The sequence below is a fragment of the Diorhabda carinulata genome, chromosome 5, assembly GCF_026250575.1.
Source record: "Diorhabda carinulata isolate Delta chromosome 5, icDioCari1.1, whole genome shotgun sequence".
Taxonomy (NCBI): domain Eukaryota; kingdom Metazoa; phylum Arthropoda; class Insecta; order Coleoptera; family Chrysomelidae; genus Diorhabda; species Diorhabda carinulata.
The window spans coordinates 30,093,630-30,235,638 of NC_079464.1; the positions used below are offsets into that span (position 1 = coordinate 30,093,630).

At 31.7% G+C, this 142,009-nt stretch overlaps 18 protein-coding genes across 26 annotated transcripts in view; 11 read left to right on the forward strand and 7 right to left on the reverse strand.

Annotated features, from left to right (window-relative positions):
• The first annotated feature begins 7,207 nt into the window (after nt 1-7,207).
• Nucleotides 7,208-33,445, forward strand: LOC130894311 (mucin-2-like). The gene is made up of 22 exons (XM_057801037.1): nt 7,208-7,369; nt 17,368-17,471; nt 17,760-17,861; nt 21,264-21,506; nt 23,192-23,299; nt 23,538-23,645; nt 23,875-23,985; nt 24,330-24,440; nt 24,785-24,895; nt 25,240-25,350; nt 25,695-25,805; nt 26,064-26,186; nt 26,471-26,575; nt 26,647-26,736; nt 27,162-27,215; nt 27,273-27,458; nt 27,510-27,857; nt 27,911-28,126; nt 28,185-28,427; nt 30,427-30,648; nt 30,707-30,914; nt 30,975-33,445. The coding sequence occupies exons 2-22, from the start codon at nt 17,369-17,371 to the stop codon at nt 31,153-31,155; spliced, it is 3,195 nt and encodes a 1,064-aa protein (XP_057657020.1). The 5' UTR covers nt 7,208-7,369; nt 17,368; the 3' UTR covers nt 31,156-33,445.
• Nucleotides 33,446-35,650: 2,205 nt separating this feature from the next.
• LOC130894320 (XK-related protein 6-like) lies at nt 35,651-50,614 on the forward strand. Its single transcript, XM_057801052.1, has 4 exons — nt 35,651-36,114; nt 39,107-39,432; nt 40,059-40,220; nt 44,158-50,614. The coding sequence occupies exons 1-4, from the start codon at nt 35,828-35,830 to the stop codon at nt 44,658-44,660; spliced, it is 1,278 nt and encodes a 425-aa protein (XP_057657035.1). The 5' UTR covers nt 35,651-35,827; the 3' UTR covers nt 44,661-50,614.
• LOC130894327 (nuclear transcription factor Y subunit gamma) lies at nt 50,604-53,634 on the reverse strand. Its single transcript, XM_057801071.1, has 8 exons — nt 53,226-53,634; nt 52,503-53,082; nt 52,326-52,452; nt 52,073-52,258; nt 51,896-52,024; nt 51,682-51,840; nt 51,470-51,616; nt 50,604-50,853 (listed from the first exon to the last, which is right to left on the reverse strand). Exons 2-8 carry the CDS (start codon nt 52,529-52,531, stop codon nt 50,665-50,667), a joined length of 966 nt encoding a protein of 321 aa, XP_057657054.1. The 5' UTR covers nt 52,532-53,082; nt 53,226-53,634; the 3' UTR covers nt 50,604-50,664.
• A 62-nt stretch (nt 53,635-53,696) lies between these two features.
• On the forward strand, nt 53,697-55,799 carry LOC130894337 (uncharacterized). The gene is made up of 2 exons (XM_057801084.1): nt 53,697-54,085; nt 54,272-55,799. Exons 1-2 carry the CDS (start codon nt 54,028-54,030, stop codon nt 54,637-54,639), a joined length of 426 nt encoding a protein of 141 aa, XP_057657067.1. The 5' UTR covers nt 53,697-54,027; the 3' UTR covers nt 54,640-55,799.
• A 1,417-nt stretch (nt 55,800-57,216) lies between these two features.
• LOC130894342 (CCAAT/enhancer-binding protein gamma) lies at nt 57,217-58,092 on the forward strand. Its single transcript, XM_057801089.1, has 2 exons — nt 57,217-57,396; nt 57,463-58,092. The coding sequence occupies exons 1-2, from the start codon at nt 57,307-57,309 to the stop codon at nt 57,718-57,720; spliced, it is 348 nt and encodes a 115-aa protein (XP_057657072.1). The 5' UTR covers nt 57,217-57,306; the 3' UTR covers nt 57,721-58,092.
• Nucleotides 58,093-59,060: 968 nt separating this feature from the next.
• Nucleotides 59,061-61,433, reverse strand: LOC130894317 (U6 small nuclear RNA (adenine-(43)-N(6))-methyltransferase). Its single transcript, XM_057801047.1, has 2 exons — nt 60,504-61,433; nt 59,061-59,763 (listed from the first exon to the last, which is right to left on the reverse strand). Exons 1-2 carry the CDS (start codon nt 61,331-61,333, stop codon nt 59,163-59,165), a joined length of 1,431 nt encoding a protein of 476 aa, XP_057657030.1. The 5' UTR covers nt 61,334-61,433; the 3' UTR covers nt 59,061-59,162.
• Nucleotides 61,434-61,486: 53 nt separating this feature from the next.
• Nucleotides 61,487-62,255, reverse strand: LOC130894333 (cytochrome c oxidase subunit 4 isoform 1, mitochondrial-like). The gene is made up of 2 exons (XM_057801076.1): nt 61,903-62,255; nt 61,487-61,847 (listed from the first exon to the last, which is right to left on the reverse strand). The coding sequence occupies exons 1-2, from the start codon at nt 62,198-62,200 to the stop codon at nt 61,561-61,563; spliced, it is 585 nt and encodes a 194-aa protein (XP_057657059.1). The 5' UTR covers nt 62,201-62,255; the 3' UTR covers nt 61,487-61,560.
• Nucleotides 62,256-63,293: 1,038 nt separating this feature from the next.
• LOC130894338 (trafficking protein particle complex subunit 2-like protein) lies at nt 63,294-64,707 on the reverse strand. The gene is made up of 5 exons (XM_057801085.1): nt 64,540-64,707; nt 63,752-63,924; nt 63,609-63,696; nt 63,474-63,553; nt 63,294-63,420 (listed from the first exon to the last, which is right to left on the reverse strand). The coding sequence occupies exons 1-5, from the start codon at nt 64,570-64,572 to the stop codon at nt 63,375-63,377; spliced, it is 420 nt and encodes a 139-aa protein (XP_057657068.1). The 5' UTR covers nt 64,573-64,707; the 3' UTR covers nt 63,294-63,374.
• LOC130894336 (protein Vhl) lies at nt 64,366-65,330 on the forward strand. The gene has a single exon (XM_057801083.1). The coding sequence runs from the start codon at nt 64,646-64,648 to the stop codon at nt 65,165-65,167; it is 522 nt and encodes a 173-aa protein (XP_057657066.1). The 5' UTR covers nt 64,366-64,645; the 3' UTR covers nt 65,168-65,330.
• Nucleotides 65,331-67,023: 1,693 nt separating this feature from the next.
• LOC130894323 (UDP-glucose 4-epimerase) lies at nt 67,024-73,287 on the reverse strand. 2 transcript variants are annotated; one of them, XM_057801059.1, is made up of 6 exons: nt 73,028-73,287; nt 72,461-72,725; nt 71,337-71,450; nt 71,102-71,281; nt 70,306-70,423; nt 67,024-69,166 (listed from the first exon to the last, which is right to left on the reverse strand). In XM_057801059.1, exons 1-6 carry the CDS (start codon nt 73,105-73,107, stop codon nt 68,760-68,762), a joined length of 1,164 nt encoding a protein of 387 aa, XP_057657042.1. In that variant the 5' UTR covers nt 73,108-73,287; the 3' UTR covers nt 67,024-68,759. The 2 variants fall into 2 exon arrangements, with proteins under 2 accessions (XP_057657042.1, XP_057657043.1); XM_057801060.1 differs by having other exon boundaries at nt 73,013-73,221.
• A 156-nt stretch (nt 73,288-73,443) lies between these two features.
• LOC130894332 (uncharacterized) lies at nt 73,444-74,157 on the forward strand. The gene has a single exon (XM_057801075.1). The coding sequence runs from the start codon at nt 73,469-73,471 to the stop codon at nt 74,054-74,056; it is 588 nt and encodes a 195-aa protein (XP_057657058.1). The 5' UTR covers nt 73,444-73,468; the 3' UTR covers nt 74,057-74,157.
• A 1,662-nt stretch (nt 74,158-75,819) lies between these two features.
• Nucleotides 75,820-79,041, reverse strand: LOC130894329 (ATP synthase subunit gamma, mitochondrial). The gene is made up of 4 exons (XM_057801073.1): nt 78,761-79,041; nt 78,266-78,580; nt 77,889-78,208; nt 75,820-76,598 (listed from the first exon to the last, which is right to left on the reverse strand). The coding sequence occupies exons 2-4, from the start codon at nt 78,570-78,572 to the stop codon at nt 76,335-76,337; spliced, it is 891 nt and encodes a 296-aa protein (XP_057657056.1). The 5' UTR covers nt 78,573-78,580; nt 78,761-79,041; the 3' UTR covers nt 75,820-76,334.
• A 69-nt stretch (nt 79,042-79,110) lies between these two features.
• Nucleotides 79,111-97,064, forward strand: LOC130894322 (cilia- and flagella-associated protein 410). Of its 4 annotated transcripts, XM_057801054.1 has the most exons (9): nt 79,111-79,389; nt 79,455-79,520; nt 85,469-85,636; nt 85,705-85,951; nt 87,003-87,110; nt 87,586-87,711; nt 89,356-89,463; nt 93,915-94,070; nt 94,136-97,064. In XM_057801054.1, exons 1-9 carry the CDS (start codon nt 79,307-79,309, stop codon nt 94,244-94,246), a joined length of 1,173 nt encoding a protein of 390 aa, XP_057657037.1. In that variant the 5' UTR covers nt 79,111-79,306; the 3' UTR covers nt 94,247-97,064. The 4 variants fall into 4 exon arrangements, with proteins under 4 accessions (XP_057657037.1, XP_057657040.1, XP_057657038.1 ...); XM_057801057.1 differs by lacking the exon at nt 87,003-87,110; XM_057801055.1 differs by lacking the exon at nt 89,356-89,463 and having other exon boundaries at nt 79,112-79,389.
• Nucleotides 86,825-139,233, reverse strand: LOC130894313 (uncharacterized). Of its 3 annotated transcripts, XR_009059319.1 has the most exons (9): nt 138,798-138,973; nt 122,833-123,015; nt 116,612-116,674; nt 113,743-114,110; nt 113,317-113,469; nt 112,714-112,866; nt 108,524-108,794; nt 104,938-108,466; nt 86,825-87,102 (listed from the first exon to the last, which is right to left on the reverse strand). XR_009059319.1 is itself a non-coding variant. In XM_057801040.1 (8 exons), exons 2-8 carry the CDS (start codon nt 122,998-123,000, stop codon nt 107,339-107,341), a joined length of 2,304 nt encoding a protein of 767 aa, XP_057657023.1. In that variant the 5' UTR covers nt 123,001-123,015; nt 138,798-139,233; the 3' UTR covers nt 105,368-107,338. The 3 variants fall into 3 exon arrangements, 2 of the variants coding, with proteins under 2 accessions (XP_057657023.1, XP_057657024.1); XM_057801040.1 differs by lacking the exon at nt 86,825-87,102 and having other exon boundaries at nt 105,368-108,466; nt 138,798-139,233; XM_057801041.1 differs by lacking the exons at nt 86,825-87,102; nt 122,833-123,015 and having other exon boundaries at nt 105,368-108,466; nt 138,798-138,963.
• Nucleotides 99,246-101,652, forward strand: LOC130894328 (isoaspartyl peptidase/L-asparaginase-like). The gene is made up of 6 exons (XM_057801072.1): nt 99,246-99,549; nt 99,618-99,735; nt 100,229-100,382; nt 100,518-100,695; nt 100,752-100,883; nt 101,483-101,652. The coding sequence occupies exons 1-6, from the start codon at nt 99,360-99,362 to the stop codon at nt 101,623-101,625; spliced, it is 915 nt and encodes a 304-aa protein (XP_057657055.1). The 5' UTR covers nt 99,246-99,359; the 3' UTR covers nt 101,626-101,652.
• Nucleotides 102,088-104,946, forward strand: LOC130894326 (isoaspartyl peptidase/L-asparaginase-like). Of its 2 annotated transcripts, none has more exons than XM_057801070.1 (7): nt 102,088-102,237; nt 102,774-102,971; nt 103,646-103,763; nt 103,885-104,068; nt 104,250-104,424; nt 104,588-104,719; nt 104,777-104,946. In XM_057801070.1, the coding sequence occupies exons 1-7, from the start codon at nt 102,198-102,200 to the stop codon at nt 104,917-104,919; spliced, it is 990 nt and encodes a 329-aa protein (XP_057657053.1). In that variant the 5' UTR covers nt 102,088-102,197; the 3' UTR covers nt 104,920-104,946. The 2 variants fall into 2 exon arrangements, with proteins under 2 accessions (XP_057657053.1, XP_057657052.1); XM_057801069.1 differs by lacking the exon at nt 102,088-102,237 and adding an exon at nt 102,427-102,518.
• Nucleotides 123,196-131,665, forward strand: LOC130894316 (facilitated trehalose transporter Tret1-like). The gene is made up of 2 exons (XM_057801046.1): nt 123,196-123,383; nt 128,812-131,665. The coding sequence occupies exons 1-2, from the start codon at nt 123,209-123,211 to the stop codon at nt 130,149-130,151; spliced, it is 1,515 nt and encodes a 504-aa protein (XP_057657029.1). The 5' UTR covers nt 123,196-123,208; the 3' UTR covers nt 130,152-131,665.
• Nucleotides 139,234-140,152: 919 nt separating the features above from the next.
• LOC130894343 (uncharacterized) overlaps nt 140,153-142,009 on the forward strand; it is an 8,209-nt gene continuing 6,352 nt past the window's right edge. Inside the window, exon 1 of one of the 2 annotated variants that reach the window (XM_057801092.1) lies at nt 140,153-140,474. In XM_057801092.1, coding sequence (XP_057657075.1) covers nt 140,336-140,474 — 139 coding nt within the window. In that variant the 5' untranslated portion in view covers nt 140,153-140,335. The remainder of the gene's footprint in view (nt 140,475-142,009) is intronic. The other variant, XM_057801091.1, reaches the window with a different exon arrangement.

Sequence of the window (142,009 nt, forward strand, 5' to 3'; positions counted from 1 at the left end):
TTTATAATAAAAATCGCGAATTTGTTGCGAGGCATTCGCAAAATGGAGCACTGTAAACAAACTAAACGACTCTAAAAGCACGTTTATCAATCCTAAATCTATTTCCCAATCATACAGTCCAATAAATTACAAAAAAAAAAGTGGAGGACACACTCTTCGTTCGATTTATAATAAAAATCGCGAATTTGTTGCGAGGCATTCGCAAAATGGAGCACTGTAAACAAACTAAACGACTCCAAAAGCACGTTTATCAATTCTAAATCTATTTCCCAATCATACAGTCCAATAAATTACAAAAAAAAAGTGGAGGACACACTCTTCGTTCGATTTATAATAAAAATCGCGAATTTGTTGCGAGGCATTCGCAAAATGGAGCACTGTAAACAAACTAAACGACTCCAAAAGCACGTTTATCAATTCTAAATCTATTTCCCAATCATACAGTCCAATAAATTACAAAAAAAAAGTGGAGGACACACTCTTCGTTCGATTTATAATAAAAATCGCGAATTTGTTGCGAGGCATTCGCAAAATGGAGCACTGTAAACAAACTAAACGACTCCAAAAGCACGTTTATCAATCCTAAATCTATTTCCCAATCATACAGTCCAATAAATTACAAAAAAAAGTGGAGGACACACTCTTCGTTCGATTTATTATAAAAATCGCGAATTTGTTGCGAGGCATTCGCAAAATGGAGCACTGTAAACAAACTAAACGACTCCAAAAGCACGTTTATCAATCCTAAATCTATTTCCCAATCATACAGTCCAATAAATTACAAAAAAAAGTGGAGGACACACTCTTCGTTCGATTTATAATAAAAATCGCGAATTTGTTGCGAGGCATTCGCAAAATGGAGCACTGTAAACAAACTAAACGACTCTAAAAGCACGTTTATCAATTCTAAATCTATTTCCCAATCATACAGTCCAATAAATTACAAAAAAAAAGTGGAGGACACACTCTTCGTTCGATTTATAATAAAAATCGCGAATTTGTTGCGAGGCATTCGCAAAATGGAGCACTGTAAACAAACTAAACGACTCCAAAAGCACGTTTATCAATCCTAAATCTATTTCCCAATCATACAGTCCAATAAATTACAAAAAAAAGTGGAGGACACACTCTTCGTTCGATTTATAATAAAAATCGCGAATTTGTTGCGAGGCATTCGCAAAATGGAGCACTGTAAACAAACTAAACGACTCTAAAAGCACGTTTATCAATCCTAAATCTATTTCCCAATCATACAGTCCAATAAATTACAAAAAAAAAGTGGAGGACACACTCTTCGTTCGATTTATAATAAAAATCGCGAATTTGTTGCGAGGCATTCGCAAAATGGAGCACTGTAAACAAACTAAACGACTCCAAAAGCACGTTTATCAATCCTAAATCTATTTCCCAATCATACAGTCCAATAAATTACAAAAAAAAGTGGAGGACACACTCTTCGTTCGATTTATAATAAAAATCGCGAATTTGTTGCGAGGCATTCGCAAAATGGAGCACTGTAAACAAACTAAACGACTCCAAAAGCACGTTTATCAATCCTAAATCTATTTCCCAATCATACAGTCCAATAAATTACAAAAAAAAGTGGAGGACACACTCTTCGTTCGATTTATAATAAAAATCGCGAATTTGTTGCGAGGCATTCGCAAAATGGAGCACTGTAAACAAACTAAACGACTCTAAAAGCACGTTTATCAATCCTAAATCTATTTCCCAATCATACAGTCCAATAAATTACAAAAAAAAGTGGAGGACACACTCTTCGTTCGATTTATAATGAAAATCGCGAATTTGTTGCGAGGCATTCGCAAAATGGAGCACTGTAAACAAACTAAACGACTCCAAAAGCACGTTTATCAATCCTAAATCTATTTCCCAATCATACAGTCCAATAAATTACAAAAAAAAGTGGAGGACACACTCTTCGTTCGATTTATAATGAAAATCGCGAATTTGTTGCGAGGCATTCGCAAAATGGAGCACTGTAAACAAACTAAACGACTCCAAAAGCACGTTTATCAATCCTAAATCTATTTCCCAATCATACAGTCCAATAAATTACAAAAAAAAGTGGAGGACACACTCTTCGTTCGATTTATAATGAAAATCGCGAATTTGTTGCGAGGCATTCGCAAAATGGAGCACTGTAAACAAACTAAACGACTCCAAAAGCACGTTTATCAATCCTAAATCTATTTCCCAATCATACAGTCCAATAAATTACAAAAAAAAGTGGAGGACACACTCTTCGTTCGATTTATAATAAAAATCGCGAATTTGTTGCGAGGCATTCGCAAAATGGAGCACTGTAAACAAACTAAACGACTCCAAAAGCACGTTTATCAATCCTAAATCTATTTCCCAATCATACAGTCCAATAAATTACAAAAAAAAGTGGAGGACACACTCTTCGTTCGATTTATAATAAAAATCGCGAATTTGTTGCGAGGCATTCGCAAAATGGAGCACTGTAAACAAACTAAACGACTCTAAAAGCACGTTTATCAATCCTAAATCTATTTCCCAATCATACAGTCCAATAAATTACAAAAAAAAGTGGAGGACACACTCTTCGTTCGATTTATAATGAAAATCGCGAATTTGTTGCGAGGCATTCGCAAAATGGAGCACTGTAAACAAACTAAACGACTCCAAAAGCACGTTTATCAATCCTAAATCTATTTCCCAATCATACAGTCCAATAAATTACAAAAAAAAGTGGAGGACACACTCTTCGTTCGATTTATAATGAAAATCGCGAATTTGTTGCGAGGCATTCGCAAAATGGAGCACTGTAAACAAACTAAACGACTCCAAAAGCACGTTTATCAATCCTAAATCTATTTCCCAATCATACAGTCCAATAAATTACAAAAAAAAGTGGAGGACACACTCTTCGTTCGATTTATAATGAAAATCGCGAATTTGTTGCGAGGCATTCGCAAAATGGAGCACTGTAAACAAACTAAACGACTCCAAAAGCACGTTTATCAATCCTAAATCTATTTCCCAATCATACAGTCCAATAAATTACAAAAAAAAGTGGAGGACACACTCTTCGTTCGATTTATAATGAAAATCGCGAATTTGTTGCGAGGCATTCGCAAAATGGAGCACTGTAAACAAACTAAACGACTCCAAAAGCACGTTTATCAATCCTAAATCTATTTCCCAATCATACAGTCCAATAAATTACAAAAAAAAGTGGAGGACACACTCTTCGTTCGATTTATAATGAAAATCGCGAATTTGTTGCGAGGCATTCGCAAAATGGAGCACTGTAAACAAACTAAACGACTCCAAAAGCACGTTTATCAATCCTAAATCTATTTCCCAATCATACAGTCCAATAAATTACAAAAAAAAGTGGAGGACACACTCTTCGTTCGATTTATAATGAAAATCGCGAATTTGTTGCGAGGCATTCGCAAAATGGAGCACTGTAAACAAACTAAACGACTCCAAAAGCACGTTTATCAATCCTAAATCTATTTCCCAATCATACAGTCCAATAAATTACAAAAAAAAGTGGAGGACACACTCTTCGTTCGATTTATAATGAAAATCGCGAATTTGTTGCGAGGCATTCGCAAAATGGAGCACTGTAAACAAACTAAACGACTCCAAAAGCACGTTTATCAATCCTAAATCTATTTCCCAATCATACAGTCCAATAAATTACAAAAAAAAGTGGAGGACACACTCTTCGTTCGATTTATAATGAAAATCGCGAATTTGTTGCGAGGCATTCGCAAAATGGAGCACTGTAAACAAACTAAACGACTCCAAAAGCACGTTTATCAATCCTAAATCTATTTCCCAATCATACAGTCCAATAAATTACAAAAAAAAGTGGAGGACACACTCTTCGTTCGATTTATAATGAAAATCGCGAATTTGTTGCGAGGCATTCGCAAAATGGAGCACTGTAAACAAACTAAACGACTCCAAAAGCACGTTTATCAATCCTAAATCTATTTCCCAATCATACAGTCCAATAAATTACAAAAAAAAGTGGAGGACACACTCTTCGTTCGATTTATAATGAAAATCGCGAATTTGTTGCGAGGCATTCGCAAAATGGAGCACTGTAAACAAACTAAACGACTCCAAAAGCACGTTTATCAATCCTAAATCTATTTCCCAATCATACAGTCCAATAAATTACAAAAAAAAGTGGAGGACACACTCTTCGTTCGATTTATAATGAAAATCGCGAATTTGTTGCGAGGCATTCGCAAAATGGAGCACTGTAAACAAACTAAACGACTCCAAAAGCACGTTTATCAATCCTAAATCTATTTCCCAATCATACAGTCCAATAAATTACAAAAAAAAGTGGAGGACACACTCTTCGTTCGATTTATAATGAAAATCGCGAATTTGTTGCGAGGCATTCGCAAAATGGAGCACTGTAAACAAACTAAACGACTCCAAAAGCACGTTTATCAATCCTAAATCTATTTCCCAATCATACAGTCCAATAAATTACAAAAAAAAGTGGAGGACACACTCTTCGTTCGATTTATAATAAAAATCGCGAATTTGTTGCGAGGCATTCGCAAAATGGAGCACTGTAAACAAACTAAACGACTCTAAAAGCACGTTTATCAATCCTAAATCTATTTCCCAATCATACAGTCCAATAAATTACAAAAAAAAGTGGAGGACACACTCTTCGTTCGATTTATAATGAAAATCGCGAATTTGTTGCGAGGCATTCGCAAAATGGAGCACTGTAAACAAACTAAACGACTCCAAAAGCACGTTTATCAATCCTAAATCTATTTCCCAATCATACAGTCCAATAAATTACAAAAAAAAGTGGAGGACACACTCTTCGTTCGATTTATAATGAAAATCGCGAATTTGTTGCGAGGCATTCGCAAAATGGAGCACTGTAAACAAACTAAACGACTCTAAAAGCACGTTTATCAATCCTAAATCTATTTCCCAATCATACAGTCCAATAAATTACAAAAAAAAGTGGAGGACACACTCTTCGTTCGATTTATAATGAAAATCGCGAATTTGTTGCGAGGCATTCGCAAAATGGAGCACTGTAAACAAACTAAACGACTCCAAAAGCACGTTTATCAATCCTAAATCTATTTCCCAATCATACAGTCCAATAAATTACAAAAAAAAGTGGAGGACACACTCTTCGTTCGATTTATAATGAAAATCGCGAATTTGTTGCGAGGCATTCGCAAAATGGAGCACTGTAAACAAACTAAACGACTCCAAAAGCACGTTTATCAATCCTAAATCTATTTCCCAATCATACAGTCCAATAAATTACAAAAAAAAGTGGAGGACACACTCTTCGTTCGATTTATAATGAAAATCGCGAATTTGTTGCGAGGCATTCGCAAAATGGAGCACTGTAAACAAACTAAACGACTCCAAAAGCACGTTTATCAATCCTAAATCTATTTCCCAATCATACAGTCCAATAAATTACAAAAAAAAGTGGAGGACACACTCTTCGTTCGATTTATAATGAAAATCGCGAATTTGTTGCGAGGCATTCGCAAAATGGAGCACTGTAAACAAACTAAACGACTCCAAAAGCACGTTTATCAATCCTAAATCTATTTCCCAATCATACAGTCCAATAAATTACAAAAAAAAGTGGAGGACACACTCTTCGTTCGATTTATAATGAAAATCGCGAATTTGTTGCGAGGCATTCGCAAAATGGAGCACTGTAAACAAACTAAACGACTCCAAAAGCACGTTTATCAATCCTAAATCTATTTCCCAATCATACAGTCCAATAAATTACAAAAAAAAGTGGAGGACACACTCTTCGTTCGATTTATAATGAAAATCGCGAATTTGTTGCGAGGCATTCGCAAAATGGAGCACTGTAAACAAACTAAACGACTCCAAAAGCACGTTTATCAATCCTAAATCTATTTCCCAATCATACAGTCCAATAAATTACAAAAAAAAGTGGAGGACACACTCTTCGTTCGATTTATAATAAAAATCGCGAATTTGTTGCGAGGCATTCGCAAAATGGAGCACTGTAAACAAACTAAACGACTCTAAAAGCACGTTTATCAATCCTAAATCTATTTCCCAATCATACAGTCCAATAAATTACAAAAAAAAGTGGAGGACACACTCTTCGTTCGATTTATAATGAAAATCGCGAATTTGTTGCGAGGCATTCGCAAAATGGAGCACTGTAAACAAACTAAACGACTCCAAAAGCACGTTTATCAATCCTAAATCTATTTCCCAATCATACAGTCCAATAAATTACAAAAAAAAGTGGAGGACACACTCTTCGTTCGATTTATAATGAAAATCGCGAATTTGTTGCGAGGCATTCGCAAAATGGAGCACTGTAAACAAACTAAACGACTCCAAAAGCACGTTTATCAATCCTAAATCTATTTCCCAATCATACAGTCCAATAAATTACAAAAAAAAGTGGAGGACACACTCTTCGTTCGATTTATAATGAAAATCGCGAATTTGTTGCGAGGCATTCGCAAAATGGAGCACTGTAAACAAACTAAACGACTCCAAAAGCACGTTTATCAATCCTAAATCTATTTCCCAATCATACAGTCCAATAAATTACAAAAAAAAGTGGAGGACACACTCTTCGTTCGATTTATAATAAAAATCGCGAATTTGTTGCGAGGCATTCGCAAAATGAAGCACTGTAAACAAACTAAACGACTCTAAAAGCACGTTTATCAATCCTAAATCTATTTCCCAATCATACAGTCCAATAAATTACAAAAAAAGTGGAGGACACACTCTTCGTTCGATTTATAATAAAAATCGCGAATTTGTTGCGAGGCATTCGCAAAATGGAGCACTGCAAACAAACTAATGAAATTCAAACCGCGCTTAAAGAGATAGTTTTATTGAAAAGTATTTCGACCACCATTTTATTAGCAATTATTTACCTAATATCCAATTTTCATCAATACATTTCGTAACTATTTACAAAAAATTGTAACACGACTCTTTGACTTTTCATAAGAAAATTTCCTAGTGTTTAAATATTTCAAATCTCGGTATAAACAAAGCATCAACATTAAAACATAAATTCAACGAATTTTTCTATATCTTATAACAATTTTTCAGTCTATAAAAAAAATTGACTAACCTCTATCCCCTTTCGAACGAATGGCCCAGTAAAATTTCACCAATAATCTCACCACCGCGAACTACACATTATTCATTTGGGGGACAGTACATCACCTCCATTCTTCTCTTCCGTATATAAAGAAGATATCTCCAGAGGATGCAGTTAGTTTATTAGTGTTAGATTTGTGGCTGTATGGGATATTTTTTTCAATTGCGATCCATCGGTATTGCACAGGTAAGAGTGACTAGTGGACCGTGTTACGTTATTCTAATAATGTTTACAGTGAAATGTATAATCGAGTGATTTATTGTGTTGATGTGAGTGATTTTAATTTGTGATATTTATCCAAGGGAACCATTCACGTTTCTTAATTAATTCTACCGCAATATTTCTTTGGTTTTTTATCTGGATCGTTTTCGGGATTTTGTAATATTCATAATCGATTCTTTTCGAACTTTTGCGGTTAATTTTTCCTAATTTTTGATGAATATATGTTGGCAGTATCGAAATTTCGATTATTTAGATAACAAATTTCTTTTTGGGCACATCTGATTAGAAAATTCTGTTTTTATTTGTAATAGATGTGTTTAAAATTCGAAAATTTTTGATATGTTCGATTATTTAATAATTCCAAGGCCCCTTGAAGTTTATAGAATGAATGTTTTTGGTCGATATTTATTTTATAACGAATTATAACGAAAATTTTCCAACTCCAATTTAAATCTATCTTGATTGACAAAAAATTTGACAATTTATAGTCAAATCCTATGATTACCAAAGAAAATCAGCCACCAACACTTTTCCAGCTGATGAGATAGATAAGAGTTAATCGATTGTTTACCCCACAGCGGCCATTTTGACCCTTATCAACTAGTTTTCTTTAAATTCCCAATAGGGCAATCTAAAAAATTGTCGAAATATACACCGTGGGTAAAAAAATACCTTTGCTCGCAAGTTTTTGATATCGAGTTTAAATCTGTGTTGATTGACAAAAAATTTGACAATTTATAGTCAAATCCTATGATTACCAAAGAAAATCAGCCACCAACACGTTTCCAGCTGATAAGATAGATAAGAGTTAATCGATTCTTTACCCCACAGCGGCCATTTTGACCCTTATCGACTGTTTCCTTTAATTTCCCAATAGAGCGATCTAAAAAATTGTCGAAATATACACCGTGGGGTAAAAAAATGCCTTTGCTCGCAACTTTTTAATAAGGAGTTTAAATCTGTGTAGATTGACAAAAAATTTGACAATTTATAATCAAATCCTATGATTACCAAAGAAAATCAGCCACCAACACTTTTCCAGCTGATGAGATAGATAAGAGTTAATCGATTGTTTACCCCACAGCGGCCATTTTGACCCTTATCAACTAGTTTTCTTTAAATTCTCAATAGGGCAATCTAAAAAATTGTCGAAATATACACCGTGGGTAAAAAAATACCTTTGCTCGCAAGTTTTTGATATCGAGTTTAAATCTGTGTTGATTGACAAAAAATTTGACAATTTATAGTCAAATCCTATGATTACCAAAGAAAATCAGCCACCAACACTTTTCCAACTGATGAGATAGATAAAGTTAATCGATTGTTTACCCCACAGCGGCCATTTTGACCCTTATCAACTAGTTTTCTTTAAATTCCCAATAGGGCAATCTAAAAAATTGTCGAAATATACACCGTGGGTAAAAAAATACCTTTGCTCGCAAGTTTTTGATAACGAGTTTAAATCTGTCTCGATTGACAAAAAATTTGAGAATTTATAGTCAAATCCTATGATTACCAAAGAAAATCATCCACCAACACTTTTCCAGCTGATGAGATAGATAAGAGTTAATCGATTGTTTACCCCACAGCGGCCATTTTGACCCTTATCAACTTTTTTCTTTAATTTCCCAATAGAGCAATCTAAAAAATTGTCAAAATATACACCGTGGGGCAAAAAATGCCTTTGCTCGCAAGTTTTTGTAGTTTTTCAACTAATTTAATCGATTTTAGACCTTCTTATTTTTTTTATATTTTCGCTTAGTGTAGGCAGATGAAGTAAACTCGTGGAAAATGAACAGGATTCTGTCCAAACCTCTTTTCATCAAATGAAAAAGCTTGATCCCATATAAAGCTTCAAATTTATACTTTTTAACTGCCACTGGATTATAATTTTGCGACCATAAAAAGTATTCGCTCATATTTGAAAAACATAAAAAACAAGCCCAAAAACTGCACAAAACAGATACAAGTGTCTTAAACAACACTCGCTATCGGTAGAACTAAGAAAAGCTTAGAGTACATACGAGTGAATCGATTGTTTACCCTACGGCCGTCATTTTGACGTTGATCAGCTGTTTCCTTAGAATGCCTGATTGGTATTGAAACTAATATGTCAAATTTTAACTGTAACTGTAGCTAACAATACGGTCGACGGAGCCAAAGTTGACATTAACCTCTAAAAAAAACTCTTCTGTCAAATCTGCTTCGTATATGACTCAAATTGAATGTTCGATATATCTAATAGGGAAAAGTGTTCGACAACCATAAAATCAAGTTTAATCATAAACAAACGATGCATAAAAAAACAAAATTTGAATTATTCAGTTCATAATCCGCATTATAGTATTGAGGGATTAATTAAATTAAAATTATAACACGACTAATTGAAATATTTAATGACTTTGAAGCGATTATTCGACTACATCCTTTAAGAAATAACCGTAAATGAATTAATTACCTTTTCAAAATATTATAATCAGCGTTAGGTAAATGAGAAGATTACACATTCGCTTACTCATTGTAGCCAACGAAAAGGAAAGTTAATTTTATCTCAATGGATTTTCACACTATTATTTATAATTTGTGTTACCTTCTGCGAAAGACAGATTTTATATATCAAATCAGGGTTGTTGATTTATCGAGATGAACGTCTGAAGTAGGAAGTGAAATCAACTCAAATATTTTCTCTTCATTCAGATTATATATTCTTCTATTATAATACACATGATCCCGTTGCTTCTTTGTTGTTGTTTTTTTATAGCCAAAGAAATTAGCGTCTATTTAATATCCATATCTCAATTTTAGTGCTAATTTTAACACAGTTTTAATAGTTTCCCCTGTATGTTTGTAACTGATTCTTTGGACTTGTTTTTGCAAACAACAGAATCTATTAGAACTTCGGTTTGGCTTTATCAGACAAAGACCTCAAAGATATTGATTTTGAGGAAGAATCAGACCCATTTCAACACGTTCCGAATAGTAATTTAGGATTTCAGTTATTAATTTTATTAATATTCCACATGAAAAACAAACAATTGTACTGTATAACTGTTGTGGTTTGAGGTGTTAATTTGATTGCATAACATTATCCACAGAACGTACCCTAAGAGGAAATACAAACTTATTTGTTTGAATTTACAATACACAATATTCTATGTTATCAATTTTCACCCAGTTCTGATTTCACAGTTTCCTGACTTCACAATAAAAATCATCTTCTATTTACATGCATACAAATACAATTTGTAGTAAAAATAAATATTTTTGAGGCAACTACCTCAGTAAGATTGCAGCTCAGTCAGTAAAGACAACTTGACATGATGCAATACAACGTACAATGAATGCAAGTTGCAATATGGTTAGGAATTTGTCTAATTTACTGAAGTTTTGTTAAAGGCAGTAAGAGACTTGTCAAACGACGTCCAATTTTTATTTATGAAATTTTTTCAATTGCATGCAATTTCTTGTTGTCTTGCACAATGTCAAGCTGCTCTGAAGGGAACTTACTTTGTGGATATACCTCGTATATTTAATACCTCAATGTTCGACAATTAAGAAAAAATTTAAAACAACATACATGTCGTCCAACCAAAGAATATGTCTACTATAATTTGAAATAATATCAAAGTGATTTTATATCACTACCTACTTTTAGTTTACTATGTATATTCGAATTTAATAGAATTATAGTTAATGTAAACGAAAAATCAATAAAAATAACTAAGGACTAGACACAATGCACAGAGAAAGTCATGATTACTAGTGAAAGAATGTTGTCTCGAGATTTAAGTAACAGGACGAAATGCTGCATAATTTGTTTTGAATGTGAAGAGCGTACAAAATATTAGACAGTACTTTTAGTTCATATTTGAATTTAAACAATTTAATTTTAGGAAAATGAAATGTTTGTAGTGTTTTTCACAATATATTAGATAATATACATACATATTTATATGGAATTTCCCTCTCCTTGTAATTTTAGATTTAATTCATTCAATTCCGCTGTGAAAACCACCATAAAATAAAATTTTTGCAACTATTTGTCTTTAATCCAGGGTCATTGATGTTTTTTCCATTTAAGATTGTACTTATTTCATTCAACTACAAAGCAAAACGTTTCAACACCTCACCTAACCTCAACTATTTCCATAGATAAAGGATAGTGTTTAGGCACAAAACGCTTCTTGGTTAATTATACAGTGAGACTTCAGAATTTCGTGATTAAGAATATCTGTTGTCCCTGTCATACTTCTGGTTTTATCAGTTTCTATTGGAACCTTTTTTTTTAATAGATCCCATTGTCTTCAAGAAATTTTTGCACGGCTTTCGCTATATCGCCCTCTGTGGCCATAAAGTACTATCTTATTAACAACTGTTAAAATATTTCAGAGAGTACATAAAATACATTATAATAGGGAACATTAATCAAAGATTAAAATAGATGATAAATAAAGAATAAAGAAAAAAAATAACTGCACTGCAAATAAATTCGCATACAGAGGATTGAAATTTTTGTGGTCAAATTAAGTAATTTTGATCATCACAAAAAGGCATTAAAGAAATTAATTTGGAATTTAAACAATTGATATTTTTGTTTAAGGAATGAACGTTGTGGTTTGAGGTGTTAATTTGGTTGCATAACTCCTATCTTAATTACGATAAATTATCTACAGAACATACTCTAAGAAGAAATGTAAACTCTGCTATATTATTATTTACAACAAATGCAATACAAAAGTGTCTACTGGGACACGTTTATTTACATACATACAAATACAAATTTATGAGGGCGAATGACATTTTGACAATTGACAGTAATGACACATTTTTATTACACTAGTGCCACGATTGGTAAGTGGTAGAATTAAATTTTTGTTGCCGAATTTTTATTGAGTATTTTTTTTTTGACATTTACTATTTTTATTTAAAGGAATGTAAAAAGTGTCAAAGAATTTCTATTTATTAACTGATATTTTGATTGAACTATTGCATTGTCGTCAGTCTTTGGCGAGAGTGCAAAGTTTAATTAGGATATGATCGCTCAAATCTGGGCCAAACATTCATTTACAAACCTACAGGTCAAACTAATGAAATTATAAACTCAAACTCAGTTCACAGCATAATTATGAAATTATTTCAAATTGACTACCATTTCGTTTTAGTATAATCATCGGAATATGTTGTAATTAATAACATTCACTATGGCAATGCATCTTTTTTTTGAGGTGTTTTGTAATGCAGATGATGCTTTCGAAAAAAATATTCACATTGCGAAACACGAGGATGAAGTACTATTATAGATTATTTAATCTAGATTAACATCTTGAAATCTACTATTTAAAAATATATCACGATTACGATAGTCGATGGTGAGTGGAATGTCACTTTTTTTTAAATGTCTAATGTAATAAGATCAAATCGATTGTTACCCAGTACAAGGTCTGAAAACTTTTCTGCTCAACGCGTCGTTGGTGATATCATACTCCCTCCATAATTATTTTTACTATATTACGGACAATCTAATTTCGTTAAAAAATATTAATGTGCAATTGGACCCCAAAATATAAACACTATACAATAGTTAACAAGAATGTTAGGTCGTTAACTGCCACGGCTTTCAATGCAACATCTACCAATAAAATTGCTAACAAGCGGCAAAAACAATACCCTGTATATAAATTACAATGTACCAATGTCTTTCCTTATTGCCCCCAATTTATTGATACCAATTCTTTGTTAGTGATATTTTCCGTTTTTAAATAAATTGGAGTGAAATGCTACATGTATTATCAATAATTATTTGCTTTATTTCAACAAGATTGTCTTGTATCAAAATTTAATAAATCGTAAACAAGTGTCGTGCCAGCGTTGCCAGCTCTACGTCTCTTTACTAATACATTTCCTGCAAATCTACGAGTTTCAGTTTCAGAATCTACGATATTTTCTTCCAAACTGTAGTAATATACAAATACTCAAAATCACGCCACAATTAGTGCAAAACTTCTAACACACAGCAGTGCAGATGTCAAACATGTTACGACATAGATAATATTTAAGATAGAGAAAGTTATAAAGCCAAATTACATCGGTATAATACTCTCTATTTCATTTTACTTTGCTCAGATTTGATTGCCAAAACGACAAGAGAGATAGAGAGTGGTAAAGCGATGCTTTTACTCTGTTTTTCAATAAAACAATTTCACTTGCATTACTCCCTCTCAATCTATAATATTAACTCTATGGTTTTTAGCAATCAATTAATCTCTGACCTCCAGACTAACCAATGAATATCAAGAAAAGTGGTTTAAATCAAACAGCCAGACTATTTAGGATGTATTCAATATTTTAAGAAATTAATTTATAAATATGTAATAAAAAATAAATTGAGTATTAAAATTAGAATGCCGTTTTCAGTATTCGATTTGGCAACACTGTAGCATCCATAAAAGCTACGTGATTCAGTTTAATGTCTGCACGTGAATATTTGAGTATTGTGACTTTGTTATACAATCTCCAAATTAGTTTTTCCAGAAAGTTTTACCAATGAAGTCAAAAAATAATCACATAATTCACTTTTATAAGCTTTAAATACGGGATAATTATATTGTTCATATTGAAAAATTTTTTAGTCTTCATTGGATGCAATTACCAATATTGAAACAGGACGGCTACGCTTATCATCTATTGCTATTACATTATTAAAGAAATTTATTATCTCTAAAATCAGTGATAAAAAAAACCAAAAATCTGAATACTACATTTCTTTTTCTGTAGCGGATATGATGTAAAAAATACGATATTGAACGTATTTATATGTCATTCGATTTTATGATTCGAAGGTTACAGATGAGCCACGTTGCCATATTTGGTAATTATTTTTCTGAACAAAACATTGATTAAATTCAATCGGCATGTGATATAAGCTACAAAACAATGAAATGACCATCAACAATATGTAATAAAACAGTTGAATTTTACAAATGTTTTACACACAAAACTATTTTCTTAAAACAGCAATGGATGTTTTTTAATTACGTCACAGATTTAAAACTAATAACATCCACAAGAGTGTAAGAAACATTGCTATTGTTTTATTTCGTATAAGGAAATGTTATGTATATTATAAGCAATAATGTGGATATTTAAAACATCATTAGTTTATTTATATGCAATTTCCATTGATAATATTGCCAGTCTTCTTTTCTATGAAATTATGGACTTTTATAAAACATACACCACCTCTTTTGTCTCAACTTTCACTATATGTTTTGACAATCATATTTCTTTACTTTTTGTGTTGACTTTCGAGTAAAAACATTTTTTTTTTCGAATTATGTGTATGAGTGATAACATTGTAACTTTTACATATCACCCCGTTTACCGTTTAATATATTTTGATAAATTTCATACCACGAAATGAGTTCGGTAAGCGATCGGTTAAAATCGGCAGCAGATTCCTTAAACAAAATATACGAATATAATAATTGTTCTGATTTTCGTGAATGTCGAAATATTACTTTCGTTATAAATACGAATAAGATGTGAGATTCTACATTCTTTTTTTGATGTTGCGTATGTTTATTGCGATCATTTCTACTTTTATTAACTAGTGAACATGTTCATTGATGGCTTGTAGAGATATGTATGCAAATTACATCTCTATGTTGCATTAAACAAGATGTTGCTATGTGAACTTGGCCGAGTTAGTGAGAAATGCTATTGTAATTATACCAATCTGATTTTTGATACGGACTACCAGAAGTTGTTAAAAATCACGTGATCACGCAGAGAAGATAGAAATGTTAAATAATAATTAGCTCAGGGGCGTACTAGGCATTTGATTAAATTATATGATTTAAAGACGATAACAAAATGATTTGATTATTTTTTCGTGTTTACATAAAGCACATACTTTGAATAGAATGTAGCTAGAACGATTTGTGGTCATTATCAAACGTGATCTACGCCGGCATACAAAAATTCAAAGAGAAATTTTACTTCGTGAAGAAAAGAACCTGATGTCATCATCAAAACTTTTCTCTTATACAACGAGTATGAATTTAGCGTTGAAAGTTGTTAAATACAAATCTAAATAACTATGTGAATATATCTAAATGACAGTCTATTATATAAGTGAGAATTCCTTAACTGATCAAAATAATTGTCTAAAAGTTACCGAATACCTACGAGTTGTAACTCCTTTCTTATTAATTTATCTTAGAAACTTATCAACTTAAATTAATAGCAACTTTTTATTGTCGTCTATGATCAAATATTTAAAAAAAAATTAAATTTTAAGCGAACGTAATATGTCAATATTCTATCACTTAAAAAAAGAAGAATAAAATCATTTAAAGATTTCTTTTTGAACACCCTCGTTATGTAGCAACCAGTTATACACTTCAAATCTCGATTAGATTGATCTAAATAATTATTAATAAATTAAAATCAACCAGATAAAAATACAAAATATTACTTCAAAGATTTTGTACCTCAAAGATTTTTCATCGTGTTTTCCAATATAGATGAATCACATCAGTTAACTCGATTTAACTGAAAACTAATTTCCAATAATACCAATTATTTAAGAAAGAAAGAAGAATTTGACATTTCAATTATTAATAAGTATCTATAAATATACCTAAAAATACATACGAATAAACATCGTCAGTGGTTATGAAATGATAATGAAAACATGAAATTTCTTAGAGTTATGTGAAAAAATAAAATAGAATGAGGGAAGATATTTATCTGAAGGTAGCCGAGACATTCATTGCTTTGTAAAGAATGAGAAACTGTTTGTACGTTATAACAATTAATATTGACGTATATTTCATTATTTTAATTATTTATCTTAACACTTAGTTTATTTAATAACAGTTTTTGTTCTTTTTGCACAAAACTCGTTAGTTCAAATAATTTAAAACACATCTCGCGCGTGTATTCACTTGAGCACGAATGTGAACGAAGCGACCCGAGCTCGAACGATTGGATGGATAACAAATTATGTGGCTCGTGTTTTGGTTTCGTCAACAATTAAAAAAAATTGCAGTGTCCTAACTTCCAAATGTTTTTCAAACACGTAACCAAATTACGTACAGTTTAATTCCATTCACTTAATTTGTACAACATGAAGAGGTTTAAAGAGATTCGATTATATTTAATGGCGCTGTAATAACATTTATCTTCAATTCTTTAAACACAAGGATTGTCCTCAATTTAGTTTCGAAATTACAATTTCATATTACTCAATTACAAGCGATTTATTGAATATATCATAATTGAATATTTCTACATAATACTTCAATTAAGTACAAAAAAAAGAATGATAAAAACAGTTGGAACCCTGCATTAAAAAATTATAAATACTCATATCCAACGTTTAATATAGAGATGGGATTAGTCTATGAGAGTATGAGTAAAGTTCCATACAACGCTTTGTTACCAGAGTTGCCATTCATTTATTGAAAATATGACGAATATAATATATAACGAACAAATTGAGTTGTTATACATATAAAAAACGAATTAATCAGAAATTGCATTGTAATTCAACGAATAACCTTGATAATAAAAATGAGGAACATATGGCTTCCGGTAGAACTGATCCGCCATTATAACAAGACATCTGACGTTAAGTAACAATAGAAGAAATTTAATAGAGGGATCTATAAGAACAGCTGTTCAGATAACTTACAATATTTTTACAGATAAAAAAAAATAAAAGCGTAATGAGATTTAAAAAGCATAGAAAAATAAGCGTGGCAATGGATATCTACCAAAAAATGAAAAAGATAGGATCATTTAAACATTTTTTTCCTTTTGAACACAAAAAATCGTAGAAAAATGTATTCGTATTTTTTTGTATAATATAGAAAATAGAAATTGCATGAGTTACTACTTCTCCTGAGATCTTACCAAAAACATATATTAAATAAACAATTATAATGTTGCTTTTTCAGAATGAAAATTTTCTACACATTCGCAGTGGCATACGCAGTATGTTTATTAGCCGTAGAAATTTCAGGGGAACAAAACACAAAAACCAAACGCGGTAAAAAAACCAGTAAGTATTTTCTATTATACCATAATTGTTAATTAACAATTATTTAATTAATTATGTTCAGAATTTCATCTATTTTTATCCACTCAAATATTAAATTTTGCTTTGAAAAATCTTTCATATCCAATGGAATATTTCAATTCCGGCAACACTGTAACCTATTAGTCACAGAACGAGCTGCTTCCTTCTCAAACCAATAAGAGCCTTGTTGTCCACCTGCTTATATATCAACTGTTACTATGAAATAAAAACACTTTATTGGTTTTTTTCATTTATTTTTTCCTTTTTCAGATCTACGACCGTCCCGTCAGCTTAATAACAACAATGCAGACCAGATGGTTCAAAATATCCTAAAATGGCTACAAGACGTTTACGGACAACAAAGTAGATCTAGTAGGTCATTCGTATTTAATGGAGGGTTAGAACCTCCATACTCCTTCGCTTCAGCCAGAATTGACAGACACGCATGTAAATAATATTAATATTACTAATTATTTTAACGTTACTAAACTTATAATCTAGACATTTTAATAATCGCTTAATTGCTTTAATAAAATATATAGTGAAGTTAAATTAATTGCTTAATTAACAATAAAATACCATTATGATACTTTTTTCAATATCGGTAAAGTTATGATATTAGAAGTTTTATTCTACCGCCCAACTTAGAATAATTCGATTTAGTTTTTTTTACGGGTAGTCTTAATGGCAACATAGCAACAACGGACAAAAAGGGTCTAAAAAACTGTAATCTATGCAGTGATACCAACTTCCGAGTTTTTCTCTGAATTTTTGGGAAAAGTAGGTATACCAAGAACTTTTAGTAAATACAATTTTCATGGGTATTATTTGATACCACTAAATACATATTTTAATATATTTTATAATGAAATGGGTAAATACTAGGATTATAGTTGGGAAGTTTTGGTTTGAATTTGGCGGGTTATGAAACCGCTTTAGGTGCAACCACGATGCACATACACCGGAATGCTGCATTTTCGGTTAAAATTCGACACGCCTCGCGCATGCGTCTCGCTGAAATCAGAATGTTTACTTGGCCATTAAGATTAGGTTAGAGTTATACGTATTTACTGGGTTTTTTGTGTTTGCGATATTTTTTTGTGTTTCGCGGCTAATATAGAGTTAACTTAAATGTTATTATTTTCTATGAATATCACAAACGGTTCCAGAAATTCTAGCTTAATACCGTGTATGTGTATCATGGATGGAACGCACTTGGCAACACTGGAAGTAAACCAATTCTATTGAATATAAGTAAAGAAAGGGGCAATGATTAAAAGTTTGGTACCCATAGGCGTGCTACATAAACATTTTGTAGGAAGTAATATAAAAAAATGAACAGAATTCAGAAAGTAAATTTTATCTGAATCTATTGTTTGAAAAAATTAAAAACTGTTTAAAATAATATGATTTTCCAATAGAGTAGTGTCATCTCGAGAATAGTTGAATCGATTTCGTTAATTCGATTCGATTAAAAATATATTCGTTGATGGGATCAAGGTCATCTACAAAATTTCAACAAAACAGTCATAAGACGGTTTGTGGCGTGGGTTGGGAAAATAATAAGAAAAATATGTATAACTAACCAGCTTTATTTACTATTCATAGCTTGATAAATTGATTACCTTCGCTTAAACTTTTCGATGAAAGTAACAATATTAATGAAATTATGAACATCTCACTAAAAGTACTTATATAATAAATAATAAAATAAGATTTTTTTTTTAAATTATGCAACAAATTGGTACTAACTGTTGGTATAATATAACCGTTTACGAAATTATTCTTCCTATATAGGGGTGTCATAACATGTTAATGAACTGACAACCATGTATTGACGTTGATCCATACGTAGCGTTCGATAGTATTTGTATGTTTATAATATAGAAAGTGGAGTTGAAATTTCATGTTCATAATAAATAAGTACCAATTAATAAAACTAGTGTGGGAAGAAGAATGATTTTTAAAATAATGTAGTATTCCGAACGGTTCGAACAAAATGAACTTCATTATAAAAAAATATATTATTGATTTACAATATAAGTTTTGAGGTTACGAACTCATGTACATTTTTATAATTTCGATACTCATAGATTTAATAATAAAGATAGAGGGGTCGCCAAAAATCGAGTAATAGTATACTTTTTCTCTCTCTTCCAAAATGTCGTTTTAGAATGACGTCACAACCAGCCACCATATTTTCTTGAGTAACAAATATTGCGTTATTTATATTAAAATTATTATTAGTAGTGGTGTTTAATATTCATTTTTTTGTCAAAGCGCTCTAAATCAAATTTCTATACACAAAAGAAATAAAATCATTGTTTGTCTACCACATTACTAGAAATGACCTATACATATTAATAATGTCTTTTCTTCGTTCCATGCGAGGTATGACATATCATCTACCAACCTACTAGTCAGGCAACACACAATGCCGCCAGCCATTATATTAACATGTGCTTCAATTTTTCATTATAATACTTTTTATTTACAACAACTAATTCCAACCAAACATATTTTGAAATTGATTATCAGAATTGTCTTATCATAAATGAAAAAAGCTAGAATTGATTGCCATAAAAATACTACATTAACTTGAATTGTTTCTATTAGTTTTTTATTGTACATAAAATAATGCAATTTAAAAAAAACAACAGGATATCTCCGATGTATGTAATGTATTATTACGTTCAATGACGTGACTAATCGTTTACAATGTCATTTATATTCTAGTTCATATTAATTTACGATTACAACAAAAATATTGACTATTGTAAATAATGAGATTCATTAAACGTTGTTTCGTAAAAAAATATTTTAAATTCATATTTTTAACATAATTTACACAATTATTTTTTAAACTCAACTTCTGTAACCACGTTTTATTTCATGACTTGACCACGATACACATACACGGGTATGTTGAATTGTTGGATGAAATTTGACATGCGTTGCGCATGACGTCACAATGTAGCCAGAATGTTTTCATGGCCGTTAAAATTTGGTTGGAGTTGTACGTATTTACTCGATTTTTGTGATCTTTTTTGTGTTTAGCGGCTATTATGGAGTTTACCTAACTTATTATTTTCTTTTGAAATGTATTTTTTATTATGAATTCATAATACCGTCGCTGTATTTATCATAGTCTTAACGATCATGCAAATATTTGTGTACTTCATCGATCACGTGACAGTTGTCACTCGACAAATGTATAAATTAATTTAAAACAAATCATTTTGTATTATTCACTGATAAACAGATTTAAATGAAAATTTTATTGAAATAGAATTAAAAAATACTTGTTAATTAGTATTTTATTTTAAAAGCCCTTAAATATTTTTTCTCTCTCCATTTTTTCATCGCCGCAGAGCATCGTGACCTCTATACTTCTATTTGTGTTACTACTACAGATACAAGGAACCTACATTTCAAAAATAAATTGAGTGGCTATGGATAGTATTGTCTTGCGGTAGATGGCGTATCGAATTTTATCTTTCCTTCCTTAGCAGATGAATCATTCGCCTTGGCAACCTCGAGATCGTTTACAATGTCAAAATATTTTTCAGAATAAAATTTTTCCTTTTATTATTTGATTCACTTTTAGCTATAGGGCTTAATAGTAAACTGATTGCAATTTTTAGAATATGATCAGTTTAAATTGTAATCTTTATTTAAATATTATTTTTTTCAATTACCTATATAGTTTTATAGATATGGAGGATCGAATAAATTATGAATTTATTAGTTCAAATAAAATTTCTTTATTTATAGTTCGTCAAGATGCTCTTAGGGAATACTTACCACCAACAATGTCTCAGAAACCAAGACCTTTCGAGCCCAGACCTGTAGATAATGGAGGTGGGGTCGATAATAACGGAAATTTCGTAGATTCTGGTTATCCTCCTGCTGGTAGTGTGACACCGCAACCACCTTTTACTATCTACACTAACCCGGCTACTGGAGGAATTACGGGGATCGGATCTCCTGGAATACCCGATGAATATTCTACCGGAAGTAAGTACTACCGGTTTGATATGGTGGGGGAATAATTTTTACTTTATTTAGAAACATAAATAGTAAAGCTGGAAACTTTAGATTCGTTTTTTTTTTGCAATAATCAAACATAAATCATTTTCAATTTATGTCATAATTCGTACAGCGTTATCAGACTTTGAAAGTGATATAGAAATCGTGGAAATTAATAAAAATGAGGTTATGTTGATGTTAACTGTTTAAAATTTATTTTATCGTTAATCATACTTTTAGTTAGTGATTAAAATAAATGTATATGTACATATTTGATTGTGTACTTGTTTTACAAATTTGAAGATGATTGTTGAAAGGATTTAGTTGTTTTAGTACATTTACAAACAATAATTGTAAATATATAAACGTAGCTTGCTGTGAAATTAATGATTTACGTCCAGAAATTGAAAATTTCACTAGAGTTTAATTCGTAAATTATCGAGAAATATGTAATTATGCAAATTTGTGCCACGAGACAAATTTTGAGATCCTTGTTAATTTTTAACCATATTAATCAATAACGAAAAAGTTTATAACATTATTATTTAATTTTATGTTGTTAATAAAAAAGTTAAAACGATAAATTCAGACACCTGTCACCTTATTCTTTTTTTTTAAACAAAAATTCAAGTATTACCTAAAACATGTTTACAATTACAAATTTCGCGCCGATTTATAATTTGATGGAACTTTTTCCTCTCTTTTTATTTGGTGTTCCTGTTCATTTGCTCGAAGTCATAGAAAGAGTAAAGGTAGTTTTTTCGTCCAAGAAAATGTTATTCACTGCCTCAATAAAATTATTTAGTGAAACAATGTTAGTGTGAAATTAGAGTATATAGTTAATGTGCATCTTGAGACTAATAAGGTTTAAATTTAGATTTTTGTGACTCAAATCAATATTATCGATAATGTGCAGTGTACATCGTTTCCCTCGCTTATATTTGTAACGTTGCCAAATCACCATCAATCGTGAGGTAAATGTAATAAGTAAGGTATGTATGGTTGAAAACATTTTACATAATAAATAATTAATGTTCCCACCAATATTTATTATAAAATTAATATTGTATTAATTTTTTGTTATTTTTACCTATAAGTTGGGTGATTATTCTCTCTCATTTTGTTTAAATTGGCTATAATTGTTGAATCCTATTTTTTTACTCTACTGAAAACATTTGTTTATGAAAATATTGTTTTTTACGAAGATATAGAATGAAGAATATTTACTATTGGAAGTGTCAATGATAATAGGAAGTAGAAAATTAACATATAGATAACTCACAAGAGTGTTGACCACACATGCCGCCATTGATATGGCAGGTCAGGGATCACTTTCCAAATAAAGTTTTAACTGCGTTGACGATCGTAAATATGTTTAGTGATATATGATTTTTTCGTATTTTCTTTGAAAAATTTTGCAAAAAAATATCTTGTGCCACAAATATAATTAAACACTTTTTAAATAACTTTAAAGAACACACACTACTTCACAAACTTTGTTTGGAATTTGTATAACAATATGACGGCCGTGACGTCACACTTCGGTTGTCTATTATGCAATCAACTTCTTTACCTTTTACACTGGTAGTGGATAGCAGCTTATTATATTAAAATTTTATAGAGCATTGAAATATATACAAGAACATTTTCAAATATTAAAATTCAAATTTCAGGTACTGAAACAGTATCTTCTGCAACTACAAATTTTCCTCTTAAAACAGATGTTACAGAAGTTTCTAGTGGTTCAACAAAACTTTCGGATGTAACGGAAAATAATCAAGGTTATGAACTGTTTTCTTAGTATTTCATCATTAATATCACGTCTTTTCATGAATTTTCTCAACAGTTACGTCTCCAATTATTAATCATAAAAATTATTGTAATGTTTTTTTTAACGTAAATGTGACATCACATCATATAAAAACAAACCCTTCTTCTTCTTTTTTATCTACATTGTGTCTTCTCATATTTAGAATGTTTCTTATAGCAATCAATTCATCTGGTTTATTAAAATTTTAGATACTGAACCTTCTCTAGAAATAGACATTACTTCGGGAACTACTTACCTTCCTCCTGTTCCTGAAAGTATTCCAACAAAGCTTCCAGATGTAACAGGAAGTGATACAGGTTATAATTTTCTTCTTTCACATGAGCTAGCTTTCATTAAATATATTTTTGGTTTATTTATTAACTAAGAGAAATTAATTATTCATAACATGTTCATCGTTCCTTTGAAATAATTTATTTCATTGCATAATTGTTTCAATTTCACTAAATATACTATTTCAGGATTCCTTTCAATGCATGATTTTTTTTTAAATTGCTTTATTTTTTTATACATATCGTTGAATTATAGGTACGGAATTTCCTCCTGGTACAGAAATCCCATCTGGGACTGGAATTCCTTCTATTACAGAAGTTCCAGGTCTCCAAACTGACATTCCTCAAGTAACAGACAACGATCAAGGTTATAAGTTTGTTTTTTCAGTGTAGAAACGATTTTTACTAATAATTCATTTCAATTTCCATCTTTACCATGAAATAATTCGACGTATTTCATTTCACAATGAACTAAATATAATTACATCGATTTTTTCTAAATATAACTTCAATTAACTGCCATTTTGTTGTTGTTTACTAACTGAGAAAAAGTATTTTCTTCAAATCCCTCATTATTTCTTTCATATGATTCATTCTGTTGCATAATTGTTCCAATTTTACAAATTATATTCATCCAAAACATAAACTCCATTAAATGCATTATTTTTTCAACTTCGGCTTCGTTATTTTATACCCTGCGTTGAATTTTAGGTACGGAATTTCCTCCTGGTACAGAAATCCCATCTGGGACTCGAATTCCTTCTATTACAGAAGTTCCAAGTCTCCAAACTGACCTTCCACAAGTAACAGACAACGATCAAGGTTACAAGTTTGTTTTTTCAGTGTAGAAACGATTTTTACTAATATATCATTTCAATTTCCATCTCTACCATGAAATAATTCGACGTATTTCATTTCACAATGAACTAAATATAATTACATCGGTTTTTTCTAAATATAACTTCAATTAACTGCCATTTTGTTGTTGTTTACTAACTGAGAAAAAGTATTTTCTTCAAATCCCACATTATTTCTTTCATATGATTCATTCTGTTGCATAATTGTTCCAATTTTACAAATTATATTCATCCAAAACATAAACTCCATTAAATGCATGATTTTTTCAACTTCGGCTTCGTTATTTTATACCCTGCGTTGAATTTTAGGTACGAAATTTCCTCCTGGTACAGAAATCCCATCTGGGACTCGAATTCCTTCTATTACAGAAGTTCCAAGTCTCCAAACTGACCTTCCACAAGTAACAGACAACGATCAAGGTTACAAGTTTGTTTTTTCAGTGTAGAAACGATTTTTACTAATATATCATTTCAATTTCCATCTCTACCATGAAATAATTCGACGTATTTCATTTCACAATGAACTAAATATAATTACATCGATTTTTTCTAAATATAACTTCAATTAACTGCCATTTTGTTGTTGTTTACTAACTGAGAAAAAGTATTTTCTTCAAATCCCTCATTATTTCTTTCATATGATTTATTTTGTTGCATAATTGTTCCAATTTTACAAATTATATTCATCCAAAACATAAACTCCATTAAATGCATGATTTTTTCAACTTCGGCTTCGTTATTTTATACCTATCGTTGAATTTTAGGTACGGAATTTCCTCCTGGTACAGAAATCCCATCTGGGACTGAAATTCCTTCTATTACAGAAGTTCCAAGTCTCCAAACTGACCTTCCACAAGTAACAGACAACGATCAAGGTTATAAGTTTGTTTTTTCAGTGTAGAAACGATTTTTACTAATAATTCATTTCAATTTTCATCTCTATCACGAAATAATTCGATATATTTCATTTTAAAGTGAACAAAATATAATTACATCGATTTTTTCTAAATATAACTTCAATTAACTGCCATTTTGTTGTTGTTTACTAACTGAGAAAAAGTATTTTCTTCAAATCCCACATTATTTCTTTCATATGATTCATTCTGTTGCATAATTGTTCCAATTTTACAAATTATATTCATCCAAAACATAAACTCCATTAAATGCATGATTTTTTCAACTTCGGCTTCGTTATTTTATACCTATCGTTGAATTTTAGGTACGGAATTTCCTCTTGGTACAGAAATCCCATCTGGGACTCGAATTCCTTCTATTACAGAAGTTCCAAGTCTCCAAACTGACCTTCCACAAGTAACAGACAACGATCAAGGTTATAAGTTTTGTTTTTTCAGTGTAGAAACGATTTTTACTAATAATTCTCATTTCTATCATGAAATAACTCAACATTTTTTATTTCAAAGTGAACTGCCTTTTTTGGTTTAGTTACTAACTGAGAAAAACTATGTTTTCTAAAAATTTGTCATCATTTTTGTCATAAAATGAACTAAATGTTTTTACATAAATTTTTTCGTTAATATAATAGATTTTTAAATGTTTACGTATCAGAAAATTTGTATTCAAATTTTAGGTATTGAATTATTTCCGGAAACAAAACTACCTTCTGGTACTACATATCTTCCTCCCAAAGAAGATGTTACAGAACTTCCCGGCATTTCATCAGAACTTCCCGACGTCACAGAAAATAATCAAGGTTATAAACTATTTGCTCAGCACTTCGTCATCTTGATTCATTTTCCAACGTCATTTCTAATAATTTCTTCTACATTTTATCCTATCTCCATGTTTAATCTTAATTTTTCCAGGTTTTTCGCTATTTCTCCATTCCATCTACATCTCGACCTGCCTCATCTCTTCTTTCTATTTGTTCCGGTATCCCATATCACTTCAACTGCTCCGTCCTCCTTCATTCTCACTATGTGCCCGAACCAACTCACCTTCATCTCACATTTTCGTTATTTTTTGGTCCAATTTTAGGTACCGAAACATCTTCTGGTACAGACATTCCACTTGGGTCTACTTCTCTTCCAGTTACAGAGGGACCAAGTGTTCCAACAGAAGCCACAGACCGAGGTGATCAAGGTTATTAGTCCGCTTAACTTTTCCCTAAATTTCTTTCCAACTTTATGGCTCATATCCAATTCCAATTCTAGGTACAGAATCTTCTCCGGAACCAGAATTTCCATCTGGAGCTACTTCCTTTACGGTTGTGTCGGAAGGACCAACAGAAACACCAAATGAAGGTTATAATCTAAAGTTTTTCGCATGCCATGAAATCCTTAACGATTGTTTCCTGATAAAAATAAAATACATCCTTTCCTCCACACAACTAATTCCATTATTTTGCTGTACTCCAACAGACTATCTTCTTGGTGAAACTATCATCAAGTTAAGTTAGCTACTACGGTTGATATGAATGTTTGGGGTTACAAACCTAGACTAGGTTTGCAATAAACATGCTTAATTACGTTTGAATGGTCATTTTTTTCCCAAACTTTAGTTTGTAGAACATTTGGAATCAATTTCGGGTAAAGAATCTTCTACGGATCCAGAAATTCCATCTGGAACTGCCGAAGAAAGTTTTTAACTCGATTTCGAATCCGAATACACGAATCTAAACCGAAATAATCTAATTTTTTGTTGTCATGTAGTTTACATTTGATTCCAGGCACAACACCAGGTCCAGAAAGTCCAACTCAAGGTCCACAAGTGACAGAACAAGGTATTTAATTCGATATAATTTAAAATTATATCCGAATAATCAAAATTTTGTTTACAGTAACTGGTTATCCGACGAGACCTCCATACCAACCGGGTATTTCAACCCAACCCCCAGAATTAATTGTACCTGGTGGCGGCGACCAAACGTCAGGAATTTCAGAGCAAACTCCAGGTACTTCGGAACAAGGGATTCCCGAAGTAACTCCTGGATACACAACAGGGACCCCCGTACAAGAAACGCAAGGTAAATTGATTGCAGTTCGGCGTGTCGTACCGTCTAATTAACGATTTTTAGGTTATCCTTCGGGTAAACCACAGTCTGAACCAACCGGATACCCTTCGATTGGAACGTCGCCTCCTTCGGGTTTTACTGCTTCGACAGAAATTTCCAGTTTCCCCACAATTAAACCGACGACGGGAGAACCAGCAGAAACTGAATCTCCATCTAAACCAATCGAAGAAACTGAAGGTCCGCTACCAAGTTCCGAGTCGCCGACTGCTCAGCCATCGAGCGCTATTCCGGAGGTTACCGGTACTGTTACTGAAGGAATTACCGGCCAGACCGAAGGAAAATTGCCCGGCGCATCTAGCGAAACACCAACAGAAGATAATCCTGCTACGGGCGAAGAAAATGCCGTTAAAGGTGATTAAAAAATTTGATATCAATTGAAATTTGTTCTTATTTATTTACCTTAGGCGTTCCCGATGACGATGACTCGAAACATCCTCCTCATATCCACGCTTTGGACGTTCAATGCGCCAAAGAAATGATGACCATCGACATAGAATTCAATAGGGAGTTTGACGGTGTCATATACTCGAAGGGGTACTACAACATGCCGGAATGTCGGTACGTCAACGAAAATTCCGGACAAACCAAGTATACGTTCACCGTCAATCTAAATATGTGCGGTGAGACTTGTTTCAAATTCGAAAAAACCACCTTTTTCTCTAATTTTTCGTTTTTTAGGCACCGAATTCGTGAACGCTTTCGACACGGAAGGCAGAAGTTATTTGGAGAACGTTCTAGTTCTCCAAAACGAAGCTGGTATACAAGAGGTTTGGGATACGGTTAGATCCGTCCGATGCCTTTGGGAAGGTAGCCTCAAAGAGCAGCTCAGCGTTACGTTAATGGTCGGAATGTTATCACAAGAAATAGTTACGTTCAGCGGCGATACAGCCATGGCGAAATTGGACGTCGTATTAGGAAGAGGTGAGGACGACAATTTTATTTCCAAAAAATTTAATCAAGGAACCTTCCAAAACATCGGTTTCTAGCGACGTCGAAGCTCTGATCGGTGTTTTTGACAAGTGGAGATCCAGGTAAAGCGTGTTAGAAGATCAAGAACTCCTGGTCTACGCTTAGTTGGATCCTGAAGCCGTATAACTGCACCCGCGGTTATATCTGCACCATTCAGTGATGGGACAACATATTTTGTCACGACAACTCCCTGGTATACTCCTCATCAAGTCTTCCCTGATAATTTTGCTCGAAATTTTCTTACTCAGTCATCAACAGCTCTTGCAGTTGTTCCAGATCAGCTGGTAACAAGATATTTGATACCAGATGATCGTAGGTCAGTTTAAAACTACAATATTTACTTCTTGGAGGTAATACTGTACTGTACTAGCAACATGGAGACGTGCTTTATCATGAAGAACAACTCAACGACTCCTGAAACCTGATCCTTTATCTAATAGTATCAATTCTGTGTGAGCCTTTGAAGATACTATACCCCCACAACGTTTGTTAGACGTCTTATATCTTCTCACCACCTCTTCCATAAAGTCTGAATCTTATCCCAACTGCACGGTGCTTCCGTTAATTTTTGTTGAAGCTGTCATCCTAGCAGTCTCAAAAATCTATTGTCTGCAGGTGTTGTTGAAGACCACCGACCCACAACATCTTCATCTTTGGATATTTAGTAACCTCCTGGGGCACAGTTGACAGTTGAATTCCCAATATCCAATGAGAACAATTATTCCAACAATTTCCTCCATTGTGGAATTACAGTTTCTGGTAATTAGATTCTCCATGGTCTATATTCATTTAAAAATTATGGTTCTGTTAGTAGTGAACAATCGACTGTGTATCTTCCAACTGAGGAAGAGCAAAGTTTTGTCCATACCATACATGAACCTTTGGGCTGTCTCGTTGAAGCTCGACTACTGCATGTGGGGTTTCAGAGCCCCAAATTCGTACGTTGTTGCGTTTTATTGTACCAGATACATGGAACGTGGCCTCATCACTAAAACACACAATACGTTGTAACATGTCTAGGGCAAATTCCATACGTTTTGGTCGATCTGCAACTGTACCTTATGGGCATACAGACGCAACTGTTTATGAAGAACCCTGTGGATTGTGGTTGTAGGCATTTGGAGTTGCCTTGAAGCCTCACGAATTGTGCTGGAATGTTTACCGTATTCGCTCCACATTTTCTGGACTTGTGCTGGGTCGTCCGGCTCCACTTTTATGCAATACTGATCCGGTGCTCATGTACCTTATATGCCACGCACGGATGGAGGGTCTGGATGGTGGGTTTCGACTGTATGAACCATGACAAGCATTGAGCTTCCTGTTGTGGTGGTGTCGATACAATTCCACCAATGTTTAAAAAAGTTATTGAAACGATCTCCTATACGATTATAATGTTCATTTTATACAAAATATATTGACAGTTGTAGATTCGGATATGTTTCAGTATCTGACCGGTTTAGAAACATTAAAAAACGTAATTTAGCGTTTTCGATATCGTAAAATCCATTTATCGAGGATTCAGATGTCGGAATTTAAGACTTTTACCAATAATTGGAATCGTTGACTTCGAATTCAGCTTTTTGAACTCAACTCATGACTTAACCGAGAGGTTTTATTTTGGGGAGGCTATTTTTCGAAAATAGGGGCTTAACTTCGAGGGAAAAGACGTATAATAAGGAAAAAAAGTTAAAAATAATTGTCTTCGTTTTTATTAAACGAATACGTTTTCTGTTTAGGTTAGATTAGGTTTACTTAGACGTCGATTAGGTTAGTTTTACTTTATCTTAGGTTATGTTACCTGAATTGACCGATAACTCGCGAAAAAGATATTTCTCTATGAAATCCAAATGATCATACGAATCCCACACAGTCACGGTGGCTCGATTCTATTCCACCAATGTATACAAATGCATATGTCGATATATTTATATATATATTTTTCTATTTTTAGGTCCATTTGGTCAGCCAGCAAGCGGCTTAGTCAAAATAGGAGAACAAATGACATTAGTGGTATCGGTATCGGGAGATCCAGGTTTCGACGTCCAAGTGAAAGATTGTAGAGCTGCAGATTCTTCTGGCAGTAATATCGTACCGCTGACAGACGACAACGGATGTATATTGAAACCAAAACTGTTCGGATCTTTCCAAAAAACAAGAAACACTGGTGAAACCGGTAATAAATATAGAATTTTCGTTTGTATATGTTCGATTATTTTCATTTTTGTATTCAGGAGCTTCGATAATCGCTTATGCTTACTTCAACGCTTTCAAATTCCCGGACGTGATGGATATAATGATAGAATGCAATATAGAGCTCTGTAAAACCGATTGCGAAATGTGTCCAGAGCCTAATCAGCAGATAGAACCAGCGAAACGAAGGAAACGTGATATTAGCAACGAGACTTTACACGATTCGGTTTTAATGGCGAAACACCTTCGGTAATAAAATATTTAATTGAGTCGAAAATTTGTACTTCTATGTATTTCTTTCGTTCGCAGGGTTGTTTTACCGGAAGATCTGGCCTCCTCGGTGGATTTAGTCCAACGCGACGGTGTTTGCGTGTCTACGCAAAGTTTCGTTTATTCAACTTCGATTTTAATATCTTTACTCACTGCTAGTTGTTTATTGAGTGCTTATCTATGGTTTACTAAGCAAAAACAAAAATCAGTGCAGTTTTAAAATAATTTTTCCAACGCTAAAGTGTGTTTTGAAAGGTCTGATAAAATTTCATCAGCCCATTGTGCCACAATTCTTGAGATTTTGATTTATTGCAAAACGATCTTTCAAAATATCACTTCAAAAATATGTTTAAATTGATCTATAAACGTGGCAACGTCGCTGGTAACTGACAACCTATAAAATATAACCTCAAATTTAAAATTGAGATAACTTCTAATCAAAATCAATTAACCGTGAGTAATCTTGAAAATTTTTTATTTCTAGGTTATGTTTCTGACGTCATTGCGTATCCTAATTACTTTATTTACGTTTTATTTCTTGAAATGGCTTTTATTTTAATTTTTTGTGGTAAATATTTAGTATATACTATCATTTTTAACAGCCAAAAATCGTTTTTGTTTCATTTCAAAGAACTATTACTGTTTTAATTTGTTTTTAATAAGAAATTTATCGAACAATGTAGTAAATAGTGAAAAAAATAGAAAAGTATATCAATAAAAATCGTTAAAATTAAAAAGCGCGAAGGAAACAAAAAAATTGGGACTCGAAGAGACGTCACAAATTTAACCTTAAAGTTCGAAACTCTTCTATATTATATTAACGACTGATCGATTATGACATTTGTTAAATTGATTTATAGTCAGTGTAAAATTGCGATTTAGTAGTAAATAGATTTAAAACTAATGTTAGCAAGGCGAGTGCGCTCATAAAATCGATTTTTGGTAACATTAGCACGTATGATCAGCTATTTTTATTCAGTTAGATGGAAATAATTGAAATAACAAAGTAAACAAACCAACTGGAACTTGAAGAGACGTCAAAAACATAACCTTAAAGTGCGAAACTATTCTATCTATATTGAGGGCTACTCGATTTAGTTTGAATCGATTCATCCTCATTCTGCAATCACGATTTGGTGTTAAATCGATTTAAAAGTAGTGCGCTGATAAAATCGATTATTGGTGGCAGTGGTACGTATGGTCAGCTATATTATTCGTTTGGTGGTTATAAATGATGTTCTTTACTTTGTGATTTTCCTCATTTGCAATGATTTTTCTGTCATATGTCCTACTTTTCACCCTTTCCTGGTCCATATTGGTCTTTACTTTGTAATTTTCCTCATTTGCCGCGATTTTTTTTCTTATATATCCTACTTTCCGCCATTTTCTGGTCCATATTGGTCTTTACTATGTAATTTTCCTCATTTACAGTGATTTTTTTTCTTATATATCCTACTTTCCACCCTTTTCTGGTCTAAATTGGTCCTTACTTTGTAATTTTGCTCATTTCCAGTAATTTTTTTCTCATATAACCTCCTTTCCATCCTTTTCTGGTCTAAATTGGTCTTTACTTTGTAATTTTTCTCATTTCCAGTAATTTTTTACTTATATGTCCCACTCTTATGACTCACAATATTTTTGATTTCTTCTTCTTTCTTCTTAATATCTTATTGAAATATCAGGGTAGATTATGTAAAAATTGAATAAAAAACCTTTCAAATCAATAAAATCTTTATTCTAAACCAGTATTTCCCAACCTTTTTTGTGCCACGCCCTTTCTAAAATTATATTATAAAAATACATAATATAAAATTATACCTAATAATTAAATTTGCATTTGAATGGCCCGAAGCGAAAGCGAAGAAATACTGTTCTAGAAAAGTATTCAACACAATCTGTTCTTTAAAGCGAATCTTGAACTAATGTTTAGTTGTGATCTCAAGTATCAATATCTCGAAAATGAAGCGAGATATCGAAAAACTTTGTTCTTTATTTTCCTTCGGTTAGTTTGACTTCAGATTGCGACATCATAGAAATCATATTCTCCTTCTGGTCCATTAGAATTTTTCACACTTTGAGATAATTTTCCTTTTTTTGTTATTGGGCTTGTTTCTTTCCTTTTTATTTCCCCTCTCATATTCTGTCTCCAATTTGCATTTCACTACCTTTTCCAGTTAATCAGACAGGGTGATAATTATAGAGGTATAGTTTATATCACAATAGGTAAAATTGGAATTCACACAATTTTATATATACTGAGAAAAATATATTTTTTCTTAATTATGTCTTCCGTACTTCATAATAATAACTGCAGTTAAATCCCCTTACAAAGTACTGTAGGTTTTATCAAATTAATCATAATTGAACTTCATTTTTTTATTTACAATTTATAATAGGATACTGGCATATTAGCTTCGATTCGTAGTCTTATAGTATTTAAAATATTGACAGATCTTTTCACTGCCATTTATAAATGTAAAAAATGTAATAAACTGCCTTTTTAAAAAAAATCAAATATAATTTAAAAATAAAATCAGTAAAGAGCTTGCTGTTTTTTAAAACAGCTAACAACTGATTCTACATGCTAAATAATCATTATATTAATAAAATGTAGATATGATATTTTTCTTAAATTATTTTTATATATTTTATGTTAAGAATATTTATGTAAATAAAATTTTATTAATTAAATTTGTGTTTTACTATAAAAAACCTTTTAATACGATTTTTCAAAGACGTTAACCAAACAAATTTTACGAACAAATCCGATTTTATTACGAAATATTTCACCTAAACTACCGGAAAAATGAAATAACAACGAAAAGGGGGAAAGAGATTTAAAATAAAATATAAACTTACAATTTAGGATTGAATTTAAAGTCAGTACAGCGAGGTATTCATTAGTTTAAACCGAAAAGTTTCATTGTTTTGTTAAGTAAAGCAGTTTTTACCTTTTATAATTTATAAGACGATTATACCACCTTCTAATGCTTATTTTTTACATTGCTTCAGCTTTTTCAATCTAAAAATAACACAATTCTAAATAAAAATACATTTCATTGGCATGGGGTTATTAATCGACGCCATATTGATCACAAATGACGGTTAATCTTCATAGACTTAATGCTAAAGGTAGACAGGGCGATATATAAGTGGAATTGTATCGTTAAAAAGAAAGACAAAGAGCAACGATTTTACTTTAGACAAAGAAAGACTTCTTCCAACAGTAAAATTCCACTTCTATCTTTTTGTATGTCTATTTACTTGCTTCTGATTGGTGATTTATGCATAGAGCTGATGTTTGAATCCAATCAGAGAGACTAATATACTCATAGACAAAGTAGACTATAATTTATTCTTAAAAAGTGGGGCCTGTGGTTTAAGGTAGAGCTATCTCTGTTCCACTGGGCGCTAATTTGTGAAACGAGATAAGAGAGTGGAAAAATATAAGGGTGGAAGGAGTACCATACAAGAAATTAAAAGAAACACTTGACAGATAAAATTTATATATCATTCTAATGTTGGAACACGAATTTTATTGAAAGTGCAGTCCAGTACTTCTTTGTCTATGAAAAGACTACGCGATTTTAATACTTTTTACAGACAGAAACTTCAGATAGAAACAGCGCGTAAGATAAGGCTGACGAGTGAATATTTATAACATTAGATAAAGATAACTATATCTAAACTTTGTATCGTTCTAATCTTGGAACACAAATTTCATCGAATGTACAGTGTAGTATTATTATGTCTATGGGTATACGGATACTCTTTCTCTCTCTATGGTGTGGGAGGTGGAAGCTGTTCCGACTAAGGAAGACAGAATGTTAACGTTTTCTCTATTCTCCTAGATTCCAGCTTATTTCTATTCTACTGATTAAATCTAGTTATTGAAGCCGTATGCGTAGACGTCTCGGTATTTTCCAGGAGTTTTGCGCATGCGTAGCAGACACAACCTAGCCACCCCTAAATGCAACAACAACATTCATTCAACATAAGCAACTACATTCTTTAGAGTCTTTTGGCCACATGACCAGTAGAACTTTATGAGTATTAGGTTCGTCAACTTTTTATAATGCTTATAATATACTTGATATACCGCATAAAGAAAATCATATCTCTGCTACGCATGCGCGGAATTTCGCGAAAATGTCGAGACGTTATCTGTATAAATCTGTTTCTAGTTCAGCATTTAGTTAAATTGATGTCAATTCCTTGTCTTGTTTTGCATATTAATTTAGGATTGTGAAAAGTTCAATGCATAAGAGTTTACTCTATCTTAATCAACAGATTCAACCATTGTTCAATCTCAAATAGTTGTTTCCATGAAATAAAATGTTTTCGTTAAATTTTTTGACTTGTAAAACTATGTATTTCGTAATTCCATAATATCTTCAGAAGTTAAGCAACTTAGGAAGACATAATGACAACGATATCTCTATCCTCCGATGTTAGTGCTAGGTTCTGCGCATTCTCAAACATACGCAGGTTAGATAAAGTGTCTAGAACGAGAGAGAAAAAGAATATTGTTGCACCGTAATATAGGGACTTTTTTTAATGAAAATAATACCTACTTATCTGGCAACACACATAACACCAATAAAATAGAACGAGTTGCCTATATTAAATTAGTTAAATATATTTTTCGGCTCCCCACTATCAATTCCCGTTGTTGACAGCTGTCGCAATCTCATGGCCACCTGTCAGCAAGAATTAGTTTGTTATTAGTTCAGTTCGTGTGTACGTCAAATAATCATTTTTGATTTTCCAAATACCAGAACACGTCTGGTAATTTAATTTTTCGAAACGGCTTTAACGATATAATCAATCCTTGTTGAAAATGAGTTTGTTCGAATAACAATTGAAGTGCAGTGATATCTTTTGAGACTGTTATGGCAGAAGATTGCACGGTAGTGCGATTTTCAAGGGATTCGTCTCTTGCTAAAATCGAAAATTTAAAACAAGGGGAAAATCCGGATAAATTTTCGGAATGCGGCCGTTTCGGAGCTTTTTATGTTGTTTGTATCGCTCTATCGATCATAACCTACGTCCTAGATTTAGTACTAGCTTGCATTTTGTTATATTTTTATTCAATTAACGGTTATGGGTTATATTTCGCCCTTACGTTAACTTTTTTTATTATTCCCGCTATTATTATGACCACCATTAGTTTACGATGGTAAGTTGTATTTATTTATATCCTTCTTAATTCTTCCAACTTAAAAGGGTTTGATTGATTGATAGGATATACTTAGAAAATCATAAAGAAAAATTAGGTAACAGTAGATGAATTTACTGGATATCTAGCAATGTAATTGTAGTTTCATTATAAATAAACGTGTTAAATGAATCAGCGGTTTTTACGTTTTTAATAATTTAAATATTCAATGCTTTGTTTAAATAATTCTAATTCCCATTCTAACTAAAGTGTTTCTAATAAAAGTTGCTTTAAAATTTTCATATTTATAATCCAGTCAGTAAGTACAGAGAAACGTATTGTGACTCCTAAAATGATAAAATGCGGCTAGCAACCGACTTCACAAGGATTATTGCGAAGGAACTGTAACTAAATTGGCAGTTTACCTTCTATAATATTATAATGATGTCACTAGCTAATGAATACGCGTTGTAACGAACTGTTAATTAGTATGAATTGATATATGTCTAATTTTTTTTCTACCCTCTTGTACTGTAAGCGTTAAATTGGATATGGATAGACAGCTACTTTAATTATTTAATCTGATTACATTCTAGAGTTTGAATATGTGAATTAATAACATAATTGTGATGTTGTAATATGTCTACATAAAGTAGTACTACATACAAATGAATTTCATCATTAGACATATATCATTAAACCGCTTTTTACGGCAAATGAGGTCATTACTTATTTATATAAATCGTTTTTACTTTTAGCTAAAATTAGGTAGATGTATAAGTGATTTTTTCGAATATAAGTGATGTTGACCGCGAAAAATAATTGTTGTCAAATTTATTTTACAAAGTAAAATCTGAGTTTATTATTCTCTTTTTTTTTATACACTCTGCTATGTTGCTAATACGAGGGTTGCTACATAAGTTTTGACGTAATTAAATAAAATATTCATTCATTAAGATGAATACACCGATTCACCAGCCAAATGGCCGACTAAATGAAACCAAATATAACCAAAATAAAACAAATAAAAAAAAAAACAAAATATCCCTAAACCTGGAAGGAACCGCAACCGGAACTTCTGATGAAATATGATTATATTGTCAAGTTTGACATATTAACAGCAGTGTTGCCATATCTCAAAACTTAAGTAGCAACCCTCGTATCAATGTTGTTAAAACTAGCATAAAACGAATAATTCACAGAGTTGATAGTTTTTTTTTCGGTTACATGCGATTATCTAATGCAAATAATTGGCTTATTATTTGAAATAAACAGTATCCGTTTTGTTAATTTTTCTTAAATTACTCCATAGGCTTGATCAACAAATTATACAGGATGTATAAGGAATAACTTTTAAATCATACTTCGGAATTTATTACCTCATAAATTATTGACATGATTAAACATTTCTGCAAATATAAATTAGATTTTTAATAGTAGTAATAAAAATGACAGTTCATTTTACAGGAAAACCCATAAAATTGCAATTAATTTAATTACTCAATTGATATTTATAAACATCGTTGTATATCAACATTGTGGTCACGGTTCTGAACCCATTTATTAGATATCCCATTGTCTTCTAAATAATTTCAGTTGAGTTGGGTTCGTATTTTTAGTAAACACGTGAAATATTCTTCAAGGTCAAGTTATTTACTTGGAAAATATACAGCAACTCTTTTAGAAGTGTTTTTTAAACGTTTATTATTTCAATACTATACGAAATAAAAGAAAATATGGATTTTGAGATTAGAATCATATAATTTTGATAATTTCCCTCTCTTACCTTCATTTTTTTTTTGATAATTTCGATTAGAAAATGGTTTACGTTAAAAAGTTAGGTTAAGTGTCAGTTTTTTTTCCGTTAAAGTATGTTAATATCAAAAATATACGAATAGGTTGTATTTTTTTCTCAAAAATATGTTAAAGTCCTCCGAAATCAAAATAAAACACTCTCGACTTTGCAAGTTTTGAAAATTTTTTGTTGTTTGAAGAGAAATTTAGTGGTAAATATTGTAGTAGGAATGTGAACAGTTTTACATTGACATCATTCAATACTTTCCGTTTAAATGTACTTGGAAGGCAATTAAGAATGGCCGTCGGTCGTATCTCAGCAACAGATTATTTTGCAGCTTCGGGGAAAGAGAAATTATAACAAAAGTGACCCCGAAAAATAAAAATCCCGCCATTTTCACATTTCTTAAAATATCTAGGGACAGAAAAAACATATCGACATACGGTTTTCGCTATTTGTATGTTTATTTAGTTCACTTTTTAAAGATCTACGTAAATTTTCATAATTCTATTGAGAAATTTTAATATTTAAATATAAATGAAAAACGCCCTCTACAATTCACGTTGCTAATTAAATTGGTTATATGTAATACACATATTTTGTATTGATGTTTCAAGCAACATAAAAATCGGGTAAACAGAACCGGACTTACAGCATTTTTTAATGTCAATTCGGTAAATTTTACTTTTTCAATTCTACATTTGAACCAAAAACAATTACAAATATAAAGTCGAAAATAGTTTCTGATAATAAATTTGTTTTTTTTTTGACAAAAATAAACAAATTCAAAATATGAATACATCTGTAAAAAGAAGGTAAACAATTTTATGGCTACATGATGGCAACGATCCTTGTTCCCATTTCGTTTCACTCGAAAATATGTGTATTTTTAAACAGCCATTATAGGAACGTTCTATTTTTTTTCATGTTAGATATGCGAACGATTTTATTTCACTGATACATTTAAAAATAGAAATTTTGCTCGCGCCGAAAATAAAGAAAAATTATGGAAATTTGTTGATTTATACCAAAAAATATTTTTATTTAAGTGAAAAAGTATCGAAATATGACTATTTTTGGATTCTTAATCAGTTGAAATCAACGAGAATCAATTAAAAAGCAGAGAAAGTAGGATAGTTACAATATAGGTAGTCTATACAAGGTGGCCGTGAAAATGCGGGAAATTTTAAATGGTGACGTTTCATATTTCCGTTTCAGGTATATCGTAGACCACGACGACCCATCATTAGATCGTATCTCAGTATCTCAATGGGTTATAAGAATTATATTCCTCTTGATACAACTCTCGCCCTTATTGAGGTATATAGATACGATGATCTACGGTATCCGAAGCAAAATAGCTGCTTCTACAGGCAACGAGTCGAAACAAACACTTTTGTATCGTCGTATGTTGGACGAAGATACTAACAGCGCCCTCTTACGACTGTTTCACTGTTTCTTACACGCGGCACCACAAGCTATACTACAGCTAGTGATTTTGCTCACTCATGTTGCTCACCCCGAAAAGTACCGCTTGAATATTAGTAAGTATATATTTTTTTATGCGGTTTTACTGAAAATTTGGACCTAATAATAACAGAAATAGCATTGCTGGAAGCTGAGCTGAACAGCTTCTCGGTCAAGGTGTTTCCGGAGGCATACGAAAGCTGGAAAACTCATTGGCAGCATTATGTAGATGCTCTAGGGTGTTATTTTGAAAAATTTTCACACCAAATAGTGTGGGAAGTAAAGGCCTTTGAGCTTCGCTATATTTTACTAGTGGAAATCTGTTAGAAAGAATATATATCAAGTAGGGAAAGTGTTTTTTTATTTATGCTGTGATTCCTTTGTGAAAAACCTTATCAAGAGCCTGAAAGACTCTTTTCGAAAACAATTTTAATTACTTGAGCACCTGTTCTTGATGTAAGAGATTTGTTGGATGGTGAGAAGAGTCTTCGTTAGTTTATTTAAATTATTCGGTTAATTTTAAGTTACCTAGGCTTAAGACTAAATGTAACTCAATACTTCCATCAGGTTTATTTCTGAGTATTTGATCTATACTGATCAATTTGTAGCCTGGAGCTTTATTAGCATTGGTACGTCTTTCAGCTAGTTGAACTATTATTTTATGATGATATTATGTATGAGAAAGAGATTTGTTCAATTACAGATTTAGCAGTACTTCAAGCATGGACAGTATTAGTAGCTCTCATGTCGATAGCTTGGTCTTTGACATCTTACCACAGATCAGTCCGGTATGCCAGGGATGACAAGGATAAAATGAAATGGCCTGGTATTTTAATGGCTTTCTGTTGGCAACTCATGAGTGCATGTAAGTCATGTTTTTTTCAAATATTAAATATCGAATATTGTCCCTTCTTATTCCGTTTATTTAATAGATATATTCTTAAAAAAATACAGTAAATGTATAAACATTTATATTTTTTCATTATAAATCTAATTAGTGATATGAAATGTGATAAAAAAATACAAAGAATGAATTTTTATAATAGCAACATCCATTTGAATAAGTACATCAACTGTAATTTTTAGTAAAACTATATTCGTAGTGCATAGGAAGAAATTATAACACTAAGTTTTGTTTTGAGAAGAAAAAAGTACCTAAAAGCTCAAAAAATATTAAAATTTATCTATGGTGATAATATAGGATCTTTAAAGAGTAGTATGAGCTAAATAAATGTAGAAATGAGTCAGTTAAGGACGCCCTTAGATTTCAAAAATTAATTTTAACTTAATAATCTTGTTGGGCAAGTTGTCACTCCTGGTCTTAAGTCACTTTCTAATCAAAAAGAAATTGATTTATTTCCACCCCATTTGATTTCATTTCTATATAAAGTATCAGGATCTATTTTTCGATACCAAAATCTTGTACAGATTTATGGAAAGCAATTCAACAGAAAATTTGCAAATGTAGCGGCCTTCATCTTCTTTTTGATGCAAATTTTATCGCCAGATTTAGCACCTAGCTACTTATGCTCATTCCGAAACAAAAAGGTGTTCTAAAATTGGAAAGTTTTGACACTTTTAAGGCCACAAAAGAGCATATGAAAATTATGGATTCAACTTTGGGGATACTGCATTCCTCCACAAAGGACATCATTCAAATTATAATGTTTCCTATATTTTTTGATACACTTATTAAATTAGATACCAATATAAGAACATACACAGCACCTAGCGACTTTTAGTATGTTATTTAGGTTTGGAAAGAACCAAAAGTGTCACTTTCATGGCAACAACAGACCTGATGGAAGCAATTCTGAATGTTGTGGATTCATTCAACTGAATCTTGGGTCTATCTGTTTTTACACAAAGACAGTTGGCGTATTCAGCTTCAGATTTTTTTATTTTTGTCTTGAACAAAGTGGAGTTTTGTTTTCAACTGTTTTATAATGATAGTGAAGATTGAATTAATTCAGTACTAGGATATTATATTATAAATTAACGTTACCAGGAAGTTAATTACCTTATAAAAAATGATCATCAGCTTAGTTTTCATATAAGATAAACTGTATTGTTGTTTATCACTTTATTTTGTTTAAAATTCATGTTTTACTCGTGTTGTTTGCATTTTTATTGAATTGTCAGTGTTTTTAACATGAAATATCGATTTCAGTTTAGATTATTAAATTCGATATACATTTTGATGTCTCTAGTTTCCATATGTGTGTATTATAATACCGGACGAATAGCCTGATTCATTATTTACTTATGTTTTAGTTTTTTCATTTAACAAATCATCACTTCTGCAATTTAAAACTTTTTTAAAAAATAGAAAACAAACCAGTTTCTCGTAATTTATTCGGTAAAATGTAGCTTCATGAAATTTTTGTTATGCATATGTAAACTTAGACACTCTAAAATATAAATCGATATATCGATTGATTTTTCGTGCGCATTCGGCACTGTCATCTATGCGTATTGACAGATAAGAAATAAGAAAACAAATAACCTAAAGTTAAAACAGGTATATCATTTTTGTAAACAAAAACAACATTCTCATAACTCATCTATTTAAAAAATTTTCTCCGAATAATATCTAATAAACATATTTTTCGATATGAAGATTAGTATTAAGTCGGCAAACAATAATATTTACAATCTATCCATCTTAGTTATTATAATAAACAAACATTATGGTAAATTGTCTTTTGAATCAAGTTTTAGGAAATACTATTGCTGTTAGGTATTCATTTATCACTAGAAGGTAAAAGTAAAAACTGGAAAAATTATTTTTTTTATCACAATTGTTTATTATCACAATTTCCTGTCATTTTTATTATCTAATATAGTTTAATCTGATGATAACAACATGAGTAAATATATTTGGTGGATATCATTTTTTAAAATAGATTTTTATAAATTGAATCATCATATATAGTTAAAAGTCTAATTGCCTGTTAAAATCCAGCACCAATTTAATAAAAAAAGTATATAGGATTTAAAGTTGAATCTATCTTAATAGAACACCCTATATTTGATTCCTCTTATGTAAACATAGTATAAACTGGTTTCAATAAATTCTCAGTTGCAAATATAACCTTGAAAATAATTTTCAATTCTTAATACTCTCAAAAATAGATTTTAATTAATTCAAATTATGTGTGCTTGCTCCGTATCGTAAACAAGTTAAAATAATTAAAACGTCCACGGCAGTTCAAAAATAAACATTCACTTTTAATACTGTCATTTCAGTCAAGGCAAGGTTTTCACCTCCTATTTCCATAAAATCACATCGATTTTAATAAAATGTTTACGCATGTAAGGAATACCTCAAAAAGCAAAATATACCCTACGCCGATGTGTGCTTTTGCCATAGGGGTGAGTAGTTTTATGGTACAATAACCGCGGAAATTGATAGAGGACCAAATTTAAAGCAAAAGATGTTCTTAGAATTTTGAAAAACGATAATTTTTTAGTTATGCCCGATTGAAAAATTGAGTTTTTCTTGAAAAAAACACGATTTTTCTTGAATAACTCAAATACTTTTGATTTTAGAAGAAAAAGTGTAAGAAACAAAAATGAATCTTATAAAAAAATAGAGATATTGGTTTTTTAAAATTTGCTTTGGGCATAAATTAAACCGAGTTATGATTTATTGAAGATTGAATATTTTTATCGAATGAAAATTTTTTAAAATTCAACGTCGAGTAATGGAAAAACGGTCAATTTTTCGAGGCAATTGCATATAATATTTTTCAAAGTACTTTTAAAAAGCTTTAAAATGAGAGTTGGTAGAACTCTTTAGCATAAAAACTAAGGAAGTTCTGGTCGAAATAAAATCGATTTATATAGTTATTGTAGAAAAAACTCAATTTCACCCTTAGAAATAGTACCCAAATTGCAATAAAAATATGATTTACTTTATTTAAGTACTAAATGATTTTTGGTAGTTTGAACTATTTAGAATGTATAATTTCGATAAAAAATAATAAATCGAAGAAACATTTTCGAAATTTTTAAAAATTTCTCCTTTTCTTAAAAATTCCCGAAAAACTATAGGATATACGTGAAAATTGATAGGGAACAAAAAGTTAGCATTTTTCTTAACAAATATTTTGCTGCCTTAAAAAATTTTTGTAATTTCTAAAATAACTGAGATATGGCCTTACAAATCTTAACCTAATGTATGACTCATACCATTTTCGAACCCTTTAAACGTCGCCCTTTAAAAATTGAGTGCTAAAAAAATTTATAACTTGTAGGTTATAAAATTCCCTATAGATCTACGTTTTTAGCGATTAATTTGCTTGAAAATTATACGAGATGTGGCCAAAAAACTAAATACCCTTTTTTTTCAAAATTTTGGAGTATAAGTGAAAGTATATAAAAATTTCAAATTTTTTTTTCGAGATAAGGGATTATTTATAAGGGTTGAACATTTTGGATGCAAAATATTTGAATTGAACACAAACAAAAATAGTTAATTTGATATAAGTAAGCTACAAAAAAGTAATTGAATATTTTTCACTTTTATATTAACCGGGGGTGCTTTATAAGGGATGAAATACACGAAGCAGGGTTGAAAAATAATAAATACTGATTTTTTGTAATAAAGGGTACTTTTCACCCCTAGGAATAATAAGCATTAATCGGTATAGGATAGATTTCAAAAATAACGAGGTAAAACGAGGTTAATTTTCAAATTTTCATGGAAATCGGATGGTAGATAGTACTATTTAATATATAAGCGTGAAAATAATACGAGAGGATATCAAAAAAATGTGTACAAACGTCTTATTTTACAGTATCTCGAGTGTTGGCTTTGAGCTTGTTGGCCTCGATCTTCCCGGCGTGGATGGGCTGTGTATGCGCTCTCCATTGGGGAGTAATGTCCATCTGGTTGGCGTTAGGACAACACCAAACGGCTGCCTGCGGCAGCCGTTGCGAAGAACTCCTTTTGTCCACAGCCCTAGGTCTGGCTTACGTTCTAGCCTTCATATCTCCCAGAGACGGACCCACCAGATACGTATATTTGGCTTATTATTTAGTATGTTTTATGGAAAATACGGCGGCTCTAGTTGTATGGTGCGTCACGAACAATTCAGTCGATAATCCCGTTTTGTATTACGGAGCGGCCGGCGGACAGATATTTACTTTTTTACTGGGGATAATATTTTTGCTCGTCTATTACAAGTGTTGTCATCCCTCTTTGGTGAACAGGTCGAAAATACCCAGCGTCGATTCGGATTTTCTCGAAACCGAACGGCCCGGTTACAGCAAATCTTATAATTTGAGGCCGAGATCTTGATCTTTGGTTTACGTCTAGAAAGACTTAATCGTTTTATAAATATTTATATTTTATACCGAAATGGCAGTATCTACCGATAAGTGATATTTGATAAATTGAAGGTTTTTACCTAATTTATACTAATTGTAAATCGTTCAAGTACGTAACAAGAAGAATATTCATGTTTTATTAAAACCTTGACAGGTATGGTGGAATCCTGGTGACACAATAGCCGTTTAAGGGTAGTTTGTTCAGATATTTGGTACAGTTTGACCCCCTAGACGCTCAAATAATATTTATTTAGCATAATGGTCTGCTTAAGATCGGTATCTTTGCTCTAATTGATGTTTAATTGCACTGCTATAAGATCTACGATGACCCCTTCAGTTCTAATCGACTCACACTAACCGTACTGACTCCAACGGTATTAAATCTTCACTCCTATAGGTCCGAAACATCCCTTGGAATATCGTCACTTTCTAAAACAAATTTATTCTGATTATTGAATCATACGCCTGCTTGAAATCCATAAAGAGAAGCTTCAGGATTAGTCCTTGGTCGTAGCTGTTGTTCTGGACTACCTTCGGTATGAAAATTTCATCACTTCGGTTTTTAAAGCCTCCCGGAAAGTATTTAGACCTAATCGACATTTATACTAATTGTAAATCGTTCAAGAACGTAACAAGAAGAATATTCATGTTTTATTAAAACCTTGACAGGTATGGTGGAATCCTGGTGACACAATAGCCGTTTAAGGGTAGTTTGTTCAGATATTTGGTACAGTTTGACCCCCTAGACGCTCAAATAATATTTATTTAGCATAATGGTCTGCTTAAGATCGGTATCTTTGCTCTAATTGATGTTTAATTGCACTGCTATAAGATCTACGATGACCCCTTCAGTTCTAATCGACTCACACTAACCGTACTGACTCCAACGGTATTAAATCTTCACTCCTATAGGTCCGAAACATCCCTTGGAATATCGTCACTTTCTAAAACAAATTTATTCTGATTATTGAATCATACGCCTGCTTGAAATCCATAAAGAGAAGCTTCAGGATTAGTCCTTGGTCGTAGCTGTTGTTCTGGACTACCTTCGGTATGAAAATTTCATCACTTCGGTTTTTAAAGCCTCCCGGAAAGTATTTAGACCTAATCGACATTTATACTAATTGTAAATCGTTCAAGAACGTAACAAGAAGAATATTCATGTTTTATTAAAACCTTGACAGGTATGGTGGAATCCTGGTGACACAATAGCCGTTTAAGGGTAGTTTGTTCAGATATTTGGTACAGTTTGACCCCCTAGACGCTCAAATAATATTTATTTAGCATAATGGTCTGCTTAAGATCGGTATCTTTGCTCTAATTGATGTTTAATTGCACTGCTATAAGATCTACGATGACCCCTTCAGTTCTAATCGACTCACACTAACCGTACTGACTCCAACGGTATTAAATCTTCACTCCTATAGGTCCGAAACATCCCTTGGAATATCGTCACTTTCTAAAACAAATTTATTCTGATTATTGAATCATACGCCTGCTTGAAATCCATAAAGAGAAGCTTCAGGATTAGTCCTTGGTCGTAGCTGTTGTTCTGGACTACCTTCGGTATGAAAATTTCATCACTTCGGTTTTTAAAGCCTCCCGGAAAGTATTTAGACCTAATCGACATTTATACTAATTGTAAATCGTTCAAGAACGTAACAAGAAGAATATTCATGTTTTATTAAAACCTTGACAGGTATGGTGGAAACCTGGTGACACAATAGCCGTTTAAGGGTAGTTTGTTCAGATATTTGGTACAGTTTGACCCCCTAGACGCTCAAATAATATTTATTTAGCATAATGGTCTGCTTAAGATCGGTATCTTTGCTCTAATTGATGTTTAATTGCACTGCTATAAGATCTACGATGACCCCTTCAGTTCTAATCGACTCACACTAACCGTACTGACTCCAACGGTATTAAATCTTCACTCCTGTAGGTCCGAAACATCCCTTGGAATATCGTTACTTTCTGAAACAAATTTTTTCTGATTATTGAATCATACGCCTGCTTGAAATCCATGAAGAGAAGCTTCAGGATTAGTCCTTGGTCGTAGCTGTTGTTCTGGACTACCTTCAGTATGAAAATTTGATCACTTCCTCTCGGAAAGTATTTTTACATCCAAATTTGGTATTTTATCCTTAAAGAATTTAGTAAGCCATTAGGTTTTAGTTTACTTTCCCTGAAGATGATAATTTGGTTATAGAAACGTCGTACGTACACAGTGTGTTCGTTGTAAATGATATACGTCAAACTGTACTATTGAATTATCTAGCTGTTGAGTGAATTTAAATAAAAAATAGAAGTAGAGGCTTTGTGTTATTGGGAAATAAAAATAAATTTGCTGTGATAATATCTGGAAAAAATATATTGAGCCTTCTTGCCTGCAAAATGTGCCCTATACCTCTATATTTACAAATAATACCGTAAAGTGTTTCGTATAAATAATATTTAAGTGTGTATAAAGAAAATTAGATGAAAAATCATTAATCTTTGTGCATTGATTACAGGTATATTACATAAAACAGTTTATAGAATTTTTTTGGACACTATGTAAGTTTTCTCTGTTTGATTATACACCCAAGAGGAGTTTCTAAAAGTGACAGTGTGTGTAATTCGAATTATTGAAAGTGTGATACAAAAATACGGTGAATTATTTTATCTTAAACAATTTGAGAAGAAAATCAAAGATATGAAGTACTGCTACTAGAATCCACCACTGGAATTATTTTGGAATGGCTTTAATGCTTGTTCTGTCCCATGCTTAGTTCATTTTGGTAAAAACTGTGGAAACAACTGCTTTAAAGTTGAATTTAGTTTTTTTTTCATGTATAATATGGTTTTTCTCAGTGTTTTTCAGTTCCAAATTAGTTTTTCTAACGCTAATTTGACAAAAAATGGTTTTTTTTCGAACCTAACCTTATCAAAATATATTTTCCTAAGTCAAATTTACTTGAAATTCGTTTTTCATGTTTAATTTGGTAAAATATTGGCTTTTCCAGATGTATTTTTGTCCTAAATTAGATTTCCTGACGCTAAATTAATTAAAAAATTGTTTTCATCAAATTTTTGATAGAATCTGGTTTCTATAAACCTAATTTGACAAAAAATGGCTTTTCTTGTAATCTTGTGTAAAGAAAAATTGCTTTTCTAAGGCAAATTCAAGATAAACTGTTTTTTCATGTGTAATTTGGTCAAAGAATAGCTTTTCCAGGTGTACTTTTGTCCTAAATTAGTTTTCCTAACGCTAATATTAACTAAAAATTGAAGACATTGACACAATAGACATATTTCAACGTTTCCTGATTTTCCTCTACATTTTTTTCCAATTTGGACTAAAGCAACAATAGTAGCAAAACAAAGCAATCGATTCATCATATTTTTTGATCATATCTCGTACTATTAAAATTTATATCGTATATATGTATATCATTGATTATTTTCTAGAAATAATTGATAATTTGTTTGTTGCACTGTTACTATTTTAGACTCTCCCCTATATAAATATACAAGTAGAAAACCATCAATTTTTTTTCAAATACATACCTGTTATATCGTTGTCCTTTTAACATGTTTCTATATTGTGATATTTTGTTTTTATTACACGAGCAAATGAACTACTTTTCATTTAGAGGTTATGTCAATTGGAGAGTAGTTCATTTGTCCAAATTTTGTGAACGGCACGCTAAATTAAGACTGCCAAGTGCCAACTCCCATTTTCAGCGTAAAAAATGCCTTAATATATTTAAAAAAAAAATGAGAATTATGTGAAATCGTTAACAGCTTCAAATTTTATTGTTGGTTTTTTGTTATAAGAGGCCTAATACAGAGAAATATATAAAAGCTTGTTGAGTGTATTTAGCATATAGGTATGTAACACTGGTAATCAATTCATTTTTCGTTCAACCCTTTTCAAGTAAGGAATTCAATACTTTTCTTACCATTTTCCCATTATTATTCTTGGTACTTTATCTAAATTCAATTCAATCCTTTCAGCACTTTACCAGGCATATTGAAATGAAAAAAATAGATATACTTTTAATTTTGTTGTTGTTTAATGTTGTTAGCTAGTTTAAAAAGATTTCTCTTCCACTTACTAACAATTTCAAAATAATTAATGAAATGTTTTTTCTTTATTTCAATGTCTACAGTATGTCCTAAATGGAATTCCAGTTGTATTCTTTTTTGTTGAATAAACTTATATAATTATTCCATGTCCTTGTGAAGATAATATGTTGTTGGGAAATAGTTTATTATCTATTATGTAAGATGACTACAGCATTAATGTGTTTACCATTTAAATAATTTTTTATAGAAACTGAATTTCCATTATTCTTGATTTGGAAATTGGATTTTTGTAACCTGTCTTTGGAGTTAGGAAAACTCCAAGCATATCCTCGAATTTTTTTTAATTTACTTTTTATAAATATATACACGGTAAGAATAAAATAGCAAAAAAACTTCTATTTTACATTTATGAAAAGTTTTTTTTAATTACTTTGTACCTATTTTGGAGGATATTTATTTTTTTAATGTTATTTATTGACAATTAAACACAAAATACATATTTAATATGGATATCAATTATTTTGTCGACTATTAACAAAATTCTTGACTTGAAGTTATTCTATAATCTAAAAGAGGCTTTGAATGAGACTAAAACTGATATGAGGTACTTAAATTTCTAAGTATTAATGACAGTTTAACAATATTTTCAATTTTTTTTTGTACATAACTCATTCGTGTTTGTGTTACTTATTTATTTTATTATTGTGTGCACAGTATTAATTAATTTGATAAAAACTAGGATAAATCTAAGGCTGAAATGTTTTTTTATACAAAAAAATAATGTTAAAACTTTGGATTAAAGAATGACCAACTTATTCAACATAGAAATAAAAAGTTAATACTTACTTGATTCATCATCAACAACAAAATCTCTCAAATAAAACCAATTTTGAATGAAAATTTAAAATTTATTGCTTTCCATTCATTATATCACAATAAATATGTATAAAGGGTATCATACATTGGAACTTAAGGGTTTTTATTGGGTCTCGTTTCCTTACTTTTATATGGGGATGCTCATTGTTTATAGCTGATCTATTAATCTACTCCTTGGAAAATATTTAGGACGTGGAGTAGTTTTAGCAGCCAATATTTGGATTTCATAGTTTCTGGTGCTTTGGAAGAATAGCAGCGGCAAAGAATTATACAAAAATCGAGGTATAAAACTTGGTATTAAAAATTTTTACGTGTTCTAAATTCATCTGAAAAGTTCCTTTCCCTCTTGTTATACTCAATCAAAGACCCCAGAATATTCTTATAAGTTCTTCAGTACATTTACAAAAGACTCTAGAAGTGGATATTTAATATATAAATGGTGCAAACTACCATTTAGTTTTACTAGAATTTATCTTTTGTCCCCTGTAATATAATAATCAATATTTGATTTATTTTCATACCTGGGTGGAACATTTTTCTAAAATTCTTCGAAGAGTTTTATGATTTAATACTTACTTTAGATCATAATTGTCTACCTCTATTTTTTTGAAGATATACAAAAAACGTGAACAAAATCCTTCACACGATGGAGAATTTTTTAAATGATCTTGGGGATATGATTCAATAAGCAAAATGCACTTTTTAGCTTCCGATTTATCCAAGTTTTTAAATGAGGGTATTAACAATTAACCAAATTTCTTTTAATACAAATTTCATTTTTGCAGAAAAAAAATTGTAAATGGCAATCTAAATTCGTACATTTGCCTATAATAAGGATAAAAAAGGGAACAATATTTAAATTGTAATTGAAAAACTATTTATATTTTGTATATTTGAACATACTGTAAAAATATTACTACACTGTATTATACAAAAGTGTTATTTTTTTTCTTAATAAAAAACTTGAAACTATATAAATTATTGTTTATTTTAATTTACATCTTAATTAGTATAAATAAATATTACTACTATTCATTTTCTGAGCTACTACTACCCTGTGCTAAAAACACTTGTTGCCCGGGATTTTGCTGAGCTACTTGAATGATTTGTGATTGAGTACCAGCAGCTATAGGTGCCGTTTGAATAATCACAGGCTGAGAAGAATTACCCTGCAATTGCATTTTTATAATCTGCAATTGCTGTGGTGTCAACTGGATCTAAAAATTCGACAAAAAAGCAGCTAAAAATCTCTCTAAAATAAAATTTGAAAATATTAATACATATAATCAGATATTCAAAAAGCTCTCAGGTTCCAGCCTTCGATTTCCTTCTTATTCACTCTACACTCATGTTCTTTTCGACGATTCGCTACCAAACTTATATATTCTTCACCAACGTTCCCCATCTCACATTTATTGTGTGTTAAGCTTTCTTTGTATGTTGCCAAACCATCTCAACCTCTGGGCTTTGATGAATTGGACAATGTTTTCAATCAACATTCACTGCCATAAGTTTGGTCTTATTAGAGTCCTATAGATTTTGAACTTTGTTCTTGTTATTAATTTGTTTTTCAAGAGCTTCAAATTCCCAAAACTATTACCATTTTGTATTCTTTCTTGTATAGCAGTGCTTCTAATTTGATTCATGTCATATTGAACACACTCAAGTTATCATCTTCAGATAACCAAAAGAAAATATATAACACAAAAAGGAAAGTTAGTGTGATACTGAATTGATTACAATGTGGTAGTCGAAAAAAAAAGAAAACGATGTCTCTCCAAAAAGTCATAAACATCTAAAAACAATAAATTTACATAATAGTTAAATACTTACTGGTATTTGTTGTATCTCCCCTGTAGGTGTTACGATCTGCTGTATAATTTGAACATTTCCTTGATTTTGAGGTATCGTTTGACCTTGTAAAATAACAGATGACTGAGTCGTGTTTGTACTCGTCGGGGATGCAGAACTGGCTGTGGGCTAAAAGGTAAAACATTATCAAACATATCCTGCAATGTAAAAGTTCATTATAAGTAATTTCATACTTGTTCAATGGTATTCACTTGTACTGCTTGAACTTGTTGGGGTTGAACTAACTGAATAGCGCCCTGGGGCTGATTTCCACTAGTATTCGAAGTAGGTGAAGAATTATTTTGTTGTAAATTAGCATGATGCTGTTGAGCGAGTTGAAAATAATAATGTACCTAAAAAACAATGTATTTAATTTGAATATATAAATAATTAACTGTATATAATTACCTGATCTGGATTTGAAGACCCCCTCGTTTCATCCCTAACCTTATTAGGTTTTATATCATCTCGAGGTACAATGTCAATTAAAAAATCAAATTGATCATATTTAGTTATTGCCATAGCGATATCATTTCTCTACAAAATAAATAGTTAACAAAATGAATTAATATTTCAATTTCTTACTTGTAAAGTCCTTCTCTTATTATCTTCAGTATGTATCCAAGCTCTTAGTGTAAGTTCGTGTATAAAAATTTCCGCGGCTTTCGCGAATAACAAAGGAGCTTCGGCGCTAATCATTTTTACGTCTTCGTCAAGCTTCATAATTTTTTTAATACGGGCTAAAGGTAAAACTTGTTGTTTGAGATCCATCTAAAATTTATATATTTAAATACAAAATTGACTGCATCAGTAAATTTTAATATTAAGTAGATAATACATTACGAATAGCCCTTATTTCTTCCATAACTTTTGGCCAGAAATGATTTAGGGCTTGTTGAGCTTCGCTCTGTGTTTGAGATTGATCGTCTACACATTGTGTGTCAGGTTTTTCTTCGTTCGAATCCCTAAAATTCTATAATAGTAACAAAGTTGTAAATATCTATCAATCACTTACGTATTCACGAAAAATAAGGAAGTAGACATTTCCTTGCTTTATACTTTATAAATACAGATCAAATAATATTGAAAACAAAAGCGCCGCTATTAATAACCAATCAGTTTTAACATATGAGTCTATAACTGCCCAATCCGATCGAAATGTCAATAAGCCACTTTGACATTTTCTTCTTCTTCTTTGTAACGATAAATTAAATCCATAGACTATTTACGCAATAAAACAAATTTGACATCATTTTATTAATTAGTTTTTACTCATAACAACAATAGCTTTATTAATAAATGATTATAAAAATTCAAACTAATCTCGGTACTATACTTGTTAATTACAAATAATTGTATGAATTACATTCTTCTATGCTGAAATTTATTATATATTGAATCTGTCCTTTTACCTGTTTCAAGCAACTACTTTTATCAAAGAAGAAGAAGAATTGTAAATAAAAGAAACAAAGTAATTGAATTATATATTTAATCCAATTTTCTTATTTTATTTCTCGGTGGGTCCAATTTTTGTCTGGAATTTGTTTTATCTTCTGTATCCGATTCTTCAGAATCTTCTTCATCCTCAACATGATCTACAATTATCATTTGAATTAAAAAATTTATTACTGATAACGTAAATTCTTATTTAAAACTCACTATATTCTAATCATTAAAGACGTATTGAATTGAATTTTTTAATTATGCTTTCAAAAAATAATAATTTGTTACTCCTTACCTCCACTTTTTTCATCATTGACTAACTTGGTTAAATATTCATTAATAATTGTTTGAAAATTTTTCATGGAGTGTCTATATTCCTTCCAGTTATTTAAGCTTGTTGCAATATTTATTTCTTTCACACTATCTCCACATTTTAAATTAAATTTAAACATTTTAAAGGAAAGTGTTTTAGATATTACATATGAACATTTATTCTTCTGCTACAAAGATATTATAATCTTGTTAAGTTTACAGCAATCAACCAGTTATAGAAAATATTTCGCGAATTCTGAATAAACGAAAATTGAAACAAAAAAATAAAATATTGTTACAATAAACTTTGTATGAACAATTCACGACATCAAACGTATTAAAAATATAAAATTGAATCTAATTTAAATTATATTAAATACAAAACAATTTGAAAGCTAAAGAACTCTTCTTTTTTAAGACCTCGTTTTGTGAATATGCTAGCTACAAAATTGTCAAATGCCAATTTGATTATATTTCCAACTGGTGTCAATTTTTGTATTATAAAGTGATGTGTGATGAAAATGACTCGTTCAAATTAATTCATCAAAATAAATTGAATAAGTGCACCGGATAATTTCTCTTTATTTAATTTAGTTCATCTGCGTCTACTAGAGAATCTACTAACAAAAATACTTGCCGTTTTGTTTATTATTTGAAAATTTATTTTATTATAATAATAATAGTGTTATCTTATCACTTTAAAATTCATTGTTAGAATGGAAAACACCGGAATGTAACTACAATATTCAGTAAGAAGGCATGTACCCATGTAATTATTGGAGAAAATGAAGAATACAAAGACTGCCACTTTCTTTGTTTTCTTGTTTATAACAGCGGTTTTTGGTAAGTATTAAAATTGTTTTTTATAAATTTCCCTTTGTTCTTATACGTGTAAATAAATTTATCTTGATATCTAAGATAATATTTATAAGAGATTATTTTGAACCCGACTTCAAAACAAAGGTGTTGAAACAAATATTAATTCTTAACAAAGTTAGAATGATAAATGAACGTAAGAAATAATTTTAGGGGAACAAAAATGTAACTTTGAAGACTTAACACAAGAAAATTGTGGGGATCATGAGTGGTGCGTACAAGAAACAAACTTATGTGAATGTATAACAAACTATGAAAAAAAAAATAACATTTGCGTTCCTGTGACTACACATGATCCAACATCATCAAATTACTCCAATTTGGTGCATCATCAAGGTAGTGGATCTATAGTAGCTGGTATTTTAATTCCATTATTTTTAATTGTTTTCATAATGTGCGGGGTATATGTCACAAGAAAGTACCACCTTGTATCTTGGCTTAGGAATAAGTTTCATAGAAGAAACGAAAATTACGACGAGTTTATGATAGGGCAAGATGACGATGACGAACCTCTTAGTTAAATGTTGCTTGTTATAGCTTTTTGTTGTATTTAGTTCAATTTTTCCAATTTTCAAAGAACAGGCTCGGAACAAAGAAAATTATAGTTATTTTACTAGGCATATGAGTTTGTTTTGAGAATGGAGTCAAGAAAAAATGAAATTTTATTAATGGTTTTCATTAATTATAGCATTAGACATATATTGAACTCATATTAAATTTGCTATGTCAAATAATAACTGTTTCTCTTTATAAAAAATGTTTTTATTGTTCTTTTAGTGCAAAAAATAGGCTGTAGTATGAAATATCTCATTTTCGGCACCTAACCTAACCATTTACCATGATTTACCGTTGACATAGGCACTTTCAAAATCGGATTCGGCGTAAATTGTGTGCCATTGCGTTGATAAATATAATAAAAGTCTGTCGGACCCCCCTAACCTAACCAAAGGATAAATATTTCATATAGGTCATCAAATGTACATTTTGTACCTTGTCATGCCGCTACTAATATTACAACTTTCTGTAGTCATAAAAAATTATTTAGAAAAGCATAAGGTTTATAAAATGTGTTTAAATAAGAACATCCTGTGTATAATTATTTATTGCAATGTTTTGGCCAAATTTAAGACACTCATATGCCCTTGACCGACACCTAACGAAGCCCTGTATTTTTCCTATAAACATTGTGATTTTTTATTTTTATAAGGCTCGTTTAATTATAAGACTACACCATATTTGCAAATGGACTTGGAACATAGTGATTTGTAATAAAAATCGAACAAGAGTGCTCAATACATAGGGAAATGTTTCGTATATCAATGGGAATATTTTCAATATTACTATATTTCCTAATTGTTTTCGTTTTTGTATTTACAATGATAAAAACAGTTTGTGGTGATTAGAATTGCATTATTTTATTCTCATACTTTAAAATCTAAATTTATCACAAAAATAAATATATTGAATTTTTGGTTGAAAACAATCAGGATATGCAGTAAAGTCACTTAGAAATTGGAAATTTTTTCATCAACATTGATTAATACTGGTAAGTTAGTCTATTTTCATTGGTGATTTGTATATTTTGCTTCCCAATCTGTGAATTATTTAATATTATAGAACAAACGCCATACCAAAGGTAAATTTTACAAATGTATGTATAAATAAAGCTAATTTATTATTATATTTGGTTTTCTTTCCTTCCATATCTATTTTGACACATTATTTAAACAAATTCATAATTAAAAAAAGGTCTTTGGTTGGTAAGTAGAATGATAATGAAAATTTAGCATACACCCGGTATAATTCGAGTCCAACAAATAAATCTATGATAAGAAAAATTATTTTATGACAAAATAAAATTTTATCAACCGGATATATAATTCATTGAATAAGAAACTACTTAAGTTGATAAGGGACTTAATCGAATTTTCTACAAATTTAATTGTGCTACAGATCATCAAATGCATTCACTATCAAGTTGATAATTTTAATTTACATATATAGAATTCTCCTAATTTTTAATAAGTTTAAATAAAAATATGAATTAAAATAATTTGAAAAAATTGACCTTATTGGTAACGATGTACATGTTTATACAGCTCGAATAAAAATAATAACTCATCATAGGGCTTTTCGTAACCATTCAGTGGACGTACAAATATATTTTATATGTATTTAAAAATTGTCATTATAATTCAAAACAAAACATTTTTCTTATATGAAAGATTACAACTTGACGTTTGATCACAGAACATAGTTGCACAACGGTTTCGTCCGCTGACCTAAAACGTTCAATTTTCGGTAGAAATTTCAAATTTAAAAGATTTTCATGACTTTTTTTCGTTATTTTTTTCAGTTCCGTAATTCGGATTTTACATAAAAATTAATACCGAAAACTTTTTATGTTTTAGTACACTCAAAGTATAAAAACTGCAAGCTTCCATCAAGGTTGCTAGAGTATAGGTTGACCGGAAACTTGTGTGATCTACACGTGACGTCACTTTAAAGAGGACAGAAGAAAACATAGAAATGGCACAACTTGTCGACTAATTAGAAAAGAGTAGAAAGTGGTATAGCCTTAGATAAGTCTGCCCATGCTATTTTCTGTCTATCATTTGAAATCTCGGAAAGAACTGTGAAACAGCCGAGAATTTAATAAACTCAATTTTTATTAAAGAAAATAATTAGGTTAAGAGCCCAAAACAAGAAATTTCTAGCGTATCATAGAAATAAACATCCGCATTTTTAGATTTCCTTATATAATATGAAAGGATAAATAGACTATGTAAATTATTTTAAATCACTAATTTCCTCTAGAATATTCAAGTGTTTCCTCAATACACATGTTTAATTTTCCAATGTACATTTCGATTTGAGGTTTTGTAAAGAAATTGATTAATTTTGACCTTCAAACGAGGTGGGATAATACTGATGTTTTAAATTCCTATAATACAGTTTTGAGTACAAAAAAACAATGAACATCTCTACGTTATTTGCATGTCCTCGATCAAACCTAATTAAATTATTAATATTGTAACTGAATAATTTAAATATATAACCAGCTTCTTCTTTTTTATGTCAATTTGATACTGACATTTGTACTTGACATTGTCATGTTGCTAAATAAAAATACACTGTAAAATCAGGGATATATATAGAAAGTATTTATTTCAAATACAATACAAAAAATGCCTAGAAGACCCAAATCTAAGAAAGATTCAGCGGAATCTGGCGAAGATTCTGACGAATACAGAAAAAAACGGGACAGAAATAACTTGGTAAGTTATACCAGTACAATTTCTCTAGTAGACCCAATTAAAGTCATTAGTTTGTTGTTTTTAAAGGCAGTCAAACGCAGCAGAGTAAAATCAAAACAAAAAACCCAAGAAACATTAACCAGAGTAAATGAATTACGCAATGAAAACACAATTTTGGAAGAAAAAGTCAAAACCCTTACTAAAGAACTAGGATTCTTGAAAGAACTATTTCTAGCGCACGCTTCAAATAGTGCCAATAAAAATAAATTCGAAGGGTTAGATTTAAATAAACTTTTACAGGATCCATCAAATGAGGGCTCAACATCAGCTGAAAATAATACCTAGTTGTTGGATTATAAGATGAACTTGTGTGTAAAAAGTTGAATATTCTTTTTATATTCGTATTGTACAATGAACTTTTTTTATAAATTGTACAGTACAATTCAAGATCAATATATTAAGTGGAATGGTGAAGGAATACTCATTAACTTCAGAAAAAATGTTGGTAAATACCTATTTGTTTTAAATTGGTAATTCAATTGTAAGTATGTAAAGTTTTTTAAGTATTAGAATATTTTTTTGTAAAAATAATGTATTAAAAGTACATATAGCGACTTTCTATATATTTCTCAATGTTTTTAGGTGTAGATATTTGCCTCTTTTACCTAAGTACACTACCAAACTCGATTTTAAATAAAATAACTTTATGAAATAGTGTTTAAGTTTGATTCTTCTTTTTCTCCTAGTTAATCATATGAATTCATTACTCACTAATTATTTTGAAGTAAATAACATAATTCATAAACTAAAAGATAAATCAGGTAGAGTAGATGAGTTTTAGAGTATTAAAAAATATATCTGATTAGTATTTCAGAAATTTTGCACCATGTTTTTATTTCGTGTAAAGTCAGCCAAGTAAGAATTTCCCACCGTGCTTCACCCCACTTTAGTAGTTCCCAAACATTTTTTTCCTCATAAACCACTTTCAAAACACTTATTACTACTTTAAGTTTACACCATAATACCAGCCCATCAAAAAATAAGATTTAACTATGGAAAGTACATTACTGTTGTAAATATTTTCGTGGACCCTTGGGGGAGAACCTGGACCACTTTGGGAATAACTGGTCTAGACGATTGTTTACAGACCACCCCTAAAGTCGGGCGCAAGCCACAAACGACTAGAGTCTTAAAGTCCTTAAACGTATTCTTCACAAACTGAACTGAATATTCCTGGTTGGAGACTCTTCATCATGAAGTGTTATTCAGTCTCAGTTAAAGTATATAAATAAATGGTATTTAGATGAGGTGAACAATTAATATTAGAATGGATGCCACAAGCTTTTTACAAACAGTAAGAAAATAGTTTCAGCAACAAATAAATCTATTAAAAAATTAAAAAAAACTCGCATTAACTGCGTATCCACAAAAGAAGTTATGAATTAAAAACAACTCAGATTAGATTTCTATATATCCATTATGTATGGAAAGTTGGGGGATGGTTGCAACCCTCAATTTGAATTTCCAAATTGTTGAATTTTATAAAAGTGAAAATGATTTTTATTAATTGAATTTACTCTAAATAAAATTATTTTCCGATGAAATACAAAGGTGTAGAAATACTCAGCATGAGAAGTACGTTTAGAAGGGAGAAGCTATTTTTGATAAAATAAAACAACTTAATATTTTTTTTAAACAAAAATATATTCTGGATATAATATTTAATACTTCATAGAAAATCAAGAAAATATTAATGCCTTAAAAACCATCTCATACAACATATTCCATTAAGTTTCTAAATGATTCTTAATATATTGTAATATTTGATGTAAGTAATCTCTGTTATTGTAACTTTCTAAACAATCTATTTCTAGTATGATAGTATCATCATGAAGTTTTAATGATACAATAAATTTGAAAAATATTGCACCTCCTTCGTCTCCGCTTATTTTTAATTTTTTTACAAATGCCCCTTCAATGTGGTCTTCGTTAGTTCTTTTCCCAGGTGATTTAGCTTCCTTATCTATAATTTCATTGTTATCTTCACATTCATTGTTGTTTTCACTAACAGAACTAGAATTGTCTATACTATTTCTTAATCTTTCTCTTCGTTTTCTTCTTTGATTTGACCATGTATTAGCATATGCAGTTACGAAATATCTAATGACGTTTTTTTGTCGAGATACTTCTTGCAATACCATTTCTAACCCTTCGAAGAGTTTAATAATGCAATCTCTAGCTTTATTTAGAGATAATTCATCTACTTCGCTGAAGGGGAAAATGTAAGTAAGAGGATCCTTGTTTTTTTTGGGTTTCGTTACCAATTTAATAGGATCTAAACATTTTTTTAAGTCTAAGTTTGTGATAAAAGTCCATGCTAAACCCCACCTAAGAAATGAACGAAAAAGAGTGTTTTATCAACTTTTTTAATGACTAATGATCTAAAAGCGTCATCTCATCTTAATTTGATCAAAAATTAATTTTTTCTGAATTTAGTTTGTTAACAAGGGGTTTAATTATGCCAAAAATAGCTTTTCTATATTCATAAATTTAGTAAAAGTAGTTTTTCGTGTCGAATTTGGTGAAAAATTGATTGTATCAGTTAAATCCCTCTAAATATTGTCTTTATTTTTAGTTGAATTTGTTGAAAAATTGATTGTATCTGTCTGCCTCTCTCAAAAATTAACTTTTTTAGTTGAATTTGTTGAAAAATGACTTTTTTTGGTTCAATTTGGTATAAATATAATATATAAATATAATTCGGTCAAAAATTAACAACTCTTGGTTTAGTTTCATCAAAAATTAAATTTAATTGGAACATAATTGGGTTGAAAATTTTCCAAGCTAGTTGCACCAAATATAAACTAATTTAATTTATGAAGAGAACTGCTAAACAAATTCAATTCAATACTTTACTAATATTGCTGTATACAAGCTTATGGCTAATAAATTTTTATTCAACCATAAATAATATAATCATATATTAAAATTTCCTTTAATTTAATTACTATTAAAACTACTATAAATATAAAAAACAAGATTAATTCATTCATTTTTCTATATTGATTACCATATTTTCTTAAATAAGAATTCTATTAAAATCATCAATAATACAAAAAAAAAGTTACCTGGTAGTATTACCCTGACAAAACTCTGTTTCCTTGAAACTAGATACTTCTACTTCTCTAAGCAGTTTCTTCAATTCTGGTAAGCTTTTCTTATGTCCGACCATGGTAGTATATATTTTTACATTTGTTTCTAAAATTTTACTCTCTTGTATTAATTTACTAATGAAATCCACCTCACCCCCTTTCACAACGACTTCTACAGTTGAAGCACAAAAGGAATTTTTTGGTTTCGGTCTATTCAAGTTCCTAGAATTAGCATTAGATCGCAATTCTTTGGTACTTCCGAAAAAAGGTGGGTTGCACATGCAGAAATCATATTTGTCATCTTTAATCAAATTTTTTAGAATAACGTTTTCTTCTACTTTCACTACTTCTATCAAGTCTTGTAAATCATTTTTTTCTATATTATTTTTAGCGTAAATGTAATTGTTGTTATCAACTTCTGAAGCTAGCATTTGCCATTTATTTTTTTTGGCAGCTATCAGAGGATAGACACAAGAGGCACCGGTCCCTATATCTACACCTTTTATAGCTTCAGTATTTCCAGTCAATGTAAGAAGGTCCTCTAGCCATAGAATATAGTTTAATCTCAGAGGAATTGTCGGTATTAACTTATCTAAAGGTATTTCTACATCAAGACCAAAATCTTTTTTTAATAAAATACAAGATAAGGCCCTTAACGCTTTTATATTTTTGAAATCTAAACCTACTTTACCAGTTATATCTTGTGTAACGAACTCGCGAAATTCCGGATAATCTAGTGCTAATTGTTTGAAATTAGGAGGTGATTTATATATATTTTTTGGATGCATATACTTATTCATCGACATTTTTTCGAACGTAAATCGAAATTTCTATTAAGTTTTTTAACGTTTTAAAAAACGGGCGCGATATACAATATAGGTTAATATAAACTTCATTTATTTCTTTTCATGGCCTCTTTCTAATCAAGTAACCATCAACCAAAAAAATAAAATACACTGTTACCTGGAAAAATATTTTATTCGGTTTAATCCTCAGAACATTTAATTGTTATCTGCAACATATTTTATTTGTATTAATCCTCAGGACATTTAACAAAAGGATTATCCGGTGTGAGCCAAGTTTTCACCTTCCAATCCATTTTCTCGTAATCCCAGTTTGACGTTAAGCCTCTTATGGGATCCTCCTGCATGTCTATTCTTCTTCTCAACTGAGCTCTGTTGAGTCTAGGGGTAAATGTGTCAGGTAAGGGATCGTCGAAAAAGAGGCGTTCAAAAATATAAATCCAGGCTGCTAGTGAACACAGAATTAATCCGATCCCAACAACTCCCATCCATTCACCGCTCGCGGGAGCTGTGAACTCTGGAAATATTTCATCATTAGTACTATATCATATGTATTCAATAACTATGAATACCTGCGAAAGTTTGGCAGTAATTTGCTCTATATAACGCTTTTTTATCCTGTTTAGTTAGATGTTTCCAATCTCCATTCTGTTTTTGAAATAAAGCTTGTAAATCCGAAGTCATTTCTTTGTATCTCAACGCAGGAAATGGAAAATGAACGCTGTCTATATACATAGGTTGACCATTCATTCCGTAGCATAACATTTCTCGATTTCCTATTCTTTCTAACCAGTACTTCGACCGATTTTGCATGTAGCCCATGTTTCTTCTAATGTGAAAAAATATGGGAGAAACTTTCAAAAATGCCATTTCAAATATTCGATATAGAGCTATTTTTTTATCAACAAACGTATTTGACACTAAATTGAAATGTTATAAACGATTATTATAGTAACAAATGAGTGTTTGATACGTCTATGTTACGTAATTTATCTGTGGTAACCATAGTTTGAGTCAAGGTCATAGTTCACCGACATATTAAGCCCGTTCTTTTATGTGTATCTATGAATTATAGAAACTTCATAATTTTATTAGAAAAAGTGGAATGTTCAAATCACAAACAATAAATTAGAACTTATATATATCACAATTTTTGGTAATTTTCTGTAATAGGTTGGTGCGCCTGAATAACAGTTTCATTTTGACAGGTATCTGGACGATGTATTATTAGGTCGTGTGTGAGGTTATTGCTATTATAAGATATTATTTAGAATAAATAATAAGTTTTTGGGCAAAGTGAATGTACTAATGAAACAAACAAAACTACAGTAAAGAAATTTCATGGTAATACCTAACATAAAAATGAATTGATGGTTTAAATTATTGAAATTATTGTGTCTATAAAGAGGTAAATTATTTATGGCAGTAGAAACCAAGTCCTGCAATTATGGTCGTATATATTTTCAACAATTTTCCTATAAATAAATAATGAGAGAATTTGGAACTCTTGCTGGAATGAAAAGCCTTCTGTTACTTGTATTTCTGCACCTTAAATATTAGTATTGTTAGTAATTGAATGTGTCTATTGTTTTTTATTCCAATCTTGAATAAATATTATTCAATAATATATAATAATCATATTAATAAACATATAACTTATAAGGAATGAATAGAACCCTTATAGTTTTGTTTAACAAAGAATTAAACTTACTTTACGCTAGTAGAAAAAAATATTGTATGTAATTCATGTGTAAATGCTTTTTTCAATTCATATTATTGTCGCATTAGCCTTGTTATATAAATAAAAACTATTTTTTAATACTTTGTTTTATTTGATGAAAAACGTTTTTTATGTAAAACCTTTCAGTATAATTTCTCTAAAGGAAAGAACTCGGAATATAAATTCATCTTTATTTCTTTAGGGGTAGACTGGCTAGGGATTTGTTGGATAAAATGAACCAAAAACTTTCAGACATTTTTATTCATATTAAATTTATAATAACGAGCGTAAATTATGAAACTATTCTAATATTTAAATTTATTCTTAAACTGTACCGGTTATTATATTTTTGATACTTGAAGTAAATGCCCTAAAAAATAAATGTATAATTATAATATCGAAATCAGTACAACTACCTATTACTTAGAACAAATTGGATCTCCTGGAATGTAAAAAGGGTTACTAACTATATCAGCGTATTCAGAATGAATTTTTCTGAACATCTGAAATATAAGAAATTAATAAAGTATAATATAATATTTTTATTAAAACACTCACTGATCTAATTTCATTATCTCTTAAAGTCATGTTAGTGGAATCGACTATTATTATAAATTTTATTTTCGTGTTGGTGACATAACCATATCTACAAACATAAACAATATATACATAGTGATCTATTAACAATTCCTATTATTTACATTTTATGTGTTTCTAAAGATAACAGCATTCCTAAATATAATTCTCGCATATCCGCTCCACCTTTCTGTACAGAATTCAATTTTTCTTCTACTACATCCAAGGAGGAAAGAACTTTATACTGAAAGTGTAATTCCTCATCGGGATTTATTGTTGTAAAAAATTTTGGGGAATTCTGAAAGCAAATATGTGTAATATTGACTGTATAATAATTAAATACCAAGTAGTTATATTTACTAAAATTAAAAAAGAAGAAGGAAAGTAAGGCTGTGACTATTAGCACGATACCGTGGAAACACGGACACACGGATGGAATAATAGAAAACTCCGTGGTAATTAATAAAGACTCGTTGTAAATTATTTATAACTTTTATTTATTAAAAAATGCTATTTAAATTAAAAAATTATGCACAACAGTATACACGACTGATCATCTAAATTCATGTCAAATTTAATTCCAAATACTACTACATATTTAAACAGCATTTCCTTTGTAAATTCAGTAATAAATAATCAGGGATTTTTTTTATAAATTACCAAGGGCTTTTTCTATTATTCCATTCGTTTACCCGTATTTCCTCGGGAACGTACGAATAGTCACAGCCGGAAAGTTAACAACACAACAAGCTTACGTCAAATGTCAATCTTGCGATATGCGGATAGTCAACAAATTATACAAGTGGGTGTGTAATTGTTATTTCTAATATTAGAATAAACTTGCTCGAAGTGAAGTTACGAAACTAGTTATTATTTTTCAAAAATAAATTCGAAATTAGAAAAAAAAACTTACATCTTTTCCTACAATCGCTGCACACACAGCCATTTTTACTTTAAGCCTAACACACACACCGATATAAAGGTGGGATCACGTCAATGATCCAGGATTTGTTTTGACAATGCCTGAACCCAATGTTATTTTGCAACAGGATGAGCATCGGTCAGGAACAACAGGATGTAGTGCGTACGTCCGTTTTATTAATAAAACCAACAGAGTTATTGAAATTGTATGGATAAACTACTCGGGACATTACGTGAGATACAGGGTGTTACAAAAAAACAATTTTGTTGATGTAAATACTTATAGTTCTCATTTGTGGGTGGCGTTCGATTATTATACAAAGGACAGACTTTTAATTAACAGACAGTTTGTTTTTAACCCGAAAACAATCAGACAAGTTCTTCTAGAAAAATACCCGGATGGGATTATACCAGTAGACCACGAGTTTAGAGTACGAGGATATATAACTTCGCCTTTGTATAGTTTAAGATATTGTGCATTATTAACTGTTAGGAATTTGTTAAAGACTCCAGAGGAAGCTGATACTTTGGAATTGCCGAAACAGTTGGTGGTTGATTTGAAAAAGGTTATTACTTTAAAGAATAACCTTGTACATACTCTTGATTCTCAAAGGAGATAAATTGGTGTTCTGTGAGAATAATGACTGGCTGTATTTAAGGTATATCTCTAATTTTAAGTACTTTAATATTAATGTAACTATATATTTAGAGTAATTTAGCTATTCCGAATGTTTATAAGATTTGTTATATAAAATGAATAAAGATCCTTCAAATCTAGAAAAATATATTATTGCAAGTAAAAGTATTTAGTATGTTGATGTATTTTCTACAATAAGATAATAATAAAAAACTTAGTTATAGAAGAGAAGACACAAGTAGCGAATAGAGCATTTGATACAAGTAGAGAAAAAAATTTACTGAAGAGTGAAGAAACAAAACAATACATGGAATATAGAGAACAAAAATGAGTATGATACAGAGTCCGAAATAATGTTGAGAATGGAAAGAAAAGCTATGGAACTGAAAAAAGAATATGACTGGAGAGCTGGAGGGAGAGAAGGTGGTGAAGATAGTTAAGAGAAGCAATAAAATGACTGGAATATATATGGAAAGTTGTGTCAAGAATTATGGTGTAGTGTGGGAAGGAAAGACCAAGGTTGAGATGGATTTGGAAAGAATGAAGATTAGAAATTTGAAATGTCAAAATTAAAAGGACTGGTAAACAAGCCCTAGATGAAAGAATATAAGGATTGAGCCTTGGTGCAGATAGACAAATAGTGAAGAGAGAAAATATTTCAGATAAATGAGGAAGGCAAAGAAAGAATTAGAAATAATGTTGAGAATGGAAAGAAAAATTTTAGAACTGAAAAAAGAACATTACTCATACAAAAGAATAAATAACGAAATAGAAGAAGAATGTGGTGAAGATAATATAAAAAGTAATACGATAGCCGGGACATATATGAAGGGCTAAATCAGAAGCTGGGACAAGAATGATGATGGGACGTGAAAAAGGAAAACTTTGGCCGAGATGGTTTTGGAAAGAATGGGGGTGAGAAACTGGATACAAATGGCTAAGTATGGAAAGAAATAGAAAGGGCTAGTAAACAAGTCGAAGGTGAAATAAGATAGGAATTGAGGCTCCTCTGTAAAAGGGTCCACAAATCTCAAAAGAACGTTCAAGTTCCACATACAGGACCTTAGAATCAATCGATCTGAATTCTTAGTGAAATGTTAATTATTTTTCGAAAAGCAGTATTAAGGATCATATTTATAAGTTCATATAACTGATACTGGGATAGGGTGAAAAATTAATATTTAATTGGATACCACAATAAATTAAGAAAAAAATGGTAGAGATATAAGAATATCTGGTTGTTGTTGCTCTCTGTTACAGTGTATTAGAGAGAAGTGTCTTAGCAGCTGAGAAGAGGAGATTGTGAAGAAACGCCATGATAAAAATTAATAAATCAATTATAAGTATCCTTTTTAGGGAATAGAGAAGGGATTGAAATTTTCCTATTTTTGTAATTTTAAGGATAGACACATTGATATGTTAGTTTTGGAAGTGACTACTGGGATTCAGTAACCAACAAAAACTTTAAAAAGCAGATCAGTATGTTGGGAACATATTAAAAGGTTGTGTAATTGATAGAGTCACAAAATAAATCAGATATTTCATAGTTTGGATTTAAGTTGAGGTAGAGTTTCCTATTTTTTGTAAAACTTTCATTTTTTATATTCTAGTTTAGTTATAGCAGACACTTTTAACAACATTTTTTGAATTTTAGATTATTTTTCTTATTTTGAGTAAATAAACAATTTTTTTAAAATATAGTTGATAATATTTTGTATTTTCAAACTTTTAGAAGCTCTGTAGAGGAAAATTTTGAAATTAGGGTTGTAAAAATCTTTATATATGTCGTTTTTTGGTATTGGAATTTTATTAAACAAAAAATAAGGAGATTAATACAAATTTTTCATACAAAAATATCTATATTTCACTAGACATTTTATTTACAGTGTTCAACACTTGTATTGATCCTTAGTCGAAGTTTTCTCCATGCTTCAAAATGATTCAAAATAATTATTCAATCGCTCTGAAGTAGGTATACAAAATAGGAAAAACCTCCGAGTAGTAATAAGTTAAAAGCATAATAATTATATACATACAAGAATAAATAATATAAATAATCAAATACTTTCAAAGCACTGGTTCAATGACTGCAACAGTGGTAATTATAGCCCGCAAAATCCACTGCTTATGAATGGACATCACTCGAAAGAACCTTCGGAAACGTTTAAAAGACCCATGATCAAATTTCATCTCTAATGTGGTATGAAAAAATAAAAAATTCATAAAACTTGAACGATAACATATTCTAAAGTCTCATATAGTAATTTCTATTGCAAAAGTGATTAAAAAAATAATAATAGACGAAGAAATATGCAAAACGAACGGTGATTAGTTACATATTTTTAAGACACAAAGAGAAATCAATCGATACATAAAGTAGGAATACAAAAATCATTATAATTTGTTCCATATCACTCATTTCTTTCACCACCATAAGCTCTCAAGGCTTCAATTTAAATCAGTGATTCCAAAAATGGACCAGGTGCACTCCCAGGGGTCCACGAAGAAGAAAAAACGTTTGGGAACTTCTGATTTAGATGCTTAGAGACCTAAAATGACATTTTTACCTGTTCCAGAGCATTCAGTTGCATCTCGATGTTCCTAATGAAACAAAACAGCCACCGGAAACTCTCAAGGCTTCAATTTATATACCTGGAGACCTAAAATGACATAAATACTTATTGCAGTTCATACAGGTACATCCAGATATTTCGATTGAAACAAAACGGCCACCACAAGCTCTCAAGGCTTCAATTTAAATCAGTGATTCCAAAAATGGACCAGGTGCACCCCCAGGGGTCCACGAGGAAGAAGAAAAAACGTTTGGGAACTTCTGAGTAGATGCTTAAGACATCTAAAATGACATTTATACTTGCTCCAGAGCATTCAGTTGCATCTCGAGGTTCCTAATGAAACAAAACAGCCACCGTAAACTCTAGATGCTTTAATTTATATACCTGGAGACCTAAAATGACATACGACAACCAGTTACTGCATTATAGAGAAACAATACATCAAATATTTTATAAAAAATGGGTTTTCCAGTGTTTGTTGTTGATTTCTATGTTCCTCAAGGAATTTGATACGAAATATTACCTAAAGAAAATGTAACTGCAATAAATAACTGGAAAGATTGTTATTTATATAAATGTTAATAAAGACATGTGTTTGTTTAGACTTTAAATATATTGGCAAGGAAAATATTGTAAAGAACTTTCGTTATAATTATAAGAAACAACCTTACTACAAATTTATTGCAGTTGTAAGTCGAATTAGGGTTGAGAAACAATCAAGGTGTCAAATTTGACAGAACTATAAAGAGTCCGAAATAGATAAGACTTAATCAGTGATAGAAGTGATAGTTTGATACAAAACAAGCCAAATAAGTCTTGTCTGAGCAACGGTAATCCAATAAAATGACAAAATACTCATGAATCTTCCCAGTTTCGTTCAAAAAGCGATAAGTCTTCATCGGACGACCCTTAAATAACGTCACTAAGAAGATAATACTTGATATGCATGACGAGGAAGTGTGTACCGAAAAGAAACTTGGATCTAACTGGAAGTGTTGTCTTTCAATAAGTAGTTTGGAAACCTTTGGGATTCTTTTTTTGCCAATTCCACGTATCCTTACACATGGCTTTAACGTCCCTAGTAGCTTGCCAATTCAATTCGATTTTGGCCAACGTAGCGTCGGCGTAACACGAAGCCACATCCCCTTCACGTCTTTTGACTATTTCGTAATTAATCTGTTTATCGGAAGCTTCCGAAAAGGCTTTTACCATTTCGAGTACCGAATATCCCCGACCGGTACCGAGATTGTAAGCTTTCCACGAATTAAAACACGACGAAAATATTCTTTCTAAGGCTTTTAAATGGCCGATGGCGAGGTCGGTTATGTGGATATAATCTCGGACGCCGGTTCCATCCGGCGTAGGATAATCGTTTCCGAATACTTGGAGTTTGTCTCGGCGACCTACTGCTACCTGCAAATAATACACAAAAAAATTAATCAAACACTTTTAATATAAAAAGGTTACATATAATTGTACCAATTATTATCTTTTGAAGCATATAATTAAATTGGAGCCGGTCCTGCTTGGATATAATAGAATTCTAAAATTCGGCGGAGGCGCCGTCTTTGAAGAAATACCCGGAATTCGTTTGATCTTTGTTTCTACAGCAAGCGGTTTATTTACATTGTTTCTTTTGAACAATTTCCAAGGTCTACGTATTTATTTGTTTTGTTTCTTTATTTTTCTAGAACGTTTGGGATTATTATCTTTTGAAGCATATAATTAAATTTTATGAATTTCGTACGGTTAAAAACTCATCTCCGCCCCGGAGCCGGTCCTGCTTGGATATAATAGAATTTTAAAATTCGGCGGAGGCGCCGTCTTTGAAGAAATACCCGGAATTCGTTTGATCTTTGTTTCTACAGCAAGCGGTTTATTTACATTGTTTCTTTTGAACAATTTCCAAGGTCTACGTATTTATTTGTTTTGTTTCTTTATTTTTCTAGAACGTTTGGGATTATTATCTTTTGAAGCATATAATTAAATTTTATGAATTTCGTACGGTTAAAAACTCATCTCCGCCCCGGAGCCGGTCCTGCTTGGATATAATAGAATTCTAAAATTCGGCGGAGGCGCCGTCTTTGAAGAAATACCCGGAATTCGTTTGATCTTTGTTTCTACAGCAAGCGGTTTATTTACATTGTTTCTGTGCTACAAATGATCAAGGCACCGAGAAACATTTTTTTATAGTATCGGTGATCCCAAATTATACCAATGGAAATTTATATTTAAATTAATTCTAGACTAAGATCAGATCATGTTATTGTTGTTGACTTTTGATCCATATCGTTTAACTCGATAAAGATTTTAATTCTTTATTGATTTAATGAAAATTACTCTCTTATCTGATAAGGTAACTTATCTCGTTTATTAACTTGTGTAATTATTAAAAATTTTTCGATAATAATTTAAAAAAAATATATCTAAAATAAACAAAATTGAAAAGTAATTATTTAAAAAAAAAACCTGCTAAAAAAATATATTTTCACTCCTTGAAAATGGTTTTCGAACAGTATATTACTAAGAATTTTTTTATTATCTCTACCTACCTGAGAAATATACGGCATAAGGTTGTTTGGGATTCCGGAAGGGTCTTCTCCAATAAGTCCGGATTCGTGAGCACCAACCGGATTGAAATATCTCAATAGAATCACTTTCCATTCCTAAAAAGGCCATAATATGACAAATAAATCCATTTATTCAGATAAATGCATATATTTGTGAATAAAACTACCGGTACGTTACTATAGTTCTAATTAGTTATCTTGTGAACTATTGAACTCCTACTAGAGTGATAGAACCTCTTCAACCATCTTTTAAGTCAGCAGTCCAGTTTATTCTGAGTCTTTTCTCCAGTTAGAGTTCTGAGATTGGAGTTTGTTTAAGACCTTTTCTTTTGAGTCTAAATTAAACATCAATAATATGTAGTAAGTACAGAAATGTTCTGTACCTGTATAAACAACAAAAGGCTGTGTACCCCTCCGTATTTTAGTTCATCTTTTATTATGAAGATTCTAAATTTTTTTTCTTGATGTAATCCTTATTGTTGGCAAGTAGACTTTTGATTTGGTGTAACAGTCTTCATCATACTATCTCAAACTGTTATTTATTTTATACCGTTAAAAGCTTTTTGTAGATCTAGGAAGTCTAGTTGATCCTCAACTATTGTCTTTTATTTTCCCTATAATATCTAGTGTGTCTTTTTTTACGTATTGGAGTTAGAACTTCTGTCTTCGAATCGTCCGGGACTACACATAACCTCAACTAAACTTAATGAAATTATATAAAGACTAATTAAGTTATGAAATGTTTTAGTTAATGAAAAATTGAGTACTACTCACAGGATCCGATGTACAGACGTCTTTTAAAATTTCCTCGACAAAATATTTAGATTTTCCATATGGATTGGTGCACCCCTGTCCAGTAGGATGGTTTTCGGTGATAGGCAAGAATTGGGGATTACCATATACAGTAGCGGATGATGAAAAAACAACTTTTTTTACACCATTACATGCCATAACCTATATATACAAAGAATATTGCAATATAGGTATTATTCGAAGAAATTAAGCTTACCTCAAAAAGGGTAGCAGACCCTGCGATATTGTTTTGATAATATTTTAAAGGGATGGAAACTGATTCGCCGACTGCCTTTAAAGCAGCAAAATGTATCACCGCGTCAATTCTATGCTAAAATTTTTCGAAAATCAAAGACAAAATTAAAAATTTTAGTTAGAAAATGTATTTCTCGCTGAAATAAATGATATGGATTAGATGTGTTAAAAGTTAGTAAGTGGTGCTATAAAAATCGTCCAATAAACATGAAATTTATTCATAATATACAAAATTTCATATTTACTATTTTCTGTGTCATCCATTATTACCAACAATTTTAGAAATTAATTTAATAAAATCTCTATAAATTCATCCCACACAATTAAGATGTGACATTTTATGGTTTAATTAAAAAAAATTATTTACTTGTGTATGAAAATAAATAAAAAAATTAATCAAAAGTAAAGGGTGTCCCAAATCGCAAGATTTAAATTTGCCGCCATTTACGCAGAAGTGTTGATAACCCTAAAAAAAAGCAAATTGACAAATGACAGACAGTGTAATTGTGAGTGTTGTGTAAACAGTGGTGTCAGTATAGTCGGAAAAGTGTTTTAACTTCAACTGTGAAGAGATTGAACATCAACAAATGAATCCTGAGGGATTAAGCACATTTTCACCTGGATTATGTCGCTTTTGGTATTTTGAAAACCCAAAAAACAAATGTATCCACAACTTGCCACTATTTTGTGTTGAAGGCATAATTGGACCATACTTTTTTGAACATGAGACTGGTCAAACAGTGACTGTTACTGACGGTGCCATGTACCATACAGCCCTTGAAACACTTCGATTACTGATACATTTCCAAGTCACACTTATGCCGAATGGAAAATTTCAACAAACAAGTGCGAATGTGTATTCAAAGATGTGGAAGCCATTTGCCCGATGTGTTATTCCATAAATCACCATAACTTATGTTTCAATGAAAAAATTATAATCAAAAGACTAAAAACTGGTTTTCTATTTAATTCAAATCTTGTGTTAATTTTGAAACACCCATTATTATTAGGTAGAGTACTTGGAGACAACAGATAAGTGATGGAATGGCTTGTGCTTATTGTTAAGTGCATGTTATATAAACGTACAGCCTTAAAAATTTTATCCAAAGCTTCTCTGTCTCTGATATCTACATTGTAAAATGTAACAGTTTCCCCTGTTATTTTTTCAACCCGTTTCAAAGCTTCCGGTTTTTCAGATCCAACAGCATAGCAGTTAACTAAATTATCTAATGCTATAACGGTATAATTATTTTTTAATAGTTCCACTACTGTGTGAGATCCTACGTAGCCGGCACCCCCAGTCACCAAAATTGTGCTGTTACCCTTCATTTTTTCAACCGTAACCCACCACCTAAAACAATAAATGAAAGTTATGAACCGTTTTATCCAAAAATTAAATATATTTCACTGTATTTTTTTCAAATTTTAGAATATTTTAATACATAAAAATACCTTACAATCTTACACCAATTGAAATTGTTGAATAAGCAGTAAACAAATTTACAACACGTCACTGTAAAGTATTCAATATATTTATTTAAAAAATATAATCTAAACAAAATTGCCTAACTTTATTATAAAACAATAAACAAATTAATTCAACATCTATAATTACGACGAGTCATATAATAAACTTACCTCAAAATTACTTACTTCGTTAAATAACCGAGCGGAATGACAGCATAGTAGAAAAGCACGAATATATAACTCGACTTTGATAATAAATTGAGCATTGTTATCAGTAATTTGAATTTGTGCAATTGATAAGATTTGAGATTGTGCTTACGTCAACTAATAAAAAGTCGACGTTTAAGGTTATTCGGTTATTCCATGTCTATTCAGGTGCTGAGCTACATAACCGTACTTTTAGATATCTTCTGTTTTATTTTGAAAAACATTGTACGTTATGTCATAAATAGTCAGTTTTCTTACGTAATTATAGAAACTAAATATCCAAATTTAATTCCAACTGTTACAATATTTGTGAATCTATCAAAATAAAGAATTTTTTTTTTAATTTTTAATTTATTTGCGTTGTTTTAAATTTATCAATACAAAGGAAATTTGTAGCTAACTTCATTTTATTAAAAGCAAATGGCAACTTCCAAAACATCAAGAAATCAAGAGAACATAAAGAAAATGAATCTAATACAATTAAAGGAAGTGCTACAAAGGGAAGAAACACTATTAAAAAATAAATCTCTCCTTTCCAAGCTTCCAGATAGAGGAGAATCTGTGAGAAAATTTCACGAACAAGTAAAAAACGAAATAAAATACAGGGAAGATTTATCCGATCTAGAGCACTCAATTTCAGCATTAAAACTTTCAGAAACTGATAAACACGTACAAAAATTATGCGAAATGGAAAAGACACCGAAAAAAGAACGTTATAAACCATTTAGCACTCTAAATAATACAAAACAAGTGCATACAAATAGAAACGTTTTTAAAACTATGGAAGATTGGAGTAAATGCAATAAACCAACGAAATTGATATCTTTAGTTGAATCGATCGAAATTTTAAAACATCAAGATGAGGTAATTAAAGAAGAACAAGTTAAACTTAAACATAGATTATTGGTAAGACAGCTTGAAAATGAAGACTCCGAAAAAAGTGATGAAGAAAACAGTGATAATAGTGATGTTGAAAGCGAGTCGGAATCTGAAGATAAGAAGAAGTGATGATAAGATTATTTGGTTGTTATTAATGTACAGTGTTTGTGATATCCTTTTCTTACCAAATTGTTAAATTGAAAAATGAATAAAACTTCGTTTATAGTGTATATCTTGCGAGTCTTTGAAACAACTGATGTTTGATTGAATTTTTTTGAATTCAGAAATCTAATAAACTTCATTTGAGTTGATAAGAGACAAAAATTTTAAAAGAATTCCACTTACCTTGTGTTTCTTCGAGCTATAACTTCATTTCACCTGCAGATTTTCAAGTACTTGATATATTTTAAAAATTAAATTAATAATTTTCTTTTTGTTCTCAAGATTTAGAGGGAGTGTTGTGAATAGCAATCAATATAGAGTTGCTTAGATTAGTGACAAAATGATTTTTTTAAGTTTAATCAAAAGTTTTATTAACAAGACTTAGAGATAAATATGAATTTGAATGAATTGAAGAAAAAATAATCAAATTCGCGGTAGAATTACAGCTAAATTGCTAGTTCTGGTAGAAATAAATGAGAATACAAATGAACAAATAAAAAACATTTCAATACTAAATTTTCTTTTCAAAACTACGATTTTTAAAGTTTAATTTCACACATACTAAACAAACACCACGTGTAGTTTATACTCATAGGGCCCTAATTTCAAAAAACAACGAAGTGACCAACAATAATATACAGTAAAAAAGTTTTGACTCTAATCATAGAGTCAATGTGGAAATACATGATGGCAGTCAAAGTGTTAAGTCAGTTTAAGCAGTAACTTGAACATTGTAAAGCCAAAAAAATTGTTAGAACAGTATTTCACTTATTAAATAAATATTTGATAACAAATTACTTATACTAGGTTAGTGGTTTATTAAATCCTTATTACGATTTCTATTTTCTCAAATTTATTATCAAGAATTCCTTTTTATTTATTTCCAAAGCGTTATGACAAAAATATCAAACAATTTTTATTCAAATTGTTACTGAGCTATTTGTTTTACAGGATTATATGTTAATGAACCAACTCAAAGTGTGCAAGTTGCTATAAAAGTGGTATCTAGACATTTTGGAGACCTTAGCATGGAAAAATCTCAAAATTAGTTGCTTTAGTAGCCTCTAAACTGGGATAAGATATCCTGAAAAAAAAACTAATAACAAGAACGAATTAAAAATCTACTGGACTCTAATCAAGACCAATCGTAACTTATAATAGGGTGATGACACAAAAAGACCAATAAAGATTAAGAATATTTGAGATAACAATTATCAGAAGAATATATGGAGGAATTAGGATGAACCAAGTAAACTGGAGTATCTGTAATGACAGAAAAATCGATGAAATATCAAAACCTAAAGGTTGAGATGATTTGGACACATACAAAGAAAGCCATGAATGTCGAAATATACTACAGCAGTAGAAATAAAGGCAAACCCCATATCAGATCAAGTTCATCAAGACTTATAATCAATGAATTATGAAGAACAGATCACACAGAGTTGTAGCGCTAATTCTACATCACTATTTCCATGCTTTCGAAACTTGGCTAATGTTTGGTTTATTAGGGTCTTTTTCGCTTAACATAATTGTTGGTACTGTAGAATTGAAAAAAAAATTATTGTAGCTACAGTAAGAATGTTTTAACGTGAAAATAATCGCCTGAGATTGATTTTAGTACCAAATAGACACTTTTTAGTTGCTATTAGGATTCCTATAACGTTCGAAATAAAAAAAATATATCAAGTACTTATCGAAGAGGAATGTTTTAAATAATACAACTAAGAGTATATACAAAGTTTTTATTTCCACCAATTCATTAGATAAATTGAAAATCTGAAAATGCAGTGAAAATGAATATAAAAAAATTGATTTTGAGAATTTTGGGCTTACTTTCCTTTTATATACATAACCACTGCTGTAATCAGACCCGAACGAAAAGAACTATCGAATCTATCAATCCACCTAATTTTTTTGCAACTTAAATTTTTACAAATCGAGAATTATTTCCAAGTCTAAAAAATTGTTATATAGCTACTGAATAATTCTATATTGTTACCTTTAAAATTTTTGCAAAATTTTAATTAAAAAAAAAAAAGTATCTAAGTATAATCCACCATTTTGAAGAGCTTCTACTGGAACAAACTTGTGAATATCTAGAGAATTTGGACTTACCTTCAATTTTTTTCAACACCGAAGAAACCCACCACCAGCGGATTAAAAAAAGAACTAGTTTAACAAAAAAATTAAAGTACAACAAGATAAAAATCCTCAGAACTGTTATTTTTTTTTAGACTGGAATTTACAGAGCAGAAGCTCCGGAAATAATTTCGATCAATTCTCTGGTGATGACAGCTTGTCTGGTACGGTTGAAAGTCAACGTGAGTTTGTCGATCATTTCACCGGCGTTCTTGCTGGCGTTATCCATAGCAGTCATACGAGATGATTGTTCACTGCATGCACCTTCTTTCATGGCATAAAATAGGAGGGAAGCCAAAGAGAATTCCAAATAACTTTGGACTACTTCATCGTCTAAGGAATCATAGATGGATAATTTAGGAGCAGCCTGAAAAAACATGTTACTTTAAAAACTGCGTTATATATGTTACCAGTTAAGACCGTTTTCAGATAATTTTAGTTTTGACTAGGAAAAACTAGTTCTCTTCAGTTGAAACTAGGTTTCACTAATTAAACTACATCTTTTTATTGGATAATAAAAACTAGTGTCAATTGAAATAAATCACTTCATGTACGGAGGTATCTCTACCATCGGACTTTATCTCTTCGCAGTACTACGAAAAAATCATTCACCAACTCAGGTGGATGGCAAAGTTTCATGCTCCTGGAAAAACTCTTGTGTTTCTAATCACGGTTTATACAAAAAAAAATATATCACGAAAATTTTCTAGACCTGATTGACACATTATACTCAAAAAAATGTTATAAAACCATATGATATCTTCAATTCTCATAAATCCCCCATAAAAACTGAGATTTAGAAAAAATCTTTGAAGTTGGATGACTTTTCCATTATCTAGAGTTAATTGAATGATTATATTAAAAAAATAGAATTTATAACAACCTTTAAAGTCATAAAACTGTATGAAACCTTCAATTTCATTCTTTTCCCATAAATCCCCCATAAAAACCAGGATTTGAAAAAAGATTCATTGAAATCTGATAACTTTTCAATTTTCTAGACCTGATTGAATAATAATACTCAAAAAAGTGCGTTTATAATAACCTTTAAGCCATCAAACAGTATAATTCCTTCAATCTCATTCTTTTCTCATAAATCCCCTATAAAAATCAAGATTTGAAAAAAAAATTCATAGAAATCTGATGACTTTTCAATTTTCTAGACCAGATTGAATCATTATACTCAAAAAAGTGCGTTCATAATAACCTTAAAGTCATCAAACCAAGTCTTCAATCTCATTCAATTCTCATAAATCCCCCATAAAAATTGAGAATTAAAAAAAAATCTTTGAAAATGGATGACTTTTCGATAAGCTATTGGATGATTATATTAAAAAATAGAATTTATAATAAGCTTTAAAGTCATAAAGCTGTATGAAACCTTCAATATCATTCTTTTCTCATAAATCCCCCATAAAACCAGGATTTGAAAAACAATTCAATCTAATCAGTTGAATTTTCTATTTTCTAGAGCCAAAAAAACAATAATACTAACTTACAACTCTGAAATTTTCTACAGTACCGAATATATTCATATCATAGCAAGTTTTCAATTTATACCATTATATAACTTACTAATTACCTAAATCATATCATTTTATCCAGTATTTATATTTAAAAACTATAGAAAAGTATAAAAAATAGGTTGCTTCCCTACCGTAACAGCAGCCAAACTGAACATTGGCAAAATCTGGGTGGTGTAAGATACAACAGACTTGAATTTGTTGTAAACGATTTCTCCAGCACTGAACTTATAATCAGATTTCAAAACAGCGTCGGCTAATTTAGAAGCATCAATGAAAGTTGGAGGTAGACGTCCAATTTCATTGCAAGCGAGGATGATGTTCTTGCCATAGATACGTTGTAAGATGGAACGTGATTTATCACCAACACAAACAACTTTGATATTTGTATCATCTTTTCCCAGTTCAGTACGGATGTGACGAGAAACACTAGTGTGGACAGCACCACAAAGACCTAAAATTGATGGAGACTTAGAATTATTTTAAAATAGGGTAATGTATGAGTACTAACCTCTATCAGAAGTGATGGCTATGATTAATTTTTGAGGTATATCCGGAACAGGTTGAATATCAGCTTTTTCATAAAATTGTTTAGCTCCATCACCAATGGGGCGTACAGCTTTCAGTTCTCTTTCGGCTCTGGCGTATTTGGCAGCCGACACCATCTTCATAGATTGAGTAATTTTCTGAATGTTCTTTACAGATTTCAGACGTAATGAAATAGATTTAAGGGTGGCCATACCCCTTTGTTGTTGTTGTTGCCCATTTTGGGCCAACAAAGGGAGTACATTACCAAAACTACCAAATCTTACGAACATCTCCTAGCCTAAAAAATATTCTGATTGAAAGCTATTATGTAAGCATTCAGAAAAAATCTCAAACAAAGTATGTCGATCCTTTTAAAATGTAGGCAGTACACTTTAAGGGAAACTACTTGTAAAATACGATTTTAAAACTTTATTGAAACTTGTAGTAGGAAACTAGGAATTAAAAAAAATTAACTAACCTTGCCACCTTGCAGGCCGACCCCAGAAAATCGAGTGACTATGACTTGATTTAAAAATGCGCTTGCGTTGAGACAAATTAAGAATTCTAACGAATATAAACCATAAAAACTATTTACATAAATATCAAATTAAGAATATGAAGTGTATCATAGACAAAAGTATTATTTTATGAATGCTGCACTTACATGGATAGAGGAAAAAATTTAAAAATAATTAATTGAATTGACAATCACGCTATTAAATTAAATAATATTTGAAATTTATTAAAAAAGTTGAAAAATAATTGTACTTCTTATTGTCAGAAATCCGAATTATTGTACATAATGTACCCATTACAGGTGACTGTAAACATAGAATGTTGAGGTTCATATGACAGTTTGTTTATTTTTTTGTGTGAACATTGATGCATCAATCAAATCAATCAGTTTGTTTTTAACTCTAATGTGGTATGCGTCGTTAATATAGTAAGAAACTAAAAATGTTAAAATTTGTACGTTGAAAAGTTTTTAATATAATTTTTCTGTGTATTAAATAATTATTCTAAAATGGCGAAGAAGTTAACAGAAGAAATGGTTATTGCCAGAACAAAAATATCAGATTTGGGAAAAATAAAACGATTAAATTGTTGGTGAGTGGTTTAAAAAAATAAGTGTCATCAACACGACTACTGAGGATTGTTGTTTAATTTTATAGGGGTAGTGAATTAGAAGATGTGTCTTTATTGAGAAGAATGCCGTGTGTAGAAGTTCTTTCTTTGAGGTAAGTTTCATATTGAAATATTACAATTACATAAACATGACAGAATATAGAAGTGACTTACTTTTTCTTGTAGTACAACGATTAGTCTTGGCCAATTTGTTTCCAAGAATAATGAAATTATTTAGTTAATGTTATAAAGATAATATGAAAGTTATTTATCAATTTAATACTTGTAGATTAAAATAGAAAAATTAATGTAAATTTGGAAGAAATATAAAATATTCATATGTTAGAAGAGTTAATGGAAATTTAGCTTTTGATTAGGATTTGTTATAGAGAAAATAAGGCATTATATTCGTTTTGAATAGCTTTAATGCAAAGTACAGTGGTGGGAATTCAAAGAAATTTAATTTCATGTATACAAAAGAATTTTAATTTACTTCCAAAGCATTCATCTTTATAATTAATTCTGGGAAAAGAAATATAGCCAACAAAATTTCAAACAGTAAATCATAATCACCATTGTCGTCCTAGTGGGAATATAAAAGGTACCGGTTTATATGTATAAAGGGAAGTATATTATATACGAGGTGTAATCAAAATGCAGTGGCCTGCAAGGTACTTAATTTAACGTTGAATTCATGATTAGAAGACTTTCAATGTGAAATATTTCATTTTAACGCAATTTTTATCTTTAAAAAGAGACAGAAGTTTTTTGATTAAAAAATATTTACATAAATAAGAAAAACATTACAAAACATGCATTTTTTATAAAATATCTTTCTTTCTGTACTCCAAATCAGATTCAAATGCATCTTTACAGATTTTACTTTGAAATCAAATGATTTCTTTTCACTTCATCGGTATCCATGTTAAAAAATTTAAAGTTTATACTAACTTTAGCTTCTGTTTTTGTATTTTTTTGTTTGTATTAATTAATTTTTCTTGAAACTTGCGGGTTCGACTCAGAATTTCTAATAAGTATTACTTTCGTATGAACTAAATATTCGTTGAAGCGCGTTAAACGGATTGTTAAAATGTTTAGTTAATTAAATGGAAGTAAATTAACAGTGTGTATGTAAACTGCGAATTAATTACCGATAGTTAAGTTGATGATCATTTGTTGCCACATACACGCATCTGGAACTTTTATTTTCTATTTTTAATTACCCAAAAACCATTAAAAAAATCATGGAAATCGTGATTTAAGATCCAAAAAGGGAAACTTAGAGAAGTGGTAAAGCCATACATTTTCTTAAAAAGATTTCCTCGACATTTAGCTGAACTACGTCAAAATGGCCGCCGTGGGGTAAACGTACTCATCTTGTTTGTTTTTTCGGTAATTTCGAGCATGATTTTACCAGGCAATCTAAGGAAAACAGCTGATCTACGTCAAAATGGTGGCCGTGGGGTAAACGTACTCATCTTGTTTGTTTTTTCGGTAATTTCGAGTATGATTTTACCAGGCAATCTAAGGAAAACAGCTGATCTACGTCAAAATGGTGGCCGTGGGGTAAACGTACTCATCTTGTTTGTTTTTTCGGTAATTTCGAGTATGATTTTACCAGGCAATCTAAGGAAAACAGCTGATCTACGTCAAAATGGCCGTCGTGGGGTAAACAATCGATTTTCTCGTACCAGTTTTAGCTTTCCTTGGTATTTTTCCAGTGAGAGTTGTTGCGTCCAAGTTAAAAAAAACAAGGTTAAGTATTTTTCAAGGTAAAAAGGTAAAAACTCAGTGGCAGGTGCAAACTTATAGCTTTATGTGGAGTTGACCCCAGTTTCCAATATGGATACTCGGCATTACCAAATAATTTCTGTGCCCAGACACAAATGGAAGCATTTAAAAGCTCAAGTGCTTTTAAATAGTTTCAAATTGGATATGTAACCAATTGCATGGGAGGATATTTCGAACTGCTTTAAGTAGTAGCGCCATTTCAAAATAAAAGGAAAAAAATAATGATGCCTAAAAACTAAAAAAGCAAATAAATTCGCATACAGAAGCTTACAACATTTGTTTACCCCACGGCGGCCATTTTTAAATGGGTATCAGTATTCTCGACAATTTTTTCATCTTTTACACAGAAATATTGAAAAAATTTTTTGACTTTCTATTCCTTACATCTTTTTATATGTTTTTCTTAATAAATCGTCTCGATTTTAGATATATTTTGATAGAAAATTAATTCGATGATCTTTTCATCTATTTTCTAAATATTAGGACGTCTGTCCCATGTAAACAGTGCCACAAACTGGTATTCATAAATCAACTACGAAGTTTATTGAACTTTACATCACATAATTAACAAAGAAATCGATGCGAATATTTTGAAAATCAACATGTACAAAAGTGAAAGATTATTGCGCTATTAATAACAATTATATCCGTTACCATTGAACTAGCAATTATTTCGAATTGAACAGCCAACCAACTGGTTTTTTACTGTTACCGATATCGTACTCATATGAGATCCGGTACAAACGAACTACTTGAAATGAGATTATCATTATTTCTGAAATTCGCGCTAGAAATATACACGGTCACGCAAAAATAACGCATTGCTATCGGAAATTGTGATCGAATTAACCGGGTCGCAGACCAGTGGGTTTGTCTATGGTTTGTTGAACTTTAAAAACGATTTATTTCCCTTATATTAATGATAGTTCTCAAATGGATAATGTGGGTACGAAAAACCGCCCAAGTTATTGCTTTAATCGAATATAGACTTAACATGATGCAATACAAGCTTGCGCAGATGAAGGGCAGTCGATTTGTTTTATTTTTATCGGTTTGGTGTCATTTTTATAGCGTGTAAGCTGCAATCCTAGTGAAAAATCTAAAAAAACCTTTGACTTAACAACCAACTTGTCCGTAGGCTCCAAGATCAAGGCCACTGACCTTTTGTTGTTCTCGTTTTTGAACCGGTTACGAAATATTAAACAAAATTTGAGGTTAGGAATTTGTTTAAACGACTTTATAGCTGGATATCTCGATTTTCCGAAATTTTGACTGAACTATAAGTTGTCCGTTATCGTTCAGCACCTCTTCATTGAATATTTAAAATTTCTTTCGCCACTCAATCTATTTACTCGTTGTTTATATTAGTGGGATCATCTTTAACGACACAACTATGAAAAATAAGTACAACTGTCTATAAAAATGGCCTTGCCTAATAAAGGAAATGCAGGTACGACTTTATTAAATAGCATTAACCTTGAACGCACTCCAACCTACGTCTTGAATTTTATTATGAATATTTATTGAAACAAAACGTTCGTGATGACATAACCTACAAAATATATCACGGTTGTTTATTTTAAATTTACTGTATTAAAAATATTGTGATCAAATAATAAATTGTTGGTTGTTTATTTATTAATTATCATATCATTACCTCGAATTTGATACAGTAAAGTAAAAATAAACAACTGCGATATATTTTATAGGCTCTATCCTACGACGCCATTTCAAAGTTGTTCGTTCTGTATTCGTTTATATACCGAAAACTGCGTTTTGAGTGTTCCATGTAGTGACAGTTGACAGTTCCGTATTGCAAAACACTTCCGGGACGCTCTGGAGTAGACAACTTTAGCAGTTGACAGTTGACAGTTTCACTTCACTAAATTCTGTTAGTTTTCTTTTTCTTTTTAGCCTCGTAGAAAGATTTTGGAGCCTCTTGTATCCATATTTTCAATTTCTTGTTATTCCTTTCGCTTTTTCCTCAACATTTTATTCCTTTATGGTTCATTTTCTACATTTGATTCACCCATTAAAAATTCGATTCCCAAAGCACCACACAATATCATCGTTCTGTATTCGTTTACATACCGAAAGTTGCGTTTTGAGTGTTCCATGTAGTGACAGTTGACAGTTCCGTATTGCAAAACACTTCCGGGACGCTCTGGAGTAGACAACTTTAGCAGTTGACAGTTGACAGTTTCACTTCGCTAAATTCTGTTAGTTTTCTTTTTCTTTTTAGCCTCGTAGAAAGATTTTGGAGCCTCTTGTATCCATATTTTCAATTTCTTGTTATTCCTTAACATTTTATTCCTTTATGGTTCATTTTCTACATTTGATTCACCCATTAAAAATTCGATTCCCAAAGCACCACACAACATCATCGTTCTGTATTCGTTTACATATTGAAAGTTGCGTTTTGAGTGTTCCATGTGGTGACAGTTGACAGTTCCGTACTGCAAAACACTTTCGGGACGCTATGGAGTGACTCTACCCGCTTCAATGTCGACAGTTGACAGTTTCACTTCGATGATTTTACATAACGTCAAATTTTTAATTTTCTGAAATTATTTGTTTTATCCGAAGTTTTGTCTAAATTAACGAATAACGATGAATGATGATGAAAAAGAAAACATCAGCGATGAAGAGTTACTCGTATCCACGCCACCTGATGTTTATAATTCTCAATTATTGATTTTCTTTCTTCGGTGTAAATGAAAACGTTTTGGATCTTATGAGTCGTATAAAAAATGTTGTGTACGCCGCGGATCAAATACTACTTTGTATTAGGCAATCTACGAAAACAATTGATCTACGTCAAAATGGCGGCCGTGGGGTAAACAATGGATTTTCTCGTATGTACCCTAGTTTGCTTTTCTTGTTTCTTTTTTTCGGTTTCAGTGGAACTAAATCGACTGAAACTGAGTATTTTAACAGTTTTTTCAAGTTTAAAGGTGCCACGTTGTTTAGTATTTTTTGGCAGCCATTAATAGTGAACGTTTTCAGTAAATTTCAGTGAATGTTTGGCAATTTTTCACAGAAATAAAGCCGTTTCACGACCGTGGATGAAACGTGAGTCCATTACTCCACACCCGAAACAAAAGTACAGTCAAAACAATGGATTCGAAAGAGAGAGAACTGGTTTTAGAGAAGACAAACACCGTTCCATCATGGCGTCGGTTTTTTGGGATTGCGCGTGGGATAATTTTCTTGAAAAAGAAAAAACTATCAACGCCGAGTATTATTGCAACGTTTGAGCGAAGAAATCAAGCAAAAACGACCGCATTTGGCGTTGTTTCAACAAGACATTGCACCAGCTCACGCATCCGGTATTGCAATGGCCAAACTTGATGAATCGACGTTTGAATCGCTACTTATTCGATAGATAAAACCCCCCTGGGAATATTTTTTGTTCCTTGAACTTGAAAAAATCGATCGGTATGGAGCTAAAACAAAATTTCTGTGTTTTCTCTGTTGGACGAGGTACTTCTGGGTCGAACCTCGTATAATCCGTTCCCGATGTATGGCAGACGGTCGTTCTTCGTTTCCCACGCGGCACAAGGGCGAGTCCTTTCCCATCCGACATTTCAGACATAAATTTGCCCGTGCCCACGATGTCAATATATAAAAAATAGTGTCTACGAAATCTAAACTCCACATTAAAACATCTCCAGTGAAAAAAATTACTCACTAGTATATATAAGTGGGCGGTAGTGTACACCCTACATGGTTAGCGTGCAACTATATACCAAGGACGAAAATTTATTTATCTCGAAGGTATACCTACGCTTTTTTCATATTTTTTTTCGTATACAAATGATGCAATACAAAATTAAATTTCCGTAATTATTCAATAGTTTATTTGGTAATAAAATATTTGTAGTCGATAAGTTTATTTCATAAAATAAAACTAAAAATATCGTGACACTTGGAATCAATTCCGATACCTACTCGACATCGATCTTAAATCGATTCGAATCGCAACTTGGATCATCGATTCGTAACAAAATCGATTTCCAATAAATCGATTGTTTCCCAAGTTTGTGTTTACGATGTAAATATAAATTCCTTTTATGAAAAACAAGATTAGACAATCTCTTATCTGTCAAATATGAGATACATGGCGAAATCGATTTATCGAAGGATCGATTCTTCGATAAATCGATTTCGCCTTGTCTAACACCAAGTGAAAAATCGAGCGGTGGGGCGTTCGGATTAGAGGGATCTTGCTGTACTTGTTGTTCGCAATTGGGAATTTATTTTGTTACAGTATTAATAAGATCAATACTCTAGCGGATTTTCAATTTTGCCAACGATTGGAGGAATTGTATATACGTCAAAATGACATCAGAGATGTTAATCAAGTTATGTACCTGCAGTGCCTACCCAACTTGAAGAATTTATGGTTGGGTGAAAATCCGTGCGCGACTATTGATGGGTGAGTCTAGGATAATCGCGGGAGGTGTGGATTAACAATTTTTTTTTTCGTATATCGTTATATTGAAGATACCGATTGGCAGTTATACGGGCACTACCGCAGCTACAAAAATTGGACAACGTCCAAATAACGCCGGAGGAAAATAGGGATGCGCAACGAAGCGGTAAGATTCTATCTCATCCCGAGGATAGTCAGGATGAGAGCGAAGAAGAATATGTACAGACGACGATGCCTATACAGAGATCCTCGTCGAGAGATCGATATTCGGAAAATGAAGGGAGTCCAACACAGATAAGTCCGCGGAGAAGAGATGAGGTAAATATTTTTTCCGCTACCGTTTTCACTTTTAAATTTGACTAATACCGAAAAATCGGCATAAGTCCGGCAACGCTGTCGATATAGTTACGAACACACTTTATGTAAGACAGATCTATGATCGAGTGTTAATTTTCGTTGTTGAACGCACTTTTGTTGTCTAACGTCACATGTCACTACTGTCATTGTTGTAGAGGTTAGTTAGTATTTTAGCATTGAAAAACTGGTATTTTTCTCCTATTTATAGTCATTGAAGAACTGTTTATACAAAAATATTAACTATTACTAGCGTTTTGTTGTAACGGCGATATCTCATTACGGAAAGCATGTAACGAGCTCGGGTTTTTTGTAATTTAATTGTGCCGAAATTTTGGACATTATAAGGTAAAAATTAATTAAATCCATTAAAATGTGACTGTATAAAAAATTTCATTTAAACTTGATATACATCAACACAAAAATTTGTTAAATAACGAAAAAGTTATACTTTGTGAAGATTTAGATTTCTCAACAACTACCGAATTTGAAAATTTTCTGTAAGCGCAACAAATAACATCGATTTAGTATCTTCAAGAAGAGCTACAACAAACGCAAACAATCGATGGAGAATTTGCAAAATTAACTGGTTATAACTCTTATTTAGGAATCATATTTTTCATTTCTTAAAGCAATTATGAGAATTGTCAAGAATTAACGAAGATCAAATTATTAAATAAATGAAATTATTGATATTTTTCTTATCTTATTTTTCCTGTAAATTAAGGTTTCTGTTCATATATTTACTTAGTCGAGTGCGACTACATTTTAAATTGTTTTCTTGTTTTTTAATTGACTTCTTTTTATAAGTGAAATTCAACAGTTTTAAAATAAATCTTTCATTTTATACCAAAATCAACTTATATCAAACAATGTACTTGAGAATATAAATAGTCATTTTTATCATACTATAAACACAATTCCCAAACTAAAATTGAACGTTTTTCACGACACATTCTAATGCGAGCATAAAATAACTACCAAGTGACATTCTAACCATTAACAATCCATCTAGAGTAGAGTCCAACAACCATCAGATTATGAGGATGTTGAAGGGAGCGAAGAAATGTATCCTTGTGAAGATGCCTCTGAAGAAAGTCGAGGTTATTCTCCTCCTAGGACGGTAAGAATCATATTAATAACATTATTGATTCACAATGATCATTATTAATTATTTAAATAACTTGGTAATGCTATGACTTTAACGGATTCCTTCCTTACATAAATGAATTATTATATGGACATAAAATTACTAACAGTGCAACATTAGTTTATTCTGGACACTGGAATAATAACAAAATTTACTTTAAAAACTTGATTTTTGTAAATTGGTTGTATACATTAAATTCTGTTGTACGGTTTTATTAATTTACTGGCTTAGTAATAATGTGAATTGAAACTTGACTGTGTTTTTATTAAGTATCAAGTTTGTTTTTGGATTTTGAAATATTCTTTACAATCTTTGGTTTGTATCATCTTTTGCCTCATGTCTTATTAGAGGAACCCCGATTTGATAACAAATCAATTTATAATTTCAAAATATCGTAGAATAGAATCTACGCAAGATTCTATCTATTTTTAATAATATTTTTATGTAGTCTTCACCACGGAAACAAGAAGTTTCGAGGAGAACGTATTCACCAGAACAAGAATATGTTGATAGGAGATCAGTGCCCTATGATAGGGAATCTCCTCCTCCTCCTCCAAGGCAACAATATTACGAAGTAAGTTTTAATGGAATGCGAATTTCATTTATATCTGTAATTTGTGCTTGCTTCATATTTTTTATTGGTTATAGAGTTATTTTCGGTACATTTAGTTGTTGATCTTATTTCTTGACAGGGTTATTTTAATATTGGAATTAGGTTATATTGGCTCTTCCTCTTTTTTCTCGGTAACTTAGTATCTGCCTATGCAACTATGTAGTTAACGATATGGTGATCGAAGAGGGTAAAAATTTGACAGATGGAAAGAAGTCAAGTATTGACAGATTCAAGTGCAGTTTACTCAATTTTTGATGATATTAAACTTGGAAAAGTCAATTTGTGACCAAATTAAAATTAAAAAAATTCAATTTTCAATAAGTTGAGCTTAAGTAATTCATTTTTTTTATTAGGGTGAATTGAAAAAGCTAATTTACCAACCAAATTTAATTCGATAATCGATATTTGACAATATAATCTAAAAAATCCAACTTTTGATTAAACTGATTTTAGATAATCCTATTTTTGATCAAAATAGACGAGGTAAAATAAATGTTTGTGAAAAATTTACCGATAATTGCCAATTTTTGACCCAATTTAACTCAAAAGCCAAAATTTAAGGAAAACTAACTCAAAATGCAGTTTTTGATAAAATTTAAAATTGGAAAAGCCGATTTTCTTCTAATATAACTTGTAAAATTCGTTATTGATGTAATCGAAGTGAGAAAAGATGATTTTGGACCAAATTAAACAAAAAAAAGTCCATCTCAGGAAAAATAACCTGAGAAGCCTAATTTTTGATAGGATTGGATAGAAAACAAAATATTTTTGACTGAATTATTCTAGGAATAGCTAATTCCAGGTAAAAAATAACCAATAGATTCAATTTTTGATTCCAAAAATCAATTTCTGATTTGAAAAACCAATTTTTGATAGAAATTTAATCAGAAAATTCAATTTTTGGTGAAAATTAGCCCATAAAATCAACTTTTCACCAAAACAAAATGTAAAAAATCAGTTTGTAACCAAATAGACCAGGAAAAGTGGCTTTTAGGTAGAAATTAACCAATAAAACCTAATTTTTGACCTTTTAGACCGAGTAAATTTCAATTTTTAACCTAAGTGGAAAAAGTCAAATTTCATCCAATTAGACTTCGAAAAATGACTTTTATGTGAAACTTAACCAATAAAACTTAATTCTTGTCCAAATAGAACTAGAAAATCCAATTTTTGCCCTTATAGAACGAGTAAATTCCAATTTCGAACCAAATCTACCAGGCAAATTAAAAAAAAATGGTAATTGGTTGTAATTAAACTCATTTGACGGAAATAAAATCAAAAAAATTCATCCAATTACACCAAATCGCATTTGTAATACCTGAAAAACTTATTCTTCACTGGAATATTCTCATAAGTTCTTCAAAACATTTCCAGAACATGCAATAACTGCACAGTCGTATAGGTAAAAGACAGATAAGTTTCGGAAAGTAGAAGAAGAACCTAACCAATTGAACATAGCGTCGTTTCAATATTGAAATTAATTATAAAACGATTCGGTGATTAATGGAAATATCTTTTCACCTAATTCTATACCATATTTAATTTATCGTCTCATTTATTTCCCGCTTTAATGTGCCATTTACCATTTTGTTAATTATTTAACAGAAATCATCGCCTACTAATACATCGTCATACGAAGCGGATACAATCGAAGTTTCGACGAACTTTCGCGAAACTAAGTTAGTTAACAGTCAGTCTGCAAGTTGTATTAAGGTGGGTTTAGAAACTTGAATAGAAAAACAAGTTTTTGGTTAAATGAATTTGTTTCCTTCCTCATTTTCCTATCCTTTGACTACAAATTCCAATCCTCGACGTATTTCTACCTCTTTCTAGTCTTCTATTACGTCCACACACCATATTTTATTTGGTCCACCCATTTTTCTTGTACCTGTTTGCTCTAGATCAATCATTAATTCGTTTATCCAACATCTGGCTTTCTCCTTGTATTCTATGTCACCCAATTGTTAATCTAAACCAACCTACAGAGGGATTAAATGCTATATCGGGGCCATTCTAAACAACTCACGCCCTGCAGAGGATATAAATCCTATATCGGGGACATTAAAATCAATCCTAGCCCTTTAAAGGAAATTAATACTGTATTGGGGCCATCTAAATCAACCTACAGAGGGAATAAATGCTATATCAGGGCCATTCTAAACAACTCACGCCCTGCAGAGGATATAAATCCTATATCGGGGACATTAAAATCAATCCTAGCCCTTTAAAGAAAATTAATACTGTATTGGGGTCATCTAAATCAACCTACAGAGGGAATAAATGCTATATCGGGGCCATTCTAAACAACTCACGCCCTGCAGAGGATATAAATCCTATATCGGGGACATTAAAATCAATCCTAGCCCTTTAAAGGAAATTAATACTGTATTGGGGCCATCTAAATCAACCTACAGAGGGAATAAATGCTATATCAGGGCCATTCTAAACAACTCACGCCCTGCAGAGGATATAAATCCTATATCGGGGACATTAAAATCAATCCTAGCCCTTTAAAGGAAATTAATACTGTATTGGGGCCATCTAAATCAACCTACAGAGGGAATAAATGCTATATCAGGGCCATTCTAAACAACTCACGCCCTGCAGAGGATATAAATCCTATATCGGGGACATTAAAATCAATCCTAGCCCTTTAAAGAAAATTAATACTGTATTGGGGTCATCTAAATCAACCTACAGAGGGAATAAATGCTATATCGGGGCCATTCTAAACAACTCACGCCCTGCAGAGGATATAAATCCTATATCGGGGACATTAAAATCAATCCTAGCCCTTTAAAGGAAATTAATACTGTATTGGGGCCATCTAAATCAACCTACAGAGGGAATAAATGCTATATCAGGGCCATTCTAAACAACTCACGCCCTGCAGAGGATATAAATCCTATATCGGGGACATTAAAATCAATCCTAGCCCTTTAAAGGAAATTAATACTGTATTGGGGCCATCTAAATCAACCTACAGAGGGAATAAATGCTATATCAGGGCCATTCTAAACAACTCACGCCCTGCAGAGGAAATAAATCCTATATCGGGGACATCGAAATCAATCCTAGCCCTTTAAAGGAAATTAATACTGTATTGGGGCCATCTAAATCAACCTACAGAGGGAATAAATGCCTATCAGGGCCATTCTAAACAACTCACGCACTGCAGAGGAAATAAATCCTATATCAGGGACATTCAAATCAATCCTAGCCCTTTAAAGAAAATTAATACTGTATTGGGGTCATCTAAATCAACCTACAGAGGGAATAAATGCTATATCAGGGCCATTCTAAACAACTCACGCCCTGCAGAGGATATAAATCCTATATCGGGGACATTAAAATCAATCCTAGCCCTTTAAAGGAAATTAATACTGTATTGGGGCCATCTAAATCAACCTACAGAGGGAATAAATGCTATATCAGGGCCATTCTAAACAACTCACGCCCTGCAGAGGAAATAAATCCTATATCGGGGACATCGAAATCAATCCTAGCCCTTTAAAGGAAATTAATATTATATTGGGGTCATCTAAATCAACCTACAGAGGGAATAAATGCTATATCAGGGCCATTCTAAACAACTCACGCCCTGCAGAGGATATAAATCCTATATCGGGGACATTCAAATCAATCCTAGCCCTTTAAAGAAAATTAATACTGTATTGGGGTCATCTAAATCAACCTACAGAGGGAATAAATGCTATATCAGGGCCATTCTAAACAACTCACGCCCTGCAGAGGATATAAATCCTATATCGGGGACATTAAAATCAATCCTAGCCCTTTAAAGGAAATTAATACTGTATTGGGGTCATCTAAATCAACCTACAGAGGGAATAAATGCTATATCAGGGCCATTCTAAACAACTCACGCCCTGCAGAGGATATAAATCCTATATCGGGGACATCGAAATCAATCCTAGCCCTTTAAAGGAAATTAATACTGTATTGGGGCCATCTAAATCAACCTACAGAGGGAATAAATGCTATATCAGGGCCATTCTAAACAACTCACGCACTGCAGAGGAAATAAATCCTATATCAGGGACATTTAAATCAATCCTAGCCCTTTAAAGAAAATTAATACTGTATTGGGGTCATCTAAATCAACCTACAGAGGGAATAAATGCTATATCAGGGCCATTCTAAACAACTCACGCCCTGCAGAGGATATAAATCCTATATCGGGGACATTAAAATCAATCCTAGCCCTTTAAAGGAAATTAATACTGTATTGGGGCCATCTAAATCAACCTACAGAGGGAATAAATGCTATATCAGGGCCATTCTAAACAACTCACGCCCTGCAGAGGAAATAAATCCTATATCGGGGACATCGAAATCAATCCTAGCCCTTTAAAGGAAATTAATACTGTATTGGGGTCATCTAAATCAACCTACAGAGGGAATAAATGCTATATCAGGGCCATTCTAAACAACTCACGCCCTGCAGAGGATATAAATCCTATATCGGGGACATTAAAATCAATCCTAGCCCTTTAAAGGAAATTAATACTGTATTGGGGCCATCTAAATCAACCTACAGAGGGAATAAATGCTATATCAGGGCCATTCTAAACAACTCACGCCCTGCAGAGGATATAAATCCTATATCGGGGACATTCAAATCAATCCTAGCCCTTTAAAGAAAATTAATACTGTATTGGGGTCATCTAAATCAACCTACAGAGGGAATAAATGCTATATCAGGGCCATTCTAAACAACTCACGCCCTGCAGAGGATATAAATCCTATATCGGGGACATTAAAATCAATCCTAGCCCTTTAAAGGAAATTAATACTGTATTGGGGTCATCTAAATCAACCTACAGAGGGAATAAATGCTATATCAGGGCCATTCTAAACAACTCACGCCCTGCAGAGGATATAAATCCTATATCGGGGACATTAAAATCAATCCTAGCCCTTTAAAGGAAATTAATACTGTATTGGGGCCATCTAAATCAACCTACAGAGGGAATAAATGCTATATCAGGGCCATCTAAACAACTCACGCCCTGCAGAGGAAATAAATCCTATATCGGGGACATTCAAATCATCCTAGCCCTTTAAAGGAAATTAACACTATATTGGAGCCATCTAAATCAACCTACAGAGGGAATAAATGCTATATCAGGGCCATCTAAACAACTCACGCCCTGCAGAGGAAATAAATCCTATATCGGGGACATTCAAATCAATCCTAGCCCTTTAAAGGAAATTAACACTATATTGGAGCCATCTAAATCAACCTACAGAGGGAATAAATGCTATATCAGGGCCATCTAAACAACTCACGCCCTGCAGAGGATATAAATCCTATATCGGGGACATTAAAATCAATCCTAGCCCTTTAAAGGAAATTAATACTGTATTGGGGTCATCTAAATCAACCTACAGAGGGAATAAATGCTATATCAGGGCCATTCTAAACAACTCACGCCCTGCAGAGGATATAAATCCTATATCGGGGACATTAAAATCAATCCTAGCCCTTTAAAGGAAATTAATACTATATTGGGGCCATCTAAATCAACCTACAGAGGGAATAAATGCTATATCAGGGCCATTCTAAACAACCCACGCCCTGCAGAGGATATAAATCCTATATCGGGGACATTAAAATCAATCCTAGCCCTTTAAAGGAAATTAATACTGTATTGGGGTCATCTAAATCAACCTACAGAGGGAATAAATGCTATATCAGGGCCATCTAAACAACTCACGCCCTGCAGAGGAAATAAATCCTATATCAGGGTCATCTAAATGAATCCACAACCTGTAGAGGACAGAAATTGTGTATCGGGAGCATAAAAATAAACTCATACCCCACAAAGGATGAAAATCTTATATCGGGGACATAAATAATGAAATTTCGTACCGAAAACTATAAGAACTCGCCAAATACGAGTAGTTTGGAATTTATTTTCTCACTTCTGTTTGTTAAAATAAACTCTTAACCACAATTCTTCTTCTTTCTTTCTTCCTAATTTGTCTCCGAATATTTTAAACTGGTTCTACTGGATATTGAATAGTTTAGTCCTGTTTTTAATCCTGTGTTGATGTCGAAGCTCCTCCTAGATACAATTGTTATTTTTTTCCTGCTTGCTTTCGAATATTTCGAATATCGATTGTTAAAATTTTTGTACTAGGAATACTCCAATGGTAATGGCGATAAATACGGTTACCATTCCGGTAGCGAATATTGCGTAACCCACGTACCTTCCGAAAGACCAGAACGACCTAAAGAAAGGTACACGTGTCCTGCAGCACACAGATCTCATTATACTAGGAGACCGGTTACGAGGGTAAGTTCGAAAATTGATTTTTGTAATTGGTCATTAATGTAGAAAGTTATTTTTCTTTTTCGCAGAATTCCAATATACTTTCGGCCGTTTTGTGTTTGGTCAAAGAATTGGATTATCCGAGTCTGGAAGTTGTCGAAATGGCGGTGAGATGTCGCATGGACGAAATGGCCGATTGACATAAAAAATTATTAGATAATAACAAAGTCGCACAAAATATTAACGAACAGCTTTAATAAAATGGGTCTGACTTTCTCATATTTTTATTTAATAATGGCCGGTTGTTGTGTTGTTGTTGGTTAATTTTTTATTTTTTTGGTAACTTTCTGTTTATCCGAATACTGAAGTCTGTCCTTTTTTTCTCACTGGTAGCTAAACGTACTCATTTCAAACTCAAACCTGTGCTAAAATTTATACCGTTGATGGGATTTCATAGTACCCGATGGGATCTCAAGTTTAATCTTCTTGTCCACTCTGTTTTATTTCTAAATCATCATAAAATATCAATTGGTTCCAACTAGTGAGTTAAAACTTTTACAAAATTTTTCCAATTGTCTCGTGACTTTGTAGAACGATACCAGTTGATTGGATTGGAAAAGTAATCGATTGATTACAGATTTGAACCGATTAGTTCTTCACAGGTTGCAGTAAGACTCAATCTGATCCTTTCAAGGCTTTCGAGCCACAGTGTAGGGTTCTAGTCCAAAATATAGAGTCGTTGCTCCTTTTTTTGGCAAAGTTTTCTGCTACTTCATTGCCTAGTACACCCTAGTAGTCACATTAGTATATCCAGTGCTTTTTACACTCCAATACTAGGGAATTTAGTCAAATATTCCTGAGTACATGTTCATTGCTAACGATTCTGTCTCAAAAATGGTGATTTCTCTCCCCGGTAGTATGGATTTTCGTTCGAAAATACCCAATCCAGCTTCTTATGCTAGATTCGAACCATTTGTATACCAGAAAGATGCATTTTAAGCTCACAAAATATCTTTATTGACCCTTGGTATGGGAAATCTGTGTCCATCATTTTTTACTAGTTTTATCTATGTTAAAATCCTTATGGTCTGATTTCCAGATGCCAGTCATAAAAGGACAGACTATAATTTATTCATTGGTGTATGTTGATTAATACCGAATGAATTCACTATTTTGTAAGTACTATATTTTTGAAAGTTACTAGTAGTTTATGTATTGACAAGTTGTTAACATGTTTGGAATTTGAAAATTCATTAAATTTGACTGTTGCTTGAGTACCTTTTCAAATTTATTTTAAAAAAAAAAACAAAAACAACATTTTCTACATTCACGAAGCTTTTTAGACACGCATTGTATACCTAATGACATTTTAACCAATCAATATTAATCGACTGAAAATATTGTACGCACAGTTATCGAAACGGGCAATTAATTAAAAAAAAAACAAACTTTTCAAGATAGTATAGGAATGCTGTGACGTACTGTTACTTTTCTTGTGGTCCAATTGTTCATCACTGTTACTTATTGTCTATTAATTAATAAAATTAAATGTCGAAACCCACTAGTAGCACGCCACCCCACGCCACGTCATGTGTAGAGTACATATGCACACATATTGGAGACGTGGCGTGGCGTGGCGCGTTGCTAGTGGCTTTCGGCCTAAAAAATAACTTTGCAGTTTAGTTATGAATGGGATTCACAAGAATTTATTACAGGGATACCGTTGAAAAGCAGCTGGAAAACAAGGTTATAAAAAAGAAATAGTGTTGGGGTTTTCACAGTGTACGATTACTGTAGAAAATTGCCATTTTTTGAGTATTTATCTATTTTCAAAGTAACAATAGATTTGCCTCTATTGACAATAATATTATAAATGAATAGTTCATGATAAAACTTGCCTTTTGATTTATTAGGAAATTTAAGAATAGATCTGTTTTCGAAGTGGATGTTATAGTCAAATATAACAGTTTTTGACTTGATTTCCTAAATGGAAAAGAAAAAAATTTTCTTAGTATCGAAGGGTCAAAAATTTCAATCATACTACAGTTTTCTATAATGAAAAAATGTTGAGGATAAGGGTTTTACGGTTTATTAATGTCTACTAATGTTGTTTCTTCTACGGGTGCTCCTTCCTCATTGGTCCTCACCTTTTTCCAAGTTTCCTCCTCAATATAGTAATCAATGTCTATAATATTTCCTTCTTCCATCGTCTTTTACCTCAATTCCTCTAAAGACGTTCCCGGATCCTTTATTTACTCTATCCATTTGTTTCTTCAACTTTTATTGGTGTTTTCCATCTCATTTAATTGTATTAATTCATCTATTTCATTATTTATGTTATTCAATTTTGTTTTATTTCTTTTTTTCCCTCTATGTTCCATTTCCCTTATGTTTATTGCTAATTTGATCAGTTATTATCTTTTTCCAAGATTCCTACTCAGTCCAATTATTGGTGAACCAATTACGAACAAATTGATAAACTTTATAGATACAGTAAAAAGATAAATATGATTAATAAATAATTTGGGACTTTATTAATGCAGAAAATCCTTATTCTTCTTCAATCGGGTGTTAAAATAGATTCAACTCAAACTGCACTGCACAAAATTTTGAATAAATTGAGGAAAAATGTTACGAGTAGCCTGCTTTTCATTGGGAAAGTTGTTTTATTACTTTTTTCATTAAAATTATTCCTATATATTATGTTATTAATACAATTGAGGTTGGATATTTAAATATATTTACGTTTATATTTGTTGTGAATAGTTGTTATTGACTTCTTGCCAAAAATTGGTTGAAATTCTTTGGTAGTCGATTATATTTGTATATAGAATTTTATTCCATTCAAATATGAATTTTTTTTCTATTTAAATATAATGTTTACACATTTTTATAATAATTAATCTAGTCGTTAACATTTCTTTTTATAATTTCATCAATTTAATTGTAATTTTTTTATATTTCAAGTTAATGATTTAATTATTTTTTGTATAAACAAATAAAATAAGTAATTTTGTGCCACAGTATTTTATTCATCCCTCTCCCATTTCAAAATATGAGCAACAAGAAAAAACATCATAATTAATTATTTTGATATAGACCGAAGTAGTTCGAAATATCAAGAATTTATCTGAAAACTGTATAAAAAAAAAGATATAAGAGAGAAATTGAAGAATCATCACAAACAATTGTAAAAAATTCAGTTGAAAATGTATGGTTTTGATCTAGGGCTAGACTACCCAATGGTAGGCTCAGTGTGGAGGTTATTAACCCCGAAGGTCAAAAAAACCAATATGAACCGAGTTGAACAGACGTGAGTACAAGGTTGACAAAAATTAAAAATTATGATCGTAATATTGTTAAACATTTAAAAGTTAGTTATTGTATGTTTAGGTATTTACGTAAACAAACAAACTTGACCGAAAATTGTTATTTAATGTGTAATTATATACCTTTCATTTTCCTCCGGAGGTTGCTACTTAAGTTTTGAGATCTAAATATGTCAAATCTGACAGTACCATCATACAGTTTGATATTTTTAATAGACAGTACCATCATACAGTTTGACATTTTTAATGGTGAACATACTCAAAACGTGTTGTCATACTGATACTATTTGAATTGTTTACTGATACTCAAAAAATTATGTTTTGGAGGTACCTCAAATCGACAATTTGTTCAAAAGCGTGCAAAAGTGCATTCATTTATATGGAGAACATTTTGAAAAACAATAAAATCATATCCAATTATGAATATTTGTTTTTGTTTATCATAAAACTTAAGTAGCAACCCTCGTACAGTGCTTTGTAATTTGGAACAAGATATTTAATACACAAAAAGTGTTTTAAGACAGCATTTTATTAAGGTCTGAACTAAATGAATTCCCCGAAAAACTCGCAATGATAAAATTGCATCTTGGACTGGTGTTTAAAAAATTGACGTCTCTATATAATTGTTTAATAACGATTTCTAGGGAAGTAACTTTAACCAGACTAGGGGGCGGAAAAAACTAATAGCTCTGGAGGAGCCAAAATGCTAAATACAGCCCTGTTCAAATAAAAATATAACAGCTTGAAAATACGTACCCGTAGAAAGGTTCATTTTATTGCATATGTACGCAGTATAACTGTCAAAGAAAAACATATCACACAGGTTAAAAATGGATGATCTACACAATATACACTCTTATAATACTTGTTTCTAATTAACTTTATAATATAATTGGTGAGATTATAAATAATTATGCCCACAATTATCAGTAGTTGGGAACTAAACTAAACGCGTCTCGTAAGATGGTTTGAAATGAGTCCCGCAAATAAATGTTATAACAATAATCTAACCTAACAAAAACATACTCAAACTAATAAAAGAAGATCGTGATGTTGCCATAGATATACAGATTTCTACAATTACGAGACTTTTCTTCTAGATTATTATTTAATTTAATTTTGTCTTATATAGTGAATTGTAATCGAAAATATGATTGAAAAGATATGTTATTGTTTATATAATATATAATTGTGACTATAGAATATATCAAACAGGCAATTATTAGCAAGTTTCGGGAATAAAATTTGCTACATAAAAAGTAAAAAAATTAATTCTAATGTCAATGTATATGCCTAATAAAAATAAATAGAAATGTAGAAATTTATAATCTCATAATCAAATAAATCGCTATCGACCAAGTCTTTGGTTTGATTCGGATTGATATCCGCGAATTAAGCAAATGTTGTGATAACCTAAAAAAAACCTACTTAAACTGATAGAAGAAGATTGTATCTAATTTTGCCGTAATTATACAGGTTGATTTTTATTTTTAATATAATTCTAACTCATATAGTGAACTATAATAAAAAATCTAATTAAAACCATGTGTTTTATTTATATAATAACAAAATTCTCATCAAAGGATACATCAAAATTAGTTATTTAAAGAAATAAAGCCGGCAACTACGCTTTGTTAGCAAGAATCTAAAGTAATATTTCTGTATAGGTAAAACAAATAAAAATAAAGAAATTTATTTATCTTCTCATATCTCATCGATATTCTGCTACCATTAGTGGTGATTGAATATTATTTTCTGCTTGATAAATTTTTAAGAGATTTTTTTGTTTAATAATGATCTACAATCATTAAACATCTCTTACTTGACTATTTTCAGTGCTATCAACATTACAGTACACACAAATAAATCTTATACATAACCTGGTTAATAGAAATGTCATTTTGACAATTTCATTTGAATATATTTTCAACATGTTGAGGAAAATTGTTTGTCTAATTTAAAAAATAGGAATAAAATCGACGAAATGGAACCAATAATGATTATACATGGAGGAGCTGAAGACGTTCCCGAAGAAATGATTCCTTGTAAAACGCGAGGGGTTAGAAAAGCTTGTAATATAGGTTACCGCATTCTTACTCAGTGCGGTGGCAGTGCATTAGATGCAGTAGAAGCTGCTATTTGTTATATGGAAGAAGACGAGGTATTTAACGCAGGTAAAACTTATTATTAACGCCCTTTTTATACGATTGTAGAATAGACATATAGACTGCTGTTTCTGTAGGTCGAGGATCGGCCTTAAATGAAGAGGGAGATATTGAAATGGATGCATCTATTATGTCCGGAGATGATTTGTCGACAGGAGGTGTAACTATAGTTAAAGAAATGTTACATCCTATAAGGTATTGAATATTTGGAACAAAATAGAAATAATTATTTTGTTTATATATATATATATATATATATATATATATATATATATATATATATATATATATATATATATATATATATATATATATATATATATGTTTATTCAACTTTGTGTTAGCTGTCACCAAAATATTCATTTGTTATTTAACGACCCGTCTTGTTGTACTTATAGACAGATTCAATGAAACGATTTTTCAAAAGAATCGATGAATCATTCGGTATAATATTTATTTTTAATATTTAACTTGATCGCTGATTTATAAACGGATTACAAGAAACGATTTTTTTAAAATACTCGATGATATAAAATAGTATTCGATATATTTAGTTTTAGTAATCAATTTGATTGTTAACAACAAAATATTCTTTCATTATCGATCCCCCTTGGCGTGTTCATAGACAGATTCAAGGAAACGATTGTTCAAACGAACCGAATGCATCATTCGATATATTTATTTTTAGTCTTGCTCGAATGGTTATGGAAAAAACTCCGCATGTTTTATTGGCTGGAGAAGGAGCGAATCGATTTGCGAATGATTGCGGTATGCCTAGAGTTCCGAATTGTCAATTAATCACAGAGTGGGCTAAAATCGAATTGGAAATGGTCAAAAAATCTGTAAGGCGATTGTCATTTCTATGTTATGCGTCATCTTAATTTTTTTTTAATTATTACAATCTGAATTTATGACTGGTTTAAGATATATAGGGTCATATGAAATAGTTAATTGGCTTATATTTATTAATAAATTAGGAACGTTTACCTCGATGCGATACAGTTGGAGCCGTAGCTATGGATCGATGTGGTCACATAGCTACAGGTGCGTCTTCAGGGGGACTTACGGGAAGAATGGTCGGTAGGAGTAGCGATAGCAGTAAATGTGGAGCGGCTATTTACGCTGACGATAGATTAGGCGGAGTATCTGTAGCTGGTAATTAAAATTACTAGCGCAATAATAAAGTTTTATCCATATATTGTTGATTCAAGGTCATGGGGAATCTATAGTTAAACTTTGTTTAGCTTATAATATAGTGAATCAATTACAGTGTGGAAAATCACCTCAGCAAGCGGTTCAAAATAGCGTTAATGAAATCGAGGATCGATTTTGTAAACGTGCCGGTGAGTTTCCTAAAAAAAAATATTTTTGTTATTTGATTGATGAATAAAAGTGGCTTCGTACAAGCGGATACATTAAAATTTAATGAATATCAGAATGAAAACAGTCAAAACATTCGATATACCGTGTACCAATTGGGAAACGTCACTTGTCACAATTTTCGCCGGTTCAGTTTTTTATTACCATTTTTATGCATAAAGTTGTCTGCTCACTATAGCGTACCATACACTAAATCGTCCCCAAAAATGTTAACATCTGAATTGTCGGTGTAAAGACGTTTTGTACATGATTTGCGACGTTGCCATATCGCCGCACTCAGCTTACAATGTCTATTCCTTGTATAAATCCACTTTTAGATGTATTTTTTCAGCATACGACACTCTGTACTTGTTAAATTGTTATTTTATTTTAATATTGATCTGTATATCTGTTTCTTTGGCATATTTTTCTCCAACGCTGTTTAATCATGATATTGATCCTGATCAAAATGAATACTTTTATTTTTTTCATCACTATCTCTCACTCTCTCATCACTTTTCAATGACTCTCTTAGGTTTATTAACGGGAATCTATCGATATAACAAGTTTTTGCCCATTTTAGGTGCCGTAGTTTTATCTAAATGTGGCAACGTTGGTGTATTTTTCACCAGTCATAGAATGCCGTGGGCATATACCAAAGGAAAAAAGATGTATTATGGAGCCAAACCTGGAGAGCTTAACGTGTCCGATTGTTCATGTAGTTAGTGCTGTAATATAATCCAGTTTCGTCTAGTTGTGTTGTTTAATAGTGTAATTTTATTCACCGTAAATTAACGTGCACTAAGATTAAAAAAATTCGTTTTAATTGATCCTGAGTACGAACCTGTCTATTGGAAAATCAAGATCCTTGTTACATAATATAGTGTGTGGACTCCTATACGAGTGATGGATGAATACTAGACGGCGCCAGCTGCAGTGAGATGAACCACTAGGTCATAAAAAGTTTGACACAAAATAGTTATGGTCAATAAATAAGTTGAACAAAATCATGACTAATTATTAATAACAATAAATATTCAAATATTATTATGTAGTATATATTAACACAAATAGTCATTCGTATACAATACAAAATAGCTGAGTAAACAGTCTGGACACAGATGTATTTTTATTATTCGAAAAAGAAGAAGAGAAATCATCCAAGCGGAGACTGTATGATTACAAGAAAAAGAAGAATTTAGAGAAAACTGAAAATTTACGTTAACGTCATATTGGTCAGAGAAAGTTCAAATGATGTTTTTGGAACAAAACTTTTGAATTTGCGAAAATACATTGATATGTCAGGAGATTTCCGACTTTATGTAACAAAAAAATTATGTGAGTAATGTTTCCTAAAACAACCAGACTGTAAATTTTAATATTGAAATTCTTGTAAATTAATTCAAGAAATACATCGTGTAGGCAAACAAAAGTCACTATCAACGTTATTTAATCAAAATATAATTGAGGTTAAACTTCCACTAATTAATATTATTGATAAAACAAAACTGATGATATAAATATGTTTGTGTAAGACATCATCGCAATTCTTATGATTAATTTGATAATAATGTTTCTAATAATGAGTACCATAGGAATTTTAACGCTACCATTTTGTAGTAAGTTCATTTTTAAATACAATCTATTTTAATTTAATTATATTCGTTGATATACCACTAATAATTTATCGTGTGTGGCCGTCTATAACGAAATATTTCTGTAGTAGTAGGTAGTCATTTAAATGAACGGATTTATCTCGACTAAACATTAAAATACTTGTACAAACAACTTGTTCAAAAAGTACAGATTACATAAAATTATTTTATTCAAACAGGATCTAGTAAATAGATAATATATAATTGTGTTTGAATCAGTTAGTGACAAAATGGAACCTATTTTATTGATACATGGCGGTGCTGGAGATATACCAGAATCGAGAATTGCAAATAAAATCGCCGGCCTTAAAAAGTCGGTTGATATCGGATTTAAATTTTTGCAAAATGGTGGAAACGCATTGGACGCCGTTGAAGCAGCCGTTAGGTACATGGAAGATGACGAAAATTTTAATGCAGGTAAAAACTTACGTTATAACAAATAGGAGAGTGATATTGACATTTCATATTTATCTTATTCGCATTTGAAAATAGAACAAAGATAACGTAACCTATACAGTATACAGGATGGTATTAAGCTCAATAAATGATTTAAAATTTATTTCTGATATTTTTTTTTATTAATTTTGGATGCTTTTTTTTCAATTTCTGTGATGTATTGACATTCTTTGTAATAACTCAGCGTTGCTTGTCATTTATTTTTATTATATGATATATTCAGACGTTTATTTTATTTTATTGGCATATTCTGTCTTTTTTTATTGTGATTACTTAACCAGTTTGACATTTTCTGCTATTTCTTGATGTTTATTGTCATTTATAACTATTCTTTGACATTTATTAACATTCTTGTCAGTTTCCTGTCAATTTTCACTCTTTTCTATACGTTCTTGACATATTCTTTTGACATTTCTAGTCATTTCAATCTATTTTTTTCCATAATGTTACTGTAATTATTCCCATTTTGATAAATATTTCTTTGACACATTGGGTACGTTCCACTTGATACCAACAGTCCGTAATCGTTCATATAATTTAATTAGTTATAAATGAAACGCACTTCTTGGACCCTGTAGTTCTATGATATGACAACTGTTACACTCGTTATGGACGTTAATTTTTAAAATTTTAAGGTTATGGTTCGGTTTTGAATTTAGACGGGGAAGTTGAAATGGATGCAAGTATTATGGTGGGATCCAATCTAGGTGCTGGTGCAGTTACAGTAGTTAAAGATATAGCTCATCCAATCAGGTAAAGTTTATTTGTAAAGAAATATACATCATCATCTTGTGATCTTTATCGAAAATATTCTCGAAATACCGAAATTTGTTGAAACAATTAGATCTTTTAACATATCTGGTATATATTTCAGTTTAGCTAGATTGGTAATGGAAAAAACTCCCCACGTCCTCTTTGCAGGGGCTGGGGCCAATAAATTAGCTGAAGAACATGGGATTCCCACTGTAGCACCGGGAAGTTTGGTTACTAAAGCCGCTAAGGACGCTCTTGAACGATTCAAACGTAAAGGAGGTGATTTAACTGAAATTGGTCATAAGGTCAGAAAAATAATAAAAAAAATCGATTTTTTCTCAAATTTTTAATACATTCACGGCTTATCGACTTAGTAGCCACTACCTAACCTGACTTAATCAAAAACATATAATGTGCGAATTAAATAAAATTATTTATTGAATACCTTTTGAATCTAGTTTAAAGCAACAATAATTATTGTTATAGAACCCAGGAGATGTTGGGACGGTAGGTGCAGTTGCGTTAGATTGTCATGGTAATTTAGCCGCCGCTACTTCGACTGGTGGTATTAATGGTAAAATGGTAGGGAGAAGTAGTGATACTTGTATGTTAGGTAGTGGTACATACGCTGATAATGATTTTGGAGCTGTTTCGACCACTGGTAAATGAAATATTTTAAAACCTTCAAATTTTATACTGAAAATGAACCTACAACTTTTTATAATTTCGATAGTTCATGGCCAGCTAAAAAAACGTTTCGTTTTTAAGTGATTGTTTCTCTATGCAGGTTATTTGTCTATGTTCTAGTATAAGCTTGTTTATAGGACACGGAGAAACAATTGCTAAATATTGTTTGGCGATTTCTATTATAAGAGAAATGGGAATAGGAAAATCAGCGCAAACAGCGACGAAAGAAACTTTGGAGAATATGACTAAACGTCTTAATAATACTGCAGGTTGAACAGTAATTTCCTTAATTGAAATATCATTATTATTTCTCTTTTAATATTTAGGTGCGATAACTTTGTCTAAAAATGGCGATCCGGGAATTTACTTTACAAGTCGTGGAATGGGTTGGGCTTATCGGAAAGGAAATGAATTACATTATGGTATCAATCACGACGAACATGAAATAGAATTTTTGAAAAGTTTATAAACATAGAGTAATACATACTTTGTTTTATATTTTTTTCTCATTTTTCATAACCTATAATTTCGACCCACAATTGTTTTGTATTAACAGTTCGAACTTACATCACGAGTCAACGTGAACAAATAATAGTAATAAAAACAATAAAACTCTAAACTGCAACGGTCATAATTTACTTGACAACAGATTGTACTAGAAGTGTTGCCAAATTGTTTGAAATGAAAGCTTGTTGGGTATTTTCCATACGATGTTAATTGTGAGAGAAATTAAATATTTCTATACAACAAAACCGTTTGTATAGTACTCGCTGTCCCCTACTTAAAAAAAATTATGTGACAGCCAGACTTTGGTTATTTTTTTGTGACTAATCTGACGGTTTTTTCATAGTTAGGTACTAAACTTTTGAAGATGCACGTTTATTTTAGTTAATGCGTGTTTTGGAGTAAAAAAAAAACAATTTTTTATTATATACAAGAATAATGAGAAATATTTGTAAATATACTTATTTGTTTCAGTCATATTGCTACAGATATATGCCAACTTCATTTAATGAAACTAATGAAAATATGAAATAATTGTTTATAAAATGAAACTAAGGTTATGAATATTAATAGGAGGTGCATACACAAATCAATACTTTGGAAATGCTCTTAATATTGAAAAATGCGTTAAGAGAACAGTTTCACTTCTATGTTGACATGATTAATTAGAAATACATACTAGTACTTTTAATTTCATTCATTTCAAGTAAAAGAACATTCGATCGACACGAATTTGAATTTGCATAAAAAAAGATAATTTTGATAATATTTTCTCATTACATGCAATGAATTATCAGTTATTTGTTTAACTTGACCTTATAACACTTTTTTGTTAACCCATTCTTCAATCTGTTCCAGATAATTTTACAAAAGTGACAATATAAAGAAGGCATATCGATTACTTCGAATAATACTAAAAATGTTTTTATAATTATGAAAAAATGAAATTAGAAACATATTACAACAGTTATTTCACATTGAAAACACTCAATATATTATTTTTATTATTATAAATCAGATTTTGAGGCTATTGTCGAAGTGAACAATACTTACAGTAGAATAAAAATGTTCTTAAGAAGCTGTTAGCTGCGATCAATTGAATCCTTGATTTTTTACTATCTAGAGAATCAGAATTCTTATAATTTTACTAACAATACAATCATTTTATGAAAAAATAGAATAAACTAACCCAAGAATGCACAATCAATGTAAGAAAACTTCACATTTTTAGATTACTTTTCTACTCTAATTTTTATGTTTTATTTATCATAAATTTGCATCGCAACCTGGTTATTTTCATTTGCTAATTAATACGAAGCCTGTAAACAAAAGATAACTATTTTATTTGATGATATTTTATTTTTCTCGGGCTAATAAAGATAACTTCCTCTTAGATTAAAATGTTTGATTTCTGGCTGTTTTTTTTTATATTTTATTACTTTTTAATTTATATTTCATTATACTCATATCTGTTTGGAGTAACACTACTAAAAAATTGAACTGAAGCTACTAAGTAAACATTTAGGATTCACTGTGATGTTCACAAACTAACCTCAAAATACAACTATTTCCCCAATAATCCTCATTAATAAACATTGACATATTAGAGGGACTATGGAAACTATGATAGGATTAACCCGAATACGATCTGAATTATCAGAAAGTAATTCGGATTTTTTTTCGGAAACTAAATGATTATTTATGAGTAATTCTTAAAAACAGCGAAATTTTAGGTCACTAAAGTTTACGATTTTTATATTTTCTGTATAATAATAAACAATTTGTTTCGAAATATTAGTAAAAAAAGTTGATATCTGCTCAATAATAATTGGAACACTCTAAATCTATTACACAACTGAATTAAAATCTATAGAAGGAGAAATATTATATATTTAAAATAATAGAAATAACAGGTTTTTGTAGTTTGAGCTTCAATTTGAAATTCCTATTGTTCTGTGCTAGGATTTGGAATCAACTGATAGGTGATCTGATTTCTATGATCAGTTTTTTGGATATGTAGGCAATACACATAACATATTAGACGTTATGTTGGTTGTCTATTGTACCGTTATGTATATGTAAATGTATTAATAGATAACACACATTGCACTTAAAATGTTTTGTGGGTACATATGTAGCTATTTTATGATACAAATAAAAAGATTTCATTTATATTTTGGGGAATTAAAAATCTTCGAATATAAATATTTCTTATTTCATAGAAAAACCCAATATCTTCACTATATATGTCAAAATTTATTATAGTGTTATACTGGTTATCTACTTTTTGAAATAGAATTTCTAAGCAGTTACTAAGTTTCTAATTTCATTTTTTTTTTATATTATACACAAATAAATACAAAAAACAAATTAATTGTTTTTATCTAACACCAACTTCCATGTTCTAAATTATTTTCCAAGCTTCTCCTATAATTCCATTTGATTATATGGTTGTTACCACCATTTTGATCTTTAACTTTAATATTGATAGGGGCTTCCCCCTTATAATTTCTCTTCACGCATTTCCTGTTTTGGAAATCACAATTAGTTTCGACCGATTGTAAACTGTGAGTTTTATGTAAAGATAACCTCAACGGTTTCTTAGGGGGCGCGGGTCTCGGTTTTTCGTAATACATATGTTTATCGTTATTCGGTTCCGAAGCATAATCTGTGCTACAGGTACCGTTCAACCTCGCGGAATTACAATCGCTGTCGAAATCCAAAGATTTAACACTTCTGGCGTCCATTTTCCGATAAGCTTTATCGTTATTCGTGTTTTCGTCTACGCTTTCGACGCCGTTTGCGTCATACTTAGGACCGATATGGATTTCTGATCGAAAATCCAGAACCGACGTGGATTTTCTAGCGTTGTAATGTCGTAATAATTCGGAATTATATTTTTCGGAAGCTGTAATACATTTTTGACGATGTTTTTCGTACATAGTAGGATCTCGGTTCCTTGTTAGATCTTGCACTATTTGCGTGGCTTTCTTGTAACTTTGGTCCATTATGTCGTACTCTATTTCAGAGTTTGCTTTAGCAAAATCTGCCGAATACCTCTCCGTCTTCTTATTATATCTTCTCGTATCTAACCCCGAGTTTGATTCCGAATTATAATCCTTATGGTGGTGATGGTGTTTTCTGTAAGTTACTTTATCATTGTTCGGTATATTTCCCAAGGGACTTTGTACGCCGCTCCTGGATCTATGTTTATGCCTGTTATGGACGAGTTTGTGACAGAATTCGCTTGTTAGGGAAGGTATGTGGGTGTTTGATACGTTTGATAAACTACTTTTCGACCTGGACGGTAAAGAAGAAGATTCTTTAGCTTCTGTTGCGACATGATCCTGTTTGTAAACATTAGTATCGTTATTATTGCACGAACTGGTAGGCGAAAGTGTCCTTATGTTAATATTAGTGACGTTTTGGTTTGATTTTGAGATCAACGGTGGTGGTTGTGATGAATTTCGTTTATCTAGTTCGTTGGATTTGTTTTTGATAAGCTCCGAGACCTAAAATAGAAACAGTACATGAGATTAAAACATATTTTATACAACATGTACCTGTACCTGTTCTTCTAAATAAGATATTCGATGAGTCAATCTAATGTTATCCGATTTTAATACTTCTTTAGCTTTTTCTGCTTCCTCTGCTTTAATTCTTAAAGATTCTAATTCTGAACAAAGAGAATTGACTCCATTTTGTGTGTTGCTCGATAGATTGCTGTTGCTGATTTTACGTAAGACGACCAATTGTGCTGGATCAGGCGCAGCTGCCAATAATCTAGTGAGATCATCCCGGTTTTTGGTTAATACGATTTTTCCATTCACCTCCACGAATCTGTAAAAAAAATAAGTTAGAATCCATGAAAAAACAGACACACTGTGTTTTTTCATCAATTATATACTCTATCTTCGTAAGCAACTATAAAAAATGCATAATTTTCAATGAGAACTGATAAAAAGCGACAAAAACATTTGGATTATTTGATAAATTTTCTAAAACAATATAGGTATAATCATTTTTTCCAGTGTAGTAATTTGCGCTTGTTTTATGAGTGTATTCTGTATATTTTATTGTCAAATGACGTCACGGTTTCGAAACTCATTTACGCAAAAATGACTTTAGTAAGTTATCGCGTTGTAATCAACAGTTGGTGTCAAATTGTGTTAACCTAATAATAATATTTAATATTAATTCTATAGGTAATGAAAATACAAATGATAATAGTAGTAAAAATGCTGTCAAAATTTTATTTCCTGACTAAAGCACGGTCTTAAATTTAACCGTACCCAACCCACGTCCATCTCTAGCATTTAGTTAGCAGTGCCGTGCTATGGCTATTTCAAACCCTTAGAATCCCGAGAACAAGTTAAGATTAAAATAAGATTAATCAGGATAGCGTTAGTGTAGACAAATTTAAAGTATGCTGAGAAAAAAAAATCCCTCAATACCTTCTCTCTTTTATACTGCAACATGCGTATTTTATAATTGTCATTAGAATATTCGTAATAGACAACACACATATCACTTGAATCGTCGTGTTGGTTGTCTATCTCTTTAAAATGTTCAATTATTATTTATATATATATTTTATTTTTGTACTTTTTTCGAGTTATTTGCGATTCATAATTAGTGCATTTCAACAAATAATTTCTCCTATTTTGAATCATGAATATATATAAAACGACCTTTTTAAATTAAAATATGTTGTCAATTTTATATTCACACAGATATATAAATTTAATTATTTAAAAAGAAGATGTTTCTAAATATAAATTCTTGTAAGCCGTAATTTTACAATGTCTTAAGAAATTGTGTGTGAAAAATAAATGAAAAACAAAACTATACTCATAGAAAAAAAATCTATTGTCTTCAGTATGGGAATTTTCCACAAATATACTCGCACATTATTTAAAGATTAATAGAAAATTAGCATGTTATTAGCGTTACACCAAGAATATATTTAACAATTATATAATTATTGTTATCAAGAGTAAGGTAAAATAATTATACAAATTATTATTTTCAAGTTATATATTAGCGTAACTGTTTAACTCCACCTCTATCACGTAACGACAATCCTCCCAAAAATAGCCTCAACCCCAACGTCTAACGGACTATTCATCCAACATCTCGAAATGTATATAATGTAATTTTATATAATGTAGGAAATAAAAAAAAAGAAGAAGAGTTAACTATTTTTAGAATTGAAAGAATCATGTTTTGGTGCACTATCTAAGTAGGTCAAAATAATCTCACGTAAAACCAGTTCCTCCAGATTAGTGATATAAAAAACATTTTAATTTGATAGATGTTTTAGATATCGCAATTCTTGAAATTGTATTGGTTGAAATGTTTATTTCACGCTACCATTATTTAAGATACATGTTAAAACGAAGAGCCACTTTACTATTTAATCTAATAATTTTTTTTGGAATTTCAGAGAGTTTCGGCATAAATTATGTGAAAACTTTTGTTTCTTTGAAACAAATGTCGATTATGTTCATTGCACATCAGTGAATCGTGAGAATATGGGAATGTACTACGAAACTTTATTACCGTAATGAATTTTTTCTATAAGCCTGTTGATTCTAATACTATTTATAAAAAAGTTATGAATTTTTCTTAATAAAACATTTTTTACCTGTTTAAACATATAAAAATGTTGTAAGAAGTAAAAGGTATCAAAAAAATTATACTATAGATATTTTTAATTATATACGTATAATGTCATAGGTAACGTTAACAGACCTTCAAGTGGGGTTAGAATACCGGAAAGCCATTATTTTACTGAGAACAATCCGAACTTACCATCCATATATCCGGTACTCACCTGTAGACAAACTTACCTCATCTATTTTTATACTTTTTACATGGTGAGAAAAAAAATTATCAACTTCAAACACTCGATTATCTTCAGATATTGATTTTCTTTTTTTGCCTAGAGAATGACTCGATTGTCATAATTTTCAGCCATATTTTTAAACAACTTAAACAGGTCAATATCATGCGCAAATATCATTTATCATTACAGAAAAGAAGAATTAGTTTCGAACTTTTTCATTTACCTTGTATTGATAAGCCTTTTATGTTCAACACAATAATTGGTAAAGAATACAAAATGTTTCGTAAATTATCTGCTACAAAATACGAACGGTACTCAATATAATCATCTTAAATAGATTATTGGTAATAATATGATACACTGAGCCGAGAAATAATTCAATTATGAATCCTAGGTGTGTTACAATGATTTAGTGGTTTTCATAGACGATTGCTAAATGATTCAGACCTCAATTTGAATTGAAATTTTTTTGATTGAGATAAGTAAATTAAAATTCAATATTATTTCTTTGAGCATATTTAGTACAATAAGTTTTTGAATTTTTTTATATGATGTGGAAAGTTGTTTTATTAAACCACGGATTAATAAATTGAATAACTTCCTTGTGTTAAATGTATTTCCCAAAATCATTTAATAGTTAGTTTACGCAGATGACACAAGGTCAAGTTAATTTTGTATTTTTAGTTTAGAGCACTAGATGGCTCTGTCAGCATAAACAGACATCATATTAAAATTAGTAATTTAAAGGCAGATTTGAAGACGAGATTTCAAGTAATGCCTGTGTGTAATAATAAATAAATGTTGTTGTTTAATCGATTGTATGAAAAACACATTATATCATTATTACTTTAAGACAAACCGGATATTACACATAGAAATAATACTCCCAGAAGGATGTCAAAGTTATAGTAATACGCTTGCGCAAACATATATTTACATCCTCATATATTTGAGTTTAAATAAAACGGCGTTGCCAAATTGTAAAAAGCATCCCGTTTCATTAAAATTTTAATTACAAAAGAAATAATTATTAAATGAGATACTTTGAAATCTATCCCACATGAAAAATTAATTTTTATATATCCTTCAAGTATGTTTTTTCGAATCAAATTTTCTAATCTAAAACATAAAATGTTTCGTACTTTGTAACGAACAAATGGCAACACTGCTACACCATTGTGTTTCTAAAACTAAAAAAGCTTTGTCTAGTTGTTGTGCTTTTAATTAGGTGTTTTCGATTGTGTTATATTTATTATATTGGTGATAATTGTCGTTATTTAGATTCTGTTTCTGTGACTATGAATACGATTCAAAAAACGGTCATATTATGATAGTACAGGTAAGTAGAATAATATATCATTCTTCTATTAATGACACGTGCATTTATATCTGAGTTTGAATCATTAGGAAGCCGCCAACTTTTAAGGTATCGAACTGATTGTATGTATAGGACGTGTATTTATTACACATAGATTTTTTTCATGGGTATTATTTCTAAGATTTAACATAACTGGTATTTTCTCTAGTGTAGATTGTTGAAACTATACATATGTACATTAACGTATTTTGGCTATTAGTACCTTAAAAAATTATACTTATTGTAAATCGAAAATGCTTGTTGAAGGTTATCTAGACTAATACATATTATACAGTGAAAAATTGGTGTTTCTATTAGTTCAAGTATAACCTATATTCAATAATTTTGCACATTTGATCAGTATCTATAAATTTATCAACTTGAAAATACCAGACATTAACAGTGTTGCCGGTTTGTTCTTGAGTAAATAAAGACAATTATTATTTCTTCACTATTTTTTTAAATTGATTATCGGAAATGTAAATTAATGCTTTATTTGAGAAAAATATTTATTATTTCTAGAAAAAAAAATAGTATTTAATAGTAAAACTCACCTGTCTCCTTTGCGCAAATTAGTTTCTTCCAAAGCCCAATCGACGTAAAGGCCAGGCAAAGAGCTTTTGACTCCTGCACCAAATTTTGGATTGTTATGATCATATTCCATTTGAATCGCATACAGGAATACATGATCATTACCATGTACACAACTGTAATGATGATAATAATAAATATGACAATCTTGCAATCATAAGGCCAAGGATAAAACAGTTGTATTTTTAGGCACTGAATCCAAATAAGCCCGGCGTTTTTGAAAGTAAAAAATTGACGATTTTCACTAATTTTCGATACAAACAATTACAAAAGTTAAATATATTTTTTTCAATTACCAATTCTTAAAAGACCGGTCTTTGGAATATTAGTCACAACGATTAGTTGTACTTAGTTGACAGGCATTTTGATTTGATTCATATTGACGCTGACATATTAGTCACGTGATCGAATAACTCCGCCTTTTATACTTTAGTTAAATTGTGATTTATTGTGTAACATTTATTTATATTTTGATCTTAACTAATGTTTTATTACAAATTAATTGATTTTGTATAACTGAAAAGTGATAAAGTCACATATTTCGTTAGTATATTATTTAAACTTACCTGTATAACGTGTGGCAATCTGACGATTGTCTGTTGGATTCTTCGATACACAATTGAAGAGCTCTAGTTTCTTCTAATAAAGTTAATAAATTCAGTTCTTCTCTACCTAACTGATATTCCAGTTCGGCTTGTTGAATCCGCACGTCTATATTACTGAACAACACATTATACGTATAGTTTTACTAAATATATTATATTAATACGAGGGTGGTTCAAATATAAGCCGGAATTTTATTATAAAAAATTTTCTAATAAAAAATTAAATTGTAATTTTAAAATGCCAAAACAACAATAAAAAAACAATTCGTATTATGTATTTGATATTTATCCGAATAATATGCAACTATGAATACACTCTGATGTTGTTAGTTGCCTAATTATACGGGGTACTTCCGAAACAGACCCGCGAACAAATCACTTACTTACTCAGTTATATCTAATCTTTCCAAGGCCATTTTTAAATTCTTAATAGTCAGTCTTTTATTATCGACGTCCGTTTTAAGTCTACCCAATCTGGCTTCGGCCTGTTTCTTCTCGACATCAGTTAATTCCTTCATATTGTTATTATTAGAATTTCTAATGGCGTTTAACCTCAAACCTGGTATCGTCAGTTGCCCTTTAAGACTTTGTATAATATTTTCTTTATCTTTTAGAGCGTTTCTTAATTTTTCCAATTCTTTGATGGCTAGTTCTTTCGGTATGGAATGTATAGAAGATCCGATGCTGATCCCTGATATACTCCCGTTTTTCTTTCTTCTTGGCGTGCTCGATAACGATACTTCTATACTGGCCATCTGTAATAAATAGTTATTTATAGGTTACGGTGATGATTCTGCGCAATAGAGAGTAATGTTATACAGGGCCGGATTAAGATTTATAAGGCCCGGGGCTAAAATAATGACGGGGCCCCCATAAGGAATTCGGAAACCCGGAAAAATTCACAAAATAATATCAATACGTTAGATTTGTGGTATCAACACATCAAAAAATACAGAATGATGGGGCCCGGGGCTATAGCCCCCCAACCTTGCGTATCAAGGCACTAAAGTCATACGTTAACAAGTTGTAAGCTGCTTGACGTAAAATCGAATGAACTCGTCCACGACATTAACGGTGATATCGGTCCTGTTTATCAGAACCATTTTCTAGGAGAAGCTTTTTATTCGTTTGTTTGGTTATTTTCTAGTTTTTTTGGAAATTCGTTTCGATCCCAAAGCAGGAAGAGGCCTGCAGAAAGTCAACCGGTAACGATACGACGATCAACTCCTGCAGAAAGTTTTTAAGGTATTTTGGGTCTGTCGTAGAAACACCAAGAACATTCTCCTTTGGGATCTTTCGGTTTAAATTCGTGCTTGTTTAGCAGCGAAAGTCAGTATATAATTCAAAGTCATAGTGAATGGAAATATAGTGTCTGGTGGGTGTGTGTGTGTAAATAAATTAAGTAAAAAAGAGACAGTTTGTTTAAAATAAATTAGAAATATTACTACGCTTATCCATTCCGTATATTCACGTATTTATTACGGGTATTGTAACGAATAGTGTTTTGTCGAGACTCAGGATTCCCATAGCGTGGTATCGATATCAAGTTTCTTAATCTTACCCTTGACTTCACCCGGTGCAGTCCCATAAAAATTAAAACCAGTTTCAATTGGCACCAACAGTGTCTCTACGAGACAATAAAATGCAAAGAGTCTCGTTACTTTTTCCTTTTCTATTATTGGAATGGCTAACCACCCACATCTTATTTTTTTTTCAATAACTATACAGGGTGTACCAACTTGATGGTTATTTTATTATGAACTACTTCAAAAGTTCTTGTCGATCAAAGTTGTGCATTGCAAAAGAGAAATCAGGTTAGTCCCGGTTCCGAACCTCTTCCCAGTTGACAAAATGTACCAAATTGGGAAACTGGCCAAAGTTTAATAAAAAATCGTGGCACGGTTTGGGATTTTCTGAAACATCTCTAGACCAACAGGACTAAAAAAAATGCGATATAGTCGAAAAATGTTTCAATTTTTCAAATATTTATCTGGCGCAGTCAGTAGGATTCGCGAAGTCGTGAAAATACTTTTTGTCGTTAAAATTTCGGGACTTTTCGACGTTTGATCGCGAATCTAAACAACTTACTACTACTGAAAAGAGATACAACGAGTGATGGAGCCGTTGAAGACCAGTGCGCTGAACATGAGTCAGTTTGCTTTCGTCGAAGACGCAGTTCCGGAAAAAAAGGATGACCGACGTTCCTAATTGGTGTTCAAGTCCAACAAGAGCTCAGAAAAAGATTATTTGTGGCTGTACAGTCAGAAGAAGACTTGAGGTAGTTAACCTTAACACGAAAATGCCAGCTACTAACCTCAAATTAACCCCAGCGCGCCGAGCGGACTGTCCACGATTTGTCCGGGAACACGTTAATTGGATCAACGTTTTAATGGGGCTCAGACGAAAGCAGAGAGTGGTTGCATGGAGGACGAGTCTACAGAAAACTCAGTTTTGACTATATTTGTTTTCTGGTGTGTTACTATCGATCCACGTTTGCTTAAAACTCGACTATATTGAAGTTGACAATGTCAAACGCTCCCTCGAACTTTTCGGACCAAAATGATTAATTCAAAACCATAGTTTTGTTGTTATACGCTTGGAGCGGTGTATGTTAATGAGTAACAACTTGAGAAATGGAATACGAAGCGTGAGTAATTTGTTTGTTTCTAATTATATATACCGACGTTCTCAGGATTTGTTTCTCTTCGCGTTTTTCATCTAAAATTGTTCCTAAAGGCTATGTATGTAACAGTACGAGGAAAACTTTGTTTTGTATTCTTTTGCGAAGGTATAAAGGAGATTCGCGATGTCGTTTAGCTAAATATTTTTATTAGTTTAGTTTTTAGAACAGATGGCGCTGTTATTGTCGAATCCATATGACGTTTATGAAGTACCAACTTTCGAGAGGTTATGTGTCAAATTTCATGACATTTCGATCTGTCAGAAACAAGTGACGGCCATTTAAGTGAAGCTAGTTTTGACATTTCAAAAAATCGCTTGGGTTGTATGTTATTTAAGATATTTTGAGTACGATAAAACTTTAGGCGAAGTGGGTGACAAATTTGAGTGGAATGAGGAACGCACCGCCGTCGCGGATACCCACTTTACCGATCTCTAGAATACGTAAATCAGAAACAAGGACGTGGGTTGCAAATAAAATAAGTTTCCCAAGGAGCTACGAACTCTAAGAATGCTGCTAGGCAGATATCTCTAATGTATTTCAACTAGTGGTAGGGAATTCAATATTAGTACTTACTTTAGCTTCTAATGTTTCCAATTGGGCCATTCTTGGTTCGACAATGCCGGGTTGTAAAGTGGTCTGAAAACAAACAAAAAAACAATTTTTTTTAATGAATTATTAATCATAGTGATTCGTAGTAAAAAATAATCCGATTGACTGCGCCAGTTATATTTTCGATAACCGAAAATTTGTTTTTAAGAATGTTTCAAACTCAAAATCACAATATTTCAACAAAGTTTCATTAAAAAATGTTTACAACGATGCTATTTTTATATTAAAATAAATACTGACACATGTTTACAAAATATGATCTTTTTTCGTATTAATTTTTAGAATATTCTAGATTTTTCTTCATGTAATTCCTCGATTCCTAGGAATGGAAACTAACGGTAGTATTTTTCAGATCCTGTTCTGTGGTTCCTCCTCTTTCTTCACGTTCATTTTCTTCATTTTTCTGATTTATTAATTTGAAGTTCTGTCCCTCGATGAACGTAGATTTCGTGCTGTGGTATCAAGAAACTTTCGGGTCGAGACCGCACGAATCCGAATGACTGCGCCAGTTATATTTAACAATAAAGTTTTCAGAAGTAAAATCTTCAACTGGCGCAGTCAGTAGGATTCGTGCGGTGACGTATTTTACAGTAGTGCGAATACCTTCGTTTCTACGAGGGACCGAAACTTCGAATTACTGTAAGTGCCATTAGTCTCATTATTTTTCTAATTATTCCTCTATCCTTTGATATCCTTCGTTACTGACGATTAATATCTTCGGGCGTGTGCCAAGTCATTTAGATTTCAATACCCGCCGTTAAAATTGTAGTTACTTGCGATTATTACATGAGTTTCAACCGATAGTTTCTTGGTTTCTCGGATTTCGAAACTTTTAAGTCTGAATTTTCGAGAACTTCAATAAGTTTATCTTCAGCGGTTGTTTGGGTTTTCGGATACAGGAAATCGACTGTAACTTTGTTTATAAATGGAACACCCTGTATATTAATACATTTTTGAAATCTACGTGAAATTTCAGTATACTTTTGTTTAAAAACTTTTTTCGAAAAATGGATACTTTTTGAGTTATTAATTTTTTTGTAAAAAATTTAAACTATTGCAGACCCTTATAAATTATTTTTTTACGAGGATACCCTTAAAGATATGAAAATTATTTCTGTTCGGTTGCTTTTAACAAGGTTAGACGTATTTGAATCTACGTTGAAAAATTTTTCATTTTATACAGGGTGTGTATAAAAAGTGTTCAAAGTTTAACTATATAAATATCAAATTTTTCAAATAGAACCACTCGGAAACGACTAAAAGTTGGAATAAGATTAGTAAATACAATTCGATTTGATTTTTTTTTCAGACTTTTTTGTTTCTTAGTGATTGTATCAACGGGTCAAAATACAATTCAGACTACACCAGCATCTCTAAAAATTTACAGAAAACATTTAATATCTGGATAACGGTGAGGTTTAGATATAGGAAAGTATACATGAATTTGCCTTATTTTTTACCTCTGAAGGCATTAAAATAGAAAAAATCGGGTGGTTCTATTTGAAAAAATAAAGAAATTTGATATTTATGAAGTTTTACTTTGAATACTTTTAATACACACCCTGTATAAAATGAAAAAATTTTCAACATTGATTCAAATACGTCTGACCTTGTTAAAAGCCGTCGAACAGAAACCATTTTCATATCTTTAAGGGTATCCTCGTAAAAAAATAATTTATAAGGGTCTGCAACGGTCAAATTTTTTACAAAAAAATTAATAACTCAAAAAGTATCCATTTTTCGAAAAATGTTTTTAGACAAAAGTGTACTAAAATTTTACGTAGATTTCAAAAATGTATTAATATATAGGGTATTCTAATTAAAATAACAAAGTTACAGACGAACCGGAAGTCGGCCATCTTTGAAAATATTTTAGTTAAAAAGATCGTATCCGAAAACCCAAACGTAGAAATTTCACTATAAGTATTTCGCCATATACACATTGTTTTAATTCGTCGTAGGACACCCGGTATATATAATTTTTATATTAAGTATATATACAGTGTGTCTACGTAAGTTGGCGGCATATGGGACATAACTTTTTTATTATTAATTTTACGATAAAAAGTTATTCTTTATAAAAAGTTTTGCATGGTCCGAAACCTAAAATTCAATCATCATATGTTGAATTTTCTCAGTCGTATACGAGGTTTATCAAAAAATGTGATTTTTGCTTTTCTTTTTGACAATATCGAAAATTGTTTTAAAGAAAAGATGTTCAGAATTAAAAACAGCTTACGAATTGTTTATTTGAATTAAAAAAAATATTTTTTTCTACATTTTCTCTGCGTTTACGTTGGAAATTTGGAAAGTTGGAAAGTTTGCACATAATTAATCTGGTATGCACTGGATGATAATTGTTGTAGAAATGTAGAATGTAGGAAAAAATATTTTTTCAATGTAAATAAACAATTCTAAACATCTTTTTTTTGAAACAATTTTCGATATTGTCAAAAAGAAAGGCAAAAATCACATTTTTTGACATACCTCGTATACGACTGAAAAAATTCAACATCTGATGATTGAATTTTAGGTTTCGGACCATGCACAACTTTTTATAAAGAATAACTTTTTATCGTAAAATTAATAACAAAAAAGTTACGTCCCATATGCCGTCAACTTACGTGGACAAACTGTACGTTAGATAAAATCATAAATAAATCCTACAGCAGCTCGCGTTTCATACCGACAAAATCAACAATGCACTTAATTTAAACAATGTAAATTGTGTATCCTTGAGAAAACTCATGTCACATTTGATATAAACACATGTTCATTATTTAACAATTACCACATTTGTTTGCCTTTCAGCAAAGTGAAACGTTTGTTATTTCGGAAACGAGTTCGTTCCCGTTAACGACTTCAGTTTTACTTGGAGGTTGTCGAAATCGACAGGAAAAGTCCACGAGATCGAATCAAATAACTCCGCTGCCCGACTAACCCCTTCTCATCCCTTGGGTCAACAATATACGGCCTCAAATGCCGAAAGGAAGCTCCCTTATCCGCCCCTTCGGTTGCTGGCAACAACGTACGATTACCTCCCTGAAATCTACGTCGACTTCCTTGATAATTCACCCAAATCCGTCAGATAGAACCCTACCACCCATAAACTCCTCGTAGATCGTCGGTATTGCAGGTTTTCTGCAACCTGGTGAATCGGTTCTTCAGCCAAATGCACTAATTTTTCCAAAATACCAAACCTAGAAGAGCCGCGTTTAATTACAAGCTCTCTTTTCGTTTTCTTCTAGCCAAAAATCAGCAAACACAACTCTACGCAACCCCCACAACAACCCCAGCCCTGCAGAGGAACGATTCCTATATCGGAGCTCACTCCAAAATCTATCCCACGAATTTCTCTTTCTCTAGATCTACGAGGTGCACTGGTGTCCAGTGCAGCCGACATCTACGTCCTCTACTGGAGTCCCGTGGAAGTTGTCGACGTCGCTAAACACATTTTCGTTACCTCCCGTTCCGATTTTCATTTCGGTACAATGAATTCTCGCAAATTCGGTCTTAAAAGTTTTAAATTGGGTAAAACCAAGGAGCTATCGGTCGAAACTCGACCTCGACGTACCGTGGACTACGTTTTGACGAAAGGAAAAGTTGGTCGAGGACTCGCGGACCCAGCGATAACACCCCAGATCAATGAGCCCAGGAATCTGCCTTCGAGTACTTCTACGGTGAAAAGAAGATTGAGAGATGTTGGGGTTTTTGGGAGGGACCTCTTTTAAGACATAAAACACGGACTCATAAAGAGATTTATGTAGTAATGAGTCAAAGTTTGAGGTTATTGGGTCCAAGAGAAGAATGTTTGAGCGCTGGTCAAAGGAAGAACGAATTTTAGATACGATGGTGCTAGTTTTGGAAAAAGACGACTGGAAACCTGATAAAAAGTATTAGAGGAGAATGTAGTTGGTTCTGGCTAGCGCCCCTTCGACAGGAAAAGGGTTTTGGTAGGCCAGAAAAGTGATGACGACCGATTTTTGGAATAGCGATGGTTGTTGAAGCAGAAAAATGTAGTTTTCCATCGGAACAACGCGAATTCTCATACTTGCCATGGATAAAACCCATCCAGAATTTGGTATTTGTTGTATTCGCCGGATCTTGTCCACAGCGAATTATTTCCCAACCTTATAGTTACAATTAAAAAGCTGGGACTCAGTGTATAGATGTAAGTTTAATACTAAAAATGATTATAGAGAAAAAGTCTTATTTTTGGCGTAGAATCCAACGCTTGGCTTTTAAACTTTTTCTACTTCACACGCAATCACTTACCTCGGTTATTTGTCTCGGGTTGAAAACAATTTTGAAGCACACTGTATTCATAATTATTGTACGAAATTATTCTACATGTACGGTGACCGTCCTTCATTAAGAATGCGACCTTATTACAATAATACAATTTATTATGATAATAGATGCTATTAGCAGTATAATTAAATAATAACTATTATTTTAACGATCGATATATTGAACGTGGGTTTTATTTCTTTATCAGAAGTCTATTGTTAGTATTACGTTATTTAAAATAGATAAAACGAGGGTTGTTCGAGAAGTATTATGTTATTTATATAAAAATGAAGTATTCGAGTCGAATCGAGATGCCTGGGGATGTAGTACAGCAAATTTTGAAGATTTTCGTGGATTAGTTTGAAATTAGTTCAAAAATGATGCTAAAAACAAACTTGATTTGGTGCCAATGTATGTTTCTGTCCCAGGGGTGAATATCACTCTTACTCGGGGGTGGAATTTCGAAATAACAACGGGAATCGATAGAGAATTGAATTTTACGAAGAAAATTTGGAATAAAGTTTTTTATTTGACTCAATAATTTCTGAGTTATTCGCGATTGAAAATTTCAAAAAAAGAAAAAACACGTTTTTCAACATTTTTTCACGAAAAACTCGAAAATTACGCATTTTCTGGAAAAAATTATTCTCATCAAAATTGAAGCTTATAAAAAAACAAAGAAATTAGTCGATTTAAATTAAATTTTTTAAATAATATTCAGCAAGTTATGAGTCACGGAAAACGCAGTTTTTATTTTTCGTAAATTAATGCACAAGTTTGAGCTCAAATAACGAAAAAACGATGAATTTTTCATAAAAAATTGTAATGAACATTTTTAAAGTACATTATCAGACCTTTAAAATGAGTTTTTTAAAAATCGTCTAGCATTAAAATCAAGCAAGTTATGACGAAAATAAGTTGAGTAACTCGAATTTGAAAAAAAAATGTATGCTTCTATCCCAGGGGTGAATACCCCTCTTACTCTGGGGTGGAATTTCGAAATAACAACGGAAATCGATAGAGAATTGAATTTTACGAAGAAAATTCGGAATAAAGTTTTTTATTTGACTCAATAATTTCTGAGTTATTCGCGATTGAAAATTAAAAAAATAAAAAACACGTTTTTCAACATTTTGACGAATTCAAGACTGAAATCATTCGAGAAATAGCCGCTATTCCTGTAGAGGTCAGATGGTCTAGAACGACCCTGGTGCATGGAGGAGGAAGCAACAGCAGACCAAGTCATTGATGAGTACCTAGTACGAGGGTTGTCCATAAAATAAAATTCCCAAGGAGCTGCGCATGCTAGGAACGCTCTTAGATGGGATTTTGCGAGTCCATCGTTTATCTCTGTTTCCTTTCTTAAAGTTTCCGCCTTGGCGAGCTGTCTACAATGTTCATTCTTATCTTGGTAGAAGAAGAAGCTATGCTGAAAGATCGAAAGGTAACAGTTGGGGACCTCATGGAGATGATCCTCGATGTCAGCAAGTCCTGCATTCACAGCTTAGGATATGACGCGGTTAGTGCAAGATGGGTCCCGGAAATGCTGACTGATGCCAGTCAACGTGTGGAAGCGTCGACGAAGAGCTGAAAGAAGAAGTTTGAAACTATCTTCGTGTCTTTGTATCCTCAAACTTTCGAAATATTCATTATTCAATTCCAATAAACGCGTTTTATCATTGGGAACCTCACTTTGCCAGAGTACTTGATTGGTTTTTCAGAAGACCTCAAAGAATCTTGACCGCCAACAATCCCACTTCGATTTCGTGTAAATAAACATAAAATTGGACCACGAAAAACCGTATTTATAATCGGATTTGGATTCTCAATCTTCGATTTCGATGAGCGTACAGAAAGGACATTTAGAAAGCTGTCAACGATCAATTACCACTTACCACGGATAACGATCTTTGTTGGCCGAAACTCGAAGGTTGGTTGCCACTTTCCGAATCGGTTTGAGGAGGTAGAGAACGAGGTATACCTCTTCCGAGGCTACTCGTCGAACGTCGGCCTTCCCGATGACCAATAATGAATTGAGATTCGGGCTCCGAATTCAAGTTCATCGCCTCATAGTCGATCTGAAAATTGAAGTTATCCGATCAGATCTAGTACCTCAATTTGATTCACTAAATAATATAATTAAAATATTTGAACAATTGCAATGCAATTTTTCATTTAAATACTTAAATTCCTAAATACACACTTACATTGTTTTCATTCGTATATAATGATAATTCAGAAGTTTATAATTTGGTTTGTTTAGTATTCAGGATGAGTACGAATGTATGTTTTAATAAAAATAGTGATAATGTTGTTAACGAAGAAGATACTAAAGAAGTTATTTACGCCGATAAACACGAATCGATCGATTTGGTGCAAAAATCGCTCGAAGAAGACGCAGTTCGAAAAGCTGATACGAAATTTTTGGCTTTTTCTGTTTTGATAGGTAAGAAAATGTTATTCAAACAAACACGAATTGAATCTAATGCAATAAAACTCGTCAGTACTGGTGAAAATACTGAATACAAAATTTTGTTTGTGAGATAAACTGGAAATCCTGCACCGGCCGCGAAATCGGACTTCGAAACAGCGTTGACTGAAGAATGTGGTAGCATCGAACGAAATCAAGCGAAATAACTTATTTTATCCATGGAAAAGCGCTCAGAAACTGTTATTAGGACCATTGAAGGGTGCACTAAATATTATCAAAGACATTTAGGCACGAGTCGGTTCAAAAACAAACGTCGTCTACGTCTACGTTATTGCGATTTGTCTTTTCAATCCGAAATTCCAAGTTCGACTGTATTGGCTTGGAAGATGTTTACAGTTTTCCATCCAAGTCGAATTCCTGCATAGAAATAATCGTCGTGGTTCGGAAATCTGCATTTGCATGGTGTTTTAGTATGATCCGACATCCCAAAAAGATCCCGTGCCATGGGACTTCGAGGGTATCCTTTTTAATGACTCAGATCCAACCGTGGTTGGCAGTTGGAAAAAAAGCGCGGCAAAATAAGTCGATGGTGCTTCAAAAGACGTTTATAAGATCGTGAATTTTGTTATAATTTTTTCTCCGGATTCTTTCTTAGTTGCCCACCCGGTACAATACAACATATATAATAAAATTATTCGACATTTTGTTGATTACAAAATATCTAATTTCATCGCTACGCGTTACGTTTTATCCAAGGTTAGAAGCCTAACTTTACATTGGGATTTAGTGGATTAGTTTTTGTGTATTCGCCAGGAATTTTGTTCAATAAATTATTAGAAGTGTAAGTGTAAAGTTTGACGTCAAAAAAGTAAACTGGAATTACGTAATAAATCGAAAGAAAAAATATGTCCAACACCTGTATTTAGAAGGGTTAAAAGGTAAGCAGATTTACGAAGATATGCTTAATACCCTTGGTGATCGATGTCCTTCGTGAAAAATTGGACTGCAAGCTTCGAAAGAGGTAAATTTTCCATTGAAGATACGAACGCGTTCATCATATAGTTCAGGTTAATTTGGACATGAGAAAAATTGCTACAAAATGGATCCCCAAATGTTTGAATGTTGACCAAAAGCGTGCGAGGGCAGAAGCATCGATTTGAAAACGATGTAGACTGGTTTAAACCGTTAAATTGTTAGTATGGATGAGACTTGTGTACATTTCTACGATCCAGAAACAGCAACAAACGATGGAATGGCGACACTCTGGTTCTCCAAGACCTAAGAAGTTTCGTGTCCAAAAATCTGCTGCAAAAGTTCTTGCTTCAGTTTTTTGGGATTGCCATCGAGTAATCATGATTGATTTTTTGGATAAGGATGGAACAATAACTGCAGATTACTATTCGAAATTACTACGGGGAAAAAATTAAAGAGAAAAGACGTTGAAAGTTATCCAAAGGTGTTTTGTTTTTGCAGGACAACATCCCTGCACACAAATCTCATGTTACCACGCAAAAAATTCCTGATTTATGGTTTGAATTACTAGAACACCCCTTTTATTCACCAGATTTAGCTCCGTTCGACTATCATCGCTTTCCTCGACTGAAAAAAAGTTTAAAAGGTCGTAAATTTTCTCCCAACAACGAGGTAATAAAAGCTGTGGAGATCTGGTTTGCAGAGCAAGAAGAAACATTTTTGTGAAAGGTCTAGAGACGTTGCAGGTTCGCTGTAATGAATGTATCCAATTGAGAGGAGAATATGTAGAGTAATAAAATATTTTGACATTGAAACTTTTCAATATATCCTCATATATGTGGACGTTATGCAAAATCTACCATTAGGAATCGCCTCGTTACCAAAAAGAATTCTAAACGAAACAAAGAGATGAAGAGACGTTGTCGGATGAAGAATCTGTATGTAAATAGAAATAAATATGGTGGAAACCATTTACTAATCCATCGATGACGGTCATTTTCGAAATTTCTTACGCGTTTACTGCAAACTTTCTTCTTCTTTCGGCGCCGAATCCGTACGGAGATTGGAGATCCAAATATCGCACGAGAAACCGCAGATCTAAAAAGTTTTCCTTCGATTTTCCCTTCTACTATCATATCGCTTGCCTCTCGTTATATGTCCTAGATACTCCAACTTTCTCTTCTTGATTATCGTGAGAATTTACCCATTTGCTGTATGATCTCTATGTTTGTCTTATATTCCGTCTAAGAAATCCTCAGCATTCACATGCAGACGTACGTCAATTTTCTTCTCTGTGGCCAACAGGAAAGGTCCGGAGTTTCAGATTGAGGTTGCCGTTTGCCAGAAGTGTCCTCGTGTTGTTCAGAGTTTCCCGCCCTTTCTTGACCCGATTTCGAGTTTTGGATCGCATCGCTGGTTGACGAGGTATCTTGGAGACGCAACTTGTTCAATGATTTCTCCATGGAGTCTTAGCCTGCAAGCTTTGAGGCCCTAATAAATTCAAGCTAACCAATAATTGCGAAACAACTCGCACATTTTCGAGAATTCATAACCGTGGAAGAAAAATTAGATGTCACTTCACGCTTTTCGGCAAATGGTGATTCGTTTGGAATAAATTCAATTTGTCTGACGCGCGTTTCTTTCAGTCTCGTCGAAACGCGCGTCTGACAGTGTAATCGTGAGTAATGGTGTAGCGGGGGTGTAAACAGTCTTCAGTCTCGTCGAAACGCGGCTCAGACAGTCTAATTGTGAGTGTTGGTGCAATGGCAATCTAAATAGTGTGTTCCTCCAGAAATTCCAACTCAGAATTGAGACGTACAGACTGAACAATTAACGTTGTTTTATTAATCGTTTCGCTAAGTCAGATGTAGCCGCGAAATTTTCGTAATACTCGACAGAAATACAATTTACGAACACCGATTCTTTTTTTAAGGAACATAGCGGGGTGTCGTGGGGGTGTAACAAGTCTTCAGTCTCGTCGAAACGCGCCTCAGACAGTCTAATCGATTCTTTCTCTTTAAGGAACATAGCGGGGTGTAGTGGGAGATGTATACAGTCTTCAGTCTCGTCGAAACGCGCCTCAGACAGTCTAACTGTGAGTGTCGGTACAGCGGCAATCTAAATAGTGTGTTCCTCCAGAAATTCCAACTCAGAATTGAGACGTACAGACTGAGCAATTAACGTTGTTTCATTAATCGTTTTGTTAAGTCAGATGTAGCCGCGAAATTTTCGTAATACTCGACAGAAATACAATTTACGAACATCGATTCTTTTTTTAAGGAACATAGCGGAGTGTCGTGGGGGTGTAAACAGTCTTCAGTCTCGTCGAAACGCGCCTAAGACAGTCTAATCGATTCTTTCTTCTTAAGGAACATAGCGGGGTGTAGTGGGGGGTGTAAACAGTCTTCAGTCTCGTCGAAACGCGCCTCAGACAGTCTAACTGTGAGTGTCGGTACAGCGGCAATCTAAATAGTGTGTTCCTCCAGAAATTCCAACTCAGAATTGAGACGTACAGACTGAGCAATTAACGTTGTTTCATTAATCGTTTTGTTAAGTCAGATGTAGCCGCGAAATTTTCGTAATACTCGACAGAAATACAATTTACGAACATCGATTCTTTTTTTAAGGAACATAGCGGAGTGTCGTGGGGGTGTAACAAGTCTTCAGTCTCGTCGAAACGCGCCTCAGACAGTCTAATCGATTCTTTCTCTTTAAGGAACATAGCGGGGTGTAGTGGGAGATGTATACAGTCTTCAGTCTCGTCGAAACGCGCCTCAGACAGTCTAACTGTGAGTGTCGGTACAGCGGCAATCTAAATAGTGTGTTCCTCCAGAAATTCCAACTCAGAATTGAGACGTATAGACTGAGCAATTAACGTTGTTTCATTAATCGTTTTGTTAAATCAGATGTAGCCGCGAAATTTTCGTAATACTCGACAGAAATACAATTTACGAACATCGATTCTTTTTTTAAGGAACATAGCGGAGTGTCGTGGGGGTGTAAACAGTCTTCAGTCTCGTCGAAACGCGCCTAAGACAGTCTAATCGATTCTTTCTTCTTAAGGAACATAGCGGGGTGTAGTGGGGGGTGTAAACAGTCTTCAGTCTCGTCGAAACGCGCCTCAGACAGTCTAACTGTGAGTGTCGGTACAGCGGTAATCTAAATAGTGTGTTCCTCCAGAAATTCCAACTCAGAATTGAGACGTACAGACTGAGCAATTAACGTTGTTTCATTAATCGTTTTGTTAAGTCAGATGTAGCCGCGAAATTTTCGTAATACTCGACAGAAATACAATTTACGAACATCGATTCTTTTTTTAAGGAACATAGCGGGGTGTCGTGGGGGTGTAAACAGTCTTCAGTCTCGTCGAAACGCGCCTAAGACAGTCTAATCGATTCTTTCTTCTTAAGGAACATAGCGGGGTGTAGTGGGGGGTGTAAACAGTCTTCAGTCTCGTCGAAACGCGCCTCAGACAGTCTAACTGTGAGTGTCGGTACAGCGGCAATCTAAATAGTGTGTTCCTCCAGAAATTCCAACTCAGAATTGAGACGTACAGACTGAGCAATTAACGTTGTTTCATTAATCGTTTTGTTAAGTCAGATGTAGCCGCGAAATTTTCGTAATACTCGACAGAAATACAATTTACGAACATCGATTCTTTTTTTAAGGAACATAGCGGGGTGTCGTGGGGGTGTAACAAGTCTTCAGTCTCGTCGAAACGCGCCTCAGACAGTCTAATCGATTCTTTCTCTTTAAGGAACATAGCGGGGTGTAGTGGGAGATGTATACAGTCTTCAGTCTCGTCGAAACGCGCCTCAGACAGTCTAACTGTGAGTGTCGGTACAGCGGCAATCTAAATAGTGTGTTCCTCCAGAAATTCCAACTCAGAATTGAGACGTACAGACTGAGCAATTAACGTTGTTTCATTAATCGTTTTGTTAAGTCAGATGTAGCCGCGAAATTTTCGTAATACTCGACAGAAATACAATTTACGAACATCGATTCTTTTTTTAAGGAACATAGCGGGGTGTCGTGGGGGTGTAACAAGTCTTCAGTCTCGTCGAAACGCGCCTCAGACAGTCTAATCGATTCTTTCTCTTTAAGGAACATAGCGGGGTGTAATGGGGGGTGTAAACAGTCTTCAGTCTCGTCGAAACGCGCCTCAGACAGTCTAATCGATTCTTTCTCTTTAAGGAACATAGCGGGGTGTAATGGGGGGTGTAAACAGTCTTCAGTCTCGTCGAAACGCGCCTCAGACAGTCTAATCGATTCTTTCTTCTTAAGGAACATAGCGGGGTGTAGTGGGGGTGTAAACAGTCTTCAGTCTCGTCGAAACGCGCCTCCTCAGACAGTCTAATCGATTCTTTCTTTTTAAGGAACATAGCGGGGTATAATGGGGGGTGTAAACAGTCTTCAGTCTCGTCGAAACGCGTCTAAGACAGTCTAATCGATTTTTTTTTTGTTTTTTAAGGAACAATGCCGTTAATATCCATAGGAGCGAACTTGGTGTGGACATCTCCGATGCTACCTTACCTACAATCCAACGATTCGAACATAAACCCCCTGGAGACACCGATAAGTGTTTGGCAAACGTCGGTATTAGCGGCGTCGCCGATTTTCGCTTCGCTAATCGGACCTGTGCTATTATCGAAACTATCAGATATCGTAGGAAGAAAGAAATTTTTGTTAATAACGACGATTGCGATGCTATTTTTATTTGTTATTCCCGTTTTTCTAAATCGATTTTCGTTCTTACTAATTTGCCGAGTTTCAATCGCGATTATTTCCACGGGTTTCATCGTCATTAACCAAGTTTACGTAGCGGAAATATGCGAAGACCACAACAGAGCTAAATATTTGTGCTTGAGCAACTTATTTTTACCAACGGGTAACGTGTATACTTATCTTTTAGGCGGGTTCCTCGATTACATTCGCTTCAATATTCTCATCGCTTTACCTTTATTAGTTTCGTTGTTTTTCTGCTTCGCGCCGGAATCTCCGGTACACAGTTTATCGAAAGGAAAATTGGCTGAATGTAAAAACGCTCTGATTAAATTGAGAAGTAACAAGAATGTTCGCGAAATCGACGCTGATCTAAATAAGTTGGACCACCTTCTGAAATCTACGAAAAGTGATAGTAGAGTTAACTTTATCGCTTTATTTAGAACTAAAACAAATAGGAGGGCTTTGAAAATTACTCTTTTGCTACTTGGAGTTAAATTTCTTTCGGGTATAGCGCCGATAGCTTCTTTCCTGGAACCTGTGCTTCGTAAATCCGGCGCGACGTTTTCGGTCCATACTTTAACCGTGACTATAGGTCTGGTACAAATAATGACGTTCGTCGTCGCGTCTTTTTTCATCGAGAAATTCGGTAGAAAAGTACTTTTGGTATTTTCTTGTTTTTGCAGCGCTTTCGCGTTGTTTTCATTCGGTTTATTTTGTTTTTTAAAATCCCGTCACTTCAATATCGTCGGTTATTTAAAATCGACGCCGATTATTTGTATCTTACTGTATATTATATCGTTTGGTGTCGGTTTGGGTTCGGTAACCAATACAGTCGTCGCCGAAATCTTTCCTCCGGATGTAGTTACCATCGGGATGTCTTTGAGTTTCAGTTTGTCTTACGTTGTTATATCGGCCACGATTTTTTTGTTTCCCATAATCGAGGCTCACGCTGGGCTGCATATCTGCTTGTGGGTTTTCGGGTTTTTTTGTTGTTTGGGTGGCATTTCGATTTATTTAATTGTGCCCGAAACCAGAGGCAGAACTAGTTTAGAAATACAAAAATTACTGCAACGAAATGCGTCGTAAACCTAAAGATAATCCACCAAAATTAACCCAAGTTTCGAGACGCCATGACCTAGCCAGCAGGTGTTACAGACTCTGGTCTGGTCTGCATGGAGCTTAAATTTTTTGAGTATTTACTTCTTCCACATGTTTTAAGACAACTAGCATCGATGTATCTCTATATAGGCGATTTTTGGGACAACCAGCGGCTCCCAATGGCCTATCACTCTTCTGCTCTGTTATGACTCCTCTACAGTAACTTTACCAATCAAACACTGTTTCCTTATTGGCTAAACGGTATATACAGTCTATGCCCTTCAAACTAGGGACCTGACGCTGCGCTGAGCTCAACATTTCTTGAAGATGGGAGACTTCGTTACATGAAAATCACGTTCTTCTGATCATAGGATGGTTTTTTGGTCATAAACCACCTCTTCCATTAGCCTGAAATGACTCCAACTCGTATTTTTCGTCTTATTGAATGAATTAGGAACTTTAACGAATCAAAATCTGCAATTTTATATTCCATATTTAGACTTTTCACCCCTTTTTTTACATAAGTACTAAATTAAACTAACTGATCATTGTTATAATTATTGCTGGATCCAAATCAATGGATTCGATGAATTTTCTCTCGAAAATATTTGTTACTTTGCTAAGAAATTGAAATCGACAATTTTTTTCAATCTCATTCTTGAATTTTTGCAAAATTATGCCTCCAGCCTTGTCTGTGACATTTTGAAAAGTTGCCTCACATAATAAACTCTGTATAATAAACACACGACCCTGTATAATAATCAAATTCGACCCTATATCATTTATAAAGTTGATCCTATATAATAAACACACGACCCTGTATAATGATTAAATTCTACCATATATAATTGATAAATAAAATACTGTATAATAAACACACGACCCTGTATAATAATCAAATTCGACCCTATATCATTTATAAAGTTGATCCTATATAATAAACACACGACCCTGTATAATGATTAAATTCTACCATATATAATTGATAAATAAAATACTGTATAATAAACACACGACCCTGTATAATAATCAAATTCGACCCTATATCATTTATAAAGTTGATCCTATATAATAAACACACGACCCTGTATAATGATTAAATTCTACCATATATAATTGATAAACAAAATACTGTATAATAAACACACGACCCTGTATAATAATCAAATTCGACCCTATATCATTTATAAAGTTGATCCTATATAATAAACACACGACCCTGTATAATGATTAAATTCTACCATATATAATTGATAAATAAAATACTGTATAATAAACACACGACCCTGTATAATAATCAAATTCGACCCTATGTCATTTATAAAGTTGATCCTATATAATAAACACACGACCCTGTATAATGATTAAATTCTACCATATATAATTGATAAACAAAATACTGTATAATAAACACATGACCCTGTATAATGAATATACCACCCTGTATAACGAAATAAAATTCTGATGTACATATAAAAATAAAATAAATGTATTAAATGATACGATTTTTATTTTCAATAAATCTACTACTATGTTTACAATAATATATTTGTACTTAATGTAAGTACGGACCTGTATTCGAGAGGAAGGACTTGACGTATGGCGTTGATACCCCCGTATATGTAATGCTCCTTGTATCGTTATCTCTCTCCTATGAGCGCGTCAGTTAGATCTGCGCGCATCAAGCATGCGCAGTGAGAGAGAAAATGAATATTGTCGGCACCGTAACGTAGAGACGTTTTTTCCCATAAGAAATTTTAGGTGAGTATAACCTCACTTATTTGTATTCCTTAATTTTCAATATCAAGAATATAAAAAATAATGCTAATTTATAGAAATATACCATTCCGTATCACTGTTTCTTAAATTTTTGCTTCTTTAAATAAAAATTCCACTAAGTAAGAAAAAACGTGGCAAATAATTTGCATCTGGCAACTGCGCTTTTATACTTCAAATATCTTGACAGTTTTCGTTCTATGTAGTAAAAATACGATGGTTTATAGAATGAATTATCTTTATATTCAACTAAACCTATTAAAATGAATTGTTTAAAAATGATCTCCATTTTATATTATACCAAACCTGTCCGTCTCGAAGTAATTGAAAATGAGAATTTAATATTGAAACCTGTTATTATTTAGTCCAATCTGTGTACTCGATTTACATAAAAATTTATCTCGAGTTCAATAACCAGAGCCATAATAATGCATCTAAAGAGTGGGATTTTTAACGTAAAAAGTTTATAAACATATTTTATATATATATATATATATAATTAAAGTTCAGAACCCTACCAATTTATGCTGGATCTGCCAGCATAAATTGGTATTAAGTTGTCAAATCAAATTGTCACAAAAGATTAGTACCCTCTCGTACATAAAAATAGATAATTAATGTAATTAACCATTATTATTATCCGTATTTACCGGTAACAAAAACGTTATTAATAAATATTACGATGTTCCAATTTACACTACCAGTTTTTACATCATTGTATAAAACTGCATCCGGTAAACGTAAACTGTTTAAAAAGGAAAATCAACTATTTTCAAATGGACAATAATATAAATAAGGTAATATTTCACATAAAGCACCATAAACAACCATCTTTTTTTCCCCTTTCCTTATATTACATAATAGAATGTACGTATTCATCATTTTTTATTTTTTGACATTCTCTGTATATTCTCTAGTTTCAAATATTAATTAAAATTATTGAAAAGTCTGCTTCTTTTATATATTTTCGTTATGTTCATACCGAACGTGTATCCAGTCAACTTAATATGGTAAATGACTCGTAGTTGCAATGTATAGACTTAACAACAATAACTATCAAAATGGCCGGACAAACACAATGTGCAATCAATGTTGATACGATCTCACAACTCTCCTAACGACCGATTTGAACTCTGAACTCGGCTAAGTTCATACAACGGAAACCATAGACGTAACTTGTCTATGTCTATGATGTTGGATTATGTGAAATATCAAAATTTTATTTTGTTAATATTAGCGACGAAGACATTTTAATAATAAGCATAAGGATATTAATTTAAAACACAAAGAAGATTATAACAAAGGTTTGTGAATTCAATTGTAAAATGATGAGTATATAAACTGAATTAGTCTTTTATGTTCTGTCTTCTCTTTTAACTAATAACTCAATGGGAATTAGAAAATCTGAAATTGTTGAAAAGTTTTGATTTTTATCAGGTACCTTCATTTTTTTTAGATACAGATAAGGATGATATTCTCGTTTTATTTTCAATACTCAATATGTGATAAAGATTATTTAATTTTTAACTTTTCCACCTCTATTGCGATGTTGCCACGTATCCTATGAGAAAATCTTGCTTGTCGAATATAAAGATATTGGATTTTTTTATTTTATTTTAAATATAACTTTCGATTTCTATTATAAATAAATTTTTAAAACTGTTCTTAAAATTCCAAATATAAATATATTAGTACCACTATGTCGAAGAAACAGAAGAGACCGAAAAAAAAACGAAGAAGAAAGTAGTAGAGGTTGTTAGGTTACTGACCTATTGGAGGTATACGTAATTAGTCTAGCTATAAAAAATGGAAAAACAGTTTAGAATTTTCGTTCTCGTATTTCATGTGTAATTTATAGCTTTCGATATAATAATAAATTTAATTTATTATTATTTATATTTATATATATATTATATTTATATATATTTATTATTATTATATTATACAAGAAAAAAACAACATTTTTCAATTAATTAAAGAATGTTCTTCCTTTAAAGATATATCTAATGTATGATTGACGTCTAGTGACTTCTATAACTCGTTCACGGTTAGATGCCTTCATTTATTTTTACCCTTGCACACGCATCAAGAACGCTTGTTCCCCGTATGTTTGTAGTAACGGTCGAGCCTAGTGGGCCATGACAAAATTGGCAGCTGTATCGTATTGTGCTGTAATGTTTTCGAGAGTAAGCACGCGTCGAAAGTGCAAGAATAATCAATTCAAACTAGATTACGCAGCTATAAGGTTATATTTCATTCTGAACAATAGAAAGATATGGTAATAAACTTAATTAAAAAGAGATGTACAGTGCAAATGAACAATGAAAATCATAAGTTCCGTGTGTTATAGTTTAATTTTATGCACGACAGAATAATGATACTAAATTTCTAATCCAAAACTTTTCATATTATAAATATTGATTTTAAATTAATATAACCATGAAAATAAGTCAAAATGGTGAGATCTGGGATATATCTGTCCCAACAACGTGTATTTTTTAATAATTTTTACGTACACTCCTCCTTCGATATGATCCGGCTGACTGATTGTCAGCGACTGCTACCAAATTGTGTTAACATACACATTAAATAACATCTTACTACCACCGCTCTCTAGTGGTCAATATCTGTACTATACGTTTACGGTATTATATATAATACAATTTTATAATTATTTAAGCACAAAAATAATAATTTCCACACGTTGGAATGTTCAAAGTATATAATTTTGTTAATATAATCGACGAAATAAGTAGAATATATATTTTTTAATTACACTGATGTGCACTAGCTGTACTATAACTACATTAGTTATTTAATAATAATAGTAATGACGTACACTATTGAATACAGCTCGTATATTATGAGAAGGTAAATGAAGAGAATAATAACTCTAGTGGAAAGTTAAATAATAGTGTCGCGTGTTATTTCGTTGACTATTTCCAAAATTATGATTCGTAATTATATGATGAAGTTTCACTATTATGACGCAACGACTTGTACTAATAATTCAACGTAGATGATGGCGATAGTGACAAGGCCATTACGTTTTTTGAGAAGAGTTGGTTCTATGCATATTAAATATCTTGACAGGTGTGACGATCTCCTTTTTCAATATTTTTAGTTGATATAGTGCTAAAGTCGTATTTTATTATTAGATCTTGATTTAATTATACAATAATTCCTTCTATGTAAACAAAGTCTCATCGTATATATCAACTTGAATTATTATGTTGTTATGTTATGTATAGCCGGCAACACTGTCAATTTGTGACGATTATATATAAATGTTTCTTATAGGTAAGAGAACGAGATATAGTCATAAATTGTTGGATGCATTTGAAAGAATAAAGAATATAAAGAATAGTTTAAATAAGGACAAATGATTTACAAGTCCAGTTTATAGTTTATTAATTAGGGAATAAATATGTAGATTCCCCCTCACCCCTAATGGTTTTGCCGCTGGAATTGTTTCTCGCATGAAGATGTTCATTGGCGGGAAAATGTCAATGTATATGTCAAGTTAGTATGTTTCTCTTGTCTCTGAAGTCAATAACTTGGTTATAGAAATCGCGGCAGACAGTGCAATTGTGTGATTTTTGGTAATTGTGTATGTAATTATGAGTGTTGTGGTAACAATAAATGTATTCAATTTTTCAAAACTGCTGGCTGAATTATACCGTTTATGTCAGTGGGAGAGGAAGAAAGAAATGCGAACTATGTGTGGAAGTCGAATAATTATTAGGACTAAGCGGTGAGTTGAGTTTCTAGTTACACAATACAAATAAGTATTTATTAGGAAATTAGTTTTGGTCATTTTAAATAATATACTATGTTATTATTTGTACATCATTTGATTTGTACTAATAAATTATATATTAGTCGTGTAAACTGTGGTGTTTACTTGTATAAATTACTCCTAAAGCTTCACAATTTACTGGTATACTTATACTAAAAAAGGCGGTATTTCTTATCGATAAGGAAGTGAAAAAATATCAAATAATTTGACATAATCAAAATAGAATGTTTCTGATTAAAAATATTCTTTTTTTTTTTCGTATTTTGATACTTTTTTGTTCTTTACTACTTTTCAACATATTTTGTTTATTTTTCTTGTTAATGCACATACTGAAATCGATGTTTTTTATACTTGAACACAACTAATTTCTAAGAAAACGAATATTTAATGATAAAAAAACAAATTTGATAGATAACATGAAATTTTATTTATCTCCTTAGGCCCATATCACTTATCCAATGTAATTAAGTTGGTTGGAGTGCTTCAATTGAAATTTTGTAAAGTTTACTCCAATACCATTTACATTAAAAACGAAAATATGAAAAAAATTCATTAATTTCAACTTTTCTACTTCATCTACGATTGATTAACAAAAGCAACAATTCCAATATCAAAATATTCAACAGTGTATTATTCTAATACGCATTTTTTGAGATCTAATTATTGATAAATTCCAACAATAAATATTTCAATTAAATAAAGGTTATTTAACTCAAGTACATCGCTTCAATCAGTAAATAAAGCAGCATTCAAGCTGAGCGATTGCAATAATTCCAAACGATATTACCATACATTAGTCTGCCCATTTATTAATTTGCCACTTTGCATTTCATTGCTAGGCTATATATCAAAATGATTGTGTAAGTCGTTCGACGGCTCCAACGATATGAAATATTCCAATTGTTTATATGCTAAACGATTTATGTCTATAAAAACCACATTTTACATTATAATAATAATTGTAAAAAGTCACAAACATTTTTATCTACTCCTACTAATTTATATCGATGAATTGCATCTGCATAACCACTACATATCGTCAAAAATACCGACATTTAAAATTATATTAAACGCCACTTATATATAAATTCGAATTTGAATATTCTAGCTGTCTAATTTCTTTTTTAGTTTGTTAGATTGCAAATGCGTCGTCCAAATCATAACTCATCACTATTCATTCGGAATTTCTCACAGTACTAAATATAAATATCCCTCTAGCAATAACGATACCAATTTTATTGCATCCATAAATTAAATATGTAATTATAGGATTAAATTCAATAACTAATTACTACATGAGGTGCATGTATAGACGGGTATTAAATATTCATCATTTTCAACCATTATATTAAAAGCAGATTCGTCAATTTAATGTTAATGACAAAATAAGTGTTTGTACAAAAACTTCGAGGTGTTACGTAATGTTTTCTTCTTGTAATAAAGATTACGTTTGGATGAAATCGCAAGAAAAAGTTTCTAAACAAACGCATTCATTTTAACAAGTTAGTTTGCCGTTTCAAAACATACGTCTTTTTGAGTCAAGTACTGCATGTAGTTGTGTTTATTATTAGTAGTAGAAGATTTCTATTTTATCGGCAATTTATGACTGAAAAAATTGCAGTCCAGCTGTTTTTTAAACAAGCCATTCACTCACATCAATTATTCTACAATTCAAAATATGTTTTACTCGACAACATACATTTTAATTAACTCGAAATTATGCCAAAAACAAAAATGCGTAAAATCTTGATGCGGCTGTACATCTAAAACCGCCATATTGTATCACGTGGTTTAGACATCCTAATATCGTATTTCAGGAAATTAAATTTGTTAATTTTTATTTTCACCAAGGGATGTCGCTAGGTGTATATATTTATTTATTGAATCAGATTTCGCGTGTTTTTATCTAATTAAAATACCAAATAGAGAAATAAAGTTGTTATGTCATAAATAACACCAGTTTTAATAACTTAATTTAATTAATATAAGCTTGTATTAAACATAAACTTGAAATTATCACGTGTCGTATCACAACATAGACAAACAAAGAGTATAGAACAAATCTAGAGAAATAAATCCCCAAAATAAACAATTGACTATATTCTTGAATATTATTAATGTTATACTATATATATGCCAGATATCGGTATTACATTTACCTACTCTGATCTTTTCCTATGTTACTTCGTAAAAAAATCAACACTTTCTAAAAAGATGAAGAGAAACGTAAACAGAACAATGTTTACAAACGATGTTGTTTACTATTTTGTTTGACTCTTCCCATTGCCAGCATAAGCTTCATTTAACTGTAGATCTGGTTTTTTTCACGTGCCTTTAGTTACCAAAACATTAATTTGGTCACACACAGCGAAATATAAATACCGATTTTAGATCAAAGTTTTAATTTCTTTGAAAATATTTTGAAATTAAAAATTATCAACGAGAAAATTTAAAAATTTGTATTCAATCGTTGTGATTAGGTTATGTTATTGTGTATTACGGCAAATGGCGTCTAACGTTTTGTTGAATTTGCGCACCCAATAAATAACCTTATATAGAGATGGGAATTCTAAATATAACTGGATAACAATTTAAATAGCTTCAATGACACTATTTTGATTTATTTTTAATAATAGTAAAAGTTGAACAGCAGCTATTTAATTATTATGAATGTGTAAAGGAATTCGTAACGAGAAGAAGCAAACAGTAATAGAAATTCATAACTATTATTGGCACAACTTCTACAATAATTTAGAATATAAAAAATGTCAAAGTAGGTATTAGCTTTAGTTTAGAAAAATGATTTGACAGATTTATAAATAATAAAGGTCAATTTTTACTTGTTTTTGAAATTAATTTTATATGAAAAGTAACCTAAAATTAAACTTTTCAATTAAGAAAAACTTATTAAAAGGTCTATGTACACAATTTTATAATTTTGTAATTTTGAATTTGCAAATCTAATTGAGAGCTGATTCGAATTTGAAAAAGAAATTATTTCCTTAAAATAATTTTTTCAATAATTAATCAACATTTTTCAATTCAATTCATATTCTTACCTTTGTATTTTCCGAAAAATCCGTTCAAAATAAGAAATCACTTTTATGCGACACTGTACGATAAAAAAATATTCCTAATCCCGACAGTTCCATAAAAACGTATCATCGTACTCCGGAGCTCGAAAATTTCATCGCGTCCAACTCACCTCGACAAAAGCATAAAAGCAACACTGAAGTCTTACGCTTTGATCGAATGTTATTATGGCCACTCCAAGCTCTTGAAACTCACGACCAGTGTTGCCACAATTTAAAAGCTGAATGTAAAAATTGTACCAAGTTCAAACAAATTTAATAAAATTATAGAAAGATGTATAAACATAAGTTTAAATTGTTTAAATTAAATTTTTTTTCCAAAAATGTTATAGACTGTGTCAATTATTATTTTAAGGATGAAAAATTTATATAAAGTTTACCGATAAAATCAGCAATGCGGTACAAAAATCTCACGATCTAAATATAAATCAACTTGGCTCTGTTTTCTAATTATTGTTACAATCTAGTACAATTTCTAGTTTATTTTATTAAACGAAAATATAAAATAACTTTATATTTGCGAACGCAGGGAAAATGTACTAAAATTGTACAATTGTACTAGCTCTGGCAACACTGCTCAAAACCCATACCTGTTGAAATTAGAAGCAACGTTGTCGGATGAAAGATTTTTCCGTAATTCCAACAGAATACAATCTCTGAAGTATTTTTTACGAATTGTGATGCAATAATAGGTGGAGCAAACAATAAATAAGAAACTAATTCTACTTATAAGTAATTATTTTATGAAAATATTGATGAAATAGGGCCTCACTTATTTCGACTATGACGTTAAACTTCGTGAAGAATAATATTTTTAAACGACTCATTTATTTATGAATTCTTATAGATTCCAATAAGAATTTATAGAATATCGTCGAAAGAGATTTTAAAGATTTGGTAATATTTGAGGAAATTGATATAAGCGATGTGGCAACGCTGTTTGCATGTTTATAAGATCAACACGCGTGTCTGACAACATAATGAGAGAAGTTTAAATTGGGCTGGGGTCGATTGCCGGCGGGTCTTTCTCATTCTTTTTAAGAGGTTAAACCACGTTCAGTTTTTCACTTTTGTATAAAGTAATTAGTTTCCTTTTTTTTTTTTTTTAAAGAAATAATTAACAAGAAGATTAAAACTATACATCAAAATTCACGTAGTGTCAAAGATAAAAATTTAAAAATTCTCGTACTTTGTCGAGTTATGTAGAATTTAACTTTTCGACCGTATTTTTTGGGGAAAAAATTCTGATTTTAAATATGAATAAAGAATTTTAAGACAATTACGATATTGGTTGTGTAAATGGCGGCAAAATTTGAAAATACATCGAATCACTTGTAGGAAAATATCCAGTCTGTTAAATTTAATTTTAACATCAACTTAGCATATGACACGAAATTATAAACACGTCAAAAAAAATGTCAAAAGTATTTTTTTTTTCAGTAATTTCGCATGGAAGATATTTTTTACATGAAATCTAATAACTGAAATTGATTTTTTTCCATTCCATGCATGTAAAATATAAACGCCATAAAATGTTTATTCACTGGAAATCGCTTTTGGCATTCGGATTAATTTTTTGGCTTTTATTATGTGCCACGGATCTGTTCGGAGGACATCCGAGAGGATATATATACAATGTTGAAGGTAAAATGTTTTTCTAATTATTTATTTTTGGAAAAGAAGAATTTTCACAATGGAATACCATGCCTGAGTCGTGCCTGAATATGCGGAACGTAATTTGCACCTGCAGCATGATAAACAAGATAAGAATTAACGTTGCAGATAGCCCGCAACTCTGCAGTCTCGTCAAAACGTACCTAACAGCGTTCCTAGCGATTCCAGCTCCTTGGGAACCTCGTATCAGACTTTTTATTGAACTGGGAGCATCATTTTGAAAGTGTACCAAAAGAATCTAATGGAATCATAATCCTGCAGATTAGTATGAACCTTTTCCAGCCATCTTAATTAAAATTATAACCTATTATCAATTTTTTTATGATTTAACTAGTTAATGACACCATTTTTGTTGAGAAGGTGAAAAGTATTAAGTAGATAGTTCATAGTTTATGATTTCTTAACACATTGGAGGCTAAGCCTTAATTTTCCCTGACTGAAAGTTTTTTTTTCTTTGAATTTAACCCCAATGCAATGCTTCAATTGTACCTTAACCTTTTTCGCCGATTTTTTTATTTTTTACTGCGAAAAAATGCCTATCGAAGGGTATGCGACGACCTCGAATTTTTAGTTATCCAAAATTTTGGAAATCTACAGTTTTAGCATCAGAAACACGCTAATAAGGAGTCATTTCCTAGGATGGTGCAAGAAGTACTTGGCCTAACAGAAAACACAAAAATTTTTCGACGTCATATCCTTTTAGCTCCAAACACTTTTCCCAGCGATGTTCACTAAGTTATCACCTCTTCTTCCTTTGACCACCGAACCAAATTTTCAAGTCTGGGAACAGAAAATAATCCAAGGAGACTAAAACTGGCGAATAGGGAGCTGGTGAACTGTCTTGGTGAAACAACACTTTCTTCTTAGACAAATGCGGTCGTTTTTGCTTGATTTCTTCGCTCAAACGTTGTGTTCAACCCTCGCCGTTGATAGTTTTTCCTTTTTCATGATAGTCAACGAAAATTATCCCAAGTTTCGACGTTGTCTGCAGATGGTACGGTCTTTGCTTCATTGGAGCCGGTTCTCCCTTTCGAGTCCATTGTTTTGATTGTTTTTTTGTTTCGGGTGTGAAGTGATGGACCCATGGTTATGAAACGGCGCAAAAATTCGGCTGCATTTGTGTGAAACATTGCCGAACATTCGATGGAAGGAACGTCTTCACACTTTTGTCCAAATTTTCAGTTAATATGAGATGTTCCGCACTTTGTCTGCTAGCTCGCGCACTTCCAGTCGAAGATTATCCAGTGGATTTTCTTCAACATTTCTGGAATCGTCACCTCGTTTGGTCGAACACTGCGATGCTGGTCCTGGCAGGTCGTACGGCCTCGTTTAAACTGCTACTGTTGCTTTCCCGATAAGCCTAACATTATAAATGAAAATAACGGTGTGTGGAAAGAAGATATATCCATAAAAAACAACCCACAAGACACTCGATTATTTTTTTTTCTATTTTTATCTTTTTATCGAGACAAATTTCTTTCCCCCTAGTCACTCGATAGAAATGG

What these genes read in the sequence shown, in the direction of transcription:
- LOC130894311 (XM_057801037.1), top strand. Translation starts at nt 17,369, where the DNA reads ATGAAAATTTTCTACACATTCGCAGTGGCATACGCAGTATGTTTATTA. An exon ending in TCCACAAGTGACAGAACAAG is followed by an intron (nt 27,216 to 27,272) that starts GTATTTAATTCG and finishes TTTTGTTTACAG; the next exon opens with TAACTGGTTATCCGACGAGA. An exon ending in CGTCAATCTAAATATGTGCG is followed by an intron (nt 28,127 to 28,184) that starts GTGAGACTTGTT and finishes TTCGTTTTTTAG; the next exon opens with GCACCGAATTCGTGAACGCT.
- LOC130894320 (XM_057801052.1), top strand. Translation starts at nt 35,828, where the DNA reads ATGGCAGAAGATTGCACGGTAGTGCGATTTTCAAGGGATTCGTCTCTT. An exon ending in AAAGTACCGCTTGAATATTA is followed by an intron (nt 39,433 to 40,058) that starts GTAAGTATATAT and finishes GTTCAATTACAG; the next exon opens with ATTTAGCAGTACTTCAAGCA. An exon ending in TTGGCAACTCATGAGTGCAT is followed by an intron (nt 40,221 to 44,157) that starts GTAAGTCATGTT and finishes CTTATTTTACAG; the next exon opens with TATCTCGAGTGTTGGCTTTG.
- LOC130894327 (XM_057801071.1), bottom strand. Translation starts at nt 52,531, where the DNA reads ATGTCTACTTCCTTATTTTTCGTGAATAC. An exon ending in GGTCTTCAAATCCAGATCAG is followed by an intron (nt 51,841 to 51,895) that starts GTAATTATATAC and finishes ATTGTTTTTTAG; the next exon opens with GTACATTATTATTTTCAACT. An exon ending in GGGAGATACAACAAATACCA is followed by an intron (nt 50,854 to 51,469) that starts GTAAGTATTTAA and finishes TCGAATTTTTAG; the next exon opens with ATCCAGTTGACACCACAGCA.
- LOC130894337 (XM_057801084.1), top strand. Translation starts at nt 54,028, where the DNA reads ATGAAGAATACAAAGACTGCCACTTTCTTTGTTTTCTTGTTTATAACA. An exon ending in GTTTATAACAGCGGTTTTTG is followed by an intron (nt 54,086 to 54,271) that starts GTAAGTATTAAA and finishes AAATAATTTTAG; the next exon opens with GGGAACAAAAATGTAACTTT.
- LOC130894342 (XM_057801089.1), top strand. Translation starts at nt 57,307, where the DNA reads ATGCCTAGAAGACCCAAATCTAAGAAAGATTCAGCGGAATCTGGCGAA. An exon ending in AACGGGACAGAAATAACTTG is followed by an intron (nt 57,397 to 57,462) that starts GTAAGTTATACC and finishes TTGTTTTTAAAG; the next exon opens with GCAGTCAAACGCAGCAGAGT.
- LOC130894317 (XM_057801047.1), bottom strand. Translation starts at nt 61,333, where the DNA reads ATGTCGATGAATAAGTATATGCATCCAAAAAATATATATAAATCACCT. An exon ending in TGTCAGGGTAATACTACCAG is followed by an intron (nt 59,764 to 60,503) that starts GTAACTTTTTTT and finishes TTCATTTCTTAG; the next exon opens with GTGGGGTTTAGCATGGACTT.
- LOC130894333 (XM_057801076.1), bottom strand. Translation starts at nt 62,200, where the DNA reads ATGGCATTTTTGAAAGTTTCTCCCATATTTTTTCACATTAGAAGAAAC. An exon ending in TTACTGCCAAACTTTCGCAG is followed by an intron (nt 61,848 to 61,902) that starts GTATTCATAGTT and finishes AAATATTTCCAG; the next exon opens with AGTTCACAGCTCCCGCGAGC.
- LOC130894338 (XM_057801085.1), bottom strand. Translation starts at nt 64,572, where the DNA reads ATGGCTGTGTGTGCAGCGATTGTAGGAAAAGAT. An exon ending in GAGATAATGAAATTAGATCA is followed by an intron (nt 63,554 to 63,608) that starts GTGAGTGTTTTA and finishes CTTATATTTCAG; the next exon opens with ATGTTCAGAAAAATTCATTC. An exon ending in GGAGATCCAATTTGTTCTAA is followed by an intron (nt 63,421 to 63,473) that starts GTAATAGGTAGT and finishes TTTATTTTTTAG; the next exon opens with GGCATTTACTTCAAGTATCA.
- LOC130894336 (XM_057801083.1), top strand. Translation starts at nt 64,646, where the DNA reads ATGCCTGAACCCAATGTTATTTTGCAACAGGATGAGCATCGGTCAGGA.
- LOC130894323 (XM_057801059.1), bottom strand. Translation starts at nt 73,107, where the DNA reads ATGCTCAATTTATTATCAAAGTCGAGTTATATATTCGTGCTTTTCTAC. An exon ending in GGTCTGCTACCCTTTTTGAG is followed by an intron (nt 71,282 to 71,336) that starts GTAAGCTTAATT and finishes TTGTATATATAG; the next exon opens with GTTATGGCATGTAATGGTGT. An exon ending in GCCGTATATTTCTCAGGTAG is followed by an intron (nt 69,167 to 70,305) that starts GTAGAGATAATA and finishes ATTTGCAGGTAG; the next exon opens with CAGTAGGTCGCCGAGACAAA.
- LOC130894332 (XM_057801075.1), top strand. Translation starts at nt 73,469, where the DNA reads ATGGCAACTTCCAAAACATCAAGAAATCAAGAGAACATAAAGAAAATG.
- LOC130894329 (XM_057801073.1), bottom strand. Translation starts at nt 78,572, where the DNA reads ATGTTCGTAAGATTTGGTAGTTTTGGTAATGTACTCCCTTTGTTGGCC. An exon ending in AGCCATCACTTCTGATAGAG is followed by an intron (nt 78,209 to 78,265) that starts GTTAGTACTCAT and finishes CATCAATTTTAG; the next exon opens with GTCTTTGTGGTGCTGTCCAC. An exon ending in TCAGTTTGGCTGCTGTTACG is followed by an intron (nt 76,599 to 77,888) that starts GTAGGGAAGCAA and finishes ATGTTTTTTCAG; the next exon opens with GCTGCTCCTAAATTATCCAT.
- LOC130894322 (XM_057801054.1), top strand. Translation starts at nt 79,307, where the DNA reads ATGGCGAAGAAGTTAACAGAAGAAATGGTTATTGCCAGAACAAAAATA. An exon ending in GTTATTCTCCTCCTAGGACG is followed by an intron (nt 87,111 to 87,585) that starts GTAAGAATCATA and finishes ATTTTTATGTAG; the next exon opens with TCTTCACCACGGAAACAAGA. An exon ending in CTAGGAGACCGGTTACGAGG is followed by an intron (nt 94,071 to 94,135) that starts GTAAGTTCGAAA and finishes TCTTTTTCGCAG; the next exon opens with AATTCCAATATACTTTCGGC.
- LOC130894328 (XM_057801072.1), top strand. Translation starts at nt 99,360, where the DNA reads ATGGAACCAATAATGATTATACATGGAGGAGCTGAAGACGTTCCCGAA. An exon ending in AGGCGGAGTATCTGTAGCTG is followed by an intron (nt 100,696 to 100,751) that starts GTAATTAAAATT and finishes TGTTGATTCAAG; the next exon opens with GTCATGGGGAATCTATAGTT. An exon ending in TCGATTTTGTAAACGTGCCG is followed by an intron (nt 100,884 to 101,482) that starts GTGAGTTTCCTA and finishes TGCCCATTTTAG; the next exon opens with GTGCCGTAGTTTTATCTAAA.
- LOC130894326 (XM_057801069.1), top strand. Translation starts at nt 102,452, where the DNA reads ATGATTAATTTGATAATAATGTTTCTAATAATGAGTACCATAGGAATT. An exon ending in GATATAGCTCATCCAATCAG is followed by an intron (nt 103,764 to 103,884) that starts GTAAAGTTTATT and finishes TATATATTTCAG; the next exon opens with TTTAGCTAGATTGGTAATGG. An exon ending in TAACTGAAATTGGTCATAAG is followed by an intron (nt 104,069 to 104,249) that starts GTCAGAAAAATA and finishes TTATTGTTATAG; the next exon opens with AACCCAGGAGATGTTGGGAC.
- LOC130894313 (XM_057801040.1), bottom strand. Translation starts at nt 123,000, where the DNA reads ATGAACTTGAATTCGGAGCCCGAATCTCAATTCATTATTGGTCATCGG. An exon ending in AACAAAGATCGTTATCCGTG is followed by an intron (nt 116,675 to 122,832) that starts GTAAGTGGTAAT and finishes GTTTGTTTTCAG; the next exon opens with ACCACTTTACAACCCGGCAT. An exon ending in GATTGCCACACGTTATACAG is followed by an intron (nt 112,867 to 113,316) that starts GTAAGTTTAAAT and finishes TCATCATTACAG; the next exon opens with TTGTGTACATGGTAATGATC.
- LOC130894316 (XM_057801046.1), top strand. Translation starts at nt 123,209, where the DNA reads ATGAGTACGAATGTATGTTTTAATAAAAATAGTGATAATGTTGTTAAC. An exon ending in GGCTTTTTCTGTTTTGATAG is followed by an intron (nt 123,384 to 128,811) that starts GTAAGAAAATGT and finishes TTGTTTTTTAAG; the next exon opens with GAACAATGCCGTTAATATCC.